At 37.0% G+C, this 126,475-nt stretch overlaps 2 protein-coding genes across 2 annotated transcripts; both read right to left on the reverse strand.

The window, feature by feature from the left end:
* Positions 1 to 7,264: 7,264 nt before the first annotated feature.
* C7 (complement C7) lies at positions 7,265 to 66,730 on the reverse strand. The gene is made up of 17 exons (XM_044657766.1): positions 66,687 to 66,730; positions 63,140 to 63,215; positions 61,239 to 61,380; positions 58,278 to 58,422; positions 56,764 to 56,902; positions 50,618 to 50,752; positions 49,073 to 49,316; positions 44,533 to 44,646; positions 41,939 to 42,105; positions 38,762 to 38,990; positions 37,506 to 37,677; positions 31,272 to 31,359; positions 29,295 to 29,427; positions 27,860 to 28,062; positions 15,232 to 15,314; positions 8,368 to 8,552; positions 7,265 to 7,612 (listed from the first exon to the last, which is right to left on the reverse strand). The coding sequence occupies exons 1-17, from the start codon at positions 66,710 to 66,712 to the stop codon at positions 7,428 to 7,430; spliced, it is 2,466 nt and encodes an 821-aa protein (XP_044513701.1). The 5' UTR covers positions 66,713 to 66,730; the 3' UTR covers positions 7,265 to 7,427.
* A 49,781-nt stretch (positions 66,731 to 116,511) lies between these two features.
* Positions 116,512 to 123,435, reverse strand: CARD6 (caspase recruitment domain family member 6). Its single transcript, XM_044681341.1, has 4 exons — positions 123,168 to 123,435; positions 121,123 to 121,674; positions 117,344 to 118,548; positions 116,512 to 116,706 (listed from the first exon to the last, which is right to left on the reverse strand). Exons 1-4 carry the CDS (start codon positions 123,433 to 123,435, stop codon positions 116,512 to 116,514), a joined length of 2,220 nt encoding a protein of 739 aa, XP_044537276.1.
* Between the last annotated feature and the right edge of the window lie 3,040 nt (positions 123,436 to 126,475).

Below are 126,475 nucleotides of genomic sequence, written 5' to 3' on the forward strand. Positions count from 1 at the left end.
TTCCCAAATATATTTAATCTAATTCAGGCTGGATGAGAAAGCTAGGGGCGTGTTTGGCAGCTGTGGCATAAGATTAGTATGCTAGATGTGGAGTCAGAAAGACCTAAGTTTGAATCTTACCTCAGACACTAGCTATGTGACCCTGGATAGGTTATTTAAGTTCTAGCTGCCTCATTTTCCTCCTCTGTAAAATGGGAATAATAACAGCACCCACCTCCCAGCATTGCTATAAGGATCAAATGAGACAATGGGAAGAAAATGCTTTGCAAAATTTAAAGTACTATATAAATATTGGTAATGATTACAAAAAAAAATTCTATCAAATGTCCTGGGATCATAGATTTAGATTTGAAAGAGACTTTTGAAGCTACCTAGAGCAACCTCCTCATCTTACAAATGAGAAAACTAAGGCTCAGACAGATTAAAAGGCTTGCTGCCCTATTAATTGCCAAGTCTTTCTGATGCCAAGTTCCTCCCTCTGTCCTTTTCACACTGTGGCTCTGTTTCTTAATTTCTCAATACCAGTTACTGGTGTTTCTATCTGGGCAAATTATGTTAAGAAGTGGTCAAAAGGAGATAAGTGCAGTGGGTAGAGCAATGGGTCCAGAGCAGGAAGAACCAAGTTCACATCTAATCAACAAGGAACTGTGCTTAGGCAAAGAAACAAGAGAAGGAAGAGAGATACTTGTTCTGCTTGGTCCCAGAAAAAAGACCAAAAGTTACCTGGTGAGTATAATATGCTCATTATAAGGAAGAACTTTCTAACTACTAGACCTACAAAAAAGGAGATATGGTCTATTTTAATGGGAATTGAGTTCCCTGTTACTGGTAGCTTACAAGCAAAGACTTCATGATCTCCTGTTGGAGAAATTATAGAGTAGAACACCATTATTATCTCCCTCAATCTTGATATTGTACTTGTATAACGAAACCCAATATCAAATTTGGTCTGTTGGCAGTCATGCCAGCTGCTAATGTCTCCCCAACAAAAATTACACTCCTAAATACTTATGCATGTCTACATATTATTTCCCCTTTTCAAATGTAAGTTCCTTGAGGGCAGGAACTATTTAATTTTTGTCTTCATATTCTAAGAATCTAGTTCAGTGTATGACCCATAGCAAGTACTTAATAAATATTTACTTTTTGATTGATAAATTGATTAATATCAATCCCCTCCAATGATCTGGGACAATCCTAAAAGACTTATGATAGGGAATGCTCTCCACCTCCAGGAAAGAACTGCTGGAGTGTCTTTCACATCAGTGTTATCTTGGTTTTATTTTGGAGTTTTGGTTATGTATGAATTTGCTGTTATAAGAATGACCAATATGGAAGTGTGTTTTGCATGACAAAAAAAATGAAAAAAATCAATCCCCTTTTCAGATCTCCATCTGGAATTATTAGCCCTCCCTGCTCACCTCTGCCTCTTAGAATCCCTGGGTCTTTTGAGACTCGGTTCACTCCTATAGAAGACCTTTCCAAGTTCCCTCAGGACCTGGTGTCTTCCCCTTTAGAGCTGTATCTACTCTAGGTACATACCTATACAAGTACAAGATTTCTACTCCAAGGAATGTAAGCTGCTTGAGGGCAAGGACTGGTTTTATCTGTTCCCCAGTACTTAATTAGCAAAGTGCTTGACACATCATCAACCAAATGCTTAATAAATGTGTATTGACGGAATAAAGTTCCTGTGATTAGAGTTCATACCTTGTTTTCAAGGAAATTATAAGGAATTTATTTATACTATGTAGTTGCTTAACATCTAGTCTAATACCTACCTTTCTGGAGACTTAGCCAAAAACCTTTCTCCTGGTAGCACCAGTAAATATTTCCCTTAGTTAGAGAAATGCCTATCATTTATCCAGAAAATTCATTTAACTTTTTCACCTCTCATGCTAGGGCACTTAGGCATTATCTAAGTGACTTTCAGGGCTGTGATTATAAAAGGATCTACAAAAAGCCTACAGTCTCACAGCCCATATTTCTGGTCTATTTTGATCACTATTTCTCTGCACTCTGGACCCCATGTCCAGGAATGTGGTCAGATTCTGTCCTCATAGAAATGCACAGATCTGAGGCAATTGTTGGCCTTCAGACTTGGACAGGAAATTGCTCTGGGCCTATCTATTCTACGAGGCCCTGTGATGTTCTTCCTGCTCCTTCTACCTAGTTCTCTCTCCTCTTCAATTCTTGGAGTAATCTTTTCATCTGGACTTCTTAACCCTTAACAGAAAAAGCAAATTTCTCTAAGTGATTGGTGCTCTCGGATTAAATATAGAGTCAGCTGTTCCTTGACTGTAGGGATGACAAGTATAAATGCAAGATCTCCTGTTATGACATAGTTTTTTTGTCCCAGAATGTGTAAGTTGCCAGAAAGATTATTAAAGTAATTGAAAAGCAAGCATAAACCAGCTCCCATTTCTTAAATATTAGAGGAAACTACCAAAGACTATTGTATTGTGAAAGAAAGTTCACTATTTGTTCCTAGGATTCATTTTGAGCAGAATTTTTGAGAAAACTTCTTATGGGCCAGTAAGAAGCAAGTGTGAGTAGTGCTCAGATAGAAATGGAATTGAGAGTAGGGAGGTAAGGGGGAAAGGAGGAAAGGAAGGGTTAGGCAGATAAATGGGAAGTGAAAGGGAATGGGGGAATATGAAGTCAAACTTGGACTATTTCACAAATTTGCTTAGATCTGGTTCTATACATTTTTTTCCTTGATAAGAATGATCAACAAATATTTTTCTGCTTACAAACTTGAATCTGAGTGGTAATATGATCTTCTGAGTGAAAAATATCTCTCTCTATTAACATAATTTCAAGGGCCCTAAAAATTCAGAAAATATTGTCTCCAGAGCCCTTGCTTTTTTTCCTAAATTCAATGTGGCCTGTTTCAGGTAATCAGTTTCACAAACCATGACTTCACTACGCAATACTCTCTCTTTTTAAAGACCTCACGAACAATAAATCCAACAGCAAAAGCATTAATTTAAGCATATGAACAAGGCAAATAAAAGGAATCAAATAATAGAATTATTCTTTTGTCACTTACACAAATGGGAACAAGCCCTCTTAAAAGGACACACGGGGCTAATAATCTAGTCTTCACTCAGTCTCACTAATTCCTGGCTCCTGGCAGTCCCAGAAGAACTAGGGAGAAACATAATTCATTCAGAACTGATAGTCCATTAATTTAAATATGAGTTCAATGCTCTTTGCCTCAAAGAAATCTGTGGAAGTCTCCAAGGAAAGGTTGCAATCTGCTGAAGCCAATTGATGTGGTTCTGGGACCTTCAAGGTTCTTCCAGGATACCTAAATTTAGGAGCACCAAGATAATACCATTTAATATTCTCTCTTTCCCTTCACCTTCATCCAACCTCAACCTAAAATTTGCCTCCCAATCTCTGTTCACTCTCCCATGGCTTTTGCAACCTCATTTTTACTTTCTGTCTCTTTTCCATATGATTCTCTATTCTTTTTCTTTTTTTCCCCCTAATTTACACAACCTAATGTACCACTATACCCCTCTCTGGGCTACTCTCCCAACCTGTTCTCACATTCATGGATTAGTCAACAGAGAGCAGCTGCTATCTTGAATCCTAGGAAATTGTACTACTACAATGATAGCTCATGAACCCCCACCAGTGTATTCCTTTAACAATCATCTAGAATCTCAATTAATTTTGTTATTATTATTATTGTCACCTCCCCCTACTTAGTATACCCTACATACAAGCTTCTGTGATGTTTCTGACAGTTCCAAACCACTCATGACAACTTCTTTTATTTCCACCTATTTAAATATTGCCCATTCAATGCCCAGCTAAGGTTCTGTGTCCTTTATACCTTCAACTCATGTGGCTCTTTTCTTTATCATAACTACAACTGCACACAATTGATATACATTCAACACAGTCATCTATTTTTGTCTTGCTCTGCTATATTCCTGCTTTATGTATGAATTTCATATTTCCCCAGTGACATGATAAAACCCTCTTGAGGGTGGATATTGTCTTTCATTCATCTTTAATAACCGTAGTATTGCTTTGCATAGCCCTAGGTGCAAAGCAGACATTCAACAAATCCTTTAATTGAATATAATTGGTTGCAAAGTCCCTCAGCAAATAGAAAAAAAGTTCTTAATTGAAAATCATCTCCTTTCACTGGGACCACCCTCCACAAAAACAGTCAAAATTAAGGCAAAAGAAAGAGATAAGAAAAATGGGTTTGGATAATCTATGAACAAAAAAAATTTACAACATGGATAACTTCCCCTGAATAAACAAGAACTAGGTGGCCATCTCCATGTTGACTTGCATTCAAGTAAAAGGCTAGTAATCACCAAATTTGCACCCTGAAAAGATTTTTAACTGCAGAGAATGATGGGTGATCTCTCCCTTCCTCTTTCTTAGTTCTGCATCATTGCCACCACCAGATACACTTCCCCTATTTCTTTCTGGGCTTCTCTCTTTGCCCCCAGGCCCACTCCACTGCCTGGTGGTGTTTCTAGAGACAATTGTCAATTCTTCAAACTCTTTGTTCCAAAATCTGGCTTTGTTAGCAACAAGAGTGCTGGGTCAGAAAGTGTCCTTTGTGGTTTACTTGAATAGTGAAACAATATTTCTACCTAGGAGAAAAATGGGCAAATGAAATAAGCTGTGGAAAATTTTATTGTTTTCTTTTGTTTTAGGGGAGTTTTCCCAGAAGTGAAAAGGTCCAAATTCAGCAACAATAACTTAAATGTATATTTCCTGTATCAAGCTAGATTATTCCAGAATGACTTCACAGAATATCCAAACCAAACTCAAACCTTCAGAAAAAAAAGAGAAAATGTTTAAATTTGAATCAAAGAGGGAAATTTGCATTATAAAAGTAAGTCGTATTTATATCAACAGTCAATTTTTCAGGCTTTGTTACTGTAACAGCTAATATAATTATGGTGGTCAAGAACTTATATAGGACATTTTATTTCATTTATTTCAAATGTACTATGATAACTCTATTCCTCCACTTCTCACTTGCATAGATGGTATAGGACCCCAGAAGCTCTCTCATTCCTGAGAAGGGACCTGGGTGGTTGGGTGGGTAGGCCAAACCAAAGTTACTTGGGTCATCTGCATCCTATTCCAATAATTATCACATCCTCAACTTCTGGACAAAGCTGTGCTATATATTAATCATTGAACATCAAAGAAGAACAACATCAAGACTCAATCAATCTGGTTAAGACCAAAGTGCCACAGAGAGGGAAACCTCTCCAACAGACAGTCTCAAACCTGATTGCCCTTGATTGACAAATCTGATCATCAGTAGCTTAGTGAAGTTCTCCCAACACCTCTTTCCTTCAACCTTGTTCCTTTCCCTGAGTTGTTACAATTAAATCTTAAAAGTCTATTTAGGTGAAAGTCATTATTGTCCTAAGGATCAATAATCTTATCCATGGGTCTGAGAGAAGGGATTGCTCAAGCAAAGTCAAATCACAGTCATCCCACTATCCATTAGTCTGTAGCTTTATTCATCAATCTAAATCCAGGATAAGCCATCAGAGAAGCGGTGTGATCCAATTCACAGCTTCTCACTTGATCACTTATTCCTGGGCACTGTTAGGTGGGAGTTGGGTGTTGAGCTGAACCTCAAATACTTTGTGGAACCTGGTGTTCACCTATGCTTCCCACCATCACTCAGCTCAGATCCTTCTACCATCAGAGGACCTTGGGCCATCTCTCCATCAGGCCCTATCTTATATCACCATACCACCTATAACAACACCTCCACACAAAGTTTCTTTCAGAGGGCTAATTAAACCATGCTAAAGAACATTCCCTTTTATTTTTAAGTTTTAAAATGTTTATAGTTAAGAACTATGGCCATTTTTTACAATATCAGCAGCTATTTTAATCCCACTCAACCCAATGCCCACACTTGTTTTTTTTTCTGTTTGCAAGTTGAAGATGAGTAAGAAAGGAATAGAAAGAGATGGATAGAGCCAAATCTCCCAACAAACTTGCCTCAGATCCTATGAAAAGATCAGGGGTATGAATACATCAGTAGAAAGAAACCATTGGGAACATGTTATCTTGCAAAATTTATTCAGCCTTTTCATTGTGTGTGAATTTCCCCAAAACCATAGGTAAGGAGGGTCCCATTCCGTTCTTCATTAAGATAAGAATAATAAAGAATGAACTTTTTGAGAAAATTCTTAATGAGGCTTTGCATGATCCCTCATGCTGAGAGTACCTTTCCCTTCAAGATTATCTTGCTTCTGCCTTATATGTGGTTTTTTTGTTGTTTGTTTTTTTTTTATTTTTTTTTAATTTTGAATATTTTCCCATAGTTACATGCTTTGTGTTCTTTCCTTCTCCCCCAAACCTCCCCACCCTTCCATAGCCAACACACAATTCCACTGGGTTTTACATGTATCATTGATTAAGATCTAATTCCATATTATTGATAGTTGAACTAGGGTGATCGTTTAGCATCTCTTATATGTGTTTGAATATATCTATATATGTAAATTTTGTCTCCCTACTGTAATAGGCTTTTAAACTTATGCCTATTACACTACTGCTTAAAATATAAATTTCTTGAGGACAGGCCCCGCTTTGCTTTTAAATTTTCATTGCTTGACAGAAAGCCTGGCATAGAGGAAGTGATTAATAAAATGCTTGTTTGAAGGACTAATGTTGATTCAAGTGTATTTTTATTAATTTAGTAATTTATGGAACTAAAAAGTGTGTCCTGCCTTTACGATAAAGTACATACCTTTGACCTTTCCATACTTCAGGCTCCCTGACAAGAAGAGAGTCTGTGCTTGATTAAATTAGGTAAACTGGAAGCAAGTTAACTAGCATTGAAGGGGAATAATTATACTTTTTTTTTTTTTTGCATTGAAGGATCTCCATCCCAGAAGTTCACCTGTTTAAATCAAGCAATTATAGGTTGTTGTTTTCCTGGTGGTTTGCATAATGTATTTTATCAGTGGTTTGTAAACAGTTTGTCCCCAGTAGAATATAAACTCCTTAGGGGCAAATAAAGGGATGATTCTTTTTTTTTTCTTCTAAGGTTAATTTCCTTTTACCTTGTACATATTTTGCATAAATATTACCTATTTATATAAATTGTCACCCCCATTAGGATGTAAGCTCTTTGAAGTTAGGGACTAGTTTTGCCTATGTACTTAGTGGTTAATTGATAAATGCTCATTTGATTGATTCATTGATGTGATATATTTGCAAAGTGAAAATGAAGACTCCATGAAGCATGTTTTGGAAAACAAAATATTTATCGTATATCTATGGCTGGAATTATGGGTGGCATTTCAGGGAGAGAGAATGGTCAAGAAAAGCAGAAATCTGAAAGGCTATTCAAACTAAACAAAAAATATTTGGAGAAGTTTCAGGCTAAGTACCAAACAAGTCAATGCCACCTATTTTCTCTTCGTGACACATGGTCTTATGCTGATCACTGAGATGCTACGGCCTTGGCATCTAAGGATACCAGCCTCACATTCAGTCATAGTCTGCTCACTTCCATCCACTTCCACACAAATGTTGAGTCTTCCTTCTACACAATCTGCTGCTGACTCTTGGCACACACATTTATTTATCTGAGCTAGAAAACAGAAGAAAAAGTTAATCACAAATTGGAAGCATTTGTCTCCAAAAGGCACAAATTTGGTGATTTAGAAAATTGCTCCTGAACCAAACACCAGAGAATTAATGTTCCTTCACTCTGCCAAAGCGAAATGTGCAATGGGGATGATGCCAGTCCCTTTATTGGTTGGAACCCCATGCTGATTTTCTTCCCAGTTCTCTGCCATTCACATTCCAATCATGCTAGAAGAAGGAACCAGAACACTAGACTCACTTTTACCACCACACCTCATCTGTGAGATAAGATCCAAGAAAAATGAAGTTATAAAGGTCAAGAGGGATATGAGAAAGAAGTCAAGACATTTAGGGAAATTTCTACATTTTCCATGATGGTTCCAACCAGAGGCAGGTGACTGGAGTCTTCCTCTTGAAAGCTAATGGAGGGGGTAGCTAGATGGTTCAGTGGAATGAAAGCACCTCAGACAGTCCCTATCTATTTGACCCTGTCCAAATCACTTAACACCCATTGCTTATCTCTTACTACACTCCTGCCTTGGAACCAATACACAGTATTGATANAAATCTAAGATTGTCTTGCCTTTCTTTGCATCCTCATTGTTGGAAACATAGTAGGCACATACTAAATGCTTGGACACTGATTTATTAAGTTCCTACTATGTGCTAGGCACAACAAAAAGCCCAAAGTATACAATGACAAAAAACAAAAACTATCACTAGTCATCACTCTTATAATTATATTGTAACATGTCTTACCATCACATTTTTCCCATATGGAACATGAGCTACATGTTCTCTCGGCTAGAACAGGTAGAGAACAGCTCCTGCTATTAGTAAGTGTGTAACTACGCCCCATACACTCAAGTACATGTAGCTTGCAAACTGTCAAAGCTACAGTCCTTTTTGTTCTCTCATCTTGGGCACAAATATCCAAAGAAGGTCTGAAAAAAATGAAACAAATTTAAGCATTTCCACATATCAACAAGCATGTAGTAAATACTGTATCAGGCATGTTCCAGGCACTGTGCTCAGCTCAAGGGCCACAAAATACAAAGAATGGCTACCAAGAGGAGGAGGGGAAAAGGTTCTTATTAAGTGCTTAAATGGTGCAGTGCAAAGAATGCTAGACATGGAGTCAGGAAGAACTGAGTTCTAATCCAGCTTCAGATACTTAATTAGCTGTTTAACTCTGTGCAAGTCACTTTATCCTGTTTGCCTCAGTTTTCTTATCTGTCAAATGAGCTGGAGAAGGAAATGGCAAACCACTCCCAATATCTCTGCTAAGAAAACCCCAAGGGGGACCATGAAGAGTAAAACACAATTAAAATGATTAAAAATTATTATGCGTCATACATATACTTGAGATGCAAACACAAACAGAAAGGTCAATATCAACCCTCAAATTCTAATGGGAAAAGACAACAATTAAAAAGGAACTGAAAGAAAATGAGAAAGTAATTAGATTACTAGGGGAGAAGTAAAAAAGTCGGCAGGGTAAGGAGTAAAACAAGAAATGGTCCAAGTCTGGAATTCACCAATAGGAAGAGAGGGCTGCAGGGCAAAGGCATCTCCAAGGTGAAGAGACATTTATTATAAAACTCAGAATTACCTAGAACACTGAAAAGTTATGTAACCGGCCAGAGTGACCTGATCAAAGACTTAATATGTGTCAGATACAGAATTTGAACAAAGGTCTTCGTGACTCAGAAGCCAGCTCTATATTCCCTACCATGTTGTTTTTCTTATAGGTTCTTGAGCCCAAATTGCAGAATTTCCCTCCATAAAAGTCCCTGAGACTAGTCTAAACCAAATTTGATGGGTTAGGGTAATCTGTTTCTTGGGAAATGCTGTGCATCACAACACAAATAACAAAACATGGCAGCATCCCTATCAGCATAGACCTGAATGACTTTAAAAACTGAGATTTTAGAATACCCACAGGTCTATAAAATATATGCACCTTAATCACCCTGATGTTTCATCAATTAAATAGATACAATTCACAATCACACAGAATAGGAAGAAATCTTCACAGAGAATTCAGCTAAGCAAATATAAAAGGATTTTCTCCAAAATGGATACAAATACTTCCTAACTCCCAAAGATAACCCAAATAACTCCCACAAATCTAGACACTTTATTATTCAGTTGTTGAGATCTTCCTGGTAAAGATACTAGACTGGCTTACCATTTCCTTCTCCAGTTAATTGTTAAAATGAGGAAACTGAGGCAAAAGGGGTTGACTTGTCCAAGGTCGCAAGCTAATAAGTGTCTAAGACTGGATTTGAACTCGGGTCTTCCTGACTCCAGACCTAGGGATCTATTCACTTTGCCATTTACTTGCTTCTAGTTTAAAACACAAATAATCTAGATTCAGGCATGGTGTTGCCAATTTTTTTTTCTCCACAGCTTTGTCATTGCCATCTCTGAGACCTTCTAATGATGCAAGGATGTCACAGTACTAAATAACAGTTATTTTTAACAGCATTGACAACACGATAAAGAAATATCAGTTTAAGAATCAACCTGGTATTCAAAGGCCATATGAAAATATGCTATTAATATTAAAATACTTCTAGGGTTACATCTCACATCCTTCAGATTGGCAAAATTGACAAAAAAAAAAGGAAAATTCAAATGATGGAGGGGTAATGGGAAAAAAGATACATTAATGTACTATTGATAGAGTTATAAATTGGACCAGTCATTCTGGAAGACAATTTGAACTGTGTCCCCAAAAGTTATTAAGCTAGATATACTCTTTAACTAGTAATATCACTACTAGGTCCTTCCCTACAAAAGGTTTTTTAAAAGAGGAAAAGGATCCATGTGTACAAAATTATTTAAAGCACTTCTTTTTGTGGTGGCAAAGAATTGTAAACTAAGAGTGTACCTACCAATAGGGGAATGACTGAAAAAGTTATGGTATAGAATACTAATGTGATGTGAGAAATTATGAAAAGGATAGTTTCAGAGAAACCTGGGAAGACTTGTATGAACTGAAGCAGCGAGTGGTTAGTCTCCTTGTACACAGAGAGTTAGAAGCAAAATGAAGGGAAGAAGGAACATTGAAGTTACAGAAGTAGTCTATAGTGACAGGAACATGGGCAGCAGCAACAACAACAACAAAAAGAGCCTGACAACAAATAGAGATAAAAGGAGGCTGGGGGTCTTTAGTGTAGTTGTAAACAGACCTGTGACCCTCTCTCAATACCCTGTGAATAAAACTATTACAGGACAGCATAAGTAATAAATAGTAAGAATGATGACCATGAGTCAATATGAAAAGACCAAAGAACAGGATTCTCCATTAAAGAAATCAGGGAAGTATGTAATACTGTTTAGAGATATTTATATTCAAAACAACTGCTACAAAATAGTTTGGATATTTTCAGGGTCACCTTAAAAATTAATTTACATGGAGCATATTATTCCCTGACAAAGCTGGATAAATAAGGTATTTCATACAGGGTTATAAAAATGCTCAATTTGTTCATGAAACTGCAATTTCTAAAGCACTTCTCACACTCAAGGATATGGGAAGAGATTGAATTCATAGCTTGTATGTGTTTTAATTTAGCTCAAATACTTTCTTTTTCACCTGGAAACAAAATTCACTTCAAGTTCTTTGAATGATGGAAACAAATCTCGGTATCTATCCTTTAATCTATTTATTAAACATTAAATAGAACTACTCAGCTCTAATGAAAAGGCCAGGATTTTGCAAAGCTGCTTTGTTATCAGAATCTGAGTGTCATGTTGAAATTATATGAAAACTCACATCATGTCTATAAATAAAAGGCTACAGATAAACCAAATGAATTGAGAAGGGGGAGAGTCAGTAAAAAGCCAAATCAGTCAAAGCAAACTGTGATTAATGCTAAATGAAATTAGAACTGATATAATTTGGGGAAATACATTAAAGACTTCCATAACACTTAATTATATTAATATTATGTCAAGTTGTTAATATAATATTAATATGGCATATTTATAATATTAAGTATTAAATATTAAGCATGATAATTATATTAAGTATGATAATTATGTTATTACATATAGTATATAATTATGCACTATAATTACATATTATTAGACATAATATAAATGTTATAAATATTGTATGTAATATTATTATATGCTATATGTAATATAATAATATAATATAATTATGCTGATTGCATTAATTTTATTTAATTTAAAATCCAGTATGACATTTTGGATAGTTGTTGTTCAATTGTTTTAGGTCATGAATCCTTCATGGCTCTATTTGGAGTTTTCTTGGCAAAGATACTGGGTATTTTGCCATTTCCTTCTCTGGCTCATTTTACTGATGAGGAAACTGAGGCAAACAGTTAAGTGACTTGCTCGGGATTATACAGCTAGTAAGTGTCGAGGGCCAGATATGTTCTCAAAAAGATGAGTCTTCCTCACTCCAGGTCCAGCACTCTATCCATTGTGCTACCCAGCTGCCTGCCATTTTGAATCAAAATCAGAAAGACTGAAATTCAAATCCTGCCTCTTTTAACATACTGGCTATGTGTGAGAGACCCCTGGGGACATACCTACTATTTATATAGCACTTTACCTATATTATCTCATTTGATTCACTCAACAACCCTGTGAGGCAGGAGCTATTATTCTTATTTTGCAAATGGGGAAACTGAAACTGAGACATCTTAAGTGTCTTCTTCCAAGTCACATCGCTAGTTAGCATTTGTGGTAGGATTCACATTCGGATCTTTCTGGCTCCAAATTGAGTGCACTCTCCAAAGTGCCTCCAGTACTCTACACATCTCAGATTGCTGAGAAAGAACTGACCCATTCTGGTAAGAGGCAGTTTCTTCACTGAGAGATGCCTTTATGTCAGTGATCCATCCATGGATCCAGCCCCTATTCTTGGGATTTTCCCAGATGCGTATCTGGCATCACTAAATCAACTATTTGAAATTGGTTTTATATTTTCCATTGTCATGTGGTCAACTCATAATACTTATCAATTCTTAGAGCTAAAAAGAGCTATCTAGTCCAGTTATTTCAATCACTTGGTATCATAAGATTTAAGGCAACTTGAAGGAACCTTATTGATCATCTAGTTCAACTCCTTATTTTGCAAATAAGGAAAATGAGGATTTAATGAGTCATTTAAGACTTCACCAAGGTCAGAGAGGTAAAAACTAGAAGAAGCAGAATGTACACAACTGGGAAGTAAAAACTACCTAAAGTTGATTATATTCTACGCATACATGATTATTAAATACAGCATATATATTAAACAATTGTACCTATCTGTGTCCCCTGTCAATTTTCTGATTCTGGATCCCATAGACACTGAAGAGTTTGAATGGAGAGATGCATTAAGAGGTAGTCAGTTATGGTGAATTTGTCCCATTTGGGGTTTTTTTTTGGCAAAGATACGAGAGTGGTTTGTCATTTCCTTTTCCAACGCATTTTACAGATAAGGTAACTGATGTAAACAGGGTTAAGTGATTTATCCAGGATCACACAACTAAGAAGTATTTGAAATTTATGAAAATACATTGAGGTGTATTTATATATGTGCAATTTACATGTATTTACATGAAATGTAAAGTGTTTCACAAACCTCAAAGTGGCATAAAAATATCAGCAATCAATGTTACTAAGTGGACTTGTTCAGTGGTAGGAAAATGCATTAACATAAATAAATATGTGGTCCACTTCTCAATTCCATTTAGCAAATATGTACTGAGCACCTCCTATATGCAAGGCACCATGCTAGATATCTGATAATTATATTTCTCCTTACAAATTAATCAATTGACATTCTGCTTACAAAAATTTCTCTTGTGATTCAGTTCCCAAAACCTGATCACCCCCAGAAAAAGATAAAAATTAGAATGTGCAAAATTAATAAGTACCCATGTGCCCTTACCTGCAATTACCAATTGGGTCACCCTTGCCCAAAAGTCTTTAATGGTGTCTCCTTTCAAATAAATTATTTGTTCTTTATCCTGGTCTCCTAGGCTGCAACCTAACCTTCTAGCTTTCTGTACTAACTTTTACATATACTAATGTTGTCCAACTTTATCCTGAGTCTCTTTGAATCTTTGCCCCTATGATGCTCCCTCTCCTACCCAACGCTTAGAATAAACTCTCCAGTATCTATGATCTTTTTTACATGTTGAAATCCTTGTGATCCTTTAAAGCCTGACCATCAAATAAGTCATCACTTCCATGAAAACTTCCCTTTCGGAAGTAAACTTTTCTTGAAGCAGCAAAGTAGCAAGGTGAATACTGTTGGGCTTAGAGTTAAGACGATACGTTTTTGATCTTGCCTCAAACCTTGCTTTTACCTGTGTGACCCTGGACAAGTCACTAAGACTCTATTATATTCAATTTCTTGATCTGTAAGTTGGGAATAATAATAGTATCTATCTTCAAATGTCATTTTGTAGATCAAATGATATAACGCGTGCCTGATAGCAGCACACGTATAACCTATATCAGATTACCAGATGTCTCAAGGAGGGAGGGAGGGAATATGGATCACAAACTGTCAGAAAACAAATGTTAAAAATTATTTCTATATATAATTGAGAAATAATATAATAAATAATTACTGGGAAAAGAATGATATAACAAAGTCAAGGTATTTTGCAAACTTTGAAATATTGTATAGTCTTATTCTTATTCCTTGGAGAGGCTGCATGGAATAATGAATAAATCTGGACTTGATGTCAGGAAGCCTTGAATTTAGATGCTATGCTGAAGACATTTATTAGCTGTGTGATCCTAGATATGTCACTAGACCTTCTCAAATTTCATATCTTCCTGTGTTAAAATGGATATAGTATTAGCAACTGTTTCTCATGGTTGTTAGAAGGACCAAATGAGATTATGCATGTAAGGGAATTTATAAACACTATTATTTAAATGCCATCTCTTTTTCCTCATGGCTCTTGTATTCCTCCTATGTAATTGTTATAGATTTGTTCATACTTTAGTTCTCTGTGAATTTCTCTTACTTTCACTATATTTTTCTAAACTATTATTTCAACACTACCATCACCACCACCACTAATCACTGTCTTGCAAAGTACCTTGTCCACAGTAGGAATTTAATAAATATTGGTTGAATTTGATTAAATCATCTTTTTTGCTGTGTAAAATCTCTCAACTTTATATAAAACAAAGTTCAAGCTTTCCAGCTGGGTGACATTTTGTTTTAAAAATGATCATAAAAGCAACATAGAAAAGCCTTCATTCAATTTTCTATGACTTCTGTTTGATAGTTTACATCCCAAGGGAATTGCAGTCTTAATTATCCCTTAAGCCTCTAAACCCTCAGATGATCATTTTGTCATGTTGTCCCATTTTCCCAAGCAAGAGGTTGGCCAGCTACTTCTCAGTCATACTCACTTACCCAGATTTCATGAGGGCTTAATGCCTACTGACAGCTCTGGTGACCCGAGCAAACCCTGGCTGATCAGAGGATTGACCACACTGCAAAGTAAACAAGAACCAATAACTCTGCCCAGGCAGGCAAATCTGTCTTATCAAACACAGGCTGAGGTCTTCCCAATGTCATCTGACTTGACTGAAAGAAAGCCATTAGCGATGAACAGAGACACAGCTTACCCACATTCGTAAGGCATTTTACAGACACATCTAGAATTCTGCAGCTTCTCCCAGGGTTGGCATGATTGTGCTGGCAGTGGTTTCTCAGTGCCCTCTAAAGGGAAGCAAAACAGAGATTATCACTGGGTTAGGGAAAAAAGACTCAGTTTTGAATGAGGTTATCATTTGAAGGGCTGAAGTTAATTGGAAAAAAGTTCTGACACTGAAAGAGATTATGCATTGGAAAGCTCATTTTAAAGCTGCTCAAAATACTTGACCATTTGTACCTGGAGTCTGGCACATTCCCAGGGTCCCAGCCTCTTCCACATCGGAATTTGTATACCCTGAGCATACTGATACCCATTGCTCATGTGATAGGTTAAGTCACACACAGGGGTAGATCGCCTAGGATCTCTTATCAATAACTTTATTACTTAGAAGTACTATGGTTCATTTAATTCTATTACATGTGTCTTATGTCTAGGGATACTAAAAAAACTCATCAGGGACATTAGTTAGCCCATAATCTACTCAAAGACATTACAGGTGTCCTGAGGTGACCTGGGTTCAAAACCGTCTCTCATTTATTATATGCATGACTTTAGGCAACTCATTGCTTCAGTTTCCTCACTCATAAAATGAATGATTTCGACTAGATAGCCTTTATGGTCCTTTCCATTTATAAGTCTATAATATGTGACTTGATTCCATTAGTAGTCAAGCTCTAATCCTGGTGAGTCTGTTCCTCATTCGTAAAAAGAGATGTTTGGACAATTATGACCCTCAAGGTCTAATAGCAATATCAGCAAAACCCTCATGACCCAGAGCATGGACTTAGAATAATTTTTGCAGCAGTTGAAAAATGATGATGGGGGCAGCTGGATTGCTCAGTGGATTGAGTATCAGGCCTAGAGTTGGGAGATCCTAGGTTCAAATATGGCCTCAGACCCTTCCTAGCTGTGTGAACCTGGGAAAGTCACTTAACCCCCATTGCCTAGCCCTTACTGCTCTTCTGACTTAGAACCAATACATGGGGGAGGGGCGGTTTGAAGGGAGTGGAGAAGGGGAAAGTAAAAACATAAATCATGTAACCATGGAAATTTTTTCTAAAAAATTTTAAAAAAAATTAAATTAAAAAAAAACAATACATAGTAGTGATTCTAAGACAGAAGGTAAGGGTTTTAGAAAGAAAGGAAGGAAGGAAGGAAGGAAGGAAGGAAGGAAGGAAGGAAGGAAGGAAGGAAGGAAGGAAGAAAGAAAGAAAGGAAGGAAGGAAGGAGTAATCTGAGATAAGATTAGAATGGGTAGCATCGCATCAGACTTCTGGAAAACTTAAGTGCCAGTCAATTAGGAAGCCACTGAAGGTTTCTGAATAGGGGGATAACATGAAAACCTTTGAAGATTATTCTGGCAGTAGCGTAAGGAATGAATCAGAGGGAGGAATATGTGGAGACAGAAAGACCTCTTAGGAGGTGGCTGCAATGCTACATGCTGATGGTAATAAGGTTACATACTGGGGTAGTAGCATTAGAAGCAGATGGAAGAAGACAAATGAATGGGATATTTTGGAGGAAGAATTGACAGAATGTAGCAACTGATTAGATAGAAGAGCTGATTATGGGGATGTAGCTAGAAACAGCACTAAGGTTTCTAAATGGGGAAGATCGCTGGATGGCAGTGTCACTGACAGAAAGTCAACAAGGCCAGGCTTAAGGAAAAAGATAATGATCTTGGTTTATGGTGTAACAAGTTTCAGATGCTAGCAGTACATTCTGGGGGGTATATCTTGCAGACAGAGATTTAAGCCTGGAACTCTAATGATGGGTCAAAGCCGGATATAGAATACACAGAGGTAATAGTTGAAACTGAAATTATTTCCAATATGTTGGGACTCGGTCCTTCATTGCCTTTGATATTGCATCACCTCTGGCATGGGTCTTTGCTTCACATAATACTTTGCATATAATTTGCTTTGCATTATACATATATATTCTCATCTTTTTCATGTCATTTCTAACTTATCCTGGAGCACAACAGGAACTATGATTTTTAAGCATCCAAATGCCATAGTGAGGATAGATTTCTGGATTTAGAGTCAGGAAGACCTAAATTAAATCTGAAATAAGGAACTTCTGGGACAAGATGGAGGATATCTTGAGTGACAGGAACATCGGTTGAAGACCTTGGAATGTGCCCAGGGTGGCGTGAGCCAGAACCAAAAGACAGTTGGAACCACCCAATAAATACCCAAGGACAACAGCAAACTGGGTCTCATTTTTGAGAATTCTTGGGAGGAGGGTGGATTGGAGGGAGGGTAGGCCCTAGACTTGCAATCCAGCATCCATATCTGAGTGCCAAAGGAAATAAATTGCCTTTTAATTAATAGAGCTAGGAGAGACATCACCACACCCAACAAGAAGAACATCACTAACCTTCCTTATCCTTCGGTTTGTGCCACGGCCAGGCTAAGCCAGGGATTCAGAGAGGGAGAAGAAAGCTCCAGCCTATTATCAAATCTATCATACATTTGATTCAGTTCACCTTTGTTTATTTAGTTTAACTTAATATTTCCCAAACCCTTTATCCTATTTCCTTGTTTCTAACCCTTATAGATAGTAAATAAATCCAGTTACAGTTCAATCAAATTGGTGTTCCTTTCCTAATTGGTGAATCATCTACAGCTGATTAGGAAAGGGATTTATAAACTGCAGTCAGAATAGTGTTTATGTAGGGAGCATATCCATACCAGCCCAAACCAACCCTTTACCATCAAATCTAACCCCAACTCAGGCTAGAGGAGTTGTTAAACACTTATACAACTCCCATTAGATTCCTAATTTGGGCACTGTTGTGAGGCAGAGGCTTGGCTAAGCTGATCTCCACAGGCTTGGGGTCACTGACACATTGAATAACCACCTGGCAAACACTTCACCCACTAGCCCAGATTCATCCAGTGCCTGTGATTTCCAGTGCCTACTTGGCAGACTCAGTCAACAGAGCCTGTCAGGCCAAGTGACATTTAGTAGCCTTCTTATTACCAATCTGCCTCCAATTTCCCCACAACAAATCTCAGATACTTATTAGCTGTGTGTGGCCCTGGGAGATGTTCCCTCAATTGCGCAATAAGACTTTAAATAGTACATACCTCACAATGACAAAGTTATTGTAAGGATCAGATAAAAGTAAATAAAAGAAGAACATCTAAGTGGTTCAGTAAATAGTCAGGCCTAGAAAAAGGAGGTTCTGGTTCCAAATCTGGTCTCAGACACTTCCTAGCTGTGTGACCCTAGGCAAGTGTGTTAATGAGATTAAATCTATGCTGCCCATTTTTAGATTTCATCACCAAAGGTGAAAACATCTCCATTTAACTGACAAGTTGGGAGGTCTGTAACCCACGTGTGCTAGAGTGAGTGACAAATCAGAATTTACTGACTGCCTCCTGGGCAGTTCTAAGAAAAGTATCTGTTGTGACTGGACACATAAACTAAGAGGAAAGCATAGGAAGTGAAGCAAAAGAGGACCCTTTAAAAAGAGAGCTGAGGGCAGCTGGGTAGCTCAGTGGATTGAGAGCCAGGCCTAGAGACAGGAGGTCCTAGGTTCAAATCCAGCCTCAGACACTTCCCAGCTGTGTGACCCTGGGCAAGTCACTTGACCCCCATTGCCTACCCTTACCAATCTTCCACCTATAAGTCAATACACAGAAGTTAAGGGTTTAAAATTAAAAATAATAATAATAATAATAAAAAGAGAGCTGAATGAGCTCAGCAGCTCTCTTCTGGTTCATGAATTGGACCTGAAGGGGCTCTTCTGGTTCTTGCTTGGACTTGGAGGAGCTCTGAAGCTGATGAGACTGTTCGTAAATCTTTCCTTTGGAATTTCACGTGGTGAGTGTAAAGACTGAATCTTCCTGAACTTCTCTTAAGGAACTTCCCTTTCAAAAGGGACTCTGTGACTGAAGCTTTTGCTTCATATGTTTCCAGGGCCTTCGGGCCTCAGCCCTTAGCTCAAGGTTTGGCCTCTTTCCAATTGAGGACTAGTTATATCTGCTTGGGTTAAACCAAGGACCTAAGCGAATTATTTAGTTTGTCAGTTTAATTATCTTACCTTATCCTCTCTCTAAATTTCTTACTTTCTCTCTCTCTTCTCATTTGTAAATAAATTTCCATAAAAGTCATTTTGACTTGAGGTTATTCTTTAATTGGGAATTGGGAATTATTCAATTCCCTGGTGACCTAACCTTTTAATATATTCAACCAAAAAACCCCTTTTTACCCCTTACACAAGTCACTTAACCCCTATTGCCAATCTACAGAACTGATTTTAAGACAGAAGGTAAAGGGTTTGTTTTTTTAAGTAAATAAAAGATGTAAGTGCTTGAAAGCCTTAAAAGGGCATATAAATGTTACCTAATTTTATTGATTTCATAGATTCATATTCATAGATTGATAGAATAATTTTGTATAATTTTGACTTACATTTTCTATTTTTTTCTGGTGTCCTCCTTCCCTTTTCATCCTTAGATATTCTTGGTGTGATTTGGTTTTGGTCTTTTACTGGACTAAATTTTTTTCTTTAATCTTTTCTTGATATTTCATGAGACAATCCTGATCAAAATCTTCTACCATCCTGTTCCATAAAGATTTTTTAAATGAATTTAAATTCCTCACCAGTATTGACTTTGATCACCATATTTCTCTTTCAGGACAGAGATGGTTGGTTGGCATCCTTCGCACCGGAAGAGAACTGAAATGACATCATTGGTAATGTCTTTTGACATCCACATAAATTGGATTTAAGTGAGGCAGAGTTTCACAAAATTGTAAGCCTCACTCTCTCCTCTAGAGTCATCAAAGTCCAGTGGCAAGATAAGAGTCAAGAAGACTGGTGATGGTTCCAGATGCAATGGATTATCTTGGCATCTTCAATATCTGACCAAGCTCTAAGTGCTCCAGAGTGCCTGTTTCTGACACCTTCATGGCCAATGGAACAAACTGTTCTCATCCATTCCTTCTGCTGAGGGAAGTCTTCACATGTTTGCGATAGACAACCCCTAACTCATCAATGGATTTTAGACCTATCCATTACCCTCTAACTAATTTAGCCTTTCTACCAATATGGTTTTCCTGCATTTGACCACTGTGCATGCCACAGATTCTTGGCTACAGGTAAAAGCTGAGTGGCAGGTGGACACCAAAGGTGGACAAGCAATCCTGGAAAGGTCTCAGCAAGCTCTCACACCAGAAGTACTAGTCTTCTAGATGTATAGATTTTAAAAGACTTTACTATCAGTGCTTCTACTTCTCCTCTTAATCAGTTCTATACCCTGTATAATCTTGTTTCTGACCACATCATTCAATTGAAATTGCTCTCTACAAAGTTACAAGTAATGTCATAATTTCCAAAATTAAAGGATTTCTCAAGCTTCATCCTTCATAGCCTCTCAACAGATTCTGAGAGCCTCCAACACTGTTGATTATTCTCTTCCTTGGAATTCTTTCTCCTCTCTTGAGTTTTTTTATGATACTGCTAGGCTATTGCATATCTGACATCTGACAGCTAGCTCTTGGGAGGAAAACTTTACACATGACATACTTTTAAATTTAATCTGCAAATGAAAGGAGCAGAACCAGGAGAACATTGTACACAGAGGTTGATACACTGTGGTAAAATCGAATGTAATGGACTTATGACAGCAAATGAAAGTAATAAATATTGGAGGGGATGTGGCAAAATTGGGACACTAATGCATTGCTGGTGGAGTTGTGAATTGATCCAACCATTCTGGAAGGCAAATTGGAATTATGTCCAAAGGACTTTAAAAGACTGCCTACCCTTTGATCCAACCATACTATTGCTGGGTTTGTACCCCAAAGAGATAATAAGGAAAAAGACGTGAACAAAAATATTTATAGTCACGTTCTTTGTGGTGGCAAAAAAATTGGAAAATGAGGGAATGCTCTTCGAGTGGGGAATGGCTGAACAAGTTGTGGTATCTGTTGGTGATGGAATACTATTGTGCTGAAAAGAATAATGAACTGGAGGAATTCCACGTGAACTGGAACAACCTCCAGGAATTGATGCAGAGCAAAAGGTGCACAACCAGGAGAATGTTGTACACAGAGACTGATACACTGTGGCACAATCAAACATAATAGACTTTTCTACTAGCAGCAATGCAATGATCCAGGACAATTCTGAGGGACTTATGAAAAAGAACACTATCCACATCCAGAGAAAGAACTGTGGGAAAAGAAACAAATAAGAAAAACATATGCTTGATCACATGGTTCATTGGGGATATGATTGGTGATATAGACTCTAAATGATCACTATTGCAAACTTTAATAATATGGAAATAGGTCTTGATCAATGATACATGTAAAACCCATTGGAATTGCTCAGTACTGATACAGTATTTACTACATGCTTGTTGATATGTGGAAATGCTTAAATTTGTTTCATTTTTTTCAGACCTTCTTTGGATATTTGTGCCCAAGATGAGAGAACAAAAAGGACTGTAGCTTTGACAGTTTGCAAGCTACATGTACTTGAGTGTATGGGGCGTAGTTACACACTTACTAATAGCAGGAGCTGTTCTCTACCTGTTCTAGCCGAGAGAACATGTACCTCATGTTCCATATGGGAAAAATGTGATGGTAAGACATGTTACAATATAATTATAAGAGTGATGACTAGTGATAGTTTTTGTTTTTTGTCATTGTATACTTTGGGCTTTTTGTTGTGCCTAGCATATAGTAGGAACTTAACTTGCTCATTGGCTATGGGAAGGAGGAGAGAGGAGGGGAGGGAAAGAACATGAATCATGTAACCAAGGGGAAATATTCCTAATTAATTAATTAACTAATTAATTAATTGAATTTTTTTAAAGGCAGAGGAAGGACCTATATGTACAAAAATATTTAAAGAAAAAATAGTCCTTGTTTTTATTGAACATTAGGTTACTATGACCTTTAACTGTATTCAGTAAACCCAAAGATCTAAGCTTTGTAGGGAAGAACTCACTATTTGACAAAAACTACTGGGAAAACTGGAAAATAGTATGATAGAAAACTAGACACAGACCAATACCACACACAATATACCAAGATAAAGTCAAAATGGATATATGATTTAGAAATAGAGTGACATTATAAATAAATTAGGAGAACATGGAAGACTATCTGTCAGACTTGTAGATAATGAAAGAATCTATGGCCAAACAAGATGTTGATAACATTACAAAAATGAAATGGATAATTTTGATTACACAAAATTAAATAAAACCAATATAATCAAGATTAGAAACTTAATATAATAACTTAATATAATCAAGATTAGAAAACTGTTGCCAGCCTGTGAGACCTCAGAGCAAAGGACATCTCGCATCCTGATTTTCCCTGGGATCCTGTGTGGTGTGGCATCCAGCAAAAAGGACAAGATCTACAGAGCCAACGGAGGAGGAGAAGTTTGAGTTCTGGTGGACAGTGCTTCAAGCAAAACCCTCACTACTTGGTTCCTGAGACAACTTTAGCTCCTGATGATCCAGAGATCATCAGTGGATTGCAGTGAGAATCCCAAAGCCACAAAGCCCTAGCTGTACTCAAGCCTGGCAGGTTCCAGGTCTGAGGCAGAAACCCAGAGACTCCATTTACAGCTCCTTGGGTCCTGTTTGTTTAGATCACTAAATTAGTGTAGTAATAAGTCCTTTCCTTTCCCTGTGGGTTTTGTCATTAGATTTAAGGTTTTAGAGTAGACATCCCTATCCCACCTTTAGTCGTTCCTAAATAAACCCAGTTACATCCTGTTACCTTGTCTGTTGAATTCAAGGCCTCTGGCCAGAGTGACAGTTGGCTGTTATTTGTCAGTTAGGAGTAGCTTAGCTGTACAAGTCTTCAATGTCCAAGTCTAATCTCTCATAAATCCCAGAGTGTGATCCCACAAACCACTTAGTTTATTTATAATATCCCTGGTGACCCCATTACCTTACATATATTTTCTACAAAGGGAAACAAAAATCGGAGGGGTGAGATTTACAACAAGTATGTCTGACAAAGGTCTCATTTCATATATAAAGAATAGAGTCAAATTTATAAAAATGTAAAGCATTCCCCAATTGACAAATGATCAAAGGATATAAAAAGGAAATTCTCAGATAAAGAAATGAAAACTATCTTTAGTCATATGAAAAAGGCTCCAAATCACTATTGATTAGATAAATGCTAATTAAAACAACTCTGAGATACCACCTCATACCTCTCAGATTGGTTAATTACCAAAAAGGGAAATGATAAATATAGGAAGGATATAGAAAAATTGAGACACTAATGCACTGCTAATGGAACTGTTAAATGATATAACCATTCTGGAAAGCAATATGGAACCATTCCCAAAAGACCATAAAATCATGCACATGCTTTGTCCCAGTAATACCAGAAATATAGTATGGTGCTCAATTATGAAGTACTAAACTATTATCAGCAAAGAAAGATTCCAAGATAACCCCAACGGGCTCATGAAAAATGCTATCCAGTAAGATGGCAGAGTGAACCAGAATTGTTCTATGTGACCATGAGAATCCTTTCCAACCAAGATTAAAGTATCACCACAAAACGATAGGCAGAGAACATCTGGGGCACTGGGGTGAAAGGAGAGCAGAGCCAGCAAGAGACAGCAAGGAGGGAAGAGCAAGCCACACACACCCATCTCACATCTGCTGTCATAGGTTCAGAACCTGAGCCTAAGATGACAGTCAGACCCTAAGATCCTGTCTGGGCAAATAGTGGTCCAAACAAACCCACACCCCTTGAAATTTCAAACCTGTGGAGAAGTCCAGTCACAGCCCAAAGAAGTTTGGACTGAAGTGGGCTAATCTTTGTGGTCCCAGAATGAAGCCAGGAATTCCAGTCTGGGCTTGGGATGAGGACATAGTTCATACTTTGGGGTGAGGACACAGTTCATAGGGGTGCCCCCCCATATCTTGTTGTCCAAAACTAAAGATGGAGCTCCAGGACAAGGCAATCAAGGGTGTGCCTGATTGGATCAAGTATACAAGGAGACCAAAAAGTTGAGCCTAACCCTGGGGTAAGAATTTGATCAGAGGAGCAGCTGGGTAGCTCAGTGGATTGAGAGTCAGGCCTAGAGATGGCAGTCCTAAATTCAAATCCGGCCTCAGACACTTCCCAGCTGTGTGACCCTGGGCAAGTCACTTAGCTCCCATTGCCTAGCCCTTACCACTCTTCCACCTATGATCCAATGCACAGAAGTTAAGGTTTAAAAAAAAAAAAAAATTTGATCAGACCCTGACCTGATCAAGTTCTGAGTGAAAGCAAAAGATTATGCACAAGCCTAAGGCAAGTCCTTAAGCCACCAGCATCTCAAGAGTCAATTGAATCAGCAGGGGGAGGGGGCTCTTAGAGCTCTCAGCCCTCAGACCATTATATCAGCCTTCAAGAACTGAAACTGGTAAAAACCCAGAAAATAAGTTAAAAATAGCATCAAGAAAGGATTGAAGTTTAAGAAAGATGCTATCCACATCCAAAGAAGGAACTGTTGGAGTCTGATTGCAATGCAAAGCATGCCATTTTTTCACTTCATTTGCTTCATGAGTTTTTTATTGTATGTGTAATATGTATCTTCTGTCACAGCATGAGTAATACAGAAATATACATTGCCTAACAGCACTGGTATAACCTAAATGAAACTACCTCCTTGGAGTCTTAGGGAAAGGAAGGAGGGAGAGAATCTGAATTGTAAATTGTCAAATAACAATTGTCAAAAAACTGTTTCTACATGTAATTGAAAAAATAAAACTTTTTTAATAAGAAATGGTCTTTGTAAATGATATACACAGAAATACTACCCACATACAAAGAAGGCTTGAGATGACTTTTAATAGCATTAGCAATTTAGGAGTAAACATTAGTGATGAGATAACATAAACTGGTATATGATTGGACCACTTAGCACACTCTGCTTTAGAAATGAGAATTTTCAATACGAATGAAAAAGAAAACTCAATAATTGGTAGTAACAAATTGTCTCCATTTTCTTTTTTTTAAACATTTTAAATTTTAAAATTAAAGCTGAAAAGTGTTTTAATTAAAAGACTTGGGGGGGTGAAGAAAAAGAAATGGTTAGCATAAATATTTCCCAAAACTTTGATTGCAAATCTATACTCAATTGTAAATATTTAGATTTGGACATAGTTTAAATTCAGTGAGCCAATAACTGATCTTTTGTGGTGAAGGAAAATAAATGTATAAATTCAGCTGTGAGTTATGTGAGTTGAGCATCAGTAAAGGCAATAAATAAATTAATTTTTTAAAGATTTTTGCTTTCTGAAGAGTCAGAGTCAAAAAAATCAAAACAAAAAAAGGTCTTTGTTTTCTTTATGTTATTGGTCATCCCCTCTACCCCCCGCCAAAAAAAAGAGTGCTATCATAGCCCATTTAGAAATTTGGGTTTTTTTGGTATTTCCTGAAATATAGTATCATTCAGGGTATCATAATATTTAAAACTGCTAATTCAAAATCAAATTTCCTCTAATCAAGCCAAGACCTCAAACCTATCAGAACTATATAAAGCACGAGGCTAATCAAAGGCTGAATATCTTGTCATTTTTCAGTTAGTTGGGTTTAAAAAAAACAATCAATCATATTGGTCCCTAAAAATATATACTTTTAAGGGGAGAGTGAAGGAAGGAAGACAATTTGAATTTAATAATTTTGGAAAATTTTGAAATGTTGAAAAGTTGTTATTATGTGTAATTTGGAAAACAATGTATCTTTGAATAAAAAAATATATATATCATTATTGCCCAGATAATTTTCTCTTGAGTGGGAGAAATATCATCCAAAGTATTTTTTGAGCAAGTTACAAAGTGCCTGAAAACAGACATTTTAGAAAACAAATATGCAATCTCCTTTCAGAACAAAAGTATGACCTCATCAGCACTATATTGTCTCTCTTCCTTTTAGAAATTTTTATCCAGATGGATTATTTTAAATATCCCAAATAAATCCATGGTTATTCTGGCTTCAGCACATATGCGAAATAAACTATTCTCCATTAACAATGGTCTTTGACATCTAAAGAGGACACCATAATTTGTCCTGAAGAGGATTCAGTCTGTCTAGCACTTCTACCTTTCCAGTTCTTCAGTATTTTAATTTCATGACCAAGGTCCACACATAACATAGTTTTTTGCAGTCCTTCCTTTTCCAAACACAATCTGAGTCCACATGAAAATGTCAGTTAGTAAAATGGCCTTTTCCCATAGAATATAAGCTTCCTGCTTCATTTTTGTCTTTATATATCGAGCACCTATCACATACACTGGAATTTTAACAAATGTTGACTTGAATTGAATCTAGCCCTACAGAGTGATAATGGAATAAATTAAGTCTTGGAGAAAAAACACGGACAAAAATGATAACCATTTATAGTCAAACTTAATAAAAGCTTATTAATTGAATATGTAAAGGAGGCAGTGGTAATTTGGTTTTCTCTGCCTATCTACAAAACTATGTTATTTTAATTTCATTTCCGTTTTCAAAGGAAAGAAGACCAAGGAGTTGTTTTTTTCTCAACCGAATTCATCTTTTCTCAGCTATCTTTGACCTTTCTGATTCTCAGTTTCTTCACCTGTAAAATGGAGGTAGTGGAGAGAATTTGTACAATATGATCTCTATGTGTCACATGATCCCTTCCAGCTCTCAAACCCTAGGATTTATATTAAGAAATAGTTTGGGGGAAGCTAGGTGGCACAGTGAATAGAGCACCAAGTCTGGAGTCAGGAAGATCTGAGTTCAAATTTGACCTGGGACACTTCCTAGCTGTGTAAACCAGGGCAAAGTACCTAGCCTTTGCCACTCTTCTGTCTTAGAAATGAAACTAATGCAGAAGGCAAAGGTTTAAAAATAACAAAAAGAAATACTTTGACTTTTCTAAGTGCCTTCCCATCTGTGAAATCCACTATAAAGAAGAGTTCAGTTTGTTAATGGTACAGAATTCTAGGCTCCTTATTCAACATGTTCAAGAACAGCATCATTGAACACGGCTGTCTTTTCCTTCTTGAATTTCTCTTTTGCAGTTTTCAGTGTATCTGTGACTTAATTTGCAATTTCGATAATGTCAGCAAATAAAATAAGAAGCACCAGAGAAAGAAAAATGGGACTTTGACATCGATTGCCATCTGGACCTTGCATATAATTAAAAGGAGAAAAAGCTCCAAGAATCTCAAAGTCCTCCTTTCAAAAATCCCATTCCCCTCTGTTTCTCTGCGGTTTTCAAAGTATTCATGCTCATGTTTCATGAGACATTTGTAGGCATAGGATTTTGTCTCCCCAGAGTTGTTCCACCTTTCCATAACTTCAAAATTTGGATATACCTCTATCTCATGTTATGGTGCCCTAGGTGCAAATTTCACCTTCAGAAGTGCAAAAAGTGACCAAAGTTAAGGCAGTTTGCACATGAACCAAAATATATACATAGAAGAGACTCCTCCTGCTTTAAAGGTGCTAGTCACATAAACTTCTACAGGGTTTTATATTTTCCCTCTGTGTCCCCAGCATCCAGCACAAGACCTGGCACATAGTAGGACCTTAATTCGTTTGTTGAACATAGTTGCTGGATTAGAATAACTGAAAACATTGAGGAACTTACTTTTTAATCTGCAATGGGAATTCATATCAGGCCACCACTTTAGACTAGAGCCACATGAGAATAGAGATGGGCCTTCCAATACCATGCCTCCTGAGCAGACCAAGGTCACCTTCTCTCCAACCTCATAGAAAGGTTTCTGGGGATCACTTTGAAGACCTCTTTCCAAGGCAGGCAAGACACAACCTATTTCTAAAAAGAACATAAAGTTGCAGGACGTAAGGATCTTTAAATTTCCAAACTATCATAGCCCTGTTTACATGGATATTTTTTATTTGTTCTTGCTCATAAGTGAAGGAGGGAGTAGGAATGGGAAACTCACTAAAGAACTTTCCAAAAAACTAAGACGTGTTCTTCCGTTGGAAGTAAAATAAAAACTAAATTACTAAAACTGATGAATGCAAAGAGACCTAGAAGTCAACCTACCATAAAAGGCAAAATTAGCTGAGCCTTAACTCTACCTGAGTGATCTCACACAGAGATTTTTTCCTAATGTCATGTTCTGGTATATTTGCAGAAGATTAACATAACTCTAGTCTCTGGAAATTTTCAGCCAATAATTTTATCATCCTAATTCTCAGAATCATCAAGTATTCATTTTCTTCTATCTCCTCCCTATGATCTACTTACTTACCACTGTTAGCTCAGGTTCTCGAGTTGAAAATATATCACATAAAGAGAAAATACATACTACATAAAGTATGAAAAAGAATGAAAAGACCATCAGAAAATTTTGATGGACCATTAATAGTCATTGGGCCATTGTTTGGGAAACTTAGCTCTATTTTTATATTTTCTTGATAGAACTAATATCTCATACCTCATGCATTTCATTGCCTGGGATTTTCAACAAAAGTTATTGACCAACTCACTAAAAGATTATTTTGCTACTTTCTTTCCTGACTATGTGAAACAGCTAGCTGCTGCAACACAGCTAAGATAGAACCCAAAGCAGAGACTGGAGGAGTATTCTAAAAAATTAAAGAATTCTCTGAGAATTCAGTTGTCACTAACTAATATTTATGTAGCACTTTAAGATTTGCAAAGTGCTTTATAAGTATTATCTCATTTTTATCCTCTCAATAGTCCTATAAGTAAGTATTATAATTATTTTCATTTTATGGAGAAAAAACACTTCAATTCATACAACTGGTAATTAAGGAAAGATTCAAACTCAGATCTTGTTAACTGCAAGTCCAGCACTTTAACTACTCATCCACTAGCAGCATTCGCTGTAATGCAGAACAGCTCCAAGAAGATTACTCAGATTAGTTCTGAACTTGGGAAAAGACCACTTCAGTTTCCCAAGTAAATGATGTCAGAACCCAAAATATGGAGCCACTTATCCCAAGTACACTCTTTTCAACCTGCCCCCAAATCCAATTTCCAAATTTAAGTAGGATATTATAATTAAGAGTACATACTCTGGCAATGCTTTTCCCCAATAAGCCAAGTTAAATCTTCTCCACATTTGGCAACAGGATCCCCAACAAGAGCATATCCTTCCTGGCATGAATAAACCACAGTTCTTCCAACTGGGAATGATGAGCCTGTATCCTGAACAAAGTGAAGAAAACTTCAAAAATGAAGCAGAGGGTTGTAGGTAGGATGAGGAAGGGGAAGATAATCATGTTTTTAAGGAGAAGATGTCTTCTCTCTATATTGTAGATATACACACATTAGGTACATAATGCCCATATATGTATGTCATATATGTGTATGTGTTTATATGATGAATACAAGAAAGCTATAGCAGGTTTCCAATAAAGCCTTATGTGCAAGAATTGGCATAAATATCATGCAGAAAATGTATAATAGGAAAAAGAGAAGAATTAGTCATATAGTAAGAAGGAAGAGAAAAAGAGAAAAGAACAAATATTTATTAAGTGTCTACTGTGTGCGAGGCACTGTGCTAAGCATTTTACAACATGATCTCTTTTGACTCACAACAATCCTGAGTAGTAAGTGTTAGTATTATCCCCATTTTTACAGCTGAAGAAACTGAGGCAGACAGATGTTAGATGATTTCCCCAGAGTCACAGAGAAACCTACTAAAGTGTCTAAGATTAAATTTGAACTCGTATCTTCCTGATTCTAGGCCCATGACTCTACTCATTGTGTCATCTAGTAGTCTCTGTAGCTAGAGTATAGGAAAAGCAAGAGTGAGAGATGCAAAAATGGCCTAGAGGAAGACCTTGAGCATCTATAATGAAAGATCTATGAAAAAACATGGGCAAGAATCATTGAAGGTAAGATGATGTGGATGGATTGGTTCCTGGCACTGATCTAGGTTGCATCTATATCAATCACAACACCATTTAATTGTTAAATGATAAGATGTTAGCAATACTTACTTTGGCAACACTGTAGATACAATGAGAATTAAGTTAGACTGAGATCTCATTAATAGGGTTCCTGAAAAGTCAAAGCTTCTGGTTTAATGTGAACCAAAAGCAGAGAGAGCAAATTCTCATGTTGTCAAATACCCAGGAAGTATGTCCACTCAAACTACTCACAGCACCTTTCCCAAATTTAACTACAAAAATGTCTTATGTACAGCTCACAGTCCACTAGCTAAACGACTCCTAGTCCAATGAATTTCCTTGGGTAGTATAACCAGAATGGATTGCCTTGCTGATATTTTCCTGGGGAGAAACTCATTCCTTATACTAAGGATGTATAAGTTTCTACATCTCCAAATCTTATTGTAACTTTACAGTTTGAGTGGCATGACTTCTGACATACATATTTCAAATGAGGGGAGGAGAGAACAGAGGATAGTTTTGATACTCTTTACTATACATTAGAACAAAAGCTCCTTGAAGGTAGGGGTCGTCCTCATTTTTACTTTGCATCCCCAGAGTTTAGCACTGAGTTAATCACAAGCTTAATAAATGCTTTTTGCAAGAAAAGTCACAAATCAGTTAAAGAAGCAGAAAATATGGCAGCAAGAAAGAAAGGAAATCAGAAGGAATGATGCATATTAAGTTTCTGAGATCCTTTCTCTAAAAGAAATGAATTTAGAGATTTTCTGGCATAGTAAAACTTTCATAAATGGAAGTCAGAGTAAAAAGATTTTTGTGACTTCTGATGAGTTATTTAGCCTCCTGAACTTTGATTTTCTCACCTGTAAAAGTAGGTTAAATTACATGATCTCCTGGCCTCAGACACTTCCCAGCTGTGTGACCCTGGGCAAGTCACTTGACCCCCATTGCCCACCCTTACCACTCTTCCACCAAGGAGCCAATACACAGAAGTTAGGGGTTAAAAAAAAATTACATGATCTCCAAGGCCTTATTCGTCTCAAAAAAAATCTATGATTCTATGAGACTTAACAATAGCTAACGTAGCATAACAGAGCATAAAAAAGGCTCAAAGTAAAGAAAACAATGAAAACCTACTTGAACAAACCCATTTTCCAAGTGAGGTGGTGGTGAGCAAGAAGCTGTGGAGACCCCAGACATATCAAAACAATGCGGTTCTATCAAGCTACAAAGCAAAACAGAAAAGGCTTTTATTATTTAGATAACTGAAGATATTTTGTGCATTATTATATATATTGATGCATTCTTTCGTTCGCATGTTAAAAGAATATGTTTATATAGTTACATTAATCTAGTGATGAACAGGACAAAATTATGATACAATTAAAAAGAGATTTCAAGCAGCTAAATCAAGAAGATTTATCAGATTAGTCCCTTCCAGACTCAAATGTACCAAAAAAAAATTATAGTAGGTTTTTTCTTGTTTTTGTTTTTGGTGGCGAAAAAAAAAACTAGAAGCTAACAAGGTCCTATCAATGGCTGAACAAATATATTTATATGAAGTATATGGATTTAAAGGATGAAAGGGATAGTTTTAGAGAAGACATGTACGAACTGATGAAGAGTTAAGTAAGCAGAACCAGGAGAACAATTTATACTTTAGCAACAGCATTGTAAAGACAAACAACTTTAAAACACTTTAAAACGTAATAATTCTGATCAACAAAGAACAATCACAATTCTAGATTAACCACCTGACAAAAAGATCATAGGCTCATTGTGCATTTTTTTAATATGACCAAATATAGAAAATATTTTTTGCTTGACTGCATATTTGTTACACTGGTTTTGATTGGGTTTTTTTTCCAATGAGACATGGTAAATAGAGAAATAGATTTTGTTAAAATTGAAAAATGTCATTAAATTTTAAAAATAAATAAAATGTACCACAACTTACAACATCACTTACAACTCTGAGATTCAGTTGTTCTGTGATTGAATCAAGGTAATAAGTAGTAAAGCAATCTAGTGCCTCATCATCAACTAACCCAACTCCTGGCACAATTTCTACAAAATTGAAATTTCAATATTTTGATGAATCTGTGATGTCATTCTGTGGGTATTAATTCAAATAAGAACCAGTGGTATCCTTCTCATCATGTGCAATTCTTATTTATAGCCTCCTATAAATCCTTCATCAACAGACAATCTACCCAATATCCAGATGACCTTCCTCTGGGTCTTGTTTCTCCATTAGAAAATGAGATCCTTGAGGGCTGGGATTATTTTTGCCCTTTTTTGTATCACTAAGAGTAGATAGGTGGCACAATGGATAGAGTGCCAGGCCTAAAGTCAAGAAGACTCATCTGTCTGAATTCAAATTTGTTCTCAGATACTTTTTACTTATATGATCCTAGAAAAGTCACTTAATTCAGTTTGCTTCAGTTTCTTCATCTGTAAAATGAACTGAAGAAGGAAACTCAAATCACTCCAATATCCTTTCCAAGAAAACCCCATTGGAATTACAAAGAGTCAGACTATTAAAATGATTAAACAACAAAGAAAATAAAACATTGCCTGGCACATAGTAAGTCCATAATAAATATTTGTTGACTAAAATTGACTGTCTATGGGTACCAGGGAAGCCCTTACTTAGATTCCTTCTTCTCATTACCAAACCAACCCCTTCTTTCTAAGAATATACTTGTGTCTTGGAATCAAGTTCCAAGGCAGAAGAACTAAGAGCTAGGCAATTGAGGTTAAATGACCTGCCCAAGGTCACTCAGCTAGAAGTGTGTCTGAGGTCAGATTAGAATCCGGTACCTCCTACTCTTGGGCAGCTAGGTAGTTCAGTGGATTGAGAGCCAGGCTTAGAGACGGGAGGTCCTAAGTTCAAATCTGGCTTCAGACACTTCCCAACTGTGTGACCCTGGGCAAGTCACCAGACCCCCCATTGCCTAGTCCTTACCACTCTCTTCTGCCTTGGAACCAATACACAGTATTGGTTCTAAGACGGAAGGTAAGGATTTAAAAAAAAAAAAGAACCCAGGACCTTCAAACTTCAGACCTGGCTCTTTACCTATTAAGTCACCTAGTTGCTCAGATAGGTGATGCTTTTCAAGATATTTCTTATACACAGGTGTTCATCATTGGAAACATGTGTCCTATTCAGTCCTACCATATAAGTCCCTCAATTACCTTTTTTAGTCGCTTCTAATTTTGATTCTCAAGAAATTATGGTCTTCAATGATTTGCAGTCACAAGCCGTCTTCAGAAGAATGCTAGTGTTGAATAGAGTTCATTTAATAGAACAGATGGGGATCACTGAAAGGGCTATTCAGTTCTGAACAGAATTCAGCTTATTCTCTTCATTCATATTTAGTTCTCTAAGAAATAGTGCTAATCAGAGTAGATGTCCTATTTTCCCCCTTTTTGGGGGCCAACAATTAGTTTAACTAGGTAAAGTTGGAATTATAATCATACATAGTATCTTTGGATTTATCCTTCCCTTCCAATTTTATGCTAATTTTGACCCTGACTCTTGCTAATCATGATTTGCCTACCTCCAAACAGCCTACTTAGAAATTGCTCCCATGTCAGTAACCAGTCATTTTCTGCCTATTAAAATAAACTTCATGGGCAGTGTATCATAATTCAGTGCTTGTCATGTCCGGTTCCTTCCAATTCTCTCCTCAAAATAAAGTATTCATGAATATAGATATGGGAACTCTGAGCAACTTGTAAATCTTTGACCTCTTTCATTTCTTAATCTTAAACTATAATTTCCAACATGTTTTTCACCTGTCTACCTTCTCATTAGAGTGATTGGATATTATGGTACATGTTGACTTGGTTTGGAGAATCATGTTAAAGTTCTTCATTGATTCAGTTGTTTTGTGTCATGCAACAGATGTTGGCAGAGTGGGTGCCATTGTTTCCATAGTGGTCTTTTTCACATATGCTCTCTATGTGGTCATACAAATAAGATAAACAAGTGTTCCAGAAAACTGTATTTTTCATATCTTTGGACACATGATAAAACTCTCTACCAACTCAAGAGGGTACCAAAGGCACCATATTATCCTCTCCAAGGAGAACCTGTGAGACACCTTTTTATTTTTCAGAGATTTTCTTATGCCTGTTAATCTTATTTATCATGAAAATGCCAATATTTATGTGATGCCAGTAGGGCATCAATTGTTGGTTTTGGGACAAAGATTCTCTCTCTCTCTCTCTCTCTCTCTCTCTCTCACACACACACACACACACACACACACACACACACACACACACACACACACACACACACACACACACATCAATTCTTATAGTTAAGTCTGAAACTTCATCAGCATGAGTCCCAGGACCACCATCCCACTAACTCCGTCTAAATAAAATAGGGTCACACAAGACCACAGACCATTTTTCTTTTTATCTATTTCATCTGTTGCTATTGGGGGAAGGAGGGGAATCATCATCTGATCCAATGTGCTAGTGATGAATCTTTCCATATTTAGTTAAGCTGTTCCTCAGATAATAGGCACTGCCTGTCACTGAGATCACACTAAGAGTCTTTTTAGCCTTAGAGCATCTGTTGCTGCCTGTGCTTCGCTGGCAGAGTACTTCAAGTATCCAGGGTGATTGCCATACCATGATGAGACATCAGAATAAGACCTTAGTGGTAGATGTATTCTACAGATGCTCATTAAATATAAATGAGTTGTCTTATCACCAAGTTGCATTCTGATAAGAATTGCTTGCCCTCTTGGATAGATAAGAAAATTCATTCACTAGAAATTTCCCCTTCATAATGATAATTCACATTTCCAAGGTTTCTAAAGCGAGAGAGAGAGAGAGAGAGAGAGAGAGACCTTGTTGAAGACAGGAAATAAACATATTACTATGCCCATTTTATTGATGAGAAAGCTATAAGTTTGATAATGACTTGCTTACCATAGCAGAGTTATTAATAGGTGACAGAACTCAAATTTAACTCCTTTCACTATTCTATGATGTGTTTATACAATCATTGGAGTGGATCCTAAAGGTTTCCTTACAATAAACTTGTAGAGGCTTCGAAGTTGGGCAGAACATTTAAGAGTCCACAAAAGCAAGTCCATCAAAAGTGTTCAGTAGTCCAAAAGAAGTCCTTTGAATAAGCAAGCTTGCTTCTTTAAACATCTAACAATTAGAGCTTCCTTTTTACCAATTCGATTTGACCCAACTCCAAATATTCCATTTCCTATTTTTTCTTGAAGGCATAGTTAGGATGGGCTTACCAGGAAAAAAGACAACAATAACATGTGGAGGAAAGTGGGCTCGATCAGGATTTGATTTATTCATCGAGCTTCTTTTGATGTAGCTTAGTCTAAAGCACTTACAAATTGAGGGGGTTGGGGAGAGAAGTTTGGTAGAGTTGGTGTCAGCATACTCATTGTCTAGTGGAGAGATTCTCCCAGTTTTTAAAGGTCAGTTCAGGTTAATCAATGTACAACAGCTTTGAAAATTAAACTAGCACAGAGGGGCTGTAGAAAAACAGGTACATGAATGTACTGTTGATGGAGTTATGAACTTGTTCAACCATTCTGGAAAGCAATTTGGAATTATATCTCAAAAGCTATTAAACTATGCATGCCTTTTGACCCTGTGATGCCACTACTAGGTCTACACCCCAAAGTAATCAAAGAAAATGAAAAGGAACCATGTATACAAAAATATTTATAGCAGACTTTTCTGGAGTACTAAAGAGTTGGAAACTAAGAAGATACTCATCAATTGTGGAATGGCTTAACAAGTTATAGGATGTGATGAAATATTATTGTACTGTCAGAAATTATAAAGGGATGATTTCATGAAAATTTGCGTAAAGAAATTCAAAGTGAAGAGAACAGAATGAGAATAATTTATGCAATAACAACAGTATTTCAAAGATAATGAACTTTGAAAACCTTACAAACTCTGATCAACACAATGATCAACCACAAATCCAGAGGACTCCTGATGAAACATGTTATCCACCTCCAGAGAAAGAAATGATGAATTCAAAGTACAGATTGGAACATATGTCCTTTTCCTTTCTTTTTTGGAGGAGTGGGGTGGGGAAGAATATGTCTAATGCAGGAATTCATTTTTCACAGCCATATAGATTTGTAATGGGCTTTGTTTTTCTTGCCTTCTCAATGTTTGGGAAGGGAGAAAATTCAGAACCTAAAATGAAATAAAACTGATAAAAATTAAACCAGGACTTTGCAAATCTTGTGTCAGAGATAATGCCTTTTGCACACATAATGCACTATGGCTTTGAGCAGTAGCTTTGTAAATGAAAAAGTGAGTCTTCTCTTCCTCCCTATTCAGTTGTGCGAATGAACTGTGCTGGGTAGTCCTATGGCTTTTCAAAGCACGTTTAGCTTTCATATGAAGAGGAAACAATAGTGTCTCGTACATATAAGATATTTAATAGATATTGTTGATTTGACTACAAAAGGACTTCCTATCCACCCTACTTCATCCAGATTGCTAGAAGGCAAGACAGTAAGTTATTCACCTAAGTCAGATCTTTGTTTTCAAATTGTTTCTTGTTTCATTCAACCACAGAAACGTAAACTTCTTAAGGGCAGGAGCTATTGCTATTTGGTGTTTGTATCTTTGGCCCCTAACACAGAAACTGGCACAGAGTAAGAACTCAGTAACTCATTGTAGGAACTTGATTAGTTGATTGGTCAACCACCTGTTAATGAACTATGGTAGGTCTTACAGAGGGAATATCAAGATGAAACAAAACATAATACCTGTCCTCATTGAGTTATCAGTCTAGCAAGGGAAATCACAGAAATAACATAAATAAATGTTATGATAAGATGAGAGAATAGGACTAATTCAAAAAGAGGCATGTGAGAGTTTTAATAGGAAATAGGCTCACTTACAATGAGGAGTCTAGGAAAGCTTCATGAAAGTGGCTCCTGGATAGAGCTTTAAAGGAAGGGAAGGATTTTAACCATCAAAAACATGGGAAATAACCATTCCAGGTATGGGGATGCTATATGCAAAGGCAAGACAACAGAAAAGAGCCAGACAAGAGGATCATAGCATGAGTTCAGAACTGGAAAAGACATTAAAGGACATCAAATTCAACTCCCTCCAAACATTTTATAAATGATGAAATTGAAGAAAAGTTAAGAGATTTACTCAAGGTCATGTGTCTTAGGTAGGATTTGAACTGAGGTTTTCCCAAATCCAAGTCCAGTATCCTATCTACTATACCATAATCATGATAATAAAGTAAGAAACAAGAAAATACTATTTGAATGACTACTCTGTTTATGATACTGTGCCTCATGCGATGATTATTCAGAAGATTAGTTTTGCTTTTACCGGATATGTTCCAACTCTTCATCTTTGCAGGGCTGCATTTCAAATGCTTCTCCATTACAAAATTTTCCACCTCCACTAGGATGTGGATTATCACAGCTTCGTCTCCTTACTTTCCTCCCTTCTGCACAAGAACTCCAAGAAGACCAGCAACTCCATCTTCCATCAACAATTCCTATTGGCCAAGAGACATAAAGGATGGATAAAAATTTTTTCTGAAATTAGTTCTTCAGAATTTAAGTCTATATCCCTAATTTATGTATTTTCTTGGGGCTAGGAAGGAACATATGATTGAGTATTTTTAATCACTCTTCTGTATGTGATACACTGAGAAAATATTTTCTATACTAACCAATTTGGTCCCTCACACCAGTTAGGAAGGGCTATGCTAGAGCTTACTCTAGCAACAATTATAGTAAGATCTTACATAAAGTATATCATTTTATCTTGAGCTTTTTTAATTTCAAATATTAATTGGTCTTTTATTCTTAAATTACTTTAATTTCCAAATATATCACTGACTCTTGCCCTACCCAGCAAGATATTCCATGTAAGTAATAAATCAATCAACAAGTTTTTATTAAACATCTTCTATGAGCCAAAACACTGTTTCATGTGATAAAGAAAAAAGCCATTCAGTAAAACTAACCAATACATCAACTGAAGTCGCACAATAAATACACTATTCTACATCTGAGCCAGGATTCAAAACATCTGGCTCCAAATCCGGATCCTAGTGAGGAAATGAGAACTTAGAGTAAGTAAGAGACTTGCTCAAAGTAACTTTGGCAGTAAGTGATTGGGGAGGGAGATTGAACTAGCACCTAAATCCCCATATTCTTAGTCAAGTTCTGAATGCTACTGCCTACGCTACCTTGCATTAACACTAGAGGAAGGTCAAAGCTTATTTGCATCAGATTCTCCTCATTGGTGGAGACTGATTATCCAATGCTCTGGGTCTGTCTGAGGGGTAGAGTTGATAAGAGTTTGAAAAAATAGGAAAAATCTTGGTCTTCTGACTTCTATCTTGAAGAAAGAAGCCACAGATTCTCTAGAGAAAGATATCCTTGAAAGAAGAAAAAAAATCTGGGAAGAAATAGACATGCCTTCTGTCTTGAAATCAAAAACCAGAAAATCAAAATCTCTCTTCTCCATAGGGATGGAAAGAATAATCAATCAATCTCAATAGAATATTGCCAATGCTACAGTCAAATGCCCAAATGCCAAAATTAATTTCAGGAAATAGAATGAATACTGACCTGCCTGATCTTCCACAAGGAATCCATGCTCACATGCAATACCAAATGTGTAAGGTTTGCAATGGCACTGGCACTGGGTTCCCACAACCATTGCTAGACCACCATTTTTACAAGGCCTACAATGGCAGGGGTCAGATTCTGCCAGATACTCCTCAATGGCTCTTTTCAGATATAGCCTTTTGACAGATGCACAAGGAACATCCTTCACAAGCTCATACAGAGGTGCAAGCTATAAGGGCCAAGACAAGTTAAACACATGGATTACTTTAGGAAACAGCTTCTTCCCTATGGCTTATAGATTAATGTCTCTGAACCCAAAGCCAAAGAATGCTAATCCTGTTGATTCTGTTTTGTCCGTTTTCTAAGATAGCAGTTCATTTTTTTTTTATTTTACTGAGAACTCAGGGAAATCAAAGTGACCCAGGCCAAGGCAGGTCTTACATAAGAAAAAAGAGAAAAGAATGCCTTCTAGTAGATGAAGGATTATGAGGAAACTGTGACACAGAAACTCTTTTTCCACCAAAAGAAGAACAAAAGAAAATGGACTTGAAATTCAGCAAAAGAAGAATTGACATTCATTTAGCACTTAAGTTTACTTAACATTTAAGTTTACATAATCTGGTTTGATCTTGAGAAGTAGGTAAGTATTCATCACAATTTTTTTGAGACAAAGAGGGAGAAACAGGAGCTCAAAAAGCATAATTAGATTCAACTCCCTTCAATAAATATTTATTAAGGGTTTACTATGTGCCTCACACTGTGCTAAGTCCTGGGAATACAAAAAAAAATTCCTAGGAGCAGCTAACTATCTCCATGGAGAGGGAGCAAGGCCTAGAAATGAAAAGCTGTGGGTTCAAATCTGATCTCAGATACTTCCTAGCTATGTGACCCTGAGCAAGTCACTTAACCCCAATTACCTATCCCTTAATTGCTCAGTATCAATTCTAAGACAGAAGGTAAAGGTTTAAAAAAAAAGACAATTCTTGACCTTATAGAGCTTACAATCTAGCAGGAGAGACAATATGAAAACAAATATATGCGAAGCAAGCTATGCATAGGACAAACTAGGAAAGAGAAGAGAAAAGGGAAACACTGGAATTAATAGGCATTGGGGAAAGCTACCAGTAGGAGGTGGGATTTTATTTGGAACTTAAAAGAAGTCAGGAGGTCAGTAGTCAGAGTGGAGGGGAGAGAATGATCCAGGCATGGGGAACAGAAAGAGAGAATGACCAGGCCTGATAGATGGTGTGCCTTGTCCTTGGAACAACCAGAAAGCCAGTGGTGCTGGATTAAAGAGTATGTATTGGGGAGTAAGATGTTTTTTACATCTTTCTGCTATTTAGCTTGGAAAGGTAGGATAGAGCTAGGTTATAAAGGGCTTTGTATACCAAAGCTTTTTGTATTTGATCCTGGAGGTAATAAGGAGCCCCTGGAATTTATTAAGTTTAGAGGTGACATGATCAAACTTGTGCTTTAGAAAATCTTTTTAATGACTGAATGGAGAGTAGTTTGGAGTGGGAAGATATTTGAGGCAGGCAGATCTATCAACAGACTATTACAGTAATCAAGGTGTGAGGTACTGAGGGTCTGCACCAAAGAGGTGGCAAGGTCAGAGAAGAGAAGGGGGTGTTTTCAGGAGATATTACAAAGATGAATTTCATAGGCCTTGGCAATAGTTTGGATATGTAAAGTGAGAGGTAGAAATGACTCCTAGGGTGCAAACCTACAGGAATGCGAGGGTGGCATTGTCCTTTACAATAATAGAGAAAGTAGGACTAAGAGAAGGTTTAAGGTAAAAGATAATGTGTTTGGTTTTGGATATATTGAAATTCAGATGTCTACTGGATATCCAATTTGAGATGTCAAAAAGGCAATTGAAGATGCAACATTAGAGGTCAGCAAAGAAGCTGGGGAAAGCAAGGTTGATTTGAGAATCATCAACATAAAGATGATCATTAAATCCATAAGAATTGAGATCACAAAATGAAGTCGTTATAAAGGGGGAAGAGGAGAGGACCCAAAATAGAATCTAGAAGGACACGTGATTTGAGGGTATGATCTGGAGGAGGATCCAGCAAAGGAGACTGAGAAGGAATAGTAAGATAGGTTGGAGGAAAACAAGGAGAGTTGCATCCCAAAAGCCTAATGAGAAGAAAATATCATGAAGGAGAGAGTGAAAAACAGTGTCAAAGGCTGCAGAGAGATCAAGGAGAATGAAGATGAGAAAAGGTCATTGGATGTAACAACTAAAAGATTATTAGTAAATTGAGAGAGAGCAGTTTCAGAGGAATGATAAGACCAATTTATGCCTTGTAAGGGTAAGTGAGAAGAGAAAAAGTGGAAGTACCAATCTTAATCAACTTTTAGGAGGAGTTTGACAGCAAAAAACAGATGAGAAATAAGGATGCTGGTTAGCAAAGATGGAAGAAACAAGTGAGGGTATTTTCAGGATACAGGAGACATGAATATGCTTGTAAGCAGTAGGAAATGAGCTAAGAGAAGGAAGAGATTGAAAATAAGTGAAGAGTAGAGATGACAGATGGAGCTATCTATTGAAGGAGATGGAATGGAATGGAACCATTTGAACAAGTATGTTAACCTGGGTCCCACAGCTACCAAATGGCAGTTCCAGGATTCCAACCTAGGTTTTGTGACTCCAGATCTCATATTTTTATACCATATTTTAAGATGTCAGCAGGATAAATAGCTTGACTTAGAAGGATAATTGGTTTAACTCAAAAATGAACAGCCCATAAAAATTACAGAATCTCTTCACTTGATGAGCCTTAAAATAGAAATAGATATCAGTCTGCTATTAATATATTATATTTAGACCACTTGAAAGAAGGAATAAGACCAAGCAACCTCTCCCTGAGGCTTTGACTCCTTGTGAATATAGGGCTAAAGAAAAACCCAGACAAAAGTAGCTAATAATTGGAAATGGAAATGTTTGGCTAATTTCTCCAGTATTATATTTAGCATTAAAGTTTTCCTGTTAAAATAGGAATACACCTAACAATATCTACAGTTCTTTATTACTATATGTGCATACATTTTCTGTATGAAAGATAATTTGACTACAGGAATTGCTAACAGCAGTCTCAGTTTAATAATTTCATTTTACTGGTACAAATAAATATATCTGCTCCCTGCTGCCTTAAATAGAACATCACCTACCTTTTGTTTTATTATTTGGGGATACTGCCCCACAGTTGCTGCCCATGAAGCATAACGGCCTCTATTTCCAGCAGGATCATTCATATTTAAATAACTAAGACCAGCTACCAAAGCTGGGTTTCCTCCCTTAACAAATGTATTACCATGGAGCAAGTTGTCTTTTGTTCCTGTACAAGAAGGAATTTAAAATATCAAGTAAAGATATACAAATGAATATAAAATGAAAATTCCATCAAATATTCACAGACAATGCATAGCATTCAGAGTGACAGAAGCATGAAGCACAAAATATAAATATAGGTAGAACTTGGATTTTGAGAATATAGTCCAAAATGCAAGAGAAAAGATTTATGCTCTGTGGCATTTAGGTGGCTCATGCCCATGCACAACTTTAGTTTTCAAGGAGCAGATCACTGCAAAAACACAAGGCAGAGGTAGATTTATCCTTGCATACATCCTGAGATGTGAAACTAAACTGGGCATACTCTAACTCAGTGATGCCAGTACTAGGTCTATACACCCAAAGAGATCAAAGAAAGTACATAAATATTTGTAGCAGTAGTTCTATAACTGGCAAAGAATTGAAAACTAAGTGGATACCCATAATGACCAAACAAATTATGGGATATAAATTTAATGGAATACTATAACGCCACAAGAAATTATGAAATTTATAGTTTTTGAAGATCCAAAATAATGCACAGTGAGAACCAGAAAAACCATTTATGAAATGACAACATGATAAAGACAAACAACTTTGAAAGACTCAAGAACTCTGATCAACACAATAAACAACGAAAATTGCATTGGGTCAGTAATGAAGCATGTTGTACAATTACTGACAGAGGCATAGAACCTAGGGTAGGAAATGAGACAAATTTTTTGGACATGGCTAATGTTGGGATTTGCTTTACTTGACCATGAATAGTACAAGGATTTAATTTACCTTTTTTCCTGGTGAAAGTGGAGATAAGAGGAGGGACACAGAAAAAACAAATGTTTGCTCATTGAAAAAGTTAAGTTAAATTTTTAACAGAAGCACATGGTAAAGGCAGATGTGCAAATCCATCTAGCCAAACAGATTAGTCCATAGGCAATATTTATGAAACCCAAACTTCTGCAAAGGAAGGAGGATTTAGAATTCCTTTGGCAGTGTTATCTGGGAATCTAGACTTCCAGAAAGAGAAGGGAAATTTCCTGAACTTTTCTAGCTTTGAGAATTACTTGGGAGTTGTCTACAGTTATAAAGCCAGTATATAGCAGAGGCAGGACTTTAAAAAATCTTACTGAATTCAAAGCAAGTTCTTTAACCACTAAATAACACTCTCCCTCACTAGAAACAAAAAGGATTAATCTGTAGAGATGAAAACCAAGGAAGGAAAAATATCTTTGAACCAATTTAAAGTCCCTTCTGGAAGAGATACAGGTTAAAAACAAGAGGCAGGCCTATAACTAGTATACAGGGATTTTAGACTGAGGGATCTCTATGAAGGGAAATAGAACAGAAAGTGTTAAAAAAAAAAAAAAGTCTGAGTAGACACCATACAAAGCAGAAACCCTGAGATCTGGCTGGCCAAAGTGATGGGTCTTGCCTTCTATGACCCAATGTCCTCTAGTTCATCAAAATGTATGACAAATTAGATATCTGAACTAGAGAATTTTGACAAGAAGAAAATAAGTCTAGAGCAGAGAACAAAAATATAATTTCTTCAAAGAAAAACATTGGACAGAAGAAGGAATATGTTAGATTGTCATAGGTATGAGGCCTCTTAGCAGAACAGAATAAAAATCTTAATGATTTTAATGTTTCAGCTCAAATTGTATTTTTTAAACCTGAGGAATTATTTAGTTATTGATCTCTTTATCCACTTGTGTTTCGAAAGAAAGAAAGAAAGAAAGAAAGAAAGAAAGAAAGAAAGAAAGAAAGAAAGAAAGAAAGAAAGAAAGAAAGAAAGAGAAAGAGAGAAAGAAAAGAGGAGAAAAGAAGGAAAGATAGAAACAGTGGTCTCTGGAGTCTTCTGATCTAATATAGTCTCCATTGTTACCTAGCAAACCCCTGCTATCAATACTAATCTAATAAGGTAGATTATTCAATAAAGGGTACTAGAGGAAAGATTAACAAAAAAAAAGCTTATGGATGTGTGGGCTTTCATATATTGGGGCTAAATACTTCATCTTTCTGATCTAAACTGGAGTTCCTGGTTATCTTTCTTCATTAGTTATAGAGTAACTAATATTTTTTCTTTAGTTTTACGAAGTTTAATATTCCTCCAAAAGTTGAAAGATTTCAAATAGGAAATAAATATTAAGAATCAGAAAAGGAGAAAAAGGGAGGGTGGGAGAAATAAAGAGATGGGGAAAGGGAGGGAGACAGACAAACACAGAGAGAGAGTAAGAGACAATGTTCATTACAACAAACTGACTCCTTTATCAACAGTTAGGAAAGCTGGATATGACAGATATCTGTGGCAATCACTAATGTGAATTATAAAGAAGATACATACTTCTCATCTTTGTATCCACTTTTACAAACATTAATCATATTATATGATATTTTTAATTCATAAGCAAATTGATGAAATCATTAAACTCACCTGAAGCCAATTTTAATAACTCGATAAGTTTCTCACATTTCTGCTTAGACACTTTAACAAAAAAAAGATTCCATTTTGATGAGGTACATTGTACCATGTCTAGTAAGCTAAAATCTGAAAGAAAAAAAGATATGTAATTAACTTTCCATATTAACTTAAGATCTTATCTGTTTTGTTTTGTTTTTCCTTCCTTTATGGCTATTACTCCTGGGATGTTTCTTCTGATCAAATAATATATACGAAAAACATTTTATAAATTGTAAAGAACTGTAAAACAATATTCAATTTTTTAAACTCTTACTTTCTGTCATAGTAACAAGCATAAGACAAGGGCCAGGGCCAGGCAAATAAGGTTAAGTGACTTGCCCAGGATCACATAGCTAGAATGTATCTGAGGCCAAATTTACCCCAGGTCTTTCCAAATCCAGGCCTGGCACTCTGTGCATTGTGCCACATAGCTGTCCAATATTCAAATATTTTAATTGGTAGCTTTATAATTATTAATATTGTTGTGGTTACATCTTCATTAACTTTGTGAGGTCAGCCCCAATAGAAATTGCAAGTTTGGTCATGACTGGATCTTTAGGAAAGATGGGAAAGAGCAATGACACCTCAATTCTATCTATGAACTATGGCCAAAGATAATAAAGAGTGGCAGCAAGGAACAAGGGGATCAAAGGATGGCTTTGGCATAGTGGGGATTGCAGTTCAAGTCCTGACTCTCAGGAACATGACCATAGGCAGGTTGCTTAACCTCTGGTGTTTCAGACAATCTCTAAAACTAGAAATCTTGGACCTACAGTCTTTCAGACTATAAGAGAATTTTTAGTCAATTGAGTGGCTAATTTATAGCAGAAAAGGGGGTTTCCACATCCAGTTTTGTTCACTCTAGCAATGAAATCACAGGTTCAAAACAATTAATTATGATGATGATGATTTATTAATACTTAATATAATAATTATTGTTATTATTATTATTACTTTTACATGGTGCTTAATATGTGCCTGCACTGTCCTAAGTACTTTACAATTATTTTCTCATTTGATCCTCACAACCTGGAAGGTAGATGCTATTGTTACCCCCATTTTACAGATGAGGGAAATGGAACAAAGAGAGGTAAAAATGACTTGCCCTAAATCACAGAGCTGGTTGGGATCTGAAGTATAAATTGAATTCAGATCCATCCAGACTCCAGGCCCTATACACTGTGTAACCTATTTTCAGCAACAACTGTGGTTGCTGGTATGGTAGGGAATGATTTTTAAAATGTGCCTTAGCTACAATGCCTCAAGTATGGTTTGTTGGGAAGATGTATGGTTTTATCATTCGCTTCAAGTAGACATGTAACCCTGGTCAAGTCACTCAGCTTTTCAACCTCAATTCTTCCAGTTTTAAAAATCTCTGATTCATTAACAGTCTCTCCATGTACCTCTAACTATATCAACTTCTATTGTTTATTCATATTCCTTTATATTTACAAAAATACTATGAATTTACTTGTATGCCTTCTATTTGTATATATTTTACGTGCTGTTTCTGTAATAGTACGTAACCTTCTTGAGGGTAAGGACTGTTCCTTTTGGGTCTGTTTCCCTAGCACTAAGCACAATGCCTGAGAAAAAATAAGTACTTAAATAACATGTATGATTGATTGAATGCTTAATTCTTGTTCTCAGAGATTTGCCTGAAGCATCTCCAAAAAACCCTTAGAATCCCTCAGATTAAAAAAAAAAGCAAGCTGGAGGTTCTTTTTTTCCCCCCTCACAGATGTTCATTAACTAAAGACCTCAATACCCCTAATTTCTGCAATTTCTTAAAACGGTGATAATACCATACTTAAGTATCCTATCTCAGAGGCCTGGATAACATACAAATTGAAATTTTCATTTAGAGAAGTCTTACTTTAGAAGTAAAATAGCTAACATTACCCAACTGATAAATGGTCAAATAGGCAGTTTTCAGAGGAAGAAATCAAAGCATTCAGTAGCTATTGCTTTTACATACTTTTTAGTATCTAAATCACTAATACTTATAAAAATGCATATTATAACAACTCTGAGTTACCACTTCATATCTCAGATTAGCTAAAATGGCCAAAAATGGAAAATTACAAATGCTGGAGGGGATATGAGGAAAAAAAGATACATTAAAATGCATTGTTGGTAAAGCTACAAACTTCACAGTAAGTGTTCTGTAAAGTAACTTGTAACTATGTCCAAAAAGCTATTAAACTATATGTGTTCTCTGACCCAGTGATACTGCAATTAGGTTTATATCTCCAAAGAGATAAAAGAAAGAGGGTAAAGCCCATATGTACAAAAAATATTTATAGCGGTGTTTTTTGTGATGGCAAAGAATTGGAAACTGAGAGGATACCCATTAATTGGGGAATGGCTAAACAAGTTCTGGTAGAAGAATGTGAGAGAATATTATTGTGTTATAAGAAATGATGAAGGAGAGGGTTTTAGAAAGACCTAGGAAAACTTGAGTAAATTGATGCAAAGTACATGAACAGAACCAGGAAAATCTGTGAATGAGTAGGAAACATTGAACCAGAATAGCCTTGAAGAAATTGTCTTATGTCTGTGACAACTTCGGCTATCATGAAATGTAAAAAGTACATTGCAAGAATGGTAGATGTTAAAGAATGTATCTCATCTGAGAAGCAACTATGAAGAAATAGTGTCCAGTGAAAATCTAACTGGGTTTTACAATCTTCCAATGAGTTCACTGTTGCTTCCTAATTATAGGAGTTGGTCTTTACATCCCAGAGGACAAGAAGCAAACTAGTATCAATGAGTGTATCATAATGAGAAAAGGACAAAAGATTCTTGGATGGGAAAGAATCTGGAGAAAAAGGGACAGTTAGGTGGCACAGTAGATAGAGTCAGAACTGAAGAGACAGGAGGTCCTGGGTTAAATATGACTTCAGACACTATTAGCTATCTGTATGACTGGAGGCAAGTCACTTAACCCCAATTGTCTAGCCTTTACTGCTCTTCTACCTTGAACCAATACTTGGTATCAATTCTAAAACTTCAGAAGGAAAAGGTTTTTAAAAAAAGATGTAGTGGGGTGGGTAATTATGAAGGAGTAAGAGTTGGTAAAGCAAAGTTGGTTCTGGAATTACAGGGGCAATCTTGTTAGATAAGGAAGAGAGAAATCAATATTTACTGGGCACCTATTACTGTGCTCCACATGCACTGTGGAAGTTGTATAGAAACATAAGAAACAATTCATGCCCTTAAAGAGGTTCCAGATTAGTTGGAGAGAGGAGACAAATAGGACTAATCATATAAGGTGCTAAATAAGTGTCAGATGAGGAGTACAAACAACACAGTTCACAGATACCCTGTGGATGAAGAAATTGTTTCTAGCTAAAGTAGGCAGAGAAGGTTTCATGAAGGAAATAATTCTGGCCTATAAAAATTGGTAAGATTATATTGGAAAGAGGAGAGGTAAGGGCATCTCTGGAAGAAAAGACTGAGCAAAAAAGTGGGAGAGAAATCATATGAGACAGACAGACAGACAGAGATAGAGACAGATAGACAGAGACAGAGTAAACCAGGCTATTGAGTATAGGGTTCTTGAGCATCAGGCCTGGAGTTAGGAGGACCTGGGTTCAAAGCTGGCCTTGAGCACTTCCTAGCTGAGTGACCCTGGGCAAGTCATTCAACCTGTTTGCCTAGCCCTTGCCACTCTTCTGCTTTAGAATTGATACTTAGCTATAAGGCTCTTGTTTTGTTGTTAAAAAAAAACTTTCCTTCTTTCTTAGAATCAATGTTATGTATTAGTTCCAAGGCATAAGAATGGTAAGAGCTAGGCAATAGGGGTTAAGTGACTTACCCAGGGTCACCCAGCTAGGAAGTGTCTGAAGCCAGATTTGAATGTAGGGCCTCCTATCTCTAGGCCTGGTTTTCAATTCACTGAACCACCTTACTTCCCTCGGTCTATGGTTTGTTTTTTTTTTAAGAAAATTTAGGGTTCGTGTAAGAGAATAGTATAAAATGGTTTCTCCCTTACCTAGGACTTAGGTGCTCTCAGTAGGATATTTTAACTTGAGACAGCTAATGTAATTTTCTTCTAGCTAAGTGGAAGGAAGAATTTGCACATGGTGCTACACAAATCCATATCCTACCAAAACTGAATGTCTCCAAGGAAAACATGAGTGTTTATGATTTCAATGCTACACTTGATTTTAGCCAAAAGGCCGAGAAGTGATTGTTTATGATTTTGAATGAGTACAACTTCATCCTAGAAGGTATAGAAAATGATTGACCCTAAAATTCTTAGGTTCATAAAAAAAACACACACCATATATTCTAGCTGTTTTTGTCATATAGCATTACTTCATGGAATATTGGTTCATTAGAAAAGACAACATTCTGGTCTTGGGAGATAGCTCATAAAAAGGCACAGAAATGGAAGGATCGTGTGTGATAAAGAGAAAAAATGCCAGTTTTGGCTAGTTCACAGAGCACAGGATGGGGAGTAATATAATACTAAGCACGGAATAACAGCACAATTTTAATACTATACCATTTTGCTTCATTTTGTCTGTGTCCACATAAAAGAGAACTTTGTATTCTCCTCCTAGGGACCCTGACTGCAGGTAATGAGTCCCATACAATTCAATTATTCTTCGATATGAACTATAGTCATATAGAGAAGGGAGGTGTAAGAGATCTTTCCAAAAGAGTTCAGCAAGATTTAAAAATTCTGGTTGGTTATTAATGAACTGAGCTACTTCAACGCTATTCTTGATTACCATCAGTTGATAACTCTGAAGGAAAAACAAAGATAAATTAGAATGGTCCATCGCCCACAGACACCCTTCTACATACTCTATCAACCTTGTCCCCCCTGTGGTGTTCCACAACTGTCCCTTCTGGATGCTGCAATCCACAATGAATCCCTTGTGGAATGAGGACAACTTATTTTTTTCCTTAACTGACCTCCATGTCTGCTTGCCCTTCTCAAGTTTGGAAGGGAAACACATGATCACTCATTAAGTACTAAAACAATCATAAGAATATTTACTCTAATGATATCCCTTCTAGGACAGAATATTGTAGAGGTGAAATAAAAATCTCAGTACTTAAATCCCCTCAGATGGAGTCCAAAGTAAATCTATCCTATATTGAATCACCCTTGTAACCAATAGTGGTTCCATCAAAGTTTTAAAATTTTAATCTACAAAAAAAAAAAAAACATTTTGCCAGTTCACTCATCCATCCCACCATCACATACTCAAGTAGTAAATGCTATCTCTTTGCTTGAATTATTAGGGAAGTGACTAACTGCAAATATGCTATAAAATATGCACATTATGAATAATAATCACCCTCAAAAAATGACTAAGCAAACAAGCACATAGTTATTAGTTCAGCTCATTTCAACTGTTTATTTTTCCCAAGATAGATACCTAAGAGATTCCAGAACACTCAATTATCAAGTGTTTTAGAAGAAGTGCTTCATATTTCTGAGGAAAAGTGCATATCACAGATTTTTTAAGTGCCTCTGTAGCCTCAACATTTACTTTGCCCAACATAATTAATATCATCTGGTTAGCACATACCAGTTAGAAACTAATGACAATTTTTTATGGAAATGACTTAAAAAAAGTGGAATGAGTGACCATGAATTTCTTTCTTTTATGAGAGCTAAAAGAATCCTTAGTAGCTTCAGCTATAAAATTATGGCATTTTCTCTAGTGGAAAGCTTTTTCAAATGCATGAGTTCTCTGTCAAAAAGATAAAAGCCCAAGAGATTGAACAAGAACAGAATCTTTTATAAGAGAATCAAATTATAAATAAATTCTTCATCATACAATTGCACAATATGAATATTCAAAGAATAGATTAGTTTGTCTCCTTTTATAGTAGGATATATTCATCTTTGACAAAAAATGAAAACTTACCCTTTTATTAAATTATTTTTTGCTAAATATAAAGTCAATGATCCATTAGAAACATATCTCAATTAATGGGAAAAATACCATTCACTAGTGACACCAGCAGACTGTTTCTAAAGGAAATTGTTCCCATCCATTATCTTCTATATATTCTACCAATTTGTACTGACCTTTTCATCTTGATTTTCATTTTTATTTGAGTGGTGCCTATATCCACTATTTGATGTAAAAGAAGTCTCCTCATGTTTGACATAAGACCAAGTACTATTATAAAATTCATAACTGAAATCATTATCTACTTTCACCTAGAAGAAAAACAGAAACTTTTATTCATGACTAAATCTGGACCTCGGAAGCAACAAAGTACAACTGTGACCATTTCTATCCCTGGAAAGGTTTTTGGCCTTTTCTGTCATTCTGGAGGCTTTTTTCCCCCTGTGTTATAAAATGCAAAACATTTTTGAAACATTAAATAACTAAGACTCTGCCACAAGAATTTAAGAAGAAAAGTAATAACAAGAACATCATCTCTTAAGCAGCGTACATGATATCAATAAAAGAATTTCAAGAATGAACCAAGTATACACTTCTGGGCAACATGTTTTCCATTTCTCTTAGTGGTGACATTTACATACTACTGAACATAACAGTGTCTTGGGCAAGTGAATAATACATTTAGCTTGTATGAATTTGTGTCAATGAATGGAGGTGAGGGGCAGGATAAGTAAAGGAGTAAAAAATTAAAAATATTATTTTAAATAAAGATGTAGTAAATGATTTTGTAACAGATTGAAGCCTCTAATTACATTTTACTTGCTTAAGCAAATGCTTACACTAATTTAATTTCTCTAATGTTATATGTTACCTGAGCAGAGGAGAAATCATTATGAGGTGGTGCTAGGTAATAGGAAAAAAAAAGATCACAGATTTTAAATTGCATGTGACCCACATGTAAAAAAATCAAGGGTTGCTGATTATGATAACAAAGGCTTATTCATTCATACTGTGTATGTGTACTGAGTACTTAGCTTGTGTAAGACACAATGAGAAATATAAAAAGGAATGAGAATATCTCTGCCCTTATGAAAAGTATAGGCCAGTCAAAGGGATAGGACAAGTACACAAGCAGACACCATAGGGATAAGGACTTATTCTCTAATATTATTGAAATAGAAAACTCCTGGAGAAAATAGCTCCCTCAATCAATATAGAATGGCACCTTCTCTACAACTTATAGTCTTAGAGAATTTCTGCCCAGACAACTAAAAGGTTAAGTGACTTGCCCCGGATCAAACAATGTGTAGCTTAGACAAGACTTGAACACAGGTCTTCCTGGCTCTTAGGTCAGGGCTCTAGCCATTTTATCATGCTGCCTCTCTATACTATAACTAGGATACTAGATATAATATGAAAGTATAATAAAAGTATGTCAAATGAGTTCAGGGAACAGAGAGAACACAGAATATCAGAGAAAATTAGAGGTTGCATTTAAACTGGATTCTGAAGGACATCCTGGAAATGGGTCAATACTGAAGGAGAGAAAGGAATACAACAAGAATTCCAGGCAGAGGTACCAGCTGCCTAATCAGAAGTAGGAAAATAGGGTTTAATGGATAAGAGCAGTGATCTCAGTAAGGTCAGTGGCTATTATTTCTTGGAATCCAACCACCTTAGGTCATCTCTCTAGTTTCTTTTCACTTACTCAGAAAGAGCCATCAACTTACAAATTCTTCTACCTAGAGGTCCTCACTCTCTGAGAAATACAAGAACGAGACATATTTCCCTTGTGCCAACCCTACACCATCCTGATTTTTGACTGCCATATTTATATATTACTTTGCTACACACTTCACTGACAATCTTTTAGGTTATCAGCAGTAGTCTTCCTCTTGAGTTCAAAAAGTAAGGTTCATCAATACATGAGAGGCATGGCTAGGCAGCAATTAGTCTGCAAAGGATCTGGGGGTCATGGCAAATCAAAGTCTCAACTTGAGTCAAAATTTTGATATGGCATCCCATAAAACTAATAAAATTTTAGACTGAATTGAGAGGAGTAATGTCCAGGAATAAGGAAAGGACAGCCTACCTATACATATGACTTGATCAGACAACATCTGGAGAATTGTGTACACGTCTAGCTATCACATAATATAAGGAAGACACTGATAAGCCTTTTCCATGGGAAAGCAAGCAGGATATGGGCTTTGAGTCCATGACAAACAAAAATCATTTGAAGGAAAGGGTCTGTTTAACATGAAGAAGAGAAGATAAGGAAAATAATGTCATATTTCAAGTATTTTTAAAATTGTCATATGAAAAGTGATTAGGTTTTTTCTAACAAAATTAAATAGGAGAAAGGGAGCAAACCAATGATAGGTAGGAGTTAAAGGAGTTTATTAGGTCTAAATGTCAGGAAAATTTGCTCACAATGAAGGCTATGCAAAAGTGGAATGAGTAATATAGTACTGGTTTTAGAGGAGAGATAATGAGACTAGCCTCCTTCCCCTCAACAAAGAAGCAAGAGAGTTTAGATACTGACTGTTGCATGTGCAGTCAGATAAATGACTTAGCTAGTTAGTGTGATTTAACTGTTCCTCTGTAAAAAACTGGGGTTCCTTGGCAATTCTGGGGGCCTAGAAAATTACTAGAGTAAAAAAAAACAGAATACATTAATAAAATGTTTTTAAAAACAGAAATAAGCAAAAAGTATGAGTGATAGTATGTTATTGACAGCCTATCAAGTAATTATATTAAACTGAAGTAGGTATTTACAGTCAACAGTTTTGAAAGCTAGATTTTCTCTAAAGAAACTACAATTCACATGATCTACTTATATTGATATAATTGACTAAGGTTCTTTTAGACTTCCTATACACATACCTCCAAAAGGCAGCAGAACACAGTAGACAGAGAGCTGCTCTGAGAATCAACAAGACCTAGATTCCATTCTTCTTCTGACACCTACTAGCTGTGTGACTAGGGCCTATTCAGGTATCCTCTCGGTGTCCCAAGGCACCTCCCCAAGACTATAAATTGTAGAACAATTGCCAGTCCTCACTGGTAAAGGGAGTTTGCTCACTAGTAGAAATTTCCTATTCCAATGAAATTACAGGTCCAAAACTACTCCAAAAAATAAAACATTGTACTAGCTATAGTTATACTTTATAGTATATAGACTATATAATAACTATGTATTGTAAAGCTATATACTTTTCTATCATTCCCAGGCTAGATGTTTTTTATTATCTAGACATGCTTCCTTTTGCATATAAATAGGTAAATTGAGTTCTGGTAGTCATATTAGGAGCTCATCATTCTACTAGGTTTTTGAGAGGATGTGAAACCATAAAATAAAGTGCCTTGAATCTGGGGGTAGCCTTGTCTAGGTGACCCACTTTGTGAGTCTGTTCTCTCAAACCACTGATAAACAATTTAGCTCAATGTAAAGGAAAACGTTTTAACAATTAACACTGGCAAAAGCTATCCTTGAGGGTATTAGATGTACTTACCTGAATCTTTCCTGGCTCAGGGACATAATTAAGTTTAGATTGCAAGGAGTTTCCTCCAGCTACCCACCTCACTTTCCCCCAGTCTAGGATCCTCAAAATTTAGCCCCTTTCCCTAAGACTAGCATGAGCTGAATTTCCCCTTACTTCTGTCAAACCTCTTCAAATTCAGTAACTTGAACATCTAAACTCTAAAGTCATTTTAGATACCAATCCAAAAAACATGCCATACTGTGGCATACAATACATACAGAAGCCAGGTTGCATGCTGCTAACTGAATTATTCCTCCTCTTCAGACTGGTGCTTTCCAGCAGAGTTGGAAATTCTCCTCTTTGTTATTTTTCCTTCTCTTGCAACTTTTCTGAATTTATAAAATAGCATGGGTCATTCTCAAAGTACCCTGAAAAGGTACTGGCAAGGCACACTCCTAGGTGAAGGTAGGAAAAATCTTTGAGTCTAAATCTATCCTGTAGTCTTGCCTGTGGTCTTTCCTTCCCATAATGATATCTACTGAGAGGCCAAATTTTTCAGAGATCAAGAAACAAGATATATAGTTTCACATTATAGGAGGAAGATCTGAAAAAGTTGATTACAGAATCACTGAATATAAGAGTTGTAAGCTCTCTCTGAAGTCATCAAGTCACCAAGCATTTATTAAGTACCTACTACATCTTAAGTGCTGCAGATTGAAGGAAAGACAAAAATATAACCATTGTTCTCAAAAACTTTACTTTCAAATTAGGGAAACAACATGTAAATATGTATGTACCACATAAGGTACAAGATAAATTGGAGGTCATCTCATAAGGAAGGCACAATCATTAAGGAGATCTGAGAAAGGTTTTTTGCAAAAAGTAAAACTTTAGCTAAGATTTTAAGGAAGCCAAGGAAAAAAGGAGGTGGAGATGATAAGGGGAAGCTGTCTAGACAGGGGGAAGGAATGGTGGGGAGAGACAGTGAAAAGGACACAGAGTCAGGAGGAGTGATTTTCTGAGGAATAAAAAAGTGGTTGTATCTCTGGATAACAGTACACAAAGTGAAGAAAGGCATAAGAAAATTAGACAGGTAGGAGGGAGCCAGGTTATATTTGATATTGAAGGTAATAAGGAATCAATGCAGTTTATTTGACTTGAGTTGGGGGGGAAGAAAATAATATGATCAGACCTGTACTTGAGGAAGATTGTTTTAATGGCTGAAAAGAAGATGGAATGAAGTGGGGAGAGACTTGAGGCAAGCAGACCCACCATCAGGCTAGTGCAATAGTCCAGGCATGAAGTGATGAGGGCTTCCACCAGAGAGATGGCATTATCAGAAGAGAAGAGGGTACATAAATGAAAGATAGTGCAAAGTAGAATCTACAAGACTTGGCAACAGATTGAACTCCATGACCACTCTATTCAGATGTCTCTTAATAGCATCTATCATCTTCCACACTTAACAGGTTTATGTGGACACATTTTATCCCCCATATATTCTATCCCCATCTCTCAGAATATCTAATAGTGTGCCTTCCATTAATTAAACAACAATTATTTATTGTGTTCCTTATGTGTCAGTCATTGTGCCTGGTGCTGGAATAGGAAAGCATACAAACAAACCAAATACAATTACTGTCCTCAAAGAAATTTAATTCTAGTAGGGCTTTCAGGGGAGTACAGGAACAAGTTTTTATTAAGCACCATTTTTTCCCCAAGTGGTTTAATAAAAGGGAAAAAAATGAAGGATCCTGAAAAAACATACTGTGTACATCTGTCTCCATCACAAAGAAACACAATCATCCAAAAAGATATTTAATACAAATAAGACAGGAACTGTGCTAAAATTGCCTTACAAATATTTATCTCATTTGGTCTTCCCAACATTTTAGGAAATGCCATTATTATAATACCACATTTTACAAATGAAGAAAGTGAGGCAGAAAAGTTGTTAGAGGAAGAAAAATTACAAAGAGGAGAATTTCTAACTCTTGTGGTCTTCACAGCTTTGGGAAGTAGGTTCTATTATTATCCCACTTTCATAGTTGAAGAAACTGAGGCACACAGAGGTGAAGTGGCTTACTCAGGGATACAAAGCTGAAGACAGACTGGAACCTAGGTCTTCCTAACACCAGGCTCAGGGCTCTAGCCTATGTGCCACTAGCTGCCATGTAACATGTACCTATATAGATAACAAATAACCTATAAGTAAATACAGGATATATCCAAAGCTAGCTACCTTTCTAACAGTTTCAGCTAACTTCTGTAACTAAATCTTTAAATATGTTCTTAGCTAGCATTTATATGGCACTTTAAATTTTGCAAAACACATTACAAATATCTCAATTGATTCTCTCACAATAATTCAACGAGACACATGCTATTATCCCCATTTTGAAAATGAAGAGACTGAGGCAGTTCTGAGGTCTGGTTGAAACTCAGGTTTTCCTGATTCCAGGCTCAAAGATCTATCCACTAAATTTCTCATCTAGGCAAGGATTATAGGGTTATCTATCGAAAGCCAGAAGGGGCATTGGTGGCCCTCCGGTCCAGTCCTATCCCTATAGAGATAAGGAAACTGAGACTGGAGGAGGTTAAGAAACCTGACCAAGATCATGAAGGTAGCAAACATCATAAGCAGAATTTGAATCCAAGTCTTCTGACTCTAGAGCTCATAGCCTTCCCATTGTACCATGCCTCCTCTTAAACAACAGCCATGCCTGAACCATAATGAATGTCAACATAGAGAAATCATGCATAAGAGATCCAGGGCAGCCAGAAATGGAATATGTGTTCCTTAAAGAAGAAAGGAAAAACATAATTAAGTCAAATACCTGAAATGTGTAGGAGAGGACATTTGCACTCAGCCGGAAGTAATCTTTCTGATCTCCATTGTACACCTTTCTACACTGACCACCAAAACTTTTTGTGTTGATAACCATGTCTTTAATCTGGCCAGTTAGTATGTTAAACCTGTAATGACAGAGGACATTCTTTTAAACCAAAATGGCAATTGCTGGAAAAGCACGAGTTAAAGAAGTCTTTAAACTATGAAACTCATTACAACTAAGCATCTGTTCGATTGAGCTCAAATAAAGAGGACAGAATACTAATGTAAACCATCTCTAAAGCATTTTCCACATGTCTATGTTCTGTGTAGTCACTAACACTAATGTATGGAAAATAAAACAGATTAAGGGCATATTTGCTACACCAGCTGCAGCACAGTGGTATCTATGGCAACTGTTTATGTCTACAGCTATATATATAGCTAAAATTAGCTCAGTTAAAAGACCAACCAATAAGCCACTCTCTATTGTACCAGAACTAAGGTGGCTCTTGAGGAGGGATAGTTCCCTAAAAGCAATTCAAACTAATTGTGTTTTGGCAATTTAATTCCTAAAATGAGTCCATCCCAGGTCTTCATGTATATGATGTTTAAAAAAAAATCTCATGGTGAGAATCATTGATCACTATCATTTTTATATGAATCATTTCAAAGTTTTCATGACTTGTCCAAATTATGGGATGCTATAATTGGTCTTCAGAATTTCCATGGAATAGGAAAACTTGAAGTTAAATTAGAATACTGTCTTTGGGCAAAACACCTCACTTTTTTGGACCACAGCTTCCCCATCCGAAAACTAAGAGTTCAAAAAGATGAACTTAGGGGGCAGCTGGGTAGCTCAGTGGATTGAGAGCCAGGCCTAGAGACAGGAGGTCCTAGGTTCAAATCCCGCCTCAGACACTTCCCAGCTGTGTGACCCTGGACAAGTCACTTGACCCCCATTGCCTACCCTTACCACTCTTCCACCTATAAGTCAATACACAGAAGTTAAGGGTTTAAAATTAAAAAAAAAAAAAAGATGAACTTGAAGATGCTTCCAGTATTCTATCATTCTAATAGTGCAATTTTGTCCAATTTCATTTGAAAATTTAAATGTCCCTAGTTTAAAAAAAAGGAATATCTTGACTACTACATATACCTTGACAGCATTTTCTAACCAGTGTGACACAACACACTGATTTCTTCGCTTGCCACTCTTTTGTTGTTTCTTCTCCTCCTTTTTCTCTTCTCTGGCTTTATAGTTTATTGCCCCATTTTCATCAATGAGTGTTCATTTTCTCCTAACCTTCTTTGGATTATATTCTTTCCATTACATATATAAATTGACAAGGACAAAGGAAAGAGTTTGAGACACCTTTCCTTTAAGAAATAATCAAATTTCTATGAGCACACAGATAAGACCAAAAAAGAGGCCAGTATTTTGCTAGACTCATAGAACTAATATGAGAATGGAGACATTGATGCTAATCTACAGACATCAGGCAAGACCCAGCCTCTTACCCTGCTCCAGTATACTCCACATGAGGAGGAGGTCTATCAATGTCACACAAAGGTTTGCCTTCAGGGAGTTCACACAGATCTTCATCACTGCCATCTTCACAATCTCGGTCTCTATTACAAACCAGTGATTTGCTGAGACACTGACCTAAATTCAGGAAAGAAAGAGAACAAAAGAGAAAACAAACATTGCTTCATCTTCTGAATTATGTCAAATGTCCTTATGCATATACTTCACTGGCAATATAATGTGAATATGATTCAGGCCCTCCAGTGTCACAGTGAGGGCTGACAGTCTTTATTATCCATATTTTGCAAAAAAGAAACTAATGATATGAGAATTTTACTGACCTTAGTCTACATGATACAATAGAGGTAACATATGAGCTTAGAATTCCTGGCCCCTGATGTAGTTTTGTTTGTTTTCCTAGAGACATGGCACTATGGAAAGTTCTGGATTTGGACTTGGAGGACCTGGTTTGAATACCAATTCTCACACTTTTTGTCTATATGACTTTAGGCCAATCACCCAACCTCCCTGGGCTTCATCTTCTCCTATAAGATGAGGGGGTTGGTCTAGAAGGTTTCTTATCAACCTTTGGTCCTTTCACCTCTAAATCAGCTGCCTTCAAGGATTTGAAGAGGAAATGGGGTTAGATTTGTCCTGCTTGGTTGCAGAGGCCAAAACTAGGAGCAAATGAGTATATGTTGTCAGGAGACCATTTCAGGTTAGATATAAGTAATATATAATCATTCCTTAATATACAGAATCGTCCAAAAGTGGAATGGACTTCCTCAGAAGATAATGAGTTCCACTTTACTGAAAGTCTTCAAGCAAGGGTGGGATGATCACCTGTCAGGTATGAGGATCACAGGATCAACCTCTTTCTTGTATACATGAAGAAACTGAGGCTCAGAAAGATGGACTGGCTTGTCAATAGTCACACAGCTAAGATACAGAGATAATCATTGAAATCTCAGTATTCTTGATTCCAGGAGTAACAAGGTGATAAAGTGGATAGAGTACATTGGCCAATATGACAGTAAAGGAAAATAATTAATGCTGGAGGGAATGTGGCAGAATTGGGACACGAATGCATTGCTGATGGAATTGTGAATTGATTTGACCATTCTGGAGGGCAATTTGGAATTATGCCCAAAAGTCAACACATACCTTTTGATCCAGTAATACCACTACTAGGTCTGTATCCCAAACAGATAAAAAAATGAGAAAGAACCTGTTTGTACAAAAATAATTATAGTTGTGCTTTTTGTGGTGGCAAAAAATTGGAAACTAAAGGGATATCCCTTGATTGGGGAATGACTGAACAAAATGTCATATATGATGGTGATAGAATACTATTGTGATACAAGGAATGATGAACAGGATGATTTCAGAAAGAACTGGAAAGACTTATGTGTTCTAATGCAGTGAAATAAGCAGAACCAGGAGAACATAGGACACAGTAACGGCAATATTGTAGAACGATGAAATGTGATAGATTTTGCTACTAACAACAGTACAATGATCTAGGACAATTTTGAGGGACTTATGAAAAAGACTGCTATCCACCTCTGGAGAAAGAACTACTGGAGTAAGAATGCAGATACTAACATACGATTTATCACTTTACTATTTGAGTGTATGACTTGGGATTTTGATTTTATGAGATTATTCACCTACAAAAATAAGTAATATGGAAATGTGTTTTGCTTCATGATATGTGTATAACCCAACTGAATTGCTTGTCAACTCCAGGAGTGGGGAAGGAAGAGGGGAGGGAGACAACATGAATCATATAGCTTTGGAAAACTTATGTGGAAATTTGTTATTGAAAAAAAATTAAATTTAAAAAAAATTAAAATAAAGTGGATAGAGTGCCAGGCCTAGAGTAAAGAAGACCTGTGTTCAAATCTGGCCTCAGACATTTACTAGCTATATAACCCTAGGCAAATCACTTAACCCTTTTGCCTCAGTTTCTTCATCTATAAAATAAGCTGGAGAAGGAAATGGCAAACCACTCTAGTATCTTTGCAAAGAAAACCCCAAATGGGATCATAAAGAGTGTGACATGATTGAAATGAGTGAACAATTTCTGATTTCAGGCCTATAATTTTAACTACTATACCATACTATTTCTCATTTGTGTTATAGAATAGGGGGTCTCAATCTGAGGTCTTTGGGACTCCTCAGGAGTTTGTGGATAGATTTCAGGGATGAGGGGGGGAAATATATATATATATATAATATGAAAATAAATTATACATATATATATACACACACACATATTTTCACTAACCTCTAACCAGAATTTATATATGTATGTATATAAATTGTATATAGGCAACAGACATTATTCTGAGAATGTCCATAGGCTTCATCAGACTGCAAGAGAGCTCCATGTCATGAAAAAGGTTAAGAATGTCTCTTGTAGAGGGAACTTTTTTCCAGTTATTTATTGAACTTGGTGGCCTCTGAGTAGCATTCCACATCTGATCACTTGTGTTTTGGTGATAAAATGATTCCTAAGGTCCCAACCAACTCTAAATCTATGATGCTATGAGCCAGTGCTAGGAGATTGAGAGTGTCCTAAAATGTTACTGCCACTAGTAAGCATGTCATTGATGAAATTGTTCTGATTCAGTGGTGAAACCTAAAGGTACCATCTCAAAAGGTCTCAGCCAGCACCAAGCTTTCTCTCTGTTTGCTTCACTAACCTCAGAATCAACCTCCATCCTGAGGGTGCACATAGAACATTCCTCCATATCTCTACCCTGTGTCCCCACTTCTTACAAGGCATATCACTTGGGATTTCAGAACCCTCAGAAAAGATACTATAACATTAAGCCAATCAAAATTCTGTTAGTGTTTGGTCTTCAAAAGGAAATGGTAGTATTACATTACAATGTTAAGGATCCCTTAAATTTACTCTCCACATTCAAAGACCATGACAAACATATTACCTGAGGAACACCTAAAAAGCCCTCCACAGCCATCTTCTGCTGGGCATCCCCTTGTAGGCACACAGGCTTGTGTTTGAAAAGCATCCCCAACACATGGCTGGCCACCATATTGCCCATAAACTGCTATGTGTCTCCTTCGAATCTGAAAGTAAACGAATAGGATGCTTTTAAAATATTTCCCAAAATTCCTTTTTGCTGAAGATTGAAACATGAACAAAATTATGCAATTGGAGATACAACTGGCCCAATCAGCCAACAGGCATTTATTAAGTTTTAATTTTTATGGGGTATTGTGCTGGACCCTGGTGATAAAAGAAGAAAAAAGGCAAAATAAAACCCTACCTTCCAGGAGTTTCGATTCTAATAGGGAAAGCAATATGTAAATAACTAAATACACATGTAAACTTCATCCTAGAATCAATACTGTGTATTGACTAGGAAGGGTCTGGGGCCATATATGAACCCAGGACCTCTCAATCCACTGGGCCACGTAGCTGCCCCCAAGCCATTGAATTTTAAAGTTAGGAGGGACCTCAGGGTTCATCTAATCCAACTCTCTCCTGTCTGTGCTTGTCTTCAATTATACACTTCCAGAAGTCAGACATTAAAATTGTTTCTCTTGCTCTTTTTACACCTCACTCTCATAGATGTTAACAAAATAAATGATGATCATGATAGTGATTATAGGAATAATGTTAATGATATTGTCTTTAAAAACAAAAAAAATGGAGGCAGAACAGTGGTTCAATGGATTGAATGCCAGGCCTAGAGACAGGAGGTCCTGGGTTTAAATCTGACCTCAGATACTTCCTAACTCTGTGACCCTGATCAAGCCACTTAACCCCCATTGCCTAGCCCTTACCACTCTTCTGCCTTAGAACCAATACATTGGTTCTAAGGTGGAAGGTAAGAGTTTTAAATATTTTTTTCTAAAATAAAGCATTCCCCAATCTCAAGGTGGACTCCAGTCTTGACATCCTGGCAATTCTGGCATTCTAAAGTTAGGCTTCTCACTGTGGAAATTTACATGATGATATAACACATTTCTCAATATTATTTCTAACTACTGACCCAGGAGCTGGTTATAAAGTCTTGAATTAATTCCCAGAGCTCCCCTCTCTCATCTACATGTATATTAAATTCCTTTTCCAGTTCAATGGGAGCAAAAAAACAGGGAAGATAGTTGGTACAATCAATTCTAAATTACTTAGGCATAGATTATCCAGTTTGTGTAATACCCATGCTCTTTGCCTTACTGATGGCCTTTTGGCTATTTAACTGTTGACTAGAAAATAGTGTCTTGCCATCATAAACAATTGAAAAATAGAAAAAATATGTGAAGTTCAAATTGGTCACCCAGTAATTTAAATTTTTCATGTTCTCCCTATTCCTTAATATTATTAGTAATTGAAAAGGGGCTTTTATGATTCTCCCCTTCTAAGCTTCATCCTAAGAAGTTTTTACAACAGATGTGTAAAATAAATACACTCTAATTTTTCTGGATTCGTAATCACCATATTCAGTTGGCTTTTCTCTGCCTTAAAGATTAATATCTGCTTTTGGCCCTTCCCAGGAAAGCAAAAACACACAAAGGATTAAAAAGTTGATGCTACCTGACCTAATTTTGACAAGTGATGTTCTATATATACATCATAAAAACTAAAGCAAAGCACTAAGAAAGTCCTACCTGGGGTGGGGGGTAGCTGGGTGGCAGCTGGGTGGCTCAGTGGATTGAGAGCCAGGCCTAGAGACAGGAGGTCCTGGGTTCAAATCTGGCCTCAGACACTTCCCAGCTGTGTGACCCTGGGCAAGTCACTTGGCCCCCATTGCCTAGCCCTTACCACTCTTCTGCCTTGGAGCCAATACACAGAAGTTAAGGGTTTAAAAAAAAAAAGTCCTACCTGGGTCTTTGTACAGCCATCACATTCTGACCAGGAATCATAGGGATGCCAAACACAATTAATAGCTTGGAGAGAACTGTCTCACATGCAATCATCGATTCCAAAATGAGTGGAAAGGAAAGAAGGAAAGAAAAGAATTGTCAAAAACCTGAACATTCTTAATTAACATAGAACCAAGGTATAGAATCTCAAAACTAACAAGAAATATTGGGGTCTTCTTGTCCAACTCCTTTCCACAGATGAAAAAATTAAGGTTACAAGATGAATGAACAACTTCACCAAGGTTGCACAATTAATTAGTGGCAGAGCTAGGATTGGACTCCAAATATCCTGATTCCTAGTTCAGACATGCCCTAGTTCGGGGCACATGAAACTTTCGGAAAAAACAATGAATAGCTTGAAATTTAATAATTCACTAAACTAACTAGATAAGTCTGGGGAATTGGGGAAGGGAGGAATGGTTGTGATGAAGAAAAGGAAGAAAAGGAACTCTATTTGAAATGTTCCACCTGTTCATGAAAAATACTAAATACTAAAGAAAATACCTATGACTATTCTTTTAGTTCATAGTTACTTGTGAACAGGTTTGAAAAATGCAGTGGCCAGATTGTCATATTTATTAATCATTTTATCTTTATTAAAATATTTCCCCTTATGTATGAATAGCAAACACTTATGAGTTTGAGATGCCTGCAGATCATCTAGCTATGAGATGAGCAAATGAAAATTAGTGATTCAGGACTGGAGCTCAGGAGAGGCATGAATACTAGATATAAGATAGAAAGATACAGAGACAGATAGACAGATAGATCTGTTAATGATGTACATAGAAATGTCTGTTCAACCCATTGAAGCTAATGAAATCACCAAGTAAGATAGTACAGAGGAAGAAGAGAAGAAAGTTCAAGAGAGAATCTTGGTGGACATGCCAGATTTGTGGGAATGACCTAGAGATTCAGCAAGAGACTAGGGAGCAGTCAGATATAGTGTCAAGAAAACCTAGAAAGAAGAGAGTATCCAGGAGAAGGTGGCCAACATTGTCAAATGCTCAAAGAAGGATGAGGATTAAGAAAAAGATCATTTGAGTTGGCAAAATCATTTAATGGGAGATCTTCTTTGAAGTTTGTTTTCTTTTTTTCTGCTCATGTTGTATAAATTGTAAGTTTCCTGAGCACAAATATGACTTCTATCTTTAGATCACCAGTTCCTAGCACAATGCCTTGAACATAGTAGGCATATACTATGTGAATTAAATTCAGTTGAATTGAACCTGATCCCCTTGGTACATGAGATACATCCATCTATAACTTGATTACTATAGTCAGTCAGAATTGTAAGTTGGGGTAGAGGGGAACGAGCAAATGATTATGATTGCCCTTGGTTTAAAACTCTGGCTTTTTCTCCTCCCTCAAACAAGTAGTATCTCCAGCTAAAGTGAGGATGAGAGAAAAGACAGAGAGATGATACTGCATAAATGGTGTCCTCCCCATCCCTGCATAATCAGTCATATCCTCTAGGGTTGGGGGTGGAGCTCTAGACACTCAAACAATTCCTATCTAAAGATTTTCTGTATTGTTTCCCTTCATTCTTTGCTATTTTATGTCTACACTAGATCTTCCTTTTAAGCTATATAAAATTATTGGGGAAAAGTCCTTCACATGATTAATTCCAGGATTAAGAACCTTCACTTGTAGCAGTGAAGCTAATTAGTATATGCAAGGTGACTATTTGTATGATCTAGAGAACATTCTGTTTTCTCATCCATATGTAACCTCGAATTTGTCCAAAGTCAAAAGAGGCAGAGAAAATTAGAGGAGGCAAGTTCCCAGCTTTTGCTTTGATCTTGGCATGACAAGGAAGTTGGTGAAAAGAAAAGGGAAGAACTCATTGCATATGGAAATGCTGAAGAAGAGTGAGTCACTGGGGACCATTAATAAAAGATCTTCCCACTAGTCTGTTACCCAGATCAAGAGATTTGGGGAGGAACTTGGAAATTTCTGCAGCTAAAGTTTCAGTAAATCAGTTCCTCCCCACCCCTACCTCTCTTCCTATTCACCCCACCTCTCTATGTCTTTCTGCCCCTTGTATGTGCGCCCAAAACCAGGGCTAGGTTTAAAATGAGAAGGATGGACTGAATGATGGCTTAAACCTGTGGTGTTAAACTCAAAAAGAAAAATTGGCCACTAAACTGTACATAAGAAATTCTTGTGGGCTAGATATTAACTTAGAAAGCCACATATTAACATTATCATGTTCTACTGTATTGTTATTAATTTTGTTTAATATTTCCCAATTACATTTTAATCTGGTTCCCCTACATGCTCTCAAGAGTGCTGCCCACTGCATACTGCATACCAGTGCTTGACAGCTTTGACTTAAGACCCTTGAAGCTCTAGGATTTGAATAGTTATGGTAACTTGGCCAAAGTAACACAGTTGGTAGCAAGGAAATAAGATAGTTCAGGAGCTTGATGTGTAACAAGAGAAAGTCAACCCAAGACTTAAAAGCTGCCATAGAGAAGTCATAAAGTTATCCAAAATTAAGTATGGGTATCTAAATAATTGTTTCAACTCCATCTTTTGAACAATAGCTTTTCAAGTCCTACAATTGGCAATACATTCAGGAGAGATCATCAGATGTGTTATTGCTACTTTAAAGAGGTTAAAAGAAAATGCATACCTTAGAACTTTCACTAAGGAAATAATGAAACCAGGACCCACGATTTCCTGGACAATGCAAATCAATTAAGCAGGGATGGACCCTAGCAAGATCTATACCAAGCATGTGGAATCCTTGGTAAATTTGTGTAACCAGTATTGTTTTTCTAGTGGAGATACAGATATATATGTATGCATATATACATGTGGAAGGGAGAGGGAGAAGAAGAGAGGGAGAAAGAGAAGGAGGAAAAGGGGGAGAGAGAGAGAGAGAGAGAGAGAGAGAGAGAGAGAGAGAGAGAGAGAGAGAATGAGTTTTGTTTTGGTGGTACTGCTTTTTAATAGCACTGCATCTCTGCAATATCTCTAATAAAGCCCTTATTAACAAAAGGCCTAGGTACTTTAATAGGTTTCTTATTTTACCTCAAAACAAAGGGGACTTGCTGTTATTGGGTTCTTGTTCCCCAATGGGAAACAGCAGAAGGTCTAGTCATGCACGATTAGGTAGAGAGATAAAATAGGAATAATTTACAAGTAGATTATATTTTACCTAAGTCTCAGACATTTAAATCTACTTTCTGGCAAAACTCAATTGTTACCCATATAAAAGATTTCTCAGTGGATAGAATTTAAAGATCAAATTCTTCACTAAACCATAACATTGAGCCAAGTTAAGAAAGACTGATGTTTATTCAGGCTCCAGTTTCCTCTCCTACTGCTTTGTTTTTTGTTTTATTTTGCTACCATTAACTTCTCTAGAAATGAAGAAGACATTCAGGGAAGAAGTTTAAACACAGGATAAAAATATAAAATTTAAGCCATCCAAAGTACATTTAAAGGAATTTTCTTTCAATAGTCTTTTTTTTGTACTCTGCTTTTCAAATTCTCACCTGGAAAACACTTGAAAACTTTCCATAAATACCACCAAAATGAAAATTAACACCTGGAAAAGAAAAACAGAAAAAGAGTCTCATGTTAGCTCATATTTCATTAATTTGCTGTAACCAGCTGAACTTCCCCCAAAACTAAAATTCTCCATTCCAAAACTATCATGACAGAGATCTTTGGGAAATATGCCAGCAGAGCCCAAGCTCCCTCAGTGCTAAGAGCTTTTTGACTCAAAAACATCTGCTATGTCAGTCCTCTGCCCCAGACTCATGAGTTCCTCCTGAGGGCTCCATTTTGGTGACAAACTAAGGCAGCCATGTTTCATCCCCTTCCTAGCTGTGCTTCTGCTTCTCAGGACTTTCTCACCATATCCCAGATGATATCTGCCCTCTCTCCTCATCTCAGCAATTTAGCTCATTTTTATGTGTTCTCTTGGAGGCACCTATGTAGAGCAATAGATAGAGTGAGAGGCCTGAAATCAGGAAGACTCATCTTCTTGAGTTCAAAACTGACCTCAGACCCGAAGTAGCTGCATGACCTTGGACAAGTCACTAAACCCTCTTTGCTTTCATTTCCTCACCTGTAAAATGAACTGGAAAAGGAAATGGCTAACCACTTCAGGATCTTTATCAAGAAAACCCAAAATGGGGTCACAAAACACCAGACATGACTGGACAACAACAACAATCTCTTACTTCACTAAAATATAAACTCTTTGAGGGTAGGAACCAGCTTTCTTTTTGGCTTATACTGCATTTGTATTCTCAGAACTTAACACAGTGCCTGGTATATAGTAAATTATTAATAAAGTTTTGTTACTTGCCTTTCAGAAGAGATACAGTACAATCTGAAGAGGCCAAAGGAGATGTTGTGAGACAATTGTCCAAGGACCAGTCTTAGTAACTTCAGAAAGATTCAACACCAAAGGACTGGCTTTCTCATGAAGTATATACATGTGTGTATATGTCATATGTAACACATATGTATATATCTCCTGAATATATATTACATATTTTTAATATTTCATGATTGAGAGAGAGAGGAAGAGAGAGAGAGAGATTTAGCCACAGCACCACATCACTTTTTTTTACTGTAGGCATGGAAATGAGCAAATTCTACATTGAGGAAGGAATATCTACAAAAATGAAATCTTTGAAGTATGAGTCTAAGTCTGATTCAATTTAATTTTCTGGAAAGAGTCTCATATTCCTTATTCTCAGTTTCTATTATGTTGCAGGCTAAAATTCATTTGCTCACTCATCCAATCAATCAACAACCATTATTAGCACTTAACTAGGTGCTAGGAGGTGTGCTAGTTACCAGAAATTCACAAACAAAAATAAATTGCTACCTGCCCTCAAGAAGTTTATAGTTTTCAGAGAATTCTCTTCAGAGGAATATTAAGATTTATATTTTTAAATGAACTGAGATCAGTACCATTATTTTTTTTATTTTGAACTTAACAAATAAAATGGGCATTTTTATATCCACAGCATAACAGGGTAAAAGGATTCATATAAAATTATGGATCTCTATATAGTCTGATTTTCTTTTAAATATATAATAAATTCAACTTGTAACTTATTTTTAGATGCCAACTTTTTATTCTTGCTCTGGAGAGAGGATATCTGAACTCAGGACTCCCACAACCTAAAGATATTAGGGAAAACTTTGACAACTTTTTCCTAGTGTCGACTTATCAAATACATATTTTGCAGACTTATTTTCAGTCAATCCCAGTCTCTTCAGTGATGTGATCTCCAAGCAGCTTGATGGTCTCCACCTGTTCATCAAGGAGTTCCAACTCTAAAGAGCCACAGAGATGGGGATCTTCATGCTAACTGTCCTATTACTTTATGATTCTCTAAGGCCTTTCTTCTATTCTTATATGCATGTTTCTAAACAGACATCAAGGGGCAACTAGGTGGCTTAGTGGATAGAGAGTCAGACCTAGAGAAAAGAGGTCCTGGGTTCAAATCTGGCCTCAGACACCTCCAAGCTGTATGACTATGGGCAAGTCACTTAATCCCCATTACCTATCCCTAATCATTCTTCTGCATTGAAACCAATACTTTGCAACAATTCTAAAACAGAAGGTAAGAGTTTATTTAAGAAAAAATAAAGATGCCAATAACCCCCTTTCTCCTTTTTTCTTACCTTATTCCTATTCTCTTTTTCTCTCCCATAATCCTCAAAGAAAAAAGGAAAAATAGACACTAACAAATATGCATAATCAAGTAAAACGAATTCCTACACTGGCCATGCTTGTTCTGCTTCTTGACACTTGAACAGTAGATAAGTTACTTAATCAGTCCCCTGGAATCTTTGTGGATTCGTGCCTTGATCAGAGTTCTTAAGTCTTTCAAAGAACTAATGATTTTTAAAACACTCAGTAGTCACCAGCTCATATTTCCTTCCTTTGTATTTTTATAAACTCCCAGAGTTGGAAATGACTCCAGAGGTCATCTAACCCAACCTTTAGTGGAAAAGGTATGCCTTTCCTGTTCTTTCAACTAAATAGTTTCCCTTTAGGGATGAACTTATTGGCACAAATCAAAGACATGCATATCTTACCTTCATATTTGGAAGAAACATTGGCAGTCTCTGCAGAGAAGAGATGAAATTTACCTCCTGTGAGAGTCAAGTTAGGGCTCCTCAACAGCAAGAGACAGTCAGTCTGTCTCTTCCACTGTCTCTGCCTGGCTGCTGTTTTACTTAGCACTCACTCATATATAAAGTGAATGATCTTGAGGACTTTAACTCTTAACCCATCTGGATTCTCCAGAGACACAAACAGTCTGCCCTTGCACTGATCCCATGTCTTGAAGCCAAATACATCTTATTCTTTAAACAAATCTTGGCTGCAACCAACTGGGACTGCTTGGAACTGTTGTTCTGAGAAATGGTATTTGCCGATCAGAAAGGGCAACAAGTATACCCAGTTCATGCACATGTAAGTGCTTTCCAAGGGAGAAAATGACATGAGAATCGAGGGATATCTCCTCTCCTATTCTTAGAGTAAAAATGCTAAATTGAATATGTTAGGGGGTAGGATTTAAAAGGTATTAACACACCAGAGTTTTGTATTAAACACTTTAAGGGTCAGGGAGGAGGAAGTGGTTTCAAATATAGTTTTCTCTGTCTACAAAATGTACAAAAACTTAAGTCACTATGTAGAGGCTGGTAAAGTATCATGGCTGCCAGGCAACTCACAGTATCTTTAGAAAAACAATTATAAGAAAAACAAAATCATTAGAACAGGGCTTCAGAGAAAATCACATCATTTTTGAAGTTTTGTACTGAGTATCCGCCCCTCTTGCCTTCCACTAGCCATTTCTGCTCAGTAACCCCCATTAGTTTTGACCTCCTTTTCCAAGAGATCATACTTCATACTTTGCTATTCACACAACTCATGACATTTTCACTTTCTTCCCACTGAAATTTATCTCTCAAAACATGGAAAGATTAATATGTGGAGAAAGTAAAGTCAAGAAACAATACACTCATTGACTTTGTTGTTGTTGTTCAGGCATGTCTGACTCTTCATGGCCCCATTTGGAGTTTTCTTGGCAGAGGTACTAGAGCAGTTCTCTATTTCCTTCTCCAGCTGATTTTACAGATGAGGAACTATGGCAAACATAGTTAGGTGACTTGCACAAAGTCACACAGCTAATAAAAGTATGAGACCAGATTTGAACTTGGGTCCTCCCAACTCCAGGACTGACACTCTATCCACTGCACCATATAGCTGTCCAGCACACGGTGACTACAACAATGTAAATGAGAAAAATGATAACCTCAGAACAGTCATATGTTAATGATGCAAAATTACAAAGAATACATATGACCTCCAAGAAGAGCTTCTCTTTCTTCATTCCCTTAAAGAAGTAGGAAGTATGAAACATTGCATACATTTTCAGACTTTTTCTGCATTTATCAGTTTTGCCGATTTTATCTTTTTCTCCTTTTTTTTCTTTAAAAACATTTATTATATGGGATGGCTCTCTGGGAAGAGGCAAGAGGAGTAATACTGGGAGAAATTCTGATTAAAAATAAATAAAACATATCAATAAACACATAATTTTTGAAAAAGAAAGGATATTTACCTCTCAGTTTTCACATCCCTTCAGGTCCCTTTAGGATTAACCCAGTGGCCAGATAAATTAAACAATACTGAGAAAAGATTGGTAGCCTCCTGAAGACAAAACTTTTCTCCTGGGCTATCTAAGCCATTACTGATATAGATTATGAGAATTCGAGGTAAGAGGAGAAGGAAGCATGTTTGAAAATAAATCCTATTTTAGACAGTTTTCTTTCCATCATATCCAAGTGTTCTAAATCCTATGGGAATACTAACTAAATTAGCTGAAGCAACAGAGCACTAAGATCTTGGGAAACAGAGAAAGGAAGAGTTATAGGCCAGGAGAAACCACCAACACCTCTCTCTGTCTCTGTCTCTCTGTCTCTCTCTCTCTTGCTGTCTGTCTGTCTCTCTCCCTTCCACCTTTCCTCCCTTCTGGCAAAAGCCCAGAGCCCTAAAACCCCAAAATCCTGAGCATAATAATGTCCTCACACACACCATATTACCTGCCCTACTTCCTAACTGTGCTTACAATTGAGTTAGGTCAACAAGCATTTATTACACATTTATTATGTATCAGGCACTATTTTCTGTGCCTTGGGAATAAAAAGATAAGCGGGAAGAAAGATGACCTCTATCCTCGATGGATTTACATTCTACTTGGGGGAAATGACACCTAAAAGGACATAGGGGACATGGTAGAGAAAGTCCAGAAAGTCAAAAGTGGAACTTCAAGAAGAAGAAAGACAAGGATGGCTTGGGTATCCTCTGTACAATGGATGCTCTGGGAGGAACCACCCAATGAGAGAAAAGGACTACAGAAACAGCATGTACTTCCAGATGGCACACAGTCATGATTGAGGCAAAAGAACCCACCTTGAGGCAGCTGGGTAGCTCAGTGGATTGAGAGCCAGGCCTAGAGACGGGAGGTCCTAGGTTCAAATCCCGCCTCAGACACTTCCCAGCTGTGTGACCCTGGGCAAGTCACTTGACCCCCATTGCCTACCCTTACCACTCTTCCACCTATAAGTCAATACACAGAAGTTAAGGGTTTAAAAAAAAAAAAAAAAGAACCCACCTTTCTCATCATCACCAGCCCTATCCTAGAACCTACTGCCAACAAAGAAAAGGTAAGTCCAGGAGCTCCCACAATGGCAATGGCCCCTTACCTAGGCCACCAGCTCTACTTCTAATCCAACCTCAAGGCCATCATCTGGGTAAGTCATCCCTTTGGATATATGAACAAGCAACTGCTTCTGCTTGTTCTACACTCACATCACATCTCTATACCCTCACTCACACGCACTCCCAGGATGCATAGCTCTTGAAGACCCTAATTTCTAGACACCAAAAAAAGTCCCTGGAATGATCAAATGGTTTAAGATCAGAAACAAACATGATTTTATCAGTATAAATGCCATTAACAAAAATGCATCACTATTTTCTTTGCCACTGCACACTAAAGATCATGGAGCCTTTCCATCTGATGTGCTGCTAAAAATTCCTATGTATTCTCTCTCTGGTATTAGAATGTTGATGCTTGGAAACAGAAACTGTTTCCACTTTTCTATTTGTATTTTCAGTATTTTGCACAGTGTTTGGCACATAGTAAGGAGCTTAATAAATGTTTTGTTTTTTTAATTCTTTCACAGAATCCAGATGAGTTCTCAGTGGGCAACTTCACATTTATTTTGATTAGCATTTCCTTAGTATTGAATAATAAAATGTACCAATTATTTCAATAGAGGGTTTTGAAAACTGATCTGAAACTTACACTTCTGAAAGAAGCCTTTTGCCCTCCAGAGGCTAGTTATACACATTCCTTTTAGGACTGTATGCTGCACTTTTAGGATTGTGTGCTACACATGCAGGTTATGTGTATTCATATGGTTCTCTCTGGGTGTGGCTGAAAGGGAAATTATCTCTTGAACCTCCTTCCCCTATTTATATTCCCTTTTCTAAAGGAGACTTTGATTCCTGCCAGGAGAAGTTTATGGTTATAGGCTGGCCACTTTGCTCTCCTCAGAGAAAGAAGGGATTGAGAAAAAATTATATCCATCTGCTTCTCTGCACACTGTTTGTTTAGGGGAAATGATTTTTAGGTTCATGATACACCTGTGATCACATTCCCTTAATGTTGGAGTGTCCCAAGCTATATAGCCAAGGCTTTACTCTCTTCTTACCAAATGCTAGTTCCACAATGAACCTACATAGCAAATAGCAAATAAACCCATTTATCTGAACAGAGAGTAGACAGACACATCAGAGAAAGTATACACATGAGAATATATACTAGACAATACAGAGTAAAGAAAGTCTCCCATTTGGAGCAAGATAATTCAGTTCAAATAAGAGAGTCACAAATTTCATCCAAGGGGAATTTCTTCAAAGTCTGGTGTAGTAATCTGAGAACAAAGACATAATCAAAGTGCTGGCTGATTTCCATGCCAATTTCTTCCCAAAGTCTTTCTCTCCCTTTAGAGACTTAAAGAAAGTCCAGAACTATATGTCTTCTCTCTAGCAGCTAGAAGCAAGAAAGTCAAAATCTCTCTCAAGCCTTCACCAACTCCACTCTCAGGCAGGCAGGGAACATTGAGTAATCGCTCTCCAGCAATGAGGACAGTTTCATGAAAATGATCTTTGAGGTATGGGTTTTACCTCTAGCATTTGGGGGAAAAGTTTCTTCCTTCTTCCATGGCAGTAAATTTATTCTAGAAGACACTTGGAATTTGATTTTTGTGGATGACTTTTTGTAGTGCTTGCTTACCTAGCCCATCTTAACATTCAGCAAACAACATTTTATTATAAAGTAAGAAACAATAAGAGGAAGACTTGTACAAACCAATACAGTGAAATAAACAGAACCAGGAAAACATATGAATTGATGCAAAGAGAAGTGAGCAAAACGAGGAAAATAGTATTCATGATGACTAGAATAATATAAGTAGAAAGAACAGAAAAATCAAAATTGAATGTTGTGGACTTGGTACGGTAGCACTTGCCTGTAATGCTTGATAGTGGAGAAGGCTGACGCTGGTAGAGCACTTGAGCTTGAAAGTTCTGAGCTACGTCAGGTCTAAAGCCAATCAGGAAATCTAGCATGAAAATGGTGAGCCCGTGATGGGTTGGGGAGAGAAGTAGTAGTTAGGCTACCTCAAATGGGGTTAACCATTCCAAGTTAGAAATGTAACAGGACTGGGGCAGCTGGATGGCTCAGTAGATTGAGAGCCAGGCCCAGAGATGGGACATCCTGGATTCAAATCTGATCTCAGATACCCTAGCTGTGTGACCCTGGGCAAGTCACTTAACTCCCATTGCATTGCCTAGCCCTTACCATTCTTCTGCCTTGGAACCAATACACAGTATAAATTCTAAGATGGAAGGTAAGGGTTTAAAAAAAAAAGAAATGGAACAGAACAAATTTCTATGCCAGTCAGAAGTAGGACTGAGACTGTGAGTGGCAACTATATTTTGTACCTCACTAAGTAAGATTCAGACATCTGGTCTCAAAAACAAACACTCCTAAATGCTGTGTAATTATAATAACCATAAATGGGCCCAAGAAAGAGATAAGAAATACACCTTCCTCCTTTCCTTGAAAAGGTTAAAGAACTATGAGAGGATATGAGATTGGGACTCAGGTAAGAGCTCAAAAGAAAAATTAAAACTGGATGTATAAACACTTGTCATCTTAATTGAAATGATACTTATTTGTAATTCAATTTTACTGTTTTCAATTGACAAACATTAGTTTTCTTTCCCCTCCCACCTCCTCTTTCCACCACTAAAAAAAGAAAATATTTATATGGAGAGTCCAGTAAAACAAATTCCCACATTAATCAATCATCTCTTAAAATGTGTCTTATTGGGATATTTTGTCCATCACTTTTCTATCAAGAGGTGAGCAGTATTCTTTATCATCAGTGCTCTGGAATCATGGTTGGTCATGGTGTTGCTTCTTTTCACATAACTTGATTTTGTTTTATTTTTTAATTTTAAATTCTCTGCCCTCCTCTTCCTCCTCTGCCACCCATTGAGAAAGTGCCCCCAAAAATTCATTACCAATATGTTTAGTAATATAAAACAAATTCTCACACTAGCCATGTCAAGATAAAAAACAGAGAAAAATATTCTTCATTATTCATTGTGAGTCTAGAGGTAGGTAGCATGTTTCATCATAAGTTATCTGAGATTATGGCACATCATCATGTTGATCAGAGTTCTTATATCTTTCAGAGCTGATAATTTATATGATATTGATGATCATGTGTAAATTGTTCTCCTGTTTCTATTCACTTTGCCAAAGCAACAATTCATGCAATTATTCCCAGGTTTTTCTGAAACCATAATCTTCATCATTTTTACAGCAAATAGTACTCCATCACTTACATATACAGTAATTTGTTAAACCATCCTCAAAAAGAGATAGGCATTCTCTTAGTTTACAATTCTTTGCCATCCCAAAAAAAGCTGCTATAAATACTTTTTGTACACAATTCCTTTTTCTCCTTCTTTAATCCATTTGGGTATAGACCTAGTAGTTTTATCACTGGGCATAAGGTATGTACAACTTAATAATTTTTTTAATGTAGTTCCAAGTTGCTTTCCAGAATGGTTGTACTAGTTCACAGCACTACTAATAATGCATTAATGTATTGTTTTCCCATATACTCTCCAGCATTAGTGACGTTATTTTTTGTCATCTTAGACAATATAATGGTTGTGAGGTGGTGCCTAACAAACAGGTTTTATGTGTGTGTGTGTGTGAATTTCTCTAATTGTAAGTGATTTAGAAGATTCTATTATATGGCTAATAATAGCTTGCAATTCTTCCTCTGAAAATTGCCTATTCATATTCTTTGACCATTTATCTATTGTGAAATGGTTCTTATTCTTATAAATTTAATTCAGTTCCATCTATACATTAGAAATGAGACCTTTTTCAGCTAAACATTCTGCAAAGATTTTTCCCCCAGTTTCCTGCTTTTCTTCTTATTTTAGCTATATTGCTTTTTTTGATGCAAAAAGTTTTTAATTTTAGGTAATCAAAAATGCCCATTTTATCTCCTGTGAACTTCCCTCTTATTGATGATAAATTGTTCTCTACATAAATCTGACAGGTAATTTCTTGTATGCTTCTCTAATTTACTTATTATTTTGCAATCTAATCTGTTCCACTTTACCTTTTTATTTTTACAATCTGTACAAAACTGTTTTGATGATTACTGCTTTGGAGTAGAGTTTGAGATCTGCTATGCTATTCCATTTGTTCCCTTTTTTTACCAGTTCTCTTGATATTGTTGGCCTTTTATTTCTCCAGATGATTTTTTAAATTTTTTATTCCAAATGTTTGCAAATCCAAACAAAACAAAATATACAAATGAAATCACAGATCTCCAAATGTTTAACTTACTTTTCTTCATATCTACATAATAGATCCCATTCACTAGTGTCCCAACCCCTCCCTACACTCCTCATATTATATAATATATCATCATGGAGGACATGTTCACATAAATTAAGTCTTTTCTCCATCTTTCCGTGCTTTCTGGTGGCAGCTCCTCAGTTTATTCTTCTAGTATTCATTCTGTGGCTATATGTAATGTCCTCCTGGTTCTACTCATTTCACTCTTCATTATGTCATATAGTTCTTTCCAGATTTTTTAAAAATCAGTTTATTTCTCATTTCTTATGACACTATAGCATTCCATCACAATTATATACCACAATTTGTTTAACCTTACCCCAACTGATGGTCATTCCCTCAGTTTCTAATTCTTTGCCACCACAAAGAGAGTTGTGATAAATATTTTGGAACAATGGTATTTCTGAGACAGAATTTGGAAGGAAGGAAGGAAGGAAGGAAGGAAGGAAGGAAGGAAGGAAGGAAGGAAGGAAGGAAGGAAGGAAGGAAGGAAGGAAGAGAAAGAAATGATTATATGTACTGTCTGAAGAAGATATTTGGGTCTAGGAAAAACTTTGGGTATGCAGTCATGTGTAGTTTTATTTTGTATTGTTCATTTCTCATGAGGATTTTCTGCAAAGACTAAAACCCTATGCACATTCAAATATATTTGTCTATTCGTTTGTTGGGCCAATTCCATTATGCTATGGAGCTCACAACAATCATGTCATTAGGACTGATTGAAATAGAACAAATCGGGTAGAAGATAAAATTTCCAGGAGATGGAGGCTCAGAGCTATTTGGAGGTTGAATAGATCTTTCGGGGGAACAGGTTCCAGTTAGTTGGTAATACTACCACTTAGCATTAAATATTCTAACTCTTCTTTTATCTGTTTATTTAGTAGGATGATCAACCTTCATTTTGTTCAGTCAAAAGTGTCACCCATTACTGATCAAAACAGGTTAACTCTGTAGATCACTGAAAGTTTTTCCTTTCTTTTCATACTTGCCAGAAATGAGATTCTCAATTCTCTGTCAGTCTTGTCATTATATCTCTTATGCCTAAGTCAAATGGCTAAAAGTCATTGCAAATTTCCTGTTTGTAATGACTTTCCATTGCAATGGGAGCTCCTAAGCATGGCATTATAATAACCTTCCTGCTTCTTTCTCTGGACTTTCCTTACCTTTTGTTACAATCCAACATTCATTTGTTCTGCTGCCTTTGATCTGTAATAAGGATATCTACACTTAAAAAGATCTTAAGTGATGCAAAATGAAGTGAGTAGAACCAGGAGAACCTCGTACACAATAACATATTGTACAACCATCAACTACAAATGACTTAACTATTATCAGCAATACAAAGACAACTCCAAGGGACCCATGATCAAAAATGATATCTACTGCCATGGAAGGAATTGATGGAGGCTGAATATATATTTTTAAAAAGCATACCATTTTTCACTTCTATATTTCTGTATTCACTACTGTATTTCCTTCACGAGTTTCTTCTTGAAAGTGTGATATGTATCTTCTTTAACAACATGATGAAAATGGAAATAGTTATTGCATGATAGCACAATTATAATCTATATCAGATAACTTACAGTCTTGGGGGAGGAGGAGAGGAGGGAAAGAGTGAGAATTTGTAACGCAAAATATCAGAAAACATGTTTTAAACTTTTTCTAGGGGCAACTAGGTGGCTCAGTGGATTGAGAGCCAGGCCTAGAGACAGGAGGTCCTGAGTTCAAATTTGACCTCAGACACTTCCCAGCTATGTGACCCTGGATAAGTCACTTAACTCCCATTGCCTACCCCTTACCACTCTTCTGCCTTGGAACCAATACACAGTATTAACTCCAAGACAGAAGGTAAGGGTTAAAAAAAACACTATTTCTATCTGTAATAAGAAAATTTTTAAATGTTTTAAAATATAAATCTTTGTTATAAGGGATGATTCTCTGGGATTTGGAGGGGGACATGGGAAACCTAAACAATGCAAGAATAAAAGATATGGAAGGAGCAAAGCCAAGATAGCAGAGGGAGAAAAAAAGATCTTAGGTAAAAATACATCTCCCATCCAAGTCTGATCTTTTCCTTTCTCTTCCTTCCTCTGACGAAATATCAGAGAATCTTCTTTTTTACTTTAGTGTCTCAATGTCTTCTATTCCCATTGGTCCTTGAATGAGGATTTATATTTTACCTGCATTTATGTAAAATCATAAAATATTAGAGATGGAGGGGACTTCTGTCAAGTGGTATCATGGATCACGAAAAGGAGCTAAGCTAGACCAAAGGAAGAACTATCTCTCTCATACTTCAACATTCAAATGGTCAGAAATTATGAAAAGATGGAGTAAGGGAAAGAGAAGCACTCCACAGCAACTACCGGACACACTTCTATCTCCTATACCTGGAGCAGTACTCAGATTTTGGTGGTAGATCCAAGAATAGCATGTGGCATTAGCTCAAACAAAAGTGGGGAGACACATTGGCTCTTCCCTGGAGTTGTGTCAAGAGTGTGTTAAACTAATAAGTACTCTGGGTAGCATCTTCTTTTCCGTTAAAGTGTCACTGTGTGAATGGTTTTGGAAATGAAAAGGGGGACTTGCTAGGCAAAGTCTCCCCCAGACAGAGTATTTCAGCTCAAGATGAAAGTTAAAATGCTTTATTATCAAGCCTAATGATGATTCTGTCCGTGTCTGCTAATAGAATTGCATAAAGTGAGGTGATTTGGTTTGGAATTTAAACTAAGGTCATTCAGCCTTTCAGAAGAATGATTTTGAAGTTTAAGGGATAAAAATTATATAAATGGCCCAATACCTTCCATTCTGAATGACTTCACTATCCTTTACCACATTAGACAAATCTTCCCACTGGCAACAACTGATTGCTGCAGATGGCAAAGATCAGATTACAATCAGTTGGAGTTTGAACAGTTTGTCTCAGAGTTTTTGATTAGAAAATGCATGTTCTAAATTTAGGGGAAATTCTAGATTTGCTTGGGTTTCCAGAATGTCACCTGGGTTTTCTAGTTGTCATCAGAGTATTCACTTTGCTGCAGCAGTCTGTCTGTATGCATGCCTATAATACATTTCATTTGGTTTAAATTTAGATGTCAGTGCTGTGAGAAGAAAGATGTGAAGTGAAAAGAATTTACTGGTAGTTTTCCCAGAAATGCAATACTGAAGGTCCTTCAGAGGACTCACAGACTCCCAAGAGAGGCTCATTTATTCAAAGAATTCTATAGTGCCTGGACAGTAGCATTCATATTTTTAGGCCAAGAGCTCAGTATATAATATCCCTGAAATTAAAAAATCAGTAGCATTTTCAGGAAAAGTCAGCCTTTTTCAGGAAATCTTTTGTGTAAGCTCCATTTCCTTTAACTGACTTAAAGAATTACACGTCTTAAGAAGAGAGAAGCAAAATGGGGTAAATTATCTCACATAAAAGAGGCATGAAAGAGCTTTTACAGTGGAAGAGAAGATGGAGTAGTTGGAGGAGATGCTTGAACCTTATTCTCATCAGAATTAGCTCAAAGAGAGAATAACATACACACTCAATTGGATATAGAAATCTATCTATCTTTCCCTACAGGAAAGTATGAGGAAAATGAAATAAGAGAAGAGGGAGGTGTTGATAGAAGGGAGGGCAGATTGGGGGAGGAGTTGGTCAGAAGCAAAACACTTTTGAGAATGCACAGGATGAAATAAAAAGGAGGAAAATAGTATGGAAGGAAACACAGTAATCATAACTGTGGGAAAAAATTTTACAGCAAGTTTCTCTAATAAAGACCTCATTTTTCAAATGCATACAGAATTGAGACAAAAGTGGGAGAATACAAGATATTTCCTAACTGACAAATGGTCAAAAGATTTGAGAGGCATTTTTCAGATGAAGTCATCAAAACTACCTGTAGACATGAAAAAAGTGCTCTAAATCACTATTGATTAGAGCTATATCAATTAAAATGACTCTAAGGTACCACCCCACAATTCTCAAATGTTGAAGGGAATGTGGGAAAACTGACACATTAATGCATTGTTGAGGGAGTTACAAACTGATTCAACCATTCTAGAGAGCAATTTGGAACTATGCCCAAAGAGCTATAAAACCATGCATACCCTTTAACCCTGCGACACCACTACTAGGTCCATATTACAAAGAGATTTAAATATAAAAGGAAAATAATGTATAGGTATAAATATATTTATTGTAGCTCTTTTTGTGGTGGCAAAGAATTGGAGACTGAGGGAATGCCCATCAATTGGGGAATGGCACAAGTTGTAATATATGATTATAACAGAATACCATTTTGCTATAAGAAATGACAAACGGGATGATTTCAGAAAAACTTGGAAAGACTTACATAAACTGATACAGAGTAAAGAGAGCAGAACCAGGAGTACATCATGTACAATAACAGCAATATTGTACAATGAACAACTGTGAGGGTTTTAGCTATTCTCACCAACATAATAATCCAGAACGGTCCCAAATGACTCATGAAAAAAATGTCACCTCTCCAGAGGAAGAACTGATGAAGTCTGATTCTAGACTGAAACATGATATATTTCATTTTCTTTCTTCATTTTGGGGAGTATTTTTTGTCTTGTTAGAGTTTTCTTTCTCAAAAGGACTGATTTGGGAAAAAATGCTTACATGATTGCACATGTAAAATCTATATCAGATTGTTTACCTTCTCAGGGAGATGGGTAGGGAGGGAAGGAGAGACTTTAGAACTCAAATTTTTTAAAGGAAATTAATGTTAAAGTTGGCTTTACTTGTAGTTGGGAGGAAAATAAAGCATGATGTAAAAAAAAATACTACATGTCTTAATATTATTGATCTTTTCAGGATACCTTAGAGAAAAAAATGCTTGCTAAAAAAAAAGATAGTTTGGGGGTAAGTAGGTGGCTCAGTGGATTTAGAATCATGCCTAGAGATGAAAGATTGTGGGTTCAAATCTAGCCTAAGACATTTCCTAGCCGTGTGACCCTAGATAAGTAGATAAACCCCCATTGCCTAGCCAGTGCTCTTCTTTCCTAGAACTAATACACAGTATTGATTCTAAGACAGAAGGTAAAAGTTGAAAAAAAATGCATGGTATATCAGAGGACCTGAGTTTGAATTCTAACTCTAACATTTATACCCTGTGTGACCTGAGACAAGTCTCTTAACCTCTAAGGTATTTGATTTTCTCATCTATAAAATAAGAGGGTTGGACTAGATGAAAGACAAGGAATAAGCATCAAGTACCTAATATATGCCAGATACTATGCTAACTGCTTTATGGGTCTGTAATTCCATTAAATTACTAACATCCTTCATTGGCAGAGATCACATTCCTGTTATTCTTATTAGACTTTAAAAATCCAAATCTTTGTAGTGAATAATTAATATTAACTGCAGAAATAAACTGAACTAGATAGATATAAGTACGTATACCTATACAGTCTTGCCAAGCTGGTGACTAAACATATATATGTACATATGTGTGTAAAATATACATATATACGTAGAAAGAGTATATATATGTGTGTGTCTGTATACATACACATACAATACATGTATATATACACACACACGCACACATGCAATCTTGCCATGCCAATGGCTACAACATAGGCATAGAATGGACAAGAAGATACAAAGATATGCTTTTTTTTTTAAATCCTTATCTTTTGTCTTTGAATCAATACTGTACATTGGTCCCAAGACAGAAGAGTGGTTAGGACTAAACAATTGGGCTGAAGTTCTTGCCCAGGATCACACAGCTAGGAAGTGTCAGAGGTCAGATTTGAACCTAATTCCTCTGGCCTTCAGGCTTTGCTCTCCATCCACTAAGCCACCAAGGTACACCTAACACTATATTTAAAAAAAAAAAAAAAAAAAAGTTTGGTTCATTTCCACGGAAATTTCAATATAAATCCATTTCTTATATTCATCTTTAATGTGCTAAATGGTTTTAATCAAGTTGACTTTTGCAGGATTCCTCAGGCTAAAACAATCTTTGCTGAGGAATGAGTGGTACACAAAGAAAATTAATGGATTTTACTGCCGTTATCTACACAACATTCCCATGACCAATCAGAAAACTATGGGGCTTTCCCTGGTCTTCAGTTGCTTCATATAAATTGAAAGAGATTGAAATAAATTGTTTCTGAAGATCCTCTTAGCTCTAAATCAATGATTCCCAAAGTGGGTGCCACCACCCCCTGGTGGGTGCTACATTGATCCAGGGAAGCGGTGATGGCCACAGGTACATTTGGGGGCAATGAATAACTGTAAGAGGGTGGTGATAGTATGTGGCAGGGGATGCTAAGTAAAATTTTTTTCTGGAAAGGGGGCGGTAAGCGAAAAAAGTTTGGGAACCACTGCTCTAGATCAATGATCCTATGATCTTAAGGTAGAGACATTTATTCACTTATTCATGGCATGGCATTAGGTAACACATCTACTTCTCCCCATATTTATCTAATACCAGCTTCTTAGGTTTTCCTGGGGTGAGTTCTGTTATCTTTCTTTTAGTTTAGAGTCCAGGTTAAGTTTAAGATCTCCAGGACCAAATGCTGGTCATCAAAGCTCCTGTAGTGACTAGAAAGTCTCTAAATTATAGCTTTTTAGTCATCACGAAGGTTATGATCCACTACACTCAGCCAAGGGACAAAAAAAAATGACCACAAAGTTAAGATTAAGTCTTTTCTTTAACTCATTTCTTCTTACTAGTAAGATTCACTTTATTGTTTTGAACTTTTATCTTAGTCAGAGCTAGAATAAAAACCTATTTAACTCCAATACATTCCTAATTGTTCTACATCTCTGACTCCAGACAGTTTCAAAGACTGCTTTTCAGTGTGGCTGTGTGGATCTGAGAAACTTTGACTTCTCAGTACTTGATATACTTATGATTCTTTTCATATTTCCAAGTAAATTAAAGGGCCGGGGAAAGCAAGAACCAAAAAAGCTAAGTTGCCTCTGAAAGTTATTAACCTCTACCTCCAATTCTGCTTATAAATTAGTATCTTTCACTTTAAAATGCAGCCCTCTTGGCTTTGAACAGCTCTACACATGCAATAATTCATATGACTTTGTAAGAAGGATACTTGATGAAGAAAATGCAATAATTAAACATTAACCAGAAGAAATAACCTCTTCCAAACCTCCATCTCAACCTTTAGGTAAAAACGGATTAAGAAAACAGTTTTTAAAAATTTTTGTTAGGTTTTATGGAGATCAGCAATTGAATATTACTAGAAAAGAATGGTTTAGGTCAAGCATTTTGTTTCCATAAAAATAATTTAGTTTTTTTAGCATATCATTTTATTTTATTTTTTCCAAAGGCCAGGTAATTGAGTTTATTTTTTTATTTTATTTTTTAGAAAAAAATGTTTTCCATGGTTAAATGATTCATGTTCTTACTCTCTCCCCCACAACATTCCCTTCCCCCTGTAGCCGACACGCATTTCCACTGGTTTCTTCATGTGTCATCAATCAAGACCTATTTCCATATTATTGATAGTTGTACTAGGATGGTCGTTTAGAGTCTACATCCCAAATCATGTCCGCATCGACCCATGTGTTCAAGCAATTGTTTTTCTTCTGTGTTTTCACTCCTGCAGTTCTTCCTCTGAATGGGGATATCATTCTTTTTCATAAATCCCTCACAATTGTCCTGGGTCATTGCATTGCTGCTGGTACAGACATCCATTACATTCGATTTTACCACAGTGTATTGGTCTCTGTGTACAATGTTCTCCCGGTTCTGCTCCTTTCACTGCATCAATTCCTCCAGTTTATTATTCCATTTAGCACAATAATATTCCATCACCAGCAGATACCACAATTTGTTCAGCCATTCCCCAATTGAAGGGCATACCCTCCTTTTCCAGTTTTTTGCCACCACAAAGAGCACAGCTATAAATATTTTTGTACATGTTCTTTTCCCTATGATCTCTTTGGGGTACAAACCCAGCAATGGTATGGCTGGATCAAAGGGCAGGCAATCTTTTAGCGCTCTTTGGGCATAGTTCCAAATTGCCATCCAGAATGGTTGGATCAATTCACAACTCCACTAGCAATGTATTAATGTCCCAATTTTTCCACATCCCCTCCAATATTTATTACTCTCCCCTTCTTTCATTTTAGCCAATCTGCTAGGTATGAGGTGATACCTCAGAGTTGTTTGATTTGCATTTCTCTAATTATTAGAGATTTAGAACAGTTTCTCATGTGCTTATTGATAGTCTTGATTTCTTTATCTGAAAATTGCCTATTCATATCCCTTGCCCATTTATCGATTAGGGAATGGCTTGATTTTTTGTACAATTGATTTAGCCCCTTGTATATTTGAGTAATTAGACCTTTATCTGAGTTTTTTGTTATAAAGATTTTTTCCCAGTTTGTTGTTTCCCTTCTGATTTTGGTTGCATTGTTTTTGTTTGTACAAAACTTTTTAATTTAATGTAATCAAAATTATTTACTTTACATTTTGTAATTTTTTCTAACTCTTGCTTGGTTTTAAAAATCTTTCCTTTCCCAGAGATCTGACAAGTATACTATTCTGTGTTCACCTAATTTTCTTATAGTTTTCTTCTTTATATTCAAGTCATTCACCCATTCTGAATTTATATTAGTGTAGGGTGTGAGATGTTGATCTAAACCTAATCTTTCCCATGTTGTTTTCCAATTTTCCCAGCAGTTTTTGTCAAATAGTGGATTTTTGTCCCAAAAGTTGGACTCTTTAGGTTTATCTTAGACTGTCTTGCTAACATCACTTACTCCAAGTCTATTCCACTGATCTTTCTGTCTCTTAGCCAGTACCATATTGTTTTGATGACCACTGCTTTATAGTATAGTTTAATATCTTGTACTGCTAGGCCACCTTCCTTCACGTTTTTTTTCATTATTTCCCTTGATATTCTTGATCTTTTATTCTTCCAAATGAACTTTGTTATAGTTTTTTCTAATTCTGTAAAAACGTTTCTTGGTAGTTTGATAGGTATGGCATTAAATAAGTAAATTAATTTGGATAGAATGGTCATTTTTATTATGTTAGCTCGTCCTACCCATGAGCAATCAATGTTTTTCCAATTGTTTATATCTAGTTTTAATTGTTTGGAAAGTATTTTGTAGTTGTGTTCGTGTAATTCCTGTGTTTGTCTTGGTAGATAGATTCCTAAGAATTTTATGTTGTCTAGGGTGATTTTAAATGGTGTTTCTCTTTCTACCTCTTGCTGCTGTGATGTGTTGGAAATATATATAGAAATGCTGATGATTTATGTGCATTTATTTTGTATCCTGCAACTTTGCTAAAGTTGTTGATTATTTCTACAAGCTTCTTCGTTGATTCTCTAGGATTTTTTAAGTAGACCATCATATCATCTGCAAAAAACACACACAAACTTTTTTTAGGTACAGCTAGTTGGCTCAGTAGATAGAGAGCCACACCCAGAGATGGGAGGTCCTAGTTTCGAATCTGATCTCAGACACTTCCTAGCTGGGCAAGTAGCTTAATTCCAATTCCCTAGTCCTTACCATTCCTCTGCCTTAGAACCAATACAAAGTATTAATTCTAAGACAGAAGATAATGTGTTGGGGTTTTTTTAACCCATTTTTTAAATATTTACTGAACTTAAGACTTGTTATTTTCTAAGGTTTAATGGCTAGGAAAAAGTCAGTTTTTTATTCCACTGAGATGAGATCCAGAGCAAGAAAAGCTGCCTGAGGTGTCTATGCACTGCTACCAGGACTATATGTGGGAACTTAGAATAAATATAGCCCTGAAACCAACAAGTACCTTAAAATGCAAGAGCAAAGCACATGTGTTGATATGAGCCATCCTATAATTTGCCAGAAACCAATAATCCAGCCAAAATTGGTTTTAACTGGTCTACTGGCCAAAAGCTCAGCCAATTGGATATGTAGGATGTCTAACAGGATGCTAGACTTCATCACTCTCCCCTCTGATGACTGAAAACCTAAGACCTGGACAATAACCTAAAGACTAAAAGGAAGATGCCATTGTTCAAGTGGTGGTAGACAGCAATATAACCTCAGAATCAGTAGAATCTAAGCTTTCTTTGGGCAAGGATTGTCTCACTTTTATATTTGTTTCCCAAGCAACAAACCCAGTACTATATCTGGCACTTATTGGGCACTTAATAAAAGCATATGTATTATTTTTATTGATGAACGGACTGATTTAAAGACAGGATCTAGCACCTGAGCTACAGCCAGTATATCCTTCAATAGCATAATATCTCTCAATGCCTAATGTGATTAAGGCCTTGACTACACCTTTAAAAATTTTCCTGGGGAAAAAACTTCTTTTTAAAATTTTTATAAAAAGTTTCCTGAGGAGAAGAGGGAGTCAAGATGTGAGAATGAAAGAAAACAACTGAGCCTTGCTCACCACTACCCTTTCCTCATGATGAACTAAAAAACACACCTGTATAAAGTCTGATCAGGAAAGTCAAGAAAAAGTCACACTAAGTCACTTTGATAGCCCAGGTCACCCTAGGGAGAGATATAAAAGAGTCTGCAGACAATAGAGACAGGTTTCTGAATGGGTATGCACATAATGAGGAGCATTCCATTGCCTAGGAATGAAAAAAGGGATGAGAAAGAAAGTGAGTCACTAAGCTCCGGGGAGGAAAGATCTCAGGGGATCCCTGAACTACTTCTGGATAATAGACAGGTACCATCTGGAAGCTCTGTCACCCACTACCCAGTTCCAGGAAAGAGATTCAGAGTGGAGAGGAGTGGCTCTATGTGTGGGTCCTAGCAGTGTACTGAACCAGGAACAAGTTCTGGGAATGTAACTATGAGGATCTGATCTAGAAGTAGAGTGGAAACTCAATTCTGTCCTTTAGTTCAATGTCTAACCCTATAGTGGAAAAATCACAGCAGAAGTTCTAATCTAGCCAGCAGTTTAATCATCCTGAACTTGCAGAGCTTCCCAGAAGGCTAGCAGTGCCTGAGCCCACCAGAAATCTACCGAAACTTTTAAACTCATACAAATCCACAAGACTCAAACCTGAGTCAGGAAAATTGCTGAGGTCAGATCAGGAAGGAAGTAAACAGAACTCTCCCTGGATCACATTCTTGGGGAGCACTTAAAACTTAAAACAGCGTCCCACAGGCTGAGCTGTTAAAAAAAAAGCAGTAGAAGGATATGAAAAAGTTCAAGCTATTACATCTCACACACACACAATATTATGGAGAGTCTAAGACAAACATAAATCCAAAGTCAAGATGTAGACAGAAGAATGAATAAACAGAAAAAGAACCCCACCATAAAGAACTACTATGATTAAAGACACACTCAAAATAAACATATAAGAAGAAAATCACTTGAACACATGCAAAGCCTCAAAAAAATGCAACTTGAAAATTTTACAAAGGAGATAAAATTACTTTTAAAACCATATGGAAATTATGAAAGATATGAAAAGAGAATTAATAGCTTGGAAAGGAAGGTACAAAACCTTACTGAAGAAAATTACTCCTTGAAAAATTAGAATTAGCTAAAGAGAAGTTATTAACACCACAAGATATGAAGAAATAATAAAAATGAAATCAAGAATCTGAAGAAAAAAAGGAAAAAAGCATGAAATATCTCATAGGAAAAAATAAAGGATATGTAAAATAGATTGAGAAGAGATAATTTAAGGATAACTGGCCTAGCAATGGTTAGGTGGCACAGTGGATAAAGTGCTAGATCTGGAGACGGGAGGATCTGGATTCCAATCTGACCTCAGACACTGCATAACTTTGTAACTCTGGGAAAGTCACTTAACCTTTAACCCTGTTTGCTTAGTCCTTGCCTTTATGTTTTAGAATTATTTATTGACATCACAAAAAGAAAGAGGTGTTTTTTTAATCACTGGATAACTTGAAAATCATGAAAAATGCTTAGATATCATAATTCAAGAAACCATAAAAGAACACTGTCCAGAGGTCTTAGAATTCGAAGACAAAAGTAGTTTGAAAAGATCTACTGGCTACCACCTGAAAGAAATCCCAAGACAAAAATTCCCAGGAATATTCTAGTGAAAATTCAGAATTACCCAAAGGGGAAAACTTATTGCAAGAATCCAGAAAGAAACAATTCTAATAGTGAGGACCCACAATCAGGATCACACAAAATTTAACAGCCAGCACCATAAAAGAGCAGAGAGCTTGGAATATTGTAGAATCTAGGTTTTCAACCAATAATAATCTACTATGCAAAGTTGAGCATAATACTACAAAGGCAGAAATGGATTTTTAATGAAATAGAGGACTTCTAAGAATTCCTGACAAAAAGACCAGAGTTGAGTAGAAACATTTATATACGAATATAGGAATTAAGAGAAGAATATAAAGGTAAACATAAGCAAGCAATCATAAGAGACTATGTTAGATTAAAGTGTTCACATTCTTATAGGAAGAGAGGTTATAGTCACCAGAGGTCTAATTAAAGGTCCTAGGTGTGATTTTATGTTTGAATGCTCTCAAAGGGAGAATGGAAGGGAAGAGGAATGCACTGATAGAGAGGGAAAGTGAGGAAAAGAATGGAGGAAATTATCTCACATAAATGGCATGCACAGAAAGGATTTTCTATACAACGGAGGAGGTATTGAGGGAGACTAACACTTGAAATTCATTCTCATCTAACTAGTTAAAGAAAGGAAGAAAAGAGAAACAAATAGTTGGGTACAAAAAAAAGTCTTATATAACAGGCTAATAAAAGGAAAGGGATTAAGGGAAAGAGGGGGGACAAAAAGGATGGTAAATTAAGAGTGATTGTATTCAGAAGCAAAGCAAACTGTTAAGAAGAGGACAGGATGAAACTAGAGAAGAACAAATATGAGAGAATATAAACTTTCTGATTCCAGCTTTGCTATCAATTTGGATACATGGATTTTCTTTAATAATTGCTGTGTGTTCATGGTGGAACTGGTATTTGGTAGGAAGGAGTTAAGACTTGGATATAAAGCTTGGGATCCTCCTTTCACCCAAAAACGAAATAACAATAGGAACTTCATATCTGCTAAACTAATAATATTTAAGGTAATGGGCAGATATAAGCCTAGCCAAGTACCCTCTCAATGAGAAGAGCAGAGTGGTGGCTGCAGACCCCAACTTTCTGCTTCCCAATATGGCAGGAATTTAATTCTTCTTTGGAGAATGGTAGGAAGAAGAAAGACTAAAAATGTCTATTCTGCCTCCCTTTGAACCACACTATACTACATGCCAAGGGACAGTCCTCACAACACATAATGGGGCTTACAATACAAGAATTATTCAATATTAGGAAAGCAAGTAACGTATCCATATTTGTGGGAAGCCGTTCTATGTATTAAAACCTTTGGAGAAATAGGATCAAATTTAGGGCCTGTTATCTGGATTCCCTACGTGACCAATCCAGGCTGAGGCAGTCTTTGTGTTTGGTCCTGGTCACCTGAGCCCCAAAAGGCTCTCGTACCAGCAGGTAGGTTAATCCAAAATCAACTTGATCCCTCCGAGAAGGCTATTAGGAGTCATTTAGAGAAACAGAGTCTGTAACAGATATTTTATCCGGATCCCATTACAAAATCATCGGCAAGTAAAACTGTGTGTATGATTTTCTGCACTGCATGTCAGGATGCAGACTGAATGGGCCATCTAAGATAAAAATCTGAGGCTCCTCTTTTGACTCAGTCTTTGATCCCCACCCTTTTTACAATTCTTATTGGAAAACCTTGAAGTGGCAGACCAGCATCTACTGAGTTAATGATTCCTCTCCTTGATAATTAAGAAGCCTAAACCCTAACAAACATTACTTAAGATAAGTCTGCATACTTAGATAAGTATGGCGCTTTTAGTCTTGACTTTATTTGTCCAGGTGTCTATAATCCTGGAAGACAGAACTCAATAAGTGAGCATCTCCATAAAAATATTTCCTCTCCCAGAATTATCCCTACTAATGGATGGTTGGAATTTGGCCATTGTCTTGGTACTTATACCTTTACTCTTTAGACTTTAATGGGTTATGTATAATCTGTTACCCCTTCATAGCTGTGTTCTTTGTTTGAAACCAATATATAATAAACTCCCAAGCCCACAGATTTTGGAACAGCATGGGCTAACCACTAGTCTGGTTGTTCTCATTTTCTTTTTCCTGTCTTATCAATCCGACGCCGTAAACGCCACTCAGGACCCCCAATTTTATCATATAGGAGGCTGGTCCCCTATACATATTAAAAAGAAAACAAATAAAACTACATGATCAGTTCAGTAGATATCCCCTCAAAAAAGTTCTTGACAAAGCACAAAATTCTTTTAGGCTAAAAAAACTCCCCACAAAATGTAGAAAGAGAGGGACCTTTATTGATATCACAAAAAGCATCTATCTAAAACCAAAAATAAGCATCATATCCAATAGGGATGCACTAAAATCTTTCTCAATAAATACAGAAACAAAGCAAGAATGATCGTTCTTCCCACTGTTATTTGATATAGTTCTGGAAATGCCAGCAAAAGCAATAAGACAATAGAAGAAAATTAAAAACATAAAGATACACAAAGATGAGATTAAAAACTATTCCTACCAGCTAGTGATATGATGGAACACCTGAAAAATGCTAGAGAATCAGTGAAGATATTAATTGATACAATTAATAGCTTCATCAAAATTGAAGGCCACAAAATAAACCCTGGAAAAATTGACAGCATTTCTATGTAATTAATAACATCTAACATTTACACAACATCATATACCAAGCAATATATAGATATAGATATATAATCTCATTTATAGCAACCCTGTGAGATAAGTGTTATTATCCTCATTTTACAGATGAGGAAACTGAGGCAAACAAAATTTAAAATTACTTGCCTAAGATCACCCATAGCTAATGTGTCTAAGAACAGATTTGAACTCAGGTATTTCTGATTCCAGTTCTAGTACTATCCTCTGTGTCTCCTAGCTTCCTCTATAAAACCCAAGAAGCAAAAATAGAAAGGGAAATCCCATTTCAAATGACTATGAAATGCATAAAATATCTGAGGATCAATCTACCAACACATACAAAAGATTTGTATAGGTTCAGTTACAAAGTGCTCCTCAAAGAGATAACAAATAACTCAAATAGCTGGAGAAATATGTAATGGTTATGGCTAACCTGTGTCAATAAAATGAAAATGACCATGCTTCCAAAGTTAATTTTCATTTTTAATGCTATGCTAATCAAATTACCAAGGGGAAACTTTATAGAACTACATAAAATAATGACAAAATTCTCTAGGAAAATCAAAAGATTTAGAATAGCAAGGGAAATGATGAAAAGAAATAGGGATGAAAGGAGAATAGTACTTCCAGGTATCAAACTATTTTATAAAGCAGATATTATCCAAACCATCTAGTATTGTTTAAACAAATTATAGATAGATCAATGGAATAGACAAGGGAGAATAAGGATGAAATGGAACTCAATAACCCATGTTCGATATAATGGAAAATATAAACTACCTAAGAAAAAAATCTCTTATTTGATCAAAACACCTAGGAAAACTGAAAAAAGTAGTCTGGCAGAAATTATGCTTAGACCAATACTTTACACCATATTCCACAACTCATTTTAAATGGCTATGTGGCCCTAAGATTAAAGATTGTACTATTTTAAAAAATGGAGAAGAAATAGATCATATACCTCTCAAGGACAATGAGCAGGAATTTTATTCTTAACCAAACAAGAGACAGAGGCAATTACAAAAGATAAACTAGGCAATTTAGATCATAGGGGACTGAAAAGCTTTTACACAAACATTAACGAACTTGGGATAAGAAGGGAAGTTGTTGAATAGAGAAAAATCTTTGCACAGTCAATCCTAGATATTCACTTGTATAAGGTTTTATTTAGGGGTTTTGGTTTTGTATGAGTATGCTCTTACAACAATAGGGAAGTGTGTTTTGCATGATAATATATGTATGGCCCAGAAAAATATTCACTTGTATAATTTTAATAACTTCAAGCATTCATGTGATTATCATTTTCACTTTTGCATTAACTGGATACATTATTGGGGGGGAGGAATTAGAAATGTGCTGGGCAAGTTCATACTAACAAAAAAGGAGCAAAGTATTTGTAAAAGTATTCCTGAATTGACTTCAGAAAGTAAAAACCTTTCAAATGCATTCATGCTGCCCAGCAAGAATCTGGCCTCCTTGCTGCACTTGCCACCAGGCTCCCCTCCCTTCCAGCCAGCAAATTTCTGAGCTCAGAGAGAGGACTGAGGAACCACCCTGAGAAACATGTTTTTTTATCAGGAAGCAGTTCAACCACAGAGCTTAAAGGGAGATTAGAGATGGCCAGTTTCCTCTTTCCTTTTTTAACTTCTGAGTTCTGACATCCCTGTCCTTGCCCTTCCCCACTCTCAGTGTTTCTTCTCATCTCCCCTACATTAGTTATTTCATGGTTGGTGTTAGGAAAAGTACACATAATCAGAATTAATGTGTTTTTCTAAATAAAGAATTGTATGCAAAAAAAAGTGTGTTTTCAGCAATCTCTAGTGAAAGATTGCTATTTTGGTGGTCAATGAAACCTAATCCACTATTTCGCATAGGTTCAATTGTATCAGCATTCACATTTTGACTTTTACTGTTTTAGAGGAATTTCACCCCTGCAAAAAGTCATCGAATTTCTCTAATAAGGCTTTAGTAGACAAGATATTTAGAAAATTAATAAATATGCATGGAATTAACAGTCATTCCCCAATACATAAGTAGTCAAAGGATATGAACCAACAGTTCTCAAAAGAATCGCAGAGTATTCACAATCATAAGGAAGAATGCTCTAAATCACTAATAATAAGAGAAATGCACAACAAAATAACTATGGGTTCTTATCTCACACCCTAAAAATTGGCTAAGATGACTCCAAAAAAAGACAATATTCAATGTTAGAGGAATTACAGAATAAGAGGTACACTAATACATTGTTTGTGGAGCTGTGAAATGGCACGACCTTTTTGGAAAACAATTTAAAATTATGTAAATAAAAATAACTAAGATATCCATACCCTATGAGCTAGAAATGCCATTATTATGCTATGTCCTAAGGAAACTGTTGATAAGAAGAAAGTCCCCATAAACAATCAAAATATTTACAGTACCATTTTATAGAAACAAAGTGGATGCCCATCAATTGGGGAATAACTATACTGTAGTATATTATAGAATTTAATGTCCTTTAAGAAATTATGTGTATATATAAATAAGAAATTATGTCTATTATGCCTACAGAGAAATATGTAAAGAAATACATGAACTGATGTAGAGTGAAGTAAGTAGAAACAAGAAAACAATACATACAATACCTACAGCAATGTAAATGGAAAGAACAAATCCACAGCAAAAAAAAAACATAAGTGAATATAATAAAATTATTAAAATCAATTATGAATTGAATGAAAATATATAAGAAGACATCCCTTTATGGAAGTAAAAGGTACACAGATATCACACATTTCATACGTTTTGAGGCTTTTACAATGATCAGTTATTCTGATTTTTTCCTCTTTAAAAAAATACTTTTATATTGGCTAGCTCTCTCTGAGAGAGGAAGGATTGAAGGATACTAGGGTTAACAATAATGATCTTATAGTGAGAATATAATATATGCATTATGTATATAATATAATGATATAATGTTATGAAGAAAAATTATTTTAAGATTTATTTTTAAAAGTCAATTTTTAAGGGGCAGCTGGATAGCTCAGTGGATTGAGAGCCAGGCCTAGAGATGGGAGGTCCTAGGTTCAAATCCGGCCTCAGACACTTCCCAGCTGTGTGACCATGGGCAGGTCACTTGACCCCCATTGCCTACCCTTACCACTCTCCCACCTATAAGTCAATAAACAGAAGTTAAGGGTTTAAAAAATATATTAAAAAAATTATTTAAAAAGTCAATTTTTAATTAATTTTTTTTAATTTAAATAGAAATACTAGCACAAAAACAGTTCTGTTCTCTGTGCTACCATCCTCTAGATTCCTTTGCAATGAAGCATCCAGCTGGGTCACTATGCAACCAGTGAGTTGTCATCTGAATACTATATCAAGAGAACCTAATGCTGCACAAGATTTGAGCCACTATCAGATACAGCACAAGGTCACAGAAATGCATCTGGAAAAAAATATTCTCCAACACTCATGAAAATCTCTCCCAAGTGTTTGATCTATAATTAATGAATGCTGCCAGTAAAGAACTATAATAATAATAATATTGATTGAGGTTGTTCCCAAGGAAGAAAGTACATTACAATTTCTTAAACCAGTCATTTCCACACAGCTGAGATAGATGCCTTTTATTATTTTTTTTAACCATTCCTATAACTAGTAGGTATTCTGCTGGTTGATTGCCTGTGTGTCCTTTTGGTATAAAAAAGATAAAATCACCCATCCATTCACTCCCTTCAATAGGAATGTAGCTATGGACCAAAATAGAATTGAATTTCTTAAACACAGTTTACATTCCTTATATTGGCCTGAATAAACCTCAATGAAACCAAAATGTCCTGTGCAAACAGCCTTTGAAACAGGAAAAAAAAAGGCAGAAAGTGCAGCTTGTGCTATAAGTAATGAAAGGAGATGAGAGCCTGATTCTTCTAGGCTCAATTTAGAACTATAAAGAAAACAGGGCTTCCCAATGGGCCAGATGCAGCCCGCTAGTGAGTGCATTGCAATATTTTCATGGGTATTTCCTATATTCTCTCTACTGTCTCTTTCCTTCTCTGTCTCTTCTCTCCACCAATTTTCATGAATGAATGAATAAATAAAGCATTTAAGTGACGGCTAAGCACAAAATGTTACATTAGGTACTAAGAAGACAAACAGAAAAATTAAGACAATCTCTGCTCCAATGGAGATCATATTCTAGTGAAGGAGAGATCACATATGGAAGGTTTCAGCTGTAAATCAGATGGAAAAGTTCCATGCTCTTTACAGTGCAATTGCAAAACTCAAGAGTGGAAAACTGATTAAATTATATCAATTTCTGATGGTGAACCACTTGATAATGCTGAGGACTTTGGTGGGGAAAAACAACAATGTTCTTTTCTATGTCTTCAATAGATGCAGCCATAAATTCGGAACTGTGCCCAAAGGGCTTTAAAAGATTGCCTGCCTTTTGATCCAGCCATACCACTGTTGGGTTTGTACCCCAAAGAGATCATAAGGAAAAAGACTTATACAAAAATATTTATAGCTTTGCTCTTTGTGGTGACAAAAAAAAATTGGAAAACGAGGGAATACCCTTCAATTGGGGAATGGCTGAACAAATTGTGGTATCTGATGGTAATGGAATACTACTGTGCTCAAAGGAATAATGAACTGGAGGAATTCCATGTGAACTGGAATGATCTCCAGGAATTAATGCAGAGTGAAAGGAGCAGATCCAGGAGAACATTGTACACAGAGACTCATACACTGTGGCAAGATTAAATGTAATGGTCTTCTCTATCCACAGCAATGCTATGATCCAGGACAATTCTGAGGGACCTATGAGAAAGAACGCTATCCACATCTAGAGAAAGAACTGTGGGAGTAGAAACCCAGAAGAAAAACAACTGCTTGATCACATGGGTTGATGGGGATATGATTGGGGATGTAGACTCTAAACAACCACCCCAGTGCAACTATGGAATTAGGTCTTGATCAATGATACATGTAAAACCCAGTGGAATTATGCATCGGCTATGGGGAGGTGAGGGGAGGGGGGGGGGGGTTTGAGAAAGAACATGAATCATGTAACCATGGAAAATTTTTATAAAAAATTAAAAAAAAAAAGATGCAGCCATAGTACTGTGAGAGCAGTTGCCAGGCTGAATTTCTGGAGGAATTACATCCCAGGATGATGGCTGCAGGTGTTAGAATGGAAGTGTGCCATTCCAAAGGCTCCTGGTTTCAGGGTTGTAGGATGTGTTCCTCAGTATCTGAGGGAAGATGGTAGTCAAGGTGATAGTGGTAGTGTTTGGACTTCCTGAGCTCACTACCTCCTGTCTCACTCCCCTGCTTAGGCAGGTAGTGGGGACCCTTCTCCACAGGATTTGTTCCCCCAGATTCTAGCCATGAGGGCTGGGTTGGAAGCAGGATAGATGGTCTGGGGAGTGGTGGCACTCCCAGGGTTCTTGTTCTCAATTGCCTGCTGGTGGTGATGAGGAATATGGGACTCTTCTTCACAATGATTTCTCCCATCAATGATGGCTACATGAGCTGAGCAGGATACAAATGTAGAGGCTTGGGGGATAATGCTATTCCCAAATGCTTGGGCTCAGCATCTGAGGCTTTCTCCATCAGGGAGATGGTTTTCAAAGGGGTAATGGTTGTTTGACCTGTCTGGCATATGTCGTTTCTGGTGTCTTCCTAAGAGAGGGAGACTGCTTGATCCAGGATGAGGTTCACCCACTTAAAAGCAATTAAGATTGGCATGATTTCAAGGAGCTTAAGGAATCTCATTCTAGTAGAATGTAAAGCCTTTGAGGGCAGAAACTTTTTCACTTTTGTATCCCAAGTACCCGGCACATAGCAGGCATTTGATAAACAAAGGGTTTCTCAGTTTCAGTTATGATAGTTATTACTGTCTTGAACCTGACTATCAGAACCACATGTAACACTTGCTTAGCCAAGGACTGACCAGCAGAATGTCTTTCTTTGTTTAAAAAATAAAAGTCCTTCCTGATCTATGTGACTCTCTAGTTTGCACACCAATGAGTAATATAAATAAAAGGCAATTCCCTAATTAACTCATGAAGGCCTCCATCCAGATTGAGCCAATGATGCTAGAAAATTCTCATATAATAGATCATTTCAAAGAGTCTTTTTCAGGTCTCCCTCATGCTACTAGAAGTGTGAGCTCCCTCATTTAATCATTCTCCAACACCTTTAATTAAAAGAGCTGAGTTGTGCTACTGTATTATTTTGTTCATACAGGTTATGTGTGTCCATCAGGGTCTATCTAGATGTGACTCAAAACTATCCCTAGAGTCTCCTCCCCCATTTTTCTCCAAGTTAAATTTGATTGCTTCAAGGTCATGAAGCAGGTGGTTGGGGCCAAAGACTGGCCATTCTGCTCTCCCTAGAAAAATAGAAATGGTATTCGCCTAGATTTATATCTGTACACTTCTATAAATATTGTTCATCTATGGGAAATAATTTTTAATTTCAAGTTGTTCTCCTGCTCACTTTTCTTTAATGGAGAGTGTCTCAAACTGTGTGTGTGTGTGTGTACATATATATGTGTGTGTGTGTACATATATATATATATATATATATACATATATATAAAGCTTAATTCCCTTCCCACCAAATGCCAGGTTCACAATAAGCACATATGTCAAAGAGAAAATATTCAAATTGAAAGCAAAATAAAAATCAGAGAAAATATCCATAGAAGAGTATATACCAGACAGAGTAAATGAAGTTTCCCACTGGGAATGAGATAACTCAGATCAACCACGGGAGTCTTGGATCTTACCCATGGGAAAATTGCCAATGTCTATCATGCAGTAAGCTAAGAATTAGGACATCATAAAATGTTGGTTCTTCTACCCAGTGCCTTTTTCCCAGAGTCCTTTCTCCCTTCAGGAAGGTGAAAGAAATCTGGTACCATATGTCTTCTCTCTCAAAGTCAGAAGCCAGAAGACCATGATTCCTCTTCCCTTAATCGTTCATAACTTCCAGCCTTCATGTAGGCATGAGTAATCAATCTCCACCAATGATAAGAGTCTACTGCAAATGGCCCTTGAACCGCCTGTTACATTAATTTTTTAAAACTGTTTTTACTAGCACATTGTAGTTTTCCTTGTCTGCTTTTAAAACCCTTACCTTCTTTCTTAGAATTAATACTAAGGAATTTTTCCAAGGCAGAAGAACAGTAAATTGTAGGCAATTTAGATTTAGTGAATTGCCCAGGGCCACACAGCTGGGAAATGTCTAAGGTCACATTTGAAGCCAGGTATTACTCACTCCTGACCTGGCTTTCTAGCCACTGAGACACCTTGCTGCCCCATTTTCCTTATCTGACTTTCCCACAATTCAAACCCAGGCCCTTCCTTGGTGATAGTGCTCAAAAAATCTTTGTTGATTAACTGGTTTCCTCTCCATTTATCCCTTTTCCCCAACTTCTTAATATCTGACATTCTTTTCTTCATAGTCATGTATTTCTTGGTGTTAAATAAGTCCTTTCTAGACAAAATGAGTTTAGATGCTCATGGGTTGAGAGTAGTAAAGAATAAATCCCAGCAAATGGGCAAAGAGCTCTGAAAAGGGAGACAAGGAGACAAAAGGGCTTCCTTCCTCTTAGGAAGGACAGTGAAATAGTTAAGTAAATAATGTCTAGATTTAGAGGCAGGAAGACCTAACTTCAAATACTGCCTCTGACATCTACCAGCAATGAGACCTTGAGCAAGGCACTTTGCCTCTATGTGCCTCATTATACTAATTTGTAAAATGGAGATAACAATGGCACTACCTCCCAGGATCATTGTGAGGATAAAAATGAGATAATATTTGTAAAGTGTTTTGAAAGCCTTAAAGTAATATATAAACTCTATTATTATTAATATTATTATTATTATTTATTATACTACAGAAGGTTGTCCTTGTTCAAATGGGATCTCTCCATTTTCCCCAAGTCCTTTCTCATCTAACTCTCACCTTCTGAACACTTTGAAAAGCATATATCAGTATTTTCAAATAGCTAGGAAATATTGCATTGAAAGAGTAAGATGCCATAATAATTAGTCCCCATGTAACTTTAAATAATTGATGCTTTTCCATGAATGCCTAATGATTAGGAAGGTAAGGCACTGGCCAATTAATGTGTATTAGAATTCTAATAAAAAGAACTTACACCAAAAGTTTCTTCCATTGGCCCATTTATGCCACCTAGACCTCCTCACAGTCACAGAGAGCCTAAAATACATTGCCCCATATGAGATTCCAAATGAAATCATATGAGCATTATTATTCTCATTTTAGAGACAAATAAACTGTCATTCAGCAAGAGATGGTATGTGAACAGTTCTGAATCTGGGGTCAGAAAATTTAGGTTAAAATCCTAGCTCTGCCACTAGTCAGTTGGGCAGCCTTGGAGAGACATTTTAATCTCTCTAAGCTTTAGTTTATTCATCTCTCTTAGTTTTCTCATAAAATGAAGATTCAACTTAATTTGGCCAGAAATGATTAGATGATGCCTATGATATTCCATGAATTATGCTAGATGTCTAGGAAACACAGATGAAAAAAAGATACAGACTCTTCTTTCCAGGTGCTTATAAATAGAGGAACATATACACATATAATATGCACATACTACATGAAACAGGTCAGAAGGTAGGTCCTGGAAAACGGATATAAGAAATTTGTGGAGGGAGAGATTACCTTTGGATGGGAGGATAGAGTAGGCTTTATGGAGATCTTGAAAAACCAATGTTGAGGGAGATGAAACAGCCAATTAGAGCCCCAGAGAACAATATGAGAAAAAGAAAAAAAAAACTTTCTTTGGCTACCACTCCTCCACATGTGTTGTCTCCCTATTATATTATAAGTTCCTTGAGAGTAGAAGCAATCTCTTTCACAGTGTTTAGTGTAGTGTTTGGTGCATTATAAGCATTTAACAAATGCTTTTTACCCACTTACTTCTCCAAGGTTGTTTCCTCATTCTTAAAAGGAGCAGGAGCATATTATATATAATCGTCAAGATCCCTTCGAACTCTAAACTTCTCTGTAAGCAGAAGGTAGATTGGAATTATACTGTGCAAAGCTGTGAACATCAACCTAAGGAACTTCTACTTTATAAACAGTTGATAGCCACTGAAGTTTTAGGAGTAGAGGAGTGAAATGATCAGAGTGGAGTGTTTGGAAAATTAATCTTCCATCACTGTGAAGGATGGAATGGAAAAGGCAGAGTCTAGAGGCAAAGGGATCATTTAGAAAGTTATTATAATATTCTAGACAAAGGCAGATAAAGGTCTGAATTAGGATGGTGGAAATTAGAAGGAGGACTGGATTTTTTAGTGAGGGGGAAGAATCATGATTCTTCTATTTTATCTCTCAAAATCTTCCTTTTTCTTCAAGGTTCAAGTACTACCTCCTCCCAGAAGCCTGCCCTGATCTCTCCAGTTTTTAGTGACTCTCTGTCTTCAGACTATATTGCATTTACTTATTTGTGTTCATGATTGTAACTCCAAACAAAAATGTAACCTGTTTTAAGTCAGGAAGCTTAACAAATGTTTGTTGAACTGAATTAAATTACAGGCAGAAGAAAAGGAATTGGATAGACCAAAGTCATATTAAAGAGCTATAGATACCTCCAAACATCCAATATGAAGGGAAAGTTCAGATGTATACCAAAATCTTCATAGCAACACTTCTTTGTGATAGGAAGAAAAAATGAAAGTGAGTACATATAAATTGGAGGATAGCTATATAAAGAGTGATCTATATGAATGTAATTAAATATTATTGCTCTGTACAAAACAATAGATATGAGAAATTCAGAGAAACTTGGGGAAAACATGAACTAATCAAAGCAAATAAAGCAAAGCAAAAGGAACATGCCACTTCCTGACCCTTCCTAGCTAAAGGATGTATGGAGTATTCAGAGAAGACTAGTACCTCTGATAGGACAGCTTGTGGAGCCCTTTTCAGGGCTCCTTATCCTCCTTTTGTGTCTACCTTTCACTCAGCTCTCACCTGTGGCTCCGAGAAGCTGTAGCATTGCTAGCAGTCACATCCTGGTAAAAACCATCTCAGGAAACAGGTTATAACATGTGTGGAGCACCTAGAGCTTGGTCAGACATCAAAGATGCCAAGATTATTCACTATATCCTCAGGCTATCATCAATTGTCCTGACTGTCTTGCCACTGGACTTTTCATTGACTCTGGAAGAAAATGAGGCAGAAGACTTTGTTCAACTTTGACTTACTTAAATCCAGTCTGTACACAAGTCAAGACATCACTTCAGTGTCATTTTGGTCCTCCAGTAAGGACAGTAACCAGCTAAGTGACCATAAAAAGATAATATAAATGAAAGAGTATATGTAAAGTGGGTCAGCTAAGAGACTCAGGGGATAGAGAGTTAAGCTTGGAAATAGGAAATCCTGGGTTCAAATCTAGTCTCCAAAACTTCCTTAGCTGTATGGTCCTGGCTACTTAATCCCCACTGTCTAACCTTTACCATGCTTCTGCCTTAGAACCATACTTACTATCAATGCTAAGAAAGAAGGTACAGATTTTATTTCTTTTCAATAAATTAAAATAAAAAGGAATATATATATATATTTACATGTGTGCATATATATACATATATATGTATATATGTAAGACACTTTCCAATGCTTAAAGTGCTCTACTAATACTTTAAGTAACTTTCTAAGATTTCTCTACTAACATATAGATACATTGATAGAATTCTCTAACACTGATAAAAGTCTAGATCGTTTGTAATAGCTAAATGCTATAAATATGGAAGTTATGACTTTTTTAATTTGCTATAAGGAGTGGGACCCACCGATGATATCATCGCCCCTAGTATGCCCCAAAACCTAGCTTCCTGGTATCCTCTGGTGGTAACTTGGTGTGGTTTTACTGCTACCACTTCCTGTTTTTCCTGCCTCTTTTAGGAACATTTACCTTCAAGTAGCTGCATATGTTCCCCAAAAATGGTACACCACTGCCCTCTACTGTTTTAGAGATATTCATTATTGAAATTTTGATAATGGAAAAGTATAAGAAAAAGTATAAGAAAAAAATGAGCGTCATCTGCTTTGTTGTCTTATTTAATCCTCACAACTATGCAAGATAATATAATTACATTTTGCAGTTGAAGAAACCAAGATACACAGAAGTTAAATGTCCAGGGTCATACAGGTAGGAGGTAGTGTCCAAGGCTAGATTTGAACTCAGGTTTTCCTGACCCCAGGGCCACTATGGCACCTACTTACTTTTCATAAGAGGCAATAAGAGATAGAAAGACCAAAATTTATAATTTTAAATTTCTTGAACTTTAATCCTGGTATGCTACAGAATACTGATCGCCTTCTACCAGGTCTTCTCCTTGGTATTAACTCATTTCTAGTTCCTCTATTAGATACATTTAGCAAAATCTATTGGTGCTTCAGTCTTCCAGAATCTGTTTCCCCCACCCCTAAGCTCCTGATTTGGAAACCTAAGGCATAGAATAGGTACTAGGGCCCTGAAAACCTTTCAACTTCAGTCCCTGTCTTTAAATTCAATTCAACAAATATATGTCTACTGAGCATGAATCTGGAGAATCATTTCCCTCTCCTTCCCCCTTCCTTATTCCCATATAAGACTCTTCTCTATTTGCTACCTAAGCTATTCCAGACCTTATACCTGTCCTACCACTTACACTCCTTTAGAACTCTCAGTGAATTATGCCCTCAATCATAGATGCTCCCAAATCCCTATCACTCTTCCTTTCTCTCCCTCCCTCTAATTCCCTGAACTGGTTTTCTTTTTCTTATACACTGAGGCTGAATTCTTAAGCTAGCCACAATATAGCATCAAAATACCAGGCTTTGTTGTGGACAGATATGCATAATGAAGACAGGAATCTAGATTAGATGGGTAAAGAACAATGATTTTAGCTCTTCAATTCATCCTTTATTCTAGCTCAAATTTAATTGCATGCTACACTAGAGCTTTTAGTATCTAACTTTCTTTTTCCTGTCAGGATTTGACCTGTTTTGGAGGAAAGATAAAATAAATGCCTTATCCTATGTAAATAAGTTACAATCCTCACCAGAAGTAGGACTGCCCAGGAAATCAAGATTCTAATTACAGTGTCAAACTGGGTGTTACACCCCCAAAAGCATATAAATTGGTCATGAATAAATTTTATAAATATTTTTCCTAAATGCACTAGAAATATCATTGTAGTTCATTGCTATGTAGTTACTTAAATTATCCAGAGGGTGGCAGTAGAATAGCACTGTTTCTTAGGGGGGAACTACATTTTTTTAAAAATAATGCTTAAAAATAGTTGAAGACGTCCATTTGCTTTTCCTTCTTTTTCTCCCAATTTTCCTAAAAATATGAGAAGCAGGGCCAAACAAATTAGTCATAAACAAAATATTCAAAGGTAGACAGGTCTATCAATTTTATTTAGTACCTACTATGTGCAAAGTATGATACTGAGAAGGGAACAAAAACTCAAGGAACTGACATTTTGGTTGGGCAAATAACAACATATTCATAAAAGTGAGCTCTACATAGTAGAAACAGGCAGTTTCATATGCGACTCTCTCCTGTTCTACTATAATTAACATTTGTTCATTAATTTGACATCAAGCTTAGAATTTTTAAAAAATTTAATTTTTTTTAAAATACACATTCCCATATATGAATAGGCAACTAAGGATGAAAAGCAATAAATGATTGCTTTCAAATGAGTTGTCCCAAAGAAATCAGAAATAAAGATCATTTCTAGCTAAAGTGGTCAGGAAGTCGTCCATAGAGGGTGACATTTGAGTTGCACGTGGAAAAGTTTGAGAAAGATGTCAATACATAAAGGAAGAAGGGATTCAAAGGGGATAAGGAGGTTAGGGGTATCAGAGAGATATTATGTCAGTAAAGGGAGAAATGTAGAGTCCAAGGCGATAGCAGAGGTTCATTTAAGAAAATAGGAAAGAAGACAAGAAGGGAGAGTCAGAACCAGAGAGTGAAAGGCCAAAAATGTCAGGCAAAAGACTATTGGCTTTAGCTTTTTTTTAAATGGGGATCTGAAAGGTTTCAAAGGAGAAACATGATCAAAATAATGCTTTTGTAAGACTAATAAGATGGTAGGAAAGATTCTGACATTCAACCTTTTTAATAAAATGTATACTAGTAAATAGATTCATCAATCCATCTAATTGTTATGGGACCCTCATGTGGCCCACATAAGTCACATGGTCTAGTGGATAGAAAACTGGCCTCAAAGCCAGAAGATCTAAATTCAAGTTCTGCCTCTAATACCTCTTGGCCATGAAACTCTAGATAAGTCACCTAACTTCTCTGCACTATAGGCAAGGCATGAGTTGAAGAGAAGACATATTAGTAGAAAGTTTTCTCACCTGAAGATCCCTAAACCAATAAAATCATAAGTCCAGTCCCTATCCCTCTCTTGATATGCTGTGTGCTCAGTTTGACAAGAATTAGTTTGTCAAAACCTAATGAGGGGGCAGCTGGGTGGCTCAGTGGATTGAGAGCCAGGCCCAGAGACAAGAGGTCATGAGTTAAAATCTGGCCTCAGACACTTCCTAAATGGTGAGCCTGGGCAAGTTCACTTGACCCCCCATTGCCTACCCTTACCACTCTTCTGCCTTGGAGCCAATACACAGCATTGACTCCAAGATGGAAGGTAAGGGTTTAAAAAAAAAAAAAAACTAATGAGAACTCTGAGGTGCTACCACCTTATACCTAGCAGACTGGCCAATATGGCAGCAAAGGAAAGTGATAAATATTAGATGGGATGTGGCAAAATTGGGACTCTAATACCCTGCTGGTGGAGTTCTGAATTGGTCCAACCATTCTGGAGGGCAATTTGGAACTATGTGCAAAGAGCTTTAAAAAGACTGCCTGCCCTTTGATCCAGCCATACCACTGCTGGGTTTGTACCCCAAAGAGATAATAAGGAAAAAGACTTATACAAAAATACTTACAGCCATGCTCTTTGTGGTGGCAAAAAAATTGGAAAATGAGGAAGTGTCCATCGATTGGGGAATAGCTGAATTGTGGTGTTTATTGGTGATGGAATATTATTGTGCTGTAAGAAATAATGAATTGGAGGAATTCCATGTGAACTGGAATGACCTCGAGGAATTGATGCAGAGTGAAAGGAGCAGAACCAGGAGAACATTATAGACAGAGACTGAGACATTGTGGTACAATCAAATGTAATCAACTTTTCTACTAGCAGCAATGTAATGACTCACAACAATTCAGAAGAACTTATGGGAAAGAACACTATCCATATCCAGAGAAAGAATTGTGGAAGCAGAAACACAGAAGAAAAACATATGATCGATCATATAACTCAATATAGATATGATTAGGGTTTTTATGTTAAAAGATCACTCTACTGCAAATATCAATAACATAGAAATAAGCTTTGAACAATGATACATGTATAACCTGGTGGGAATTGCTTGTCAGCTCCAGGAGGGGGGAGAAATTATGAATCATGTAACCATGGAAAAATATTCTAAAGAAAAAAAAAATCTAATGAGAGAAACAGCTAGATGCCCTAGGAAAAAAATTCTATATAAAATTACAAAAAGTATATCATTGTGTGTATACATGTATGTATATATAGTTGCTTTATTGCATTTATCAAAGGCATTTTATAGCATTATTTCTCCTGTCCTATCTCCTGCCACCTTATACCTCTCCTACACTACACTTCTTCACCATCTTCCTTCAATCATGATGAGGGAGAGTGAGTCCCACTGGAAGGACTAGCACCTGGGGGGCCTGGTGAATGTCATTTGTATTGAATAGGGACAATGCCCACAGATCAATTAGCCCTAAACCTATATATAATAGCCTTCTCTCTTAGAGAGAGGGTACACTCCTAACCCAGGGAGGAGAAAAGCACACACCTACTCCCTAGAGGAGAGGAGAGATATGTTGCCCCCAGACTCACAACAAAGTCCTGTGTTACTCACTAAGGAGAAGAAAGTCTGAGGCAAGCTCTTTCAAGAATTATACTGATTGAACCAGGAGAAAAAATTATACACAGAAACTGAAACATTGTAGAACAATCATATTTAATCGACTTTGCTACTAATAGCTATGCAATGATCCAGGACAATCCCAAGGGACTTATGAGAAAGAATGCTATCCACATCCAGAGAAAGAACTGTGGGAGTAGAAACACAGAAGAAAAACATACGATTTAGCACTTGTTTATATGGGTATAAGGAAGTGGAGTTTTGGTTTTTAAATGACTATTACAAAAATGAATAATATGAAAATAGCTATTAAGTGATAATAGATGTATAACTCTGGGGAATTGCTTGTTGGCTTTGGGAGGAGGGAGGGAAAAGGGGAAGGAAAGTACATGAATCATGTAACCATGGAAAAATACTAAAATTAAAAAAAAAAAAAGAACAATGCTGATCGACATTTCACCCAAATCATATATTCCCTATATTTAAATTTAACAATTCCTGTCAAAGCCCTGGGTGGCCACCAAAATCCCCTGGTATTTGTAGTTCTTCCCATTTTAGGAAGAGAAGAAATGAATGCAAGATCAGTCTTTGTCATATGGCTTCAGGTTACAAGGGATTCTGAAGAAGAATGAGGATATAAGGGACAAGGATAGTGCCATTCCCATAGCAGTGGCACTAGACTGGAGCAACAGCTGGTGCCTCTATATTTGGAAGTTTCCTTTTGTAAGATGAGAACCGACCTCTATATGAATAAACAGGCTTGGAGGTTCATGTGACTGAACACTCCCTCAACCAGGAATTGGAGTTTGGAAAGAAACAAGCCCTCAGAGACAGGAAAATGGGTTTAAAAAAAAAAACCTAAATAACCTTCCTTCTGTTTGTGTTTTTCTAAAATGTATTCTGCTAAAGAATACATTTTCCAGGTTTTACATTATTTTTCATCAGCACCTGTGGTCAATCTTGTCCTTATATTGTTGAGTATTCCTTTGTTTGTGGCACAAGGGTGAAATGGGCCATAGAACCCAATGATATATTTTTTCCTAAACTCCTCAGTTTCATTCTTCTTGATCACTCTACTCACCAACTTTGTTTCTTTGATTTCTATGACATTCAATTATCTTAATTCTAATCCTGGTAGTAGAGTGCATAGAGAACTGTAGGAGTCAGGAAGACCTGATTGTAGGCTGAATGTTTGCTCCTGCCATGACAAGATTGGCTACAGCTCTTTAAGAGGATAAGTGTGCTGAGATTGCAACCTCATAGCACCAAAGCTGCAAATTTCTGAACTGCTGGCACTGCACCAGAGAACTCAGGAAGAGGGAGGTGGGTCGATTGTTAGGATGGAGGCTGTGGGTAGCACTTGACCAAGCCTGGGAGAAAGAGCACAACATCCAGTTGGATCCAGTTTTGGCCATCCAAAAATCAGTTGTAAGGGACTTAGGCTAGTGAAATATAAATTGCCAAACATGGGAGAAGGCTGGGACATTTTGCAATCCAATCCCCAAAGAATCCACAATCAGAGAAAAGGGACCCAGAAAGTCAAGTGACAGTGAAAACAAAGGGAGGGAAGATTCAAAGACCTTGAACATAAACAGATAAATATGTAGGGAAAACCATAAAAGCACAAGGAAATATAGGCTCCAACCAGAGAAAGTGCTCTGAACCAAAGGATGGAGTATTTTCTTCATGGAACAGTCACAAATCCAGTGTCACTGGATTAAAGAGTATGTTTGGAGCAAGGTGTGTCATGCAGAGATGCAATCACGGCTTTTACCCCTGCAAAACCTAACTGTAGAATTTCTGGCAGTTAGCCAGCCTTAGAACTCTGACAAAGGGAGTTGGTCCCAGAAGCTTGTGAAGAGCAGAGGGGCGAACTGGGCTCTGCCTTCAAGCTGAAACCTTGCCTTGAATCTGTGCTTTTGTCTTTGGACATTTGGAGCTTAGCTAACTTCTCTGAACCTCTTCCCTGACCTTCCATATTTCATTCCCCTATTACCTTCCTGATTTTCCTGTGGGCTTTTGGAGAAGGGTGGATTTTGGGGTTGTAGCGATTAGACTTTGAGGATTTAGTTCCCCATAGACAAGTAGGGCTTACCCTTGAAACAAACTATCCCCTGCTTTATTGTTCTAGTACTCCCTAACCTCAAGGGCAGCCAAACTTCCCTGGCTGAGAGAGAACAGGCTCTCTCTCAATCCAAGCCATTCCTGTGACCCTCCCCCTCCTTGAGCTTCTCCCTAGTGGCTGTTAGGGAAACCCAGAACACCTCTCTCCTTTATAATCAACCCTGAAACTTTAATAAACCCCATGTTACCTAATCAAACCCTTTGCTAAATCATTGACTCAATGATAAGTGAAGGTTGAAGGAGGGAAGGAATAATTCTCTTTATTTTCCTGAGGGAAGCTGGGAGCATCCATCTTGGGAAGAAGTAGTTGTCTCTATACTTCCTCCTGGAAACCCTTCAGTTTCACTAACAGGGAGGAGCCTTGGGACTCCTTCTTTGTGGACTTGAGAAACTGACTAGAAAGCCTTCTAGTCAGATTCAAACCACTTCTGGCTGGCCCTAACCTTTGTGTCTGTAGAAATACCATTTTCCCAGGAAGAGTCCAGCCTTCCTTCCCCAGGAACCTCTGTCTCTAGTCTGAGTTCTCCCTGTTGCAGCTGCCTCCCCTAATTACCTCATCATCTCCCTTACCGTTCATTATACTACCTTGTCCTCTATTTTCCTAAACTCAGCCATTCCCTTACATCTCTCCTTACAACCTCAATCCACTATTGCACACTCCTTTCCCACCAAAGGACCAAAACCCCCTATTTACCTTTTCTTTATTACCTTTTTATTACAGGTGTTAAAAGAACTGAAAGATAGGAGACCAGATTAGAAGAATTCCAGATACCAGACAGCATATTACGATCGGAACCCACTACAGTTGGAAAATTGTGGGGGAGTAACATGAATGGACTTGCATTTTAGAAAAATCACTCCACTGAATAGAGAATGGATGGAAGTAGAGAGAGAGAAAGTAGGCAGACCCAACAGCAAGCTTTTACAATAATGATATTGTGGGTTAAAGAGGGCCTGCACTAAAGTGGTGACAATATTAAAAGGGAAAAAAGTATATAATTGAGAGATGTTGGAAAGGTGAAATCAATGGGTCTTGGCAATACATTGAGTATGGGAAATGAGAAATAGCGAGGAATCCAAGATGACTCCTAGTTTGTGAGTCTGAGGGATTCAGAGGATAGTATTGTTCTTTATAGTAATAGGAAAACTAAGGAGGGAGAAAGAGATTAAGAAGAAAAGTTTTGGTTTAGATATTTTGAATTTAATACTTCTACTGGACATCCAGTTTGAGATATCTGAAAGGTATTTGGACATATGATATTGGAGTTTAATGGAGATTGGGGCAGGAAAGGTAGAACTGAGAATTATCAGCCTAGAGTAGTGATGGTGAATCTATGGCATGGGTGTCGAAGATGGCACACAGAGCATTCTCAGTGCACACACAGCCCCACTCCCCTCCCCGCCAACTCCCTGCCAGAGTTTGTTACTAGAAAGGCAAAGGGGCTTGGACAGAGCTGCTCCCCTTCCCCTCTTCACCATGCCTGATGACATTTTTTCACATCCTCTGCCCCTCTGCCCAATAGCCCAATGGGAGTGCACAGGGGGTAAGGTGGGCAGCTCACAGGTGGAAGAGCTGGAAGGGAACAGAGGGCTCAGGCCACTCCCCTCCCCCTCTTTACACTCTCTGAGGACATTCCTCATTTCACCCACCCAGCAGCCCAAGGGAGTTCGCTTCCTCCCTCCTCTGTGTGGGATAAGTGGGGGGCAGGGACCTGGCACTCATGGGGGGAAGGGGCACAGCACATGGTCTCTGAGAGGTACAGGCATAGCATTGGGGGGGGGGGGCAGCACTCCATCTCTAAAAGGTTCACCATCACTGGTCTAGAGAGTAATTAAATCCATGTGAACTGATGAGATCATCAAGTAAAGTAGTATAGAGAAGGCAGCCCAGAACAGAACCCTGAGGGACTCCTATGATTAAAGGGTATGATGTGGAAGAGAATACAACAAATGAAACAAAGAAGGAGCAGTCAGACAGGTCGGAGGAAAGCCAGAAGAGGGTAGTATCCTGAAAACCTAGAGAGAAGAGAATATCAAGGATGAGAAAATAATTAACAGTATCAAAAGATACAGAGAGGTCAAGAAGAATGAGGATTGAGAAAAGGTCATTGGATTTGGCAACTGAAAGAATATTAATAATTCTGGAGAGATAATTCTGGTGAAATAATAAAATAAGGAGTCAGCTTATAAAGAGTTAGGAAGGTAGTGAGAGGTATTATTTAGAGAAATGCAAATTAAAACACCTCTGGGGGTATCACCCCACACCTATCAGATTGGTTATTATATAATAATACATGTATAACCCAGATAGAGTTTCTTGCCAGCTCTGGGAAGGAGTAAAGAAGGGATGGAGTGAGGAAACTGGGATCATATAATTTCAGAAAACTTACATGGAAAATTGTTACATATAATTGGTAAAATAAAATATCTTTACAGATTGGCTATTATTATAGAAAAGGAAAATGACAAAACTTGCAAGGGATATGAGAAAACTGGGACATAAATGCATTGTTGTGGGAGTTGTAAGATGATTTAGGGGAGCAATTTGGACTGAAGCCCAACGGGCTCTAAAACAATACATACCCTTTGACCCAGCAATACCATTACTAGGTTTGTATCCCAAAGAGATAAAAAAGCAAAATGAGGAACGAAAATATTTAAAGAAGCTCTTTTGGGGGGTGGGGCAAGGTTTTGGAAAGTAAGCACTGCACAGCATTGGATAGGATAGGAACAAGGCCAGAAACCTTTGCTCAGAAAGCATTTCTGCCCTTACAAAAAAGTTCCTTTCTCCCATACTCATAAAATAGAATTTCAGGAGAGAGGCAGTCACTAGGTTAATATAACTCCATGAATATTCTTCTTTCTTTTCCCTTACTATTCCACTCTTTGAACATTAGTCCTCAAGCATGTTAAAAAGGAATGAAAGGCCTCTATAATGTCTTTATGCATATGCATATATATACATATATATATATATATATATATATCTTCCTTTAGATCTTGGATAATGGATAGTATATAGATCTTAGAAATAGTATGAATGGAGGAGGGATCAGGTGCCCAAGGCCTAAGCTGGCTATAGTTGGTGAGGGAGGAACACCCACTCCTCTCACAATAGCTATGGATGCAATCTATCCCTCTCCTCCCTGACAGGCTTGATTGGTTAAGCCTGTCAGTTGCTTCCTTCTAACAGTTGCCCAGGTTGGGACCCTTGAGAGGTTAGGTAGATGGTTAACCTCACTAGGCCCAACCTGAAGTTGGATTAGTTGTTGATAAGGCTATTGATTGGCTATTGGAAACATTGTTATCTGATCTCGTATTGATTCTTCCCTTCCCAAGGGCTTTGGCAGAATAACCGCTCGGGAAAGGTACTTGTTGGTAAATCACTGTATTAGCTATTAATGAGGAAAGGAAAACAAGGTAATAGGTTTGAGGATTTGGAAACCCTATTGCTATTTGTTTGGCTTAACAGTTGAGATATTTCCACCCTTTCCACCCTCTTCTTCACCTCCTGCCCACTTCCCGGATCCCTCCCGGGCCCTGGGAAGCCTAGATAGCTAGATGATGAAACTCCTAATATCTAGGGGCAGTAGACACTGAGGTGGTGGTCAAGTACAGGTTGATAACGGTATAAGGACAGGAAGAGCTTTGCAGAGTAGTGTATGCAACTTTCTCACTCCAAGACCAGGATCCACCCGATTTCTAGCCTCAGGACAGGTAAAAGACCCAGAACCTCTGCAGGGTTCTCAACTGCCCTCTCTCCTGCCTCCCGCATGCCTCTCTGGGAACATTCTATCCAACTGACTTATCTGTCAATCAAAGGTAAACTTCAAGCTCCCAGAGATTCAATGTAATAGTCTTCACCCTCTCACTAACTCTGACCTGACCTAGCCACAGCCAAGCCAGAGATTAGGGAAGGCTATTGATGTTGATGTTGATAGATGATATGTATACTCTCTCTGCTCTACTATCAATGGTGTTGATTGATCACTAGTTCTCTCTCAGTCAGGTACAGTTTACAGGTTTCAGGCCTACCCTCTTCTTCCACTCTTCACCTCCCTCAGTCCCAGTTCTTGCTCCAAGAGAAGCCTGCTCAATTCTGAGCTCTCATCTCCCAACTGTTGTTCCTAGGGAGTATTTATAGGGTGGAGCCAACCAATTTTTGCCCCTGGCTCACTACACCTGGGAACATTCCAAATTCTCAACTGCCAGCCCTGTCAGTCAAGGTGGCATCCATCTTATCTCAGATAATGTTTTAACAAGCATCAGTTTTAAATCAGGAGCCTAACTAATGGGGGCAGCTAGGTGGCTCAGTGGATTGAGAGCCAGGCCTACGGACAGGAGGTCCTGGGTTCAAATCTGGCCTCAGACACTTCCTAGCTGTGACCCTGGGCAAGTCACTTAACCCCCATTGCCTAACCCTTACCACTCTTCTGCCTTGAAACAAATACATAGTATTGATTCCAAGACAGAAGGTATGGATTTAAAAAAAAAAAAAAAAAAAAGCAGGAGCCCAGCTTAAAGCTTTGGTTCATTAGTGTATTTTTGTGTGGAAGATATGTTAGACTACTTTTTATTACCTCACAGCATAAAAGAGTCCCAGTACTTGAAGGGGAAAGAAAGAAATACTGGTAAAACAAAGCAGGACTTTTCTTGATCTGCCTAGCTATCCCTCCTGTCATCATTTCTTATATCACAATAGGTTTTTTTTAATCTAATGTCTTTATCATAACTTATTGTGTACCATAACTTAGCTACACTTCTTCCAGATACTCTGCCTTTTTGACTCCACCTCACTTCTTTGTCTTCATAGGCACATTTCCAGTGATGACCTGTGTACAAGAAATGCTTTGAAAAGCATCACCTATGAGGGCAACTAGGTGGCTCAGTGAATAGAGTACCAGGCCTGGAATGGGGGAGGGGAGGGGAAACTAGATTCAAATATTGCTCTGTGGCCCTGGGGAAGTAACTTAACCTCCATTGCCTGGTCCTTAGGGCTCTTCTGCCTTGGAACCCATACTTGCTATCAATTCTAAGAAGATAACCATTTTTTTTTAAAGAAATGTTAAAGATGTTTTCAGAGAAACCTAGGAAGACTTGTTTAAACTAATGCTAAATATAGTAAAAAAAAATGACAACACAGGAAAACAATTTACATAATTAAAACAATAGTATTAGCTTTGAAAGATTTATAGAAGTCTGATCAGGGTATTCACTAGCCATAATCCCAGAGGATGCATGATGAAGCATGCTGTCTACTTCCTAATATAGAAGTGACTCAGTGTAGAGAAGAAGAATTGTATGTGTGTGTCTATAAATATAGATATGTATACATATATTCTTGTGGATATGGCAAATAGGGAAATTTGTTTTGCTTGACTATATATCTTAATAACAGAGGTTTCATTTTTTTTTCATAATCAATGGGAACATGAGGAGAAAGACATTTTTGTTGGTTAAAAAATAAAATTTAATTTAAAAACTAAAATGTTTTAGAATAAAAAAAGAAAGACCAAGAAATCAAATAGAAGAGAATAGAATTGTAAATGTATAAAGAATGAAAAGGAGATTGCTAAATTTAATCAGAAACTCAAATGTAAACAAAACAGGAAATGTTGGTTAAATAATCTATAGAAGAGGTTTGATTCCAATTAGCCAGTAAATTCTTTCCTCCACACTTTGTTAAGCTAGCTCTTTAATCCCCAGTTTCCTAGCAGGAGAGGAACAAGGAGTTTTACAGGTGATAATGAAGAAGAAATGTTCCATTCTGAATCCCCAAGCTGAGTCACTTACTTTACTAAGAATTATCTTCCCCTTAAGTATCTGCAAAAATAGAATTATAGTCATTTTAGTCTAGAGGGAGTCAAAACACTTAAAGCAATTCCATAAGGGGATGCAAAATTTAGTCTTTAATTATGTTTATATGAAAATAGGGTAGATATTAGCTTCAAAAATTATTTTATCCTTCCTTGTATAAAATAAAGATTTAGAGTAGCCAAAATAATGATTGAGAAAGTAGAAAATAGTAACTCATTGAGTAGACTCAAGAGTTAAGCAGGTGCCTGGAAAAATGGCACTACAAAAAAACAGATAGTATTGAAGTCCTAATAATAGGATTCCATAGAATAACCTGATCAGAGTTCCTAAGCCTTTTAAAGCTGTTTGTCTTTATACTATTATTATAATCATATAAATTATTCTCCTGATGGTTGTTTTTTTTTAATCCCATCTCTGCATCAGTTCATACAAGCTTTCCCATGTTTCTCTGAAACCTTCCCCTTCATTATTTCTTATAGTACTACAACTGATTAGCTGGATCTATACAGATTTATCACATTATGTTTCATGAGCTAAAACAGAAAATTGAGTAATGGAAAAAGAATTACAACTCCTAATAATCTTATCAAAGACTTAGATGAAATACTCTTCTAAGTTACAAATACAAAATTAAAAATAACCCAAGTGACAATGGAACATCTCATAGTAAGTAAAGAAATGCTGTAGGAGGTTACTAAAAATTAATTCAATTCAATCCAATTCCATAAACAGGAATAAACAACTACCATATGTCAGGCACTATACTAAGCACTAGGAATACCAAATAAGAAAAAGAAAGACAATCCTTGACCTCAAGAAGTTTGAAATTTCATAAGAAAAGACAATACTCAAAAGAAAGTTGAAAAGAGGGATGAGGAAGTCATCATAAAATACTCTCTTTGGGGGAATGATGGTCCAAGCAGAGGTGCTGATAGAAAATGGAGATTTAAGAAATAACATGAAATGTGTGGATGACTAGCAAAAAAGATGAGTTAATCTTGTAGTCAGAAAGAGACAACTGACAGACAGCTGGTAGTACATTGTTATAGAATGCTACCGCTAGAAATTAAAAACAATTAGAAGAAAGTTTATAGCAGAAGTATCAAATTCCAAGCCTCCCAGCAAAACTGGGGAGTGAAGCCAAAACCTAAAAATATAATTGGGAAATGTTTAACAAACTAATTAAAAATGCAATATAACATGAGAATTTGTGGTTTTCTAAGTCAACAGGCAGTCAGTCCATTTCTATTTGAGTCTAACACCACTAGTCCACAATATGTTGAGTGAATCATCTAGGAAGGATTTGTAGAAGACACCATTAAAAACCATAAAGAATGAGAACACAGGAAGGGGTTTGATTCAGGCAATATCTCCACGGATGAAATCATGGGTCCATTATTTATTTATTCACTGAAGGTTGTCTAGTTATGTATTAATAATTATATCTTGTGGGGCAGCTGGGTAGCTCAGTGGAGTGAGAGTCAGGCCTAGAGACAGGAGGTCCTAGGTTCAAACCCAGCCTCAGCCACTTCCCAGCTGTGTGACCCTGGGCAAGTCACTTGACCCCCATTGCCCACCCTTACCAATCTTCTACCTATGAGACAATACACCGAAGTACAAGGGTTTTAAAAAATAATAATTATTATTATTATATCTTGTTTTCTAATTATACACATATTAGAATTTATATGCAAACATTGATAATAGATATAATTTACCAAATATTAGAAGAGAATTTTTAAATTCTCTATCATTCTATATACTCTATCTCATTCCTCCTAATACATTTTTCATGTTACTTAAACTTACGCTTCTCTACTCTTTTCCCCCATTTTCTCAGCCCAGCACCCATGTTGTAGCTTCACTTTATTTTCCTCATTATCCTAACTCAATAATTGACCTGTTCAACTATTCACTATCTTCTCCTTTTGAACCCTCTATCCTCTTGTTATATCTCCTTCACAGCCTGGAGAAGCCATTTAAGGTTCTCTACCAATGGAGTAATACAATAAAAAAGATCAAGTGATGCATCAGATAAATTCATCTGGCAATTGAGTAGCTATATGGGATAGATAGTATTAGTAAAGGAGATCTAGTTTATAATTATGACAATAATAATAAGAATAATAATTTGCATTCATATCATGTTTTAAGGTTTGCAAAGACCTTTACAAATAGTATTTCATTTTATCCTCCCAATAACCCTTGGAGGAAAGCCCTAGTATTATCCCCATTTTACAAAGGAGAAAATTAAGATTTCTAATCCTCTCTGCTATCCTCTCTGTTTTAGGCCAGAAGGCAGAAATTAAGTATAGGATTACACAGCTAACAAATATCCGAAGTCAGATTTGAACTCAGGTTTTCCTGAGTTTAGGTCTCGCACTTAAGACACTGTACCAGCCAGCTGCCTCTTGATAATTAAACTCACTAGATGCTGAAATAAGTATTTTATTACTTTCCTCTTCTCTTGGGTCCTCCTGTAGGGCGGGATGACTTAGACTGAGGGGGTTTGGCCTGGGACCTGGATGATGATTTACTATTACAACTGTATGAGTGTCCTGTTTGGGAAGCAGGTTTTGTGGTCTGAGTCTGGTGATATGTATTTGCTCCTGGCTGACAAGCAGATCTTACGGGCCTCCCAGTTGTTCTATCTGGTTGAGATCTCTGGGGTACGGAGCTTCCTGTACAAGAGGATGGTTTCACTGGCTGCCCAGCTCCTCCTGATGTCTGAGATCTCTGTGTCCCAGGGGTGCCTGTGTGAAAATTTTGCTTTTGTTGCCCAGATATTTGTCCTCGCTTTGATCCCACTGATTGAGAATGTACTGCCTGGGATGCTGGTCTCCTGGTCTTCTCTGATGTTTTTGTAGACTCTGCTTCTGTAGTCTGGTATTGTCCTGATTTTTGTGTTTGTCCCACAGACTTTTTGGTCACTTCTACATGTTGGCATCCTGGGTTCCTGGACCTTCTAACATGGAAATTTGGTCTCATAGGTCGAATAAATGTTCCTGCTGGCTGTGGTCCACGAGTTCGCAAATGACCTGGCTGGAAGACTACTCTATTGGCTCTTATAATTTCTTTTGACTGGAGACCCTGATATGGGGCTTGTACAGTTTGGGAAATGGGTCTGGGTGGTCTTGCCAAAAGGTGGTCTTGTACTTGGGGAGATCTAGAGGATTTTACTAATGCTGCAGCTTGATGAATTCTCTGGGGTTGGCCAGTCCATCTGCCAGGATGTCTGCCTCGAATATTGGCCTTTCTATTGTGAAAAGCCAGAGGGCCTAACCATCTGGGCCTAAACCCTGGCCACATATTAGAGCCCATGGTCCACTGGGGTCTCAGAGGAGCCCGATAAAGACTACCCTTACTTCTGGTCAGTGGGGGCCACCAGGCCCATGGACAAGGGCTAAATGATGTAGTAGGGTAGAAATAATGACATTGAGGGCTGACTCCCCTAAAAATCCCAGTCCTTCCTATAGCTGTGTGACACTGGCTTTCAGGTAGATGTCTGGGCTGAGTATATCTTTGGGGTACCTCAACCTCATCTTCTTCAGCTGTGACTTCATTAAGGGTTCCTTGGACACCTCGGGTTTTCTCACAGTCCTGATCCACCTGGATCCCCAACTCTCTGGCCAGTGATGCCATATCTTCCACTGACACATGTCTAAGTGGAGAGCACATTACCTCCTTCAGGGCTATTCGGAGGCCCTCTACATATCTTCCTCTATCCCCCATATCATTTTCCTCTAGCAGCAGCAGTTGTGATGGCTTCAGTTTCAGAATTCTCTGGAATAGTTGGGCTTCCTCACTTTCCCTGGACTGAGGACTGAGAATGAAATAGCATCTTTCTTTAGCAGCCTCTCCTAGAAATGCCAGGAGGTCCCATTCCCTCTCACCTGGACAATCAATAAAAATGAACACAGCTGAAGAGACTTCCATTAAAAAGCCAAACTGTGTCCAGAAGCATTCCAGATCTCCCCGAAGGTTGGCCACAGCCACAGGCTCTTGGAAAAAGTCAAGATTTTCCTTGCCAGAGCTACTGTTAGGAAAAGACCAAGTAATTTCAACTAAGCCATCAGAGATTTTTCGAGGAAGTAATGAGGCAAGGGAGTCTCTGTGGTGAAAAATGTCAAGAGGTTGCTTTTGGGGAGTGCTGAGTACTGCATTAAGAATCTTGGATTTAGAGGAACCACAGTACCCTAAGCGAACAAAAGAGATAAGTGGCATTTTCATAAACACCAAGGACTTTGTGTCATTCTTAGCAGCATCTCCTTCAGAATGTATCGAGACCTTTGGCACGATGTTCTTCATGGCACCCAACATCAAAAGGCACTTGTTGTTTTCTGCATCTGGCAGCAGCAGAGGAAGGGCAAAGTGACATTTAAACATGTTCCCTAAGACCTCTTGCTGCAAAGAGTTGTCAGAACAAAGCATGATGGCACAAAGGACATCAAGTGGGTTAATGGTCTCTTTGTCTCTAAGACCCATATTTTCTACTTTAGTGGTTAGTCCCTCTTTGGCATCCTCACCTGGAACCCTCTGGCTGAGAACTGTGTCTCTGGCAGTCACATCCAAGCACTGAATTTTTACTAGGAAATTCCAGGATAAATCTGCTGATGTCTGAGGGATCCAATGACATCCATGGTCCAACTGAAATTGTTGAACAAAACTTGGTAGAAGTTTTCTATTCCTGTCCATTTCCAAACATGATAGAATTTCTTTGAATGTTTTTCTTCTCTCTACAGAAACAGAGAAAACACAACAAATGGCAAAATTTCACCAAAAATTAAATTAACTTTGAAGACTGATTCTTTAGAGAATTTATCTGTTGCTTGGAGAGAATGTAAATCTAACTTCCAAACAACAAAATATTTCTCCCTTTTTAATCTGTGAGAATAGTGCTCCACTGAGTATCTTACCTCCTTAAAAGTAATTACATTTGAGGGGCAGCTGGGTGGCTAAGTGGATTGAGAGCCAGACTTAGAGATGGGAAGTCCTAGGTTCAAATCTGGCCTCATGCACTTCCTAGCTGTGTGACCCTGGGCAAGTCACTTAAATCCTATTGCCTAACCTTTACTGCTCTTCTGCCTAGAAACCAATGCATAGTATTGATTCTAAGACAGAAGGTAAGGATCCAAAAAAAAAAAAAAAAGTAATTACATTTGTTAGGTAAGAATGATTCTTGAATGAATCAATCAAAATCAAGTATGAACAGGACCTGTACATCTCCTCAAATCAAACAAAGCTGTTAAGTGAGAAACTTACTTATTTTCTAATTAATCTATACAAAAACAATTCTGAGGCTCTGGAAGCAAAAAGGAAAGAATGGGGTCAAGAACTAAGACAGAACTGGCAGCCCCAGAGCAATCAGCAACAAGAAGAAAAAAAAAGAGGGGGGGGCTGAAATGTGGCAGAAAAGGGAGATATCAAGGGAGGGGCAATTCTACTTATAGACTTCTCAAAGGAGACCTGAATTAATGCTACCAATGAACCCACCTATTCAATAACTATGGAGAAGTTCTAAAAAAAGGTATGCTTTTTTCCCCAGTTTCCTCTCCCAGGGCATATCTATCCACAGGCACAATATAATCTGCTATTTCATTACCCAAATGTTTTCAGTAACTAAACTCATCCACAAAAAGACCAGAGGTTAACCAGAGATGGATATAAATGTAAATCAGATGGGCAGAGATGACACATACAAAAAGGAAAAGGCCAAATACTGGAGGGACTGTGGGAAATGAGCTGATGCACTGTTGATGGGCCTTTGAATGGTTACAACCATTCTAGAAAGTAATTTAGAATTATACAGAAAAGGGGTTAAGAAAGAGAAAAAATAGAATTCTGTTCATTAGACAAAAATAAAACTTTTTAAAAATATTTAAGAAATAAATGTACGTAGAAATTTTAATCTCTGCCTAAATGTTAGAAATTTTCCTAAAGAGAGGCTCAGAAAAATTGTGATTAAATTCATAATGTTTTACCTAAAATAAAGTCCTTGTGGCCACATAGAGAACCATCATATTGTCCTTAAGCATAAAATGAACTGTATATTGTAACAAGGTCTTACAAATCCTTTCTCTCTACTTGCCTCTGACTTCATCTAAACTCCAACAGATAACTTTCCAATGTATTCTCTAGCTACTTCTCTTAGAAATAGTAGATGATGTCATAGTAGTGAATTTATTGGAGGAGTTGGGAAAATGAGGTCTAAATCAACTTTCTTTGCTCAATGGTGGGAGAAGAATAAATCTTTTCTCATTCAAGAATTGAATGGGTTATGAAGCCTTGTATAAAAGGGAATGTGTTTAGTAAAAGTCACCTTTCCCCTACAATGTCCCCCAAACTTGTAAAAGCCATTTATATTTCTCTCAACTCCAATGTAGTATCTAACAACTGGCCCTTCAGTTTAGTTAAGCATTCAAGAAGCATATATTTATGAAGGACATACTATGTTTGGGGCACCTTGCTAAAAACCGAGGATATAAAAATACAAATGAAATGATCCATTATCTCAAGAAGCTGACATTTAACTAAATGTCTGTATAAACCTGTCTTGAAAAAATCACTGAGAGTGGGGTCTAGCTCCTCCTGACATTACTATACCATTCTTAAAAGCATACATCTTTTAAACTTCCCTATTAAAAGGGGGAAATTTGGCAAAAATATGTGAAAGTATTTGAGCACTTCTCATTATTTTGCTAATTGCTATTGGTAGATGAAACCAAGCCTAGAAACATTATTTTTAGTGTACCCACTTGCCCGAGTGATCAATGGTTGCTCCTCTTTTAAACATCAGGCTCCTGATCTCCCAAATCTTTTCATACATCAAAATCCCTAAGCCTAAACTGAATATGATATGCTTTCTCTGAAGATTCAAACATAATACCTAAATTGAAAAGTTCATAGTTTAAGTTATGTTGTAGAAGATAAGAGACCTGAGAAGTCTTACCTCTCTGATAGTGTGTTTGTGTGACCTGGTGATTCATTAAATCTCTCAGTACTCTGACCTGTACTGAGAAAAGATACTTCCTTATCTACGAGTTAGTATCTGGCTATAGTCTGACTACACTACAGCTATTCAAAAGTTGCAGCTGTTCCCACTTTCCATTATTTCCCTTGCTCCTAGGTATTCCTTCCCTACCATCCCCTACCTCTGATGAAGGGCATGGACAAAGGGGAAGATAGGAAGGGGTACTAGGAATCTGTTATTCTCTTTCCCAACTGAATCATGACAACATGAAATGCTCTTATTGTTAGCCTTAAAAGTTGTGGAAAGATGGGTGTGCAAAGAGCTAGTTTTATCCCTTTACCTTCCAAATTCGCTTCCTCCTCCTCCAGAGATACTTCAGTCTCTAGATTCTCATAGTTCTGTTCATCATCCGAGGACCTGAAATTGTCAGGGTCAGTTTCCCCACAGTAATCTGTGTACTCCACAGAAGCTTCTTCTTCCTCAGCTGATCCTGGCTCTTCAAAATATGCCACGGATTCGACATAATCCTCTTCTCCTAAGTATAAATCAGAATCGGGATTCTCATCATCCCATTCTTCCCCTAAGTATACAATAGCTTCTGGATCTTCATAGACCTCTCTGTCTTCTGAATACACTGTGTCTTCCAGTTCATCATCATCTCCTTCCTCTTCTTTCTCCTCAAAGGACAAAGTAACTTCTAAATTACTAAGTATTTTGTTTCCCAAAGGCCCAGTAGTTTTTAAATTTTGGCCCTCCTCTTCTACAAACATGAAGTCATCAGTATTCTTATATTGTTTCTTTTCAGAGAGCAAAGTAACTTCTGAATTCTTTTTCTCTTCTGTGAACGTAGGAGCTTTTGCTCTCTCATGTCCTTTCTCTTGTTTAACAAATTCTGGAAAACAAAATAGATATTTCTCTCAAATTGAAAAAAAATGAATTTTATGATGTTTTGGGTTTTGATAACATTCCATTAAAGGACAGAACAAGAAGCTTCAATCACTCAGGTGGGCCTCATTCTTCAGCCAAAAATTCCTTTTTTCCCACCCAAGGAAACCAGATCAGATCTAGTACACTCTTTAAAAGTTGCCAATTTCAAAGGACCTAGAGAGAGTTAATCAGAAATTTTGAACCACTAACCATATGGAGATCCCTAAAATCAGTTTGATTTCTTTGGGCAGGCCCTAGGAACAACTGAGAATTGAAGCAGGCTTAGAAATCCCAAAATGAAAATAAAGTCTGTATTCTTATGGCTGTCATAGAATCTTAAAAAATAGAAGGGATCTTTAGAAGTCATCAATAGTTCTACACCTGTTATCTCCAAAATCTTCATTTAAAGAATATTTTATCATATTTTTAAAGGTATCTAGGAATAGAAATTCTACTATCTATTGGCAGCCTAGAAATGTATTAAACAGTCTTGTGAGGCAGGTAGGTAGCTCAGTGGTTTGAGAGACAGACCCAGAGATGGGAGGTCCTGGGTTCAAATTTAGCTTCAGACACCTCCTCGATATATGACCCTGGGCAAATCACTTAACCCCCACTGCCTAGCCCTTACTGCTTTTCTGCCTTGGTACCAATATACAGTATTAATTCTAAGATAGAAGGTAAGGATTTAAAAAAATAGTCTCTATTAAGGGAAATATCTACCAAATTCCTCCCACACTTTTTTCCTCTGAGGAAAAAAAAGATTATTACTTGTGTTATCTTGAAAAAATTAAGAGGAAAAAAGGGGATTATTTGTATTTCTTTAGGAAACTGGACTTCTACTAACAGTCACAAAAACTGTTCTTCAAATATAAATATGTAGCTACTAGCTCACCATATCCAAGTTTTTTTCAAAATGGCTAGCAGGTATAGCTAGCATAGCATATGATAAGATATAACTTTTTTCCTGTGGAAAATTAACTGACCTTTTAATAATAAAATTCCTAACCTAATCAAATGATCTTAGTGTTGAAAAATTCCCAAATTTCCCAATAGAAAATAATCTATAATTTATTTTAACATAAATATAAATGTACACACTCAATGATATCAACCAATCAGAATTCTGAAGTATGTGTGTGATAAGTTTACCATTCTCTACATTTGAACTGATTAAAATTAAGATTTTAGGGACTTTGTTTATACTGAAACTTGAACTTTCTCTATGTAGGTTAAATTTCACTGAAATTGATCTTTAGAGAAAGTAAAAGTTCTTAGAGAGAGGGAAAGTATATACCTCATTCAAAATAAACAGAAAGCACAAGCTTCTCTTAGCCTGTATTTTTAAAAAACTATCTGTAGAAGAGATAGGAATGTAAAAGCAAACCATAGAAAATGCATTATTTCTTCAGAAAAATCTGGCTTAAAAAAAAAAAAACATTAATACATTCTCAGACTCACCTAGTACAGACCACCAACTGGTTGTTGATTCCGGAAAAGCGCTGTGTAAACACTCAAGGAACTGCTGGCAGCTTCTTTCTCCCTTTTTCTGTACCAGAATTAACATTTTTCTACTTTTCTTCAATGGATCTGTAACAGTATCGAGGATCTCATACTCCTCTTCAGAAATTAGATTCCGAGAAATTAATGTATCTAGCACAGAATCAGGATCTTGCTGCAGAATTTTTACAAAGTTTTGTCTTTCCTTTTCAATAATTTCAGAAGCCATAACTGGAGAAGTGGTTGTTCCTGTTTTCACTTGACCTGGAAACAGATTGTGAAAGCAGTTCTGGGGCTGTCATCTGAAATGAGAATGTCTGGCTTTTAGTAGATCCGTACAGTTGAGAGTCATTTCCCCATGACATTAAAATCCACCAGTTTTCCCAACACATGTTCACAATATCTCCTGCCTTCAACCATATTCTTCTATATATACTACCTCTACTTTCTCAACACCTACCATAGACTTAAAAAAAAATAATGAACAGTAACTGTTATCTTCACATAGTACTTTGAAGTTTATAACGTATTTTGCAAATATTACTTCATTCCATTTTCACAATAGTCCTGCAAAACAAAAGCTTTCTTTAAAGGACAGAAACCAGATTGCCAGGGGTTGAGAAATCCGTTGCTCCTAAATCAGTAGAGGTGGAAGTACTGAATGTAAATTCCTGTAGATGGCAAAATCTTTAAAGGGAAAGTATTTCATTTTGGTCTTTTTATCTCTGGACCTAGCACAGTACCTTGCATATTATGAGCAAATAATAAATACTGAATCTGTTGAATTTGAATGTAGAAAATCCATTCACAGAGCCATTAGAGTAATGATCTTGAACCTATGGTATGAGTTCCAAAGATGGCATCCAGAGAGCTCTTTGTGGGCACTTGACCACCCTCCTTCTCCATCATCTCCCACCCCCACCCCCCAATTGGTTACTAGAAAGGCAGAGGGATTACAGCAGAACTGCTCTCCTCCCCCCTCTCCACAACACCTGATTTCATATCCCTGTCCCTCTGCCCAGCAGTTGAATGGGAGCCCACAGGGAGTAAGGTGGGTGGCTCACAGGTGGCAGAGCTAGAGGGGAGAAGAGGGTTTGGGTCACTCCTTTCCCCCTCTCTATACTTACTGAGGTCATTCCTCACTTCACCTACCCTTCTGTCCAGCAGCCCAATGGGAGTACTTTCTTCCTTCCCAGTGTGGGGTAACGGGGGAGGTGGGGCATGGCACTTGGTCTGGGGGTGGGGCTAAGCACTCCATAGCTAAAAGGGTCACCATCATTGCATTTGAGCAAAGATTATCACACATGCCAGTCAGCAAGCCTCCTGCACAAGACCAAAACATAATTGGAAAATATTTAACAAAATAAAAATACAATAGATCATAGATAATGGTAATATGTGCTTTTCTAAATGAATATGAGATTCAATGGAATCCTCATATTTGAGTCTGACATCACTGGAATAGTATTGTCATAATGTCCATTTCCCCAGTGGATGAATGGTGACAGACTCTAAAGGGGAGGATGTTTAGGAGGATAGTGGGTGTAGTTGTGGACCAGCTAATAAAGTATAAAGGACCCCTTCTCACTCACAGCCATCCCTATTGCTGAGGGTCTAAAATGGTATCCCATTGGGAAATGGAGGATCCAGGAAGGACGTGTAGAGGGGTTGAAGGAATGGTCCCCTCAAGGAGAAGTGAGTGATACCCTGATTTGATGGTGGTGCCAGTCAGGGTACACAGAAACTTCCCCCTTCTCCCAGCAGGAGATCGGGCTAAAAATGGAGATCAGTCTGCCAGTGATACTACACTCCATCCCAGTCAAGTCTCTCTCCAATAGAAACCAAACACAGATCTGATCTTGAAGGTACTTGGATGTTTAATCAGGAACAACAGGGCAATGGGCATGAAGGTAGGGTATTAGCAGGAAAAGGGATGTAGGTAATCCCTAAGCCAAAGGTCCTTCACTCAGGCAGGTACCCACCAATGCCTCAGACCCAACGGTGAGACAAGGTGTTCCCCAACCAAGCTTCACCTTCCAGAGCCCCACTAATGATATTCCTACAATCTATGTTTTCTAATAGTCCAGGGGGCATACAGTTGAGCAAAGCCCAAGGCAAATGGGGTTCAGGGATTGGCTCCCCCAAGGAAGTCCAGTAACCCCAATCCCAGTTGAACTCAGTTGATATTGTGTGTGAAAGTCAGGAAGACAAGATGTCCCAGGTATAGGTCTTCTATACAAGTCAGAAAAAATCCAATGGCCACTTCAGTGGATCACAGAGCCAACCCTCATGACCTTTTTCTCCCGCTCCAACCCCCCAAAAGCCCTTGGTCCCTTTTTCCACTCCCAGAAGTCTCTGCTCTTTCAATGGTCACTTGGCTCTTCTTCACCTCCAACATTCTATGACAGTTTGTCCAAAAATGTCAGGGCTTGCCTCATTCTTACAACTTTTTAAATAGACTTTTAAATTTCATTGATAGCTCTTGTTTTTATATCACTTACATTTCCCAAAATAAAACCAAACAATATATTTTTAAAATCTGATATTATATAATTGTTCATGATGGTAATTAGTGCTTTAAGTTTTTCAAAGTACATTACAAATATCACATTTATTCTCCCAGCAACACTGGAAGGCAGGCACTATTATTATTCCCATTTTACAGAGATTAGGAAACTGAGACAGACAGAAGTTAAGTGGCTTTTCCAGAATCACATAGCTAGCTTGTTCTGCAAAAAAGAAATGCTTTTTCATCTTATCTTTGGTCATATATTTTCAAGTTTGGTCATAATTTCACAGCATTTAGTTTCATTGTTCTTCTTTTGATTTATATTGTTATGTATAATTTTTGCAATCATTGTATATATTTTTCTTAATTCTTTTAAGTGCATTTTGTATCAATTCATAGAAATCTTACCATGCTATCCTTTTTCTTTAAAGAATAAATCATCAAAGAATGTGAATAATTTTCAAAAAAGAAAACAAGTTAGCAATTTCTAACTACATTTAATTAAAACTCTTTATTAATTAGAAAAAAAGAAAATTAGAACAGCTTTGAGGTATCATCTTTTAGCTTTCTGTCAAGGACACCATGATTCTCGTCATCCAGGTTCATAATTTCAGTAACATATATTGTTCTGAAGTGCTTAGAATGGTACCTGGAACATAGTAAGAGCTCCATAAACATTAACAATTATTATTAGCTGTAGTTTGTTCATATCTATGTACATACATATTGTTTCCTTACATAGAATGTAGACTTACTTGAA

Source organism: Gracilinanus agilis, chromosome 1 (genome assembly GCF_016433145.1).
Source record: "Gracilinanus agilis isolate LMUSP501 chromosome 1, AgileGrace, whole genome shotgun sequence".
Classification (NCBI taxonomy): Eukaryota; Metazoa; Chordata; class Mammalia; order Didelphimorphia; family Didelphidae; genus Gracilinanus; species Gracilinanus agilis.

Coding starts and splice junctions, on each gene's coding strand:
- C7 (XM_044657766.1), bottom strand. CDS start 66,712: ATGGAAAGTTTTCAAGTGTTTTCCAG. Junction 63,216..66,686: donor AGTTTTCAAGTGTTTTCCAG/GTGAGAATTTGA, acceptor CATGTGAGACAG/TTCTCTCCAAGCTATTAATT. Junction 28,063..29,294: donor TGGGGAAAAGCATTGCCAGA/GTATGTACTCTT, acceptor TGTTCTTTTTAG/AAATAGGTTGTGTCTTGCCT.
- CARD6 (XM_044681341.1), bottom strand. CDS start 123,435: ATGGCTTCTGAAATTATTGAAAAGGAAAGACAAAACTTTGTAAAAATT. Junction 121,675..123,167: donor CAGTTGGTGGTCTGTACTAG/GTGAGTCTGAGA, acceptor TTTGTTTTCCAG/AATTTGTTAAACAAGAGAAA. Junction 116,707..117,343: donor CTGAAGAAGATGAGGTTGAG/GTACCCCAAAGA, acceptor CACAAAAATCAG/GACAATACCAGACTACAGAA.